This window comes from Ciconia boyciana, chromosome 12, assembly GCF_034638445.1.
Source record: "Ciconia boyciana chromosome 12, ASM3463844v1, whole genome shotgun sequence".
In the NCBI taxonomy this organism is placed as follows: domain Eukaryota; kingdom Metazoa; phylum Chordata; class Aves; order Ciconiiformes; family Ciconiidae; genus Ciconia; species Ciconia boyciana.
Genome location: NC_132945.1, coordinates 14,666,912 through 14,788,807, shown reverse-complemented (window position 1 = coordinate 14,788,807; position 121,896 = coordinate 14,666,912). Strand labels below are relative to the sequence as shown.

Below are 121,896 nucleotides of genomic sequence, written 5' to 3'. Positions count from 1 at the left end.
GTAGGAGGAGTGGGAGAAGCATGGGTAATAATTCTGCCTTGCTCCTGTATGTTCAGTGGTTTAGGCAGTATCGGCACAGCTGGTTTCAGCTGCGGCCTTGCTCAGACACATTTTTCATTCCTGTCATGAGACACATTTGAAAAATTGTAATACTGAACAACACAGGTGAAAAATGAACAACAGAGAAAGAAACGTCAGGGAGACAAAACTGAAGGAAAACATAAAATGAAAGTTTATACTTGCTTTTTTGCTTCTCACTCGGGCACAAGGACCACAACACAGTTTCCATTTGCCTTTTTTAGAGGGAGCAACAATAGGGCATGGGGACAAACCACAAGACAGCTGGAGGGAAAGTACAGTAGTACTTCATGGCAAGATGCACTTGCTGGAAAAAAAAAAAAATCTATAAATCTCAGTTGAAAAAAGGGAAGACTGTGGTTGAGAAATTAACTGTGCTGGGCAGCAGAGCTAGTAAATGAAAGCTCCATCTGGATCAGGCTGACACTAAAATAAGCTGCAATAAAGTCTGGCAAGTTGACTAAGCTAACCAAAACTCCCAAGAAAAAAATCTGAGAAAAACAAAATAGTAGAAGAATTAGAAAACTTGGAGAATATGGAGACTGTGGGGTGTGGTGGTGATTTGCATCCCTGGTGTAAGAAGCAGTACAAGAATTACATAAATGGAAGAAGAATTCATTGTGCATAAAAGTACCTGAAACCTAAATGTTGACAGAATTCCAAAGGAGATTAGTATTGCAGAAGTTGCTCATGCAGAGCTGTGTGGGATGACAATGTGAACAACATCATAAGTGACCTCATCTAGCATCAGAGAAGCTGCCTCTGGCCTAGGAAATAAAGCAATTGCCTCTGAACACAGGCCTAATTTGTTTTTGATAAATCTTAATGAGATGGACAAACCAAGATAACTTAATGGTATTTTCAAATGAGGATACCTACCATCCATATCTACATTTCAGGAAAGTTAACAGACTTAATATTTACTACTGTATAAAACAGACTTGATTTAAGTATGCTGCATCTGACAAGAAAACATTATTACTACTAGAGTAGTCACTTGTAGAGTCTAGAGAGCAAATGCCACTTATTTTATAGTCTAAGCATAGAGAAATTTTACTTCTTCACGATTGTTCAATTGCCAAGGAGAAATTGAACATTACATAACTAATTTCTCGATTCTGTATTTTAATTCAGTGAGGTCTTTAATTTGTTTGACAGACTCCCATCTTTGCAAAGATGGCCCAGTGTATGTCATAGAAACCTGCTACTCTACCATCAAGAATTTCCAGGAGGCCCCAGAAAAGGACAGTCACAAAAAGCTAAAAGCTAAGGGCATTTGGAAGGTAAAAAAAAAAAAAAGAAGTGCCCATACAGAAGGAAGGCAATCCTGCCCAAATTTGATTAAAGCTTTCAGCAAAGACTATTCAAGTACATATTCCACCTTCAAGGCAAAAATAAAGTTCTTCACTTCAATCAGCGATACAGGATAAGTTGAAATAAATTTCATTAATTGGATGTATTTGAAAAGGTCATTTAAAAATCACCACAAAGTAGACTGCATCACTTGGGCCTAATCCTGCCTTCATGGAAAGCAATGGTGTTCCTAAGCTGCCTCAAGCCCTCAAAAAGAAAAAAATGTTGTGTAAATAAGGAGGGTCACAATATGTACTCACAGGTCAGAACAGATTATAACCAGAGATAAGTTTCAACCCCACATTCCTTTTCTATATGGGGTACTAAATTGTATCCAACACAGTGGTAGCTGAAAACTGATAAAACAGAGAGTTCCTTTCTGTGAAAAAATACTTTCAAATCAGCAAAACATGCTCAGTGATGTATGAATAATAACCAGTCTGCTTCTCTGTATTACTACAAGAATCTTTTCTGATTTACTTGAACATCTATCTGGGACAAACCTGATGCACTTGGAGGGAAAGAAATCTCTTGTTTTCCAGTAGCTCAAGGGTATGCAAGTGCACAGCAGAATTTGGTCTTATCCTCAACATCAACAAAAAATATCAGGGTGGGGGTATTATACTTACATGTAATGTTTGGTCCAATGTATACAATACTGAACAAGGAACCAGTAAATCAGTAACTTCCATATAGGTAGCTCTCCATACTGTCTGGGCACCTGACTTTTTGTTCATTATTATGAGTCAGCTTGCAAGATGAACTCACAAATTGGTGCTTTTTTGCCCTGTCTTCTCTCACTGAACACCTGTAAATATAAAGACATCTCTTGTGTTCAGTATTTGCTATTGCCTTAAATTATCCATTTCTTCAGGAATGGATAGATAGTTTCTTATTTTCCTCTGTAAGAAGCCATATAGGCTATATTCTGTGTTAAATAACAAACTGCAGTTTTCCTGGCAAGATGACTCCTGATGTGAGGACAAGACTGTGAGCTAAGTCAGAGCTTGTCACCTCTGTGCCACCACCTCCCTTGTAATCTTCACCAAATCCATTAATCTCTCTGGATTCCCAGTTTCCTTTTTTGCACAACGCTTTCTTGTCTCTGGGGGACATTGAGAAGACGAATTCATTAATCTCTGTAAAATGCTGAGAGGTCTGCTCACCAGTGGTTTCAGAAAAGTATCACCATGAGAGTAGATTGGCTACAAAGGAAAGAGCAAAAATGGTTTTGTTTGGATCCCACATAACGAATCCGAATTAACAGAACTGATGAAAGACAAACACCTCTGGTGGAACTGGGAAAGCTGCAGGAGGGAAATACCTGCTGAACTGATCCAGAAAGAGTGAAGAGTCTAATGGAAAAATCCCTATGGGTTTGAACTTAAATGTGTAGTGACAATGAGGAAATCCATCTGGATGTAAAGCTGCAAGAAATACAAGGCATCAAGAAAGGAGGCATTCATGCTTTTTATGAGTTAGGAGTTATTGCATCCAGCATTTGTCATGATACCTTAGACAACATATAATTGTTCTCCAAAGGGTTCTCCATAGAGCATGCATAATGGAGCAGGTTTCAAAAATGCAAGCTTTGGTGGGAAGAGAAGAGAGTGCCTCATGGCAAACATGAATGTTCCTTGCGTTTCAAAAGGAGCCAGTTTTAGTAATTCAAATAAATTCTTCACACTGGTAACAGGCATGTAAACAGCCCAGATTGTATTTCAGATCAGGACAATAATCAGAGCTCTTGTCCTGCATGCTTTTAAATCCAGGTGCTGGTCTGAGACTTGCAGACAACCATCTCTAGCAAGAGCTTAGCAGGGTCAGCCATAGTTCCTTTATAGAAGAGCTAGGACTTACAACAGGTGAATCAAGAATCCAGAGTAAACTAATAAAACCCGTGTGGAGTCAGGTTAAGAACAGCAAAGGCAAGGAGGAGGAATTAAAAGTATTTCACTTTACTTGCAAACTTTTTGGGGCAGTTGATTTTGTATCTCTGTGGTTTTGGGGTCAAAAAGGACCATTCCTTCCATGCTTGCTTCCAGAATGCAGCTGTTTGCACAAAAGGACATGGGAGCCATCACAGACCCAGCAAAGCACATTACTGTAGAACTGAAAAAAGATAAACGAGCCCAACTCCATGAAATCAGGAACGTTCAAATGGCATTGTTTGTAGGAAATGGAAAAGACTATATTTAATTGATATTCATGCCAGGGTGATGAACCAATTATGAGGCAAGCTCACAAGACAGTTCTGCCGGGCACACCTGAGGACTTTGGCAAGTCATTTAGTCAGCATTGTCCCCACTTGTCTAAGGGAAATAATCTTTTAGTGTCTCAAAGACCCAGTGAACTACCTGACTTATATGTTGATATTTGACATGCCCTGAAACTGTATAATGTGCTCATTACCATAACCTTTAAACAGATACTTCATTAAACATGTTTTTAAATAGTGCAGTTTAGAGGGTGGAATTAACAAGCAAATAAAGTAGAAAAGCAAAGTCAAAATCACAAGCAGCAACACACACTGGTTATTCCTTGAGGCTGCTCATGTTTTAAACACTCCCTCTTAGAGCTGCTCAGTACTTTCCGCTGAACATGACAGTGTCCACTGGTGATTGACACTCAGCCATTACACAGTGCAGTTTTGTCAGCAGGAATTCAACAAAAAAGTGAAGCTGAACACCTTTGGATAAGTGTGCACTCCTGAAAATGGCCATAATTTACTCAAGCCTCTTCCATTGATACTGATAGGAGTAACATTTTAAGATAAGCCTGTAGAAAAAAACTGTAATTTTCTGGTTTTAAAAAAAAACTTGTTTCTTTCCCTACCGCTTTTGTGGGAAGAGGAAGCCCCAGGCATCTGACTGCAAGCTCTCAGTCACCCAGTGACTCTGACCTACAGAGCATAATACAGAGCAATCAGACCTCCATGGGGTAGCTATTCAGAGACATCTGAGCCTATAGAGGTGAACTGGGTTCCTTGCTTTTTTGGGTTGTTTTTTTTTTTTTTCTTTTTTTTCTTTTCATCTCTGAATTCCTCAGTCTGGGCTAGATTTTTTCTTCTCTTTTTCTTTATTTTATTTAATTTTTATTATTTCACCTCCTCTTTGCCTTTGCCCCCCCTCAAGAGTACATCAATCGCCACTACCAGTCTGAGCTGGGAAAGGAAGGCTACTTCAAGGTCACTGTGTAAAAAGCCCTAATGCTTTTCAGTGAAAGGGAAGGGAAAAGAGGCCGTAAGTGGCTTCCTGTTTCTATTCATTGTTTAGGGAAACTCCTTAGGAAGGAAGGAGAAAGTATGCATGGGAGGGGGGGGGGGGGGGGGAAGGCTGTACGGCCAGAGGAAGAGGGAAGAGCCATACACAAAAGGGCAGTCCATAAAGATAATATCCCACAAAGAGAAAAAACTTATTGGCATGCTAATAGATGAGTGCGACTTGGAGAGAGATGAAGGAGAGAGATGCAATTCTCCAGAGACAAGTAGTTCCCTTTACGCCAATCGACCGTGAAAGGGGCTGGCCATCTCTGACAAGGACAGATACCACAGAAGGGAAGTGGGGGAACTGCTACAATAAATCCAGCATGTGTTTCTTCCTGGATTTTCTCCATGCTGCCAGAGGAGCAGGCTGCATGTAGCAGCTGCTCTTCAGCTCAGCCCTGACATGATCTCTTGAGCTAACCAGTGCTTCTGCTTGCACTATTCAGGTGGATACACAGGGGGAAAGAAGCTTTTGCCATGGAAGCAACTTTGTAACCTGCTTCCCCTTCTCCTCTGCTTTCCTCCAAACTTGTATGTTAGTGATCTGCAGATGAGATGCTGACACCAAAGGAGCAAAGGCAGCAGAGGAGTTAGCTGTGTTCAGCCACTAGGTGCAATATTTGTCTCCTAGCATAGGCTTGAGAACCAAGTTCACTACCTCATCGCCAAAACTGTTTCTGTTACCCAGCCCTCTGAAGAGCAATTCCTGCCATTAACCTTGGTTTAACATGCACTATTTATATTCCATATTTAAATAAAACTATGCTAAACATCCTTCAACGTCGTTTTACAAGTGAGGCAATATCATATTCAGCCTTAACTGAAGGCTGAATTAAGATGAGCATACACAACGGTAAGGCTAAGTTACTACATACTATTTCTTGTTAGCAGAGTATTTTGTAATGCTGGTTTCCCTAGGTTTAGGGTTTTATGTTTTCTTTGACTATGTAGGCACAGGAGAGGCAAGGGAAGTGTCATATTTTTTATTTTTATATTGTTTACAAACTACAGACTTGCAATAGAGCCTTTATATATCATCTTTCAAAAAACATTTTGAGTACTGTTGCTGTTGAAATATTAGGTTTCAATACCTATTCACCTACAGTCACTTACAATGACACTATTGTTCTAGGTACCCTACTAGCACAGAATAAAAGGCAATCTCTATCTCCAAGAATTTATAATCTACAGATTACACATAAAATTTAGGCAACCCTTTTCAAACAGATATTCCTATTTTATTGCTGGAGAATTTAGATATAAATCTTTTTTCCTCAAGTGAGATTCCTATAGGCGTCTAGAGCACAACAGTGCCATTAAGAAGAAACTGTGTTAAAAGAATACACTGCTTTTTTTTTAAAAAATATTCATGCAGAGGCATAGAAAATACAGATTATTTCTGTCACAGAGAGAAACAATGTGAGTAATTAATAATGCGGACATTCTTGAACTTTCATTTCCTCTTGGGTACTGTGATGTTTGCTTTCTGATTCTAAAGTATTCCTACATTATGCTACAGCAACAAGCCTCTCATCTTTAATTATCAATTCGCCCACAAAATCAGAGAGGTAAAACGTATCTGAGCCAAGATACAGAGTCAAACAATGCCCCCCAACTGCCCTATTGCACTGTATTTCAGGGAGTCTATGGAGAGATTGCAACACAACAAGAGAGCTAAAAAAAGACAACCCTGGAACCTGAGATAAGGAAGCACTGAGAAAAACAGCAACCACAAGTTCTCATGGGATGAGGCTTGGCTGACGCTAGAGCAAGAGATACATGAAAGAAACAAGTGAACCGCACCCATGAAGTGACAGCTTCTGTTCAGTGATAAAGACCCAGATAGGCTCTTGCAAGCTGGGTCTCTGCCTTGGTTATTTATATCATTAAAATAGGAAAACTTACTAATATATAAACAAGAAGTCTGGAATCAAAAGTAGCTGGCGATTGTCTATTTAATCCTCTGTATAGATTTAAAAAAACAGCATGACAAGCACATTCTGTAAGGAAAGTTTAAACTCTGATAAAACCAATTTCTGACTAAAGGCTAATAAGCACATTAGGGCAAGACTATGGACAAGGTTGAAATGTGTAAAATTTTCAGTCTTGGCATCTCTGCCCCACCAGTACTTTTGGCGGCAAGGCAAGAAGATCTTGCCATCTCAAGCTTGTGTTTGCATATATATCAATTTAACGCAGACAAAAAAATCAAGCACAGTACATCCTTGGTGCGCAGCAACAAAGTACAAAATGATGGTGGGGCCAAACAATGAATTCTGATTCAGCCTTAAACCAAAGCCTTGTTAGTTCCCTTAACGTTTGGGTTTTATTTTCATTATAACTATGCTCCTTTAGAACTTCACTTCATTGCCCCCTTAAAATTAAGCCGCTCCCAACTGTTTTTCCTAAAAGCATACACAAAAAGTAAAATAAAAGAATACAATTCAACACATCTCTAATCTATGCTATTCCTCTAACTGATGCACTGCAGTTCTATAGACGATCACAGCATGAATCAAATTCTCATTTCGGATTGATTTCCCTTACCATTTCAACATCACCAAGTACACGAATTAAACACCCTGATCTCCCTTTACCCCACCAGAGTCCTGTAAAGACAACTGTGCACTAGTGCTCGGCAGGCCATGCACACCTTCCATGGCTTTAAGGACTAAATGATTCCATTTTAATGAAGTTGTCATTATCAGTAAGTTTTTATGCTTAGAAAGATTCCTGTAGACCCACATCAGTCTGTTGATGCCTAGTGAATTTGAAAGTAAGCTGAATGTTGTTGGAGAGGTCTTAAAAGGCTATTCAGTGATGAAAGGAATTGACTTGGATTAGACATTCAGAGGGATGGGTCACACGCTTATTTGTTCCTACACTACTGAATATATACAGTACATACCTACTGTTTCACCTCTCCAGAGACAGGTGTTTACACTCTTGATTCAGCTCTGTTCCTAGATGCTTTCTTTTGCCCGAACCACCTAACCATCCATATAGAAACCTCTCAGCCATGCACTTATTTCTCTTTTGAATCTGTGTTAGGTATATGGGAGTAAGTCTCAGCTGTGCTTCAGCTTCCTTTGATATCTCTGCCCTGTGCAGGGAAGAGGTGGGTTAAGCAGAGCCCTGCAGTTCCTTGCCCACTGTTTCATTGCAGAGAGCAGGAGAGTTCTTGCCCAACTGAGAGATGATGACAGAGCATCCTGGCACAGGGAACTGCATGGATGTCCAGGCATGCAACCACAAGAAAAGTGCACAAGAGGTGAGGTGCAGTCATAAGAGAGCGGGAGCCTAAGAAAAATAAAACAAAATAAATCAAATCTGTTTACATCCAGCTCCAGGCACTGAGGCTTACTGTACAGCATAAACATATCTTTCTTTGGATATGGCAAGGTAAGCTGCTGCTCTTACCTCCAGGAAAACTAAACTCAGCAGTTAAAGACTTTGGAGATTTACCCTTAACAGCCCCATCTGTCTGCTGAATCATGCAGTAAAATTACAGCATTGACTATGTTACAGGGTGAAACAAAAAACAAAACAGCATTTGAAAACAAGCCCTTCAAGTACTAAAAGAGTAGCGTAATTAGAAGACATGGTACAAAAAAAGATGAAAACTGCAAGATGGACAGAATTGTAATGATGGCATGATTTAGTATGTAGATTAATGCCTTCTAAACAGAACAGGATTGAAAGTCAATACTTCAGTTTATTGATTTTGGCAATGATTTGTATTTCTTACATCTTTCAACAGTATGAATGAAACACTCTGTATGAAGTTACTGATGAAAAACAGGCTTTATGTTTGTAATTTGAAAATTAATAAAAAAAATTTAGGCAAACTGAAATGAAGGCAAAAATGTAATGCTCTACTGGCTGTTCATCAAGGCAAGTTTCAAGCTTAGAGACTAAGGAAAACCATGAACCATAAATACTATTTACAACAAATCTGTTTTTAAACAAGGTATGGGAAAGATAGAAATATGACCTCCAGCAGTCACACTTTTAAAATTTAAACTGTAAAGAACACTACCATGTTTTCTTTCATTTTAGGCTATATTCAAAAGTTTCAAATGTTTGCTGTTTAAAGAGCCAACTGGCAAAAATAAGATACTTTTACAAGTACATATGATGTATGCTGGAAAATTAATCAGTTTAATTCTGCACTGTGTATTGTATATATGGCTCAACCATGATATTTTCCTCATGCAGTGCCTGATATTAATTCTAATCTCAGACTGCTCTCTACTGGTAATAAATTATGTTAAAACTCATTAAATATCTGCAATACCAGAGACATGTAAAGAACTGCAGTTGGCATATATCCTATCTTCAAATCAGTGCACGAATGAGAGCCTTAAGAAGGCAACATGAATTTGAAATTAAGAGTAAAATGCAAATACTTAAGCCAAAAGATCATTTCACTTAATACTGACCCATCATGGCCCTATTCCTGCTCCCACTGAATTTAATACCAAAACATGCAGCTGTCCCAGATAATTTGGTAGGGGCCTGGTCTTTTGAACATAAATAATTCTTTCTGCACTCAACCAGGATGGGACTTGCAAGAACTAAACATGCTGGCTGCAAGTGAAGAACATGGACAATTTGGTCCTTGTGCTACTTCAGCTTTTCTTGACAACCAGAGATGTCTTTGTGAAAGAACTTGAACTTGTTCTTAAATTTGATTTATTCTTTTTTTAATTACAACTACTGGGAGCAAAATAATTCATCGATTTCTTCTCACAATTTCATACCTTAACAAATTGTTCCGTAATACTGGAAAGCACCAGTCTAAGCCTGTAATGTAGGCTAAGCACTGCATACTATAGGATTGGCACTTTTCTTTTCCCTATGACATATATGTAGTACATTTGACAATAACAGTAAAATACACTGTTCACGATCTGGAAATCTAGGATTAAAAAAAAAAAAGCAGAGAAAACAGGTCACAAAAAGTCACACAAAATCTGGGTTACAATAGAAGTACTGGCTGATTTGTTGCCTCCCTCTGTGTCAAATTAATCCAGTGTGATAATTGTTTGCAAACATATGGATCACATGAAGAAAACTGAAAACTCTTGTAGGTCTGGAGAGTTCAAAAGCATCTCTCATCATGGGATCTTGCTTCCATTGAATTGAATTGGATTCAATTCATTTCATAGTCTAGTAAGAATTTTAATGAACCAAATCTGAGTTGCTCCATGACTCTAGAATAATTTAGACAACGTTTAGGACCTTCTTAAGCTGTGAGAGCCTACCCCCAAACACCACAGCATTGCGTGACACAACCCTTTCCAGCAATATCATTAGAAAGATGATCCCAAATGTGCCCCCCTACAGCTGACAATCTCAATAGCTGTGCTAGAGGACCCCTTCTCAGGTGGACCCTTACCCCACAGTGGTACTCCGCTGTGTTCAGGGAATCAAAATCAAGGCAAAATCTTATTACAGAATTGAACTGCACTTCCTAAAAGGGAAATGGCCTTCATCTTTCTGGCCGCTGAATTTCAGAGGACTGATATACACCAGCTATCACCCTGTTGAAGCAGCTCGTCCCAAAACACTTATTTCCTCTAGCGTCATTGTAAGATATTGATGATTATTTCAAATTTCATACACAATGCAACATTATATACTGAGCCATTCAGGAAACATGGCAATGTAGAATATGCAGCTCAGCACTGAGTAACACAGCAACCCATCACAATACCAATGAAAAAAGAACGCACGGATGGAAAATTAAAAAAAAAAAAACAAACAAACAACTAAAAAAACCCCCACAAAACCAGGCATTGTTCCGACCATCAGCCAAACAACTCAGGTTGGAGAATTTACTGCCCAATTATTACGTGACCAGTTATTGGATAGAGTTGACAAATATTTCCTCCGCTTTCCTTTGCTTCAGAGTTGGCACTGCTCTTCTGCCTTTTGGAAGAACTGGAGCTCTTGCCAGACTGCTTGGCACTGCTCTAATTGACAATTTTAGGGCAGTAAATTAGCAGGGTTTTTCATGTTGTTTTACTTCTAATTTTAATCAGACATACAGCCACTTGGCACACCAAGCCACACACTCTTCCGTGCAAGTTCACAGTGCCTCCATAAAAATACACTCATTGAAATGTAACTTAACTTTAAAAGAGTCACACAAAAGCAATGTGCTGACTAAATGCGGTAGTACAGTGCATTGAGAGACTGTGAATTCCAATTTCAGCCATGCCAGTCATTTGGCATTAAAATATGCACCAGCTGTGAGTGTTTGGATCTCGATAAGTCAGAGTGTGCTGGAAAGCTGACAAGATACTGCTGTGAAAATGTTTCCAGCCCCTAATCTCTGCTGTCTCCTCTTTTTCATATTTTGCTACCCATGTTGGTGTATAATACAGGGAGAAATAAATGCAAAATCCAAGGAAGATGTGCATGGGGTGACACCAAGTATTTATAGAACTTGTAAGATAGTGCTGCCACTCACACAGCTCTGGACTCTTCTTTGATGAGTTGTCTCTGGTCAACCTTTCTAAATTGCTAATTTATTTTCCTTACACAAGGAAGAGCTCTGCATTAGTAAAACTGGGAGATGTAACATTGCTGGAAAAGGGAGGAATAGTGGGAGTGAAATCCACAGAGAGCCCTTCAAATTGGGACACTAGCTGCTGTCAAAGGAGCTGAAAAATGGGTCTTGACAAGGAAGTATTTTTGGACTGATTTATCAGTAGAGCATATCATTCTGTAAACTCTGTTTTGAGCAAATATTTTTTTCCCTTCTCTCTATTATTTATTCATATCCACATTAAATCTCATATACAAGCCGCCAGATTCTAACCTGCTGAGAAGGGCAAAGCGGTATGCTTCCCATCTGTTCTACTTAGCCAACAAGATGCTCTGGATCTTATCCTGCCTTTCTAGAAGGAAAATCTTCCATCCTTGTCGCAACCATCTTTCCAGCCATACAACAGGGGTAAGCAAGGGTGAGGAAGGATGAAACTTCACTTCAGAGCCTGAACCTTTTTTAGCAGAAAGCTGAAAAAGGACTGCTTAAAAGCTATAAGCCACTGTTTGGTTTGCAGCAGTTTCGGCTGCTTTGAGGCTGAGCTCAGTGCTCTATAGCGGGTAACTACACCATTATCCTCCTCACTTCTCTGCCAGTTTCAAGGGATGCAAGAAAGGACAACACACAGAACCTGAGCAGATTTGCAGAAAGCAGGAACCCTTTGGTCTACAACCCTATTTCCTTCCCCCACTGCTTTGCAAACATTGGGCATAGAGGAAAAGTGGGGGCTGGAGAGTAGAAGGGCTAGAACGGCAAGCTATGACCAAAGACAGCCCTGCTCTGGCTGTGGGAGAAGGACAACCTGCAGAAGGGCAGGGGCTGATGTAAGAGCTACAGGACTGCTCCACACCAATGTAACACATTCAAATTCTTTACTATCTAGATTAAATTCTTGAAAGCTGGCAGGATTTAAGCTTTAGCTCAAGGATGTTTTGGTAATGCAAAGACCTCATAAGCCCTCTGGCCTGGGGAGAATTTCCTTCATCAAAGTGAGGTAGAGAAGTATCAGAATCATGCATTTATCCAAAGGTGCAACTACATTCCCCCTCTGGAGCCATCCCCCCTTATTTCCCTGAATGCAGCTTCAGCTAGGGAACACCCCCCACACCCTACACACACTCTCATGCTATTTAATATCAATTAATATTTTATCAAAATTGTGAGTAGAAGGAGGACACTAATTACAGAACCTGGCATTAAAGAGGAACTGCTACACTAGATCCTTTATCCCCAAATGAGGTCTGCAGGGGACTAATGTAAATTAAGGTACATGCACAAAATTCTGAGCTAGCCAAAGCAGTGTTTTATAATCAAAATACTATTGCACAAATGCAAAGGTCACCTTACATAAAACTGAGCAAAACTGAAAAGAAGTCATTTGATAAATCAAATACAGAAGCAGATTTTCTTCTCCTTCTCATAGAAATAATAATAAAAAAAAAAGCCTTACGGCCAATGTCTGAAAGTAAAAAAGCAATCAGGTGCAACAGTTAAATCCAGAGGAGTTTCCCATTTCAAGTCAAGCTCACTGCAGGGAAAACAGAGCAAACTAATTATGATGTAAATCCACAATGAATGATGTAGAAATAGTATGCAATGTAAACAATAATTTTGAAATTCCCAGTTTATATCAGCACTGATCTGTTTTATACACTCCAGAAGTATAACTCAGAAAAGATATTTTTGTACTAATGAGACACTTCTACTTTTTAATCAAAGAATAAATTAAAGCATTTTCAAAAGCATGCCAGCCTCATTAATTAGTTCCATTAAAATGTAAAAGATGAGTACATACATTTGCCTCACTTTGCGCTTGCATCTCTTTACCTTAAATATCCTATCATGTATTATTACAGGCATGGCTGGAAATAACATCTATTATTAATATTCCTTGACACCTCTCATTAGAAGATCCTGCATTCAATTGTTTACAATTTATCTCAATTATAACTATTGGGGCTGAAGTTTTCACAGTGGGCATTTTAGAGAATTTCAGACAAAGAATTTCTGCCTTTTCCAAGGATGAGATAAGGGAAAATAAAGTATTTTACCTGTGTCAAGAAATTCTACCAATTGCTTCTTGAACATTAAAAAAACCTAATTAATTAGAAAACACATTTTGGAAAAGGTTTGAAATCTAAGAGAATGCTGCTTCATACTACCCCTATGAAAACCCATTGGCATTTAGGAAGTTATAATCCATTCTGTTTTTCACAAACCAATTTATTCATCAAAGGTGGACTAAGTCTTTCAGCTTCATTCCTTGATTGCACCAAGCTAAAAGAAAGAAAGAACCAGGATGGGAGAACTGCTGACTGTCCACCCAGGTACAATGACTTCCACTATAGGCTCCCTCTTCCACCAGGTTAGAAGCTCCATTTGCTCGTGACAAAGCTCATATTTCCCCACGACATTTCCTCATGCAGAGGGTGACAGAATACCATCTGGGCAGCTTGTCTTAACCGAAGTGAGGGAGATCTCTGTGGATTTAGGCGTTTCAGCACTTTCAATCAACTGATACCTCCAGTAGGTATTAGGACAATGCCTCAGGACAGAATTGCTACATATTCAGTTCTCTTTTCAAAAGCTAGAAAATCACTCAAATCAAATACCCACACAGTATTTTCTGAAATGTCTTTGGATGGCCACACTTATCACTCAAAAGAGAGGAAATACTAAATTTAAGGTTGTCTCTGCAACCATAAGTCATTCCTCTTTTTGTAAGAATTATCCTAGTCTTTCTATTTTCCCCACAGGGCTAATTTCATCCAGTGCACAGCAGGAATCACGTTCACTAAATGAGCAACGATTCAATAATTTCTCCTTCTGTCACTGTTCATTACTGGTCTTGAGCCTTATTTTTTGCATACTATTTAGACGAAGTTCTAAAACCAGCATTGTTTGTGTGTTTGCCAGTGCAGTATCAGACCATTTCCAATACACTAATTGCCTTATTTTCACAATTTCCCTGTGAATTAAGGGGGTTTATTATTCTCATTTAGAAATGGCAAACTAAGGCATTGAGTCCTACTGTGTGTGTGTGGCATCAGCTGAAGGAGGAGTTCTAAAGTAAAAGCCAAGTGAGTACAGGGGAGAAAAAAAGCCCTATATGTTTAACAATCCACAATCACAAATTGGAGAATTGGATCCACATCTAACACTGCACTTCTACACACAACTAATTGAACCTGCAAAGATGTGGGCCCCATTATCTGCAAACACAAGATGCCAATAGCACTTGTGCACCAAGGCTAACAGTCTGGTTTGCAAAGCCCTGCCAGCTTGTGAGGACACACGCTCACTTGTAGCAAGGAAATGTATTGATGTTACTGAGGGGCAGAATAGAGAAAGTTGCACAAGATCTACTACAGCCTGATAGACAGTGGTCTGCCAGCAAACATGTGCTGAGCAATTTACAAACCAAGCCCTCAGCTGAGCTTCCAACCAAATGGGCACCAGTGTGGTTTGGTGAAAATGCTCAGCAGCTTGCTCTAGTTCTAGATGCACATTCTAATTAAGGTCATTTTTGAAGGCAGCCCTGGCCGCTTAGGACAAGTCTTGCTGCAGCTCCAGAGCCCCCTCCCGGCCCATGCAGACGTGCATGCTGCAGGCAGGGCTGGAGCAGCTGCGCTTTTCATGAGAAAGGCAATTCCATTAAACTAACAGCTGTGAATGGAGCAAGAATTTACTTTACTGTGACTTTATTTTCTGTGATTTTATCTACTTATCTTTACTGAATAAAGCAATTTGAGTCTGATTTTATTGTCTCATCGGTCAGACTAACAGGTGTCCCAGTTGCAAGAGTTACCAGTAGATGCGCATTTCCTCTGAAACTGAAGGAATTACTTCAGACCTTTTTGGTTCTATATCAAACAAAGGTATTCTTTAGAGAGGAAGAATCAGCAAACAAATGTTTGTTTATTACAGTATTAGCACTAGACGTTAATTGATAAGAGTGGCAAACCCAGCACATCGTGATTGTAAATGTAGAAAGAGTATAAAAATGGAATTTCTCAGAGTGAGCGTACAAAATACTCTCCTTGTGATACTAAGCCCTAGTCTGTGTGGGCTGATAGTACCACCACATTTACGGCATGCTGACAGCTGAGTTAAGAAGTGTAACACTATGATACAGAGGTGTCAAGATTGCTGAAATTAATACTGGGATTGTGGTGTTTAGCTTGTTGACTCAGCTGACTTAGGTGTGTTAGAGGAGCAGTATCATATGACAGTAGAGGCATTGCAATTTAGCATAAAGTAAAGCTATTTCTTTTTGGAAAGATTTCTGATGCTTTCTTAGAAAATGTATATTTTTTTACTAGACTTTTAGCTGAAGATATCAGTTTCCTGCACAGGCATATGTCTGTTATTACAGATGGGGAAAATGCAGCAGAGATGGAGCTACTCAGAAGGAGAGCGGCCAAGTGAATGATTCAGGATTCTGAATTACAATGCTCTACTCCCATTCCCCTCCTCTAACCAAGAGACACTAAGCCTTGGAAGACAAAGGCTTTTTACTGTTGCAATAAGTGATATCCTTTCAGAGTCATTGTCACTGAGCTGAACAACAAGATGACTCAGAACCAGGCTGTAAGGCTGGGGAGAGATTCCAGAACCTCCTTTATCAAGAGAGCATATGTCTACTGCTTGTTCAGGGGAGAGGCTGCTCAGCACAAACGATCGAGGGTATGGTTTCAAGTTGAGCAGTTCCAACACCATCCAGCAGAGGTAACAGTAGCTCTCTGCCATACATGTTATCAAATCCCTTGCAATGGCTTACATACTCTGTAAAGATTAAGCGTGAAAGGACCTTGATACTTGAAGAGAAATTAACACAATATTTTCTCTTTTTCCTTTTTATAAGTTAACTTATTCTGATGTGGGAGATTACTAGGGTATCTGGAAGTCAGTAAACACACTTGAGTAACAAATCTGCTGCTCTGAACAACATAGTAAAGACAAAATTGTCTTCTACTGAAATTGTTCCAGTATAGGCAAATCAAAATTTGGATCTAGAATTTCATATTCTTCTTTTTGAGGGGAGAGGAGGAGTGGAATCTTCTGTCTTACACAGAGAACTGCTAAATGCTTTGCATTTGCTTTGCCTCAGGGACCTCTTGAGATCAGCCCAAATCTTGGGAGGTTAACAGAAAGCCTCAGACATCCACGACAATGAGCATACTGAGCTACTGACGCAGATACCACGGCTTCCTGCATAAACACTGTTCTCTTCACATCCAAGAACACTACATTCTTCCTGACTAAACCTTGGAGTAGGGTACAGTTTAACAACACTAGCATGAATGCTGACCCTACTGCAATGAACTCCAGTGCTTCCTCATCAAATTGTGAACACAGCTATGCTGACGACAGATTTCCCCAGAACATCCATGTTTCAGAATAGCCTCCTGGGGGCTGAATCACCTCAGGCTGAGCAAGAAAATGAATACAAATCTCTCAGTCTAGGTATGTGCTCTGGCCACTGGCTGTTGTGTAAAGCCCTCTCCTCAGAACTTCTCCTTCTGGATGTATTTTCAAACAGGGGAAGGGGGGAAACAACCTGTTGTCAGACTTCACCACTACCCACTGGTCTCCAAACAGCTCACCCAAAATTTGTGGAGTAAATGGCAGTCTTTTGCTTAGTCCCAGCAATATTAATGTAGCCATGTTAAGTTTTTGCTTGTTCAGTAGGTGTTGTAAGATCTGCAGCTCATTACTGCTTCAAAACAAGGACCTTGCCACCTGATCTTGTATGCACTGAAGCTAATGACAGCACTCCCATTGGATCCTCAAGGACACACTAAGTCCTTGTGCAAGTTCTGTATTTAGGGTCTCCATGGAATAGGATTCAACTGGAACAACCAAGAAAACGTTACACAAATGCAAGCTGTAAGAGGTGTGCCTTGCTACTGTCAATCAGGAGACTGCTGTACCACACTTACTAAACAGAAATCACGAGAACTTTTGAAGAAGAACTGGAAGCACAGTTTTTGCAAAATTGCCGCTCTTCTTTCTTACTATATGGTGAAAACACATTCCACTGAGAAACTCTTAGAATTGCCTCCAGAAAATGTACTTCTGTCATTCAAATTTCTTAGGATAAGCTTGAGTCAAGAATGTAACCATCTAAGGAAAAGATGAGTAGGGCTTGCTCCTACTAAAATTAGGGGGTTACTTAGCCTGACCGGGTACATCAGAAATGATAACACAGACTTGTTAAAGACAGGCACATTAACACAGGACAGCTAGTCCTGTGTTAGTTCTGATTTAAGTTAATCTGACATGAAGAAGGTAAGTGATTAATTTCTTGTTTCTGCTCTATACAGGTAAAGACATTATACCTTTATATCTATCTATCTATGCCTATATCTACATATCCCTATTTATCTATATTTAGGTTCAGCTTGAATTTTTCTTCTTGGTTTAAAAATATTTCACTGGGCTACTGGTTACAGCAAAAGGAAAATTACCAAAACGTCTCAAACATCCTAGGCAGCCACATGTGTTAGCTCATCATAACATGCATATAGATATTTATGTTCCAGGCTCTACAACAGTCACATTATGGTTTTAAGTGCATATCTCCTGCTGACAAAGAAATCTGAGGTTGTCAGTCATTACATTCATGTTACCTGAACATCTTGATTTTTACTAAAGTTTCCATGCACAAGCAATATTAACATCTGTTTCAAGGATCTCTGCTGGAATTGTAGCTTCACACAGCCAAATTGCCTATGCTTCCACCGAGGAAACGGCTATTTATTTTATGCAGCCATCTGGGCTCTAAATAGTATGTTTTGTCATTTGTGGTCTTATTTTCCAGAGTTTCTTGTATGAAATTTGATTCCTTCATAACTTATTTCTTCTGTAAATGACACTTTTTTAGTAATCAAACTTGTGAATGAATGTTTCATAAGAGACTTACAACATCAGTGTCAATTCATAAATATTTTGGATCTAGAGCCAAACACTAATTGCAACAGCTTTGATGGTTTACATTTATTTTTTTTTTCCGTGGAATCATATGTAAAAATAGTCTTTACGAAACCTTCTCCCAGTTAGATCAATGACATATTTTGTTGCAGAATTTAATACTTCAGGATGATACTGGTCAAGTTGTTCTCATGGGTTGAACACAGACCCTTGCAGTCTCAGAGCCCAGGCCCCATCTTTTTCAACAAAGGGACAGATGGTAATGACTAACAGCAGAAATAGATATTCACCAATGTTTACCTACAGTCCACTATTTTTGCTTGGATTATGATAGAAATGCAAATACTCCTTTCCCTCCTCATATCATACCTTCTCAGATTTCCCCTTAATTGATTTTAGTCTGAGAGTTACATGTCACAATCCAAAAAGTATCAGTTACCTTGGAAGGCCACTTAAGGAAAAGGTAAGAAATCCTGAATCACAGATGAGAACAGATGACTTTCCCAATTCCTGTTTGCTCTAGTCACAAAGTGGTTTGTGTTACACCATAGAGCTCACTGACACAAGGGAACCAAGAGGAGGACTCCAAGCACCCTCAAATCTGCTCACTGTTCTCTACATACACAACCAACATTCCCCTTTTACCCATGAGAAAGGGAGCTCTCTGTAACGTAGACCTAACACTCCACCTTTCCATACAAGTGAGCCAAGAGATCTCTTCTCCCAGAGATCTACCCTGCACAGGAGCCAACACCACAATAGCCTGTCCTCTGCATTTCCTGGTACACCTCTTCCCTGGCCACATCCTCCAGCAAGGGGGGTTCTCTCACTCTTCCCACCAAGGGTTAATTTTCTTCCCACTGTTACTTGCTCTGTCGAGAAGGCCAGCCACACAAACTAGCTAATACTAACCAAGCTGCCCTTTCCTGTTTGTGAAATGGTGAAGGGGATAAAGCAAGTAACAAGCTACACCACAAACAAAGAATAAAGAGACTACAGGGAAGCACATGGCTAATCTAAGCTCATTCATTTTACTCTCCTCTTCCTCACAGTCTAATCACCAAGCAGAAGAAACAGCCCTATTCTCTCCCCCCTTCATCAACTATGCTATATCCACTCCTATAGATCCTAAACATAGGCTTCAAACTTTAGGAGATACAGAAGAACATATTGCTATCAACTCCCTAGATCAATATATTTTGTTCCCCTTACCTTGACCATCATTTTATATTACTTGTCTTCCTTACTAGCTCTGCACAGTCCATCCTGTTCCTGTTCTTCTATCTTGTTTACCTTCTTTTCACTCAGGTGCAGTGGCCTAATCATCAGGTTCATCATCTTCACCTGAATCAGCCACTAAGCAGTAAATGGCTGCTGGCAAATGTTTTCCATGCAGCAATCTCAATCTCTTCCTCCAAGCTATTTCTTAAAACCTCTTCTTTCAAGAATACTTCTACATAATCAACATACCTTCAAAGACAAGGTACCAAGGATTAATACAGAAAACCCAAAGCCTGTTATATTCAAACAGAATGCAAAAAGAAAGAATATATTGAGTAACCTAAGACTATATGTAGTATCCAGAAATTCCACAAAATTCCATAAAGCCTTATTTCAATACTGGCCTTTTCTGGAGCTGGCACTTGGTTTCTTTTCCTCCAAAGCATCACTCAGTTTTGAACTGTACTTTTCCAATCTGTCAAACCATGACTGGGATAGAAGGAGGAGGCTATCACAAACCCAGAGAAATGTATTAATAGTAGGTTTGCCTACACTGCTGTCAACAGGTCCACAGCATTTGTAAGGAGACAATCAAATCTGAAAGGAGGCAAAACCCTTTTCAGCTGGTTGTCTGAATGAATCAAGAAATAATTACTCTTTCCTCTGAGGCTAAACTCAGACAGATTGGCAGAATTCTCCCCTTGCTCAGCAGAAGTAAATATGAGTAAAACAGGTCTGAGCAGCTTTACCACTTTAGGAGCTGTAGGGGAAGGTCTACCTCTCTTTGCTTTAGCCCGTGACATAAACCACTGGTCTCTTAAGGGCCTGACTACTTTCCTTTAACTGGAGTCACTGAGCTCAGGAAGGCGACAGCTAGGAGGAGGCTAATGTTCAGTGATCATCTGTGTAGATGATGTAGTTCACGCACTAGAAGACAGTTAACAGCTAGGTATGGGTGTGAAAGGCACTGGTTGGAGGGATGTATGATGCCTGCCAGCATGCTGCCTTGTTCAGGTAAGTGCTATTCCTGTTCACTGGGAAGCATGAGCAAATTCTCCTTAAAATAAGGAAATGGAGGAGCAAATGACGAGACTCTGCAGCTGACTGCATATGTAACTTCAGGCCAGGACTAGGGAACACCTTCCCTACCCTGTAATGATGAGTAAAACCAAATTTTATTACAGATTATAGGGCCTTACTAAAGCGGTCTGACCACATGATGTACTAAGAATAATTATGATCTACCCATCTTATTCATAGTAGTCATTAAGTTGCTATATCTGTAAGAGGCTTAATAACAAGGTAAAGAGTGAATAGGAAAGAAAAAGTCATATACCTGTCTCATTGGTCATTGTTTCTTATGTGACTAGGATGTCTATGTGGGGAGAACCGAGTAATGGAGAGAGAATTAACACACAGAAGATTATCTTTAAAGAAGGGGGGAGTGAGGTCTGTCCTGACACTATACTAAAGCAGTGGTCTCCTAAGTGGGGTGTGTGCACTCAAGGCAGTACACAAGACAATCCATTGGAAGGAAGAAAATATTTTTCATACCATTAATAAAATGAAAAAGAATTTAAACCAGCATGTATTCCATCTTTATCTCATCCTTTTTTAATTTTTATTTTTGTGTATGTTTTATAAGGTACATAATATATTAGTACATTAGTAGGGATACATGCTCAAAAATATTTTACTGACAAGGGCACGTGATCAAAAAGTTTGGAAGCCCAAAGGACTGCTCTTACAGGTAGCACCAGGTCAGCTCTAAAACTAGAAGCAGTGCTGAAACAGCAAAACAGGTGGAACAGTTAAGTGTTAGAGTAGATATTCTACTCACAAAACTAGTCCTAGGACCTGAACACCCTGCCCCGAACATCAGCCTGTGTGGAGATCACAGTAAAGTGAACAATCCTCCGGATAGTAAAGATACGCCCACAAAACAAGGAAAATTCAGTTACTTGTTACGCCACTTGCTGCTGTTCCAAATAATTGCATAAATGTGAGATTCATGCTGTAACAACTCTAACCTGTCAAGATGAGCTACAGATGACGTTTTAAACTTAACATAGTATGTTGTGCAGAGTTCACAAATTCTAAGCATGTCATTCAGTAGTGGCTGTATGCTTCTTATTAACAGCATTAAGCAAATAGAAAAGCAATTGTTCTAAGAAAAAAAGGTTGTTGAAGTATAAGAATATGAAAATTGCTGCAGTAGATAACAATAATTCCTTTGGGTTTATCCTTGCATTCTTAACAGTATATATTACTTAACTGATAGATCATAACAGCTCATTTAGAGCTATTAAGTCTATTGCATAAATATGTGGTCAAGAGCTCTTTAATGCACACCACTATTACTGTAGACCATAACAGCTGCTTTGGAGCTGTCAGCCTAGTTTGTCACAATCTATTTTAATCTGAAAAAAAAAAAAAAATCAATTACTTTGTAGTTGCCAACACGCAATTTAAGCTGATTTTTGGGTGCCATACCTAAGCATTGTTTGAGCATGGGAGGTGAAATACTAAAGCAACTATGAAGAACAGGCATCACTATCACCAGACAAATCACAGGGGACTGAAATTCAAAGTTTATAATGGAGATGCTTGCCATGTGTTTACAGAGGGCAAACAATGAGAAAAGATAGGATGGGAGACAGATTATTTCTCTGTTTAACTCTGTACTCAGCTATTTTAAAAAACTATGAGGAACCATTAATGCTACCCTTATAGTTAAAAAGCAATATCTGCTTGCTCCCCCCACTTCCCAGCTCAACTGTCTGCTGCCAGCCTGCTAAGCAAGCTCTGCTGGGAAAGGAGGTGCAGCCCAGCTCATCCATTGTAGCAACAAGTTTGGATCTAACCAGCATATTGAGAGCTTCCAGCACAGGAACTCAATGGAAAGAGTGATACCATCTTTTCCTTTTCCTGTCTTTTGGCCCTTTGGCACATTACGTTCCCTCTCCTCTGCCCCGTAAGTACAGACAAGAGGTTGAGAAGGTCAAATATAGGAGCATATCTTTGCAGGTAAGAAATGTATAGAGTTCAGGAAGTGTATTTCAGCTGTTCTTAAGTGCAGGCAAAAGCTAATATAAATGCTCACAAAACCCAGCTGTCTGTTTCTACCAGTCTCTTTGCTCAGAATGTGATTCTCTATAATCATGTCATTCAAAGAGACTTTTGGTAAGTACTGAAGGAAAAGTGGCTTCCTTTGGTGAGGGGAGGAAAATGCCTGTTGCTGCAAGCTATCCATCACCTTAAAAAAGTCCAAAATGTACTAAAACTCCCTAAATTTTTATTCCCAACAGAGCCAGATAAGACCAGTGTTTTCTTGACAGGCACTCCTCCCCTGTCAAAATCTACTTCCCAGTACAGTTTTGCAGACATCCACCTGCCTGCTAGGTTGGATAATAAATAAATGCCCATCATGTCTTTATTTGAGAAAGATTTTCTTCTTGCTGCTTTTTTTGTTTTCTTTTTCCGTGCACATTTGGGGAAAGAAACCCTTCCCCCCAGCCAGGAAATAGCCATTTTGAGGTAAGATCTTAAAATTGATGATTTTGAAAGTTTTCCTTATTGCCATGCTGTTCTGCTCCTGCATTCCTGTGGTGCCAACAGATGAAGTTGTAAGCCTGCTCGCTTCCCTGCATCTAATCCTGATACTACTCAGCAGCAGGGAAGGTGGGCAAATGTTCACTAGCAGTTGTTGGCAAAGAAACACAGCAGGATTTAAACTGGATGACGCCACTGCATGTGTAAAACAACCATTTGAGCAAATGCTGCTCTGTAGCATCTTTAACCAGTAAAACAGAATTTGCTGTTAACCTTCTGCTTCCTAGCTAGCAGCACTGATGAGTTATGATTAATTGTAGTTATGCTTTTTTAAAAAAAACAACCCATCCTTATTGATAAAAAAATAAGATAAATGCTTGTAGCAGTTGCTGTGACAGACTTATATGTGACCACACTAACAAAAATGAATTGCAAAAGCCAAATGGGAATAAGATTCTGTTGCATTCTGGTAAAATGTTTTCACAAGGTCATTTTTCCTGTGATCTTCCTTCTCTTCCTTTCCAGCTTGCACAGCCTGGTCTTTAGTTGATGTGCCCCAACCCCAGATGTTTCACGGTTTAACCATAGTCATTTTATAGCATTCTAGGATTGTTATGAATGAGGAGGACCATAACAATAATTTGCCATGCTTATCCACTGCTCAAAAGCTAGATCTTGGTCACCTACTGTGACATCAAAATAACTGGTCACAACCTTCCCAATAACTGTTTTTCCCCAGGCTCTCAGGTTTCCTTGCTTCTGATAGTTGTTCATACAGACCATAAGAGCTCCATCATTCTTTAAAGTTACCAGTTTGGTATCTGAGAAAGAAAACTTGAGATAACTTGAAATATCAGCTAACGCACCCAACGTTAGGAATGGGAATGAACTTTTTCCTGCCTTTCCTTGAAGATGATGGGAAACGATGCACCACATAGCCAACCACAATTCTTATGTGCTTAGCTACTGCAATTCATAAGGCCACGTTTAATTGAAGAAATTGCTTTTCAGTAATGCTGCTACCCACCTGTTGCATTTAATTGAAGCAGGGCTTTCCTATTAGGAAATGTATGCAAGAGCATTTTTTATCTGTGTGTTATCTCCCCAGATCTCCTAGCTGCGCACTAAGTCCTAAGCACAGGATCTGTCCTTTTAGTTGGCTTAGTTCCTCCATCCCACATTTAGATCATGCGTGTTAGTGCTGGATCAAGTACCTTGAACAAGAAAATGGGAAAAGCTTGGAGGGTCAGTAAAAACCTTAACAGGAGCCTCGGCAAGAGTGCAGTGCTAAGTGGCAGGCCAAGCAGATGCATCAGAAAATTCCTTTTCTAAAGGAAAGTTGTTTTAATCATTTCACTTCAACTCAGCCGATGACCTACACTAGGTGGAATACTGAACAGCTCTAGCCTTACAGACTGAAGAATCACATACTTGAAAATCAGGGAGACAGGATGCAGCAGGTCTATAAGATCCATAGCCATGCTCCCTTTTAGAGGGCAGCTCTTTGTAGAATTGCCATAATCTTTCCCACATTGCCTGCATGTCAGCTGACACTACCAAACCTGCAAAGCTACCAGGATAGCGATGGTGGTTGATACTACAGAGAAACAGCTGTTGCAGAGTAAAGCTCTATTCCACTTACCTGTATACAGAATAGAATACACACGCATGCTCAAAGATTTATCCACTTGGATGGGAGATATATGTAGGATAGTGGATTCTGCAAGGAAGCAGTGCAGTAAGAAACATGCCTTTTGTGAAGGGACTTGGAAGCAGTACAATGAAACTTAGAAGGCTAGAATAGTACAGCTGTGGACAGTTTTTCACTTTCATCTGGCAGAAACCATTTTTAATTTTTTCCAGTGTTTTGTGAGAAAAAAAGTTTTGAAAGATCAGAAGCAAAACTGAGTTGGATAGAGCCAGTCGCTCCACTGGGACCTTGCAGGAGAACATGAAACACTTTTTCCAGGGAGACCTTTGCACTTCATTTTAGCTGTGCATCCAAGCCTAGGTCAGCAAAGGATCAGAAGAACCATAACATTTCAAAATCGCATCCCTTACATGGGGACAAGCTGGGAAAATATTTGTTGAGCAATGAAGTACATTCTCCTGCTATATCTGCACTACCTGGCATTACATGAATCTCAGCTGGGTAAAATAGGCCCCAGAACTGAACCTCAAGCCTTCAACAATATGAGACCAGTTCCCCAATCACAGGGATTTTGCTTAAATACAAATTTGTATTTGGCTTTGGATTTTTGAGCTTTACAGTTCAAATCTGTTCTCTCACTATAACTCTGAGAAGCTTGGGTTTCATTCCACTGTATTTATTTTTTAAGTTCAACTCTCATGACTTTGAAAGCTTTCTAAAGGTCAGATGGAGAGAAGTACCAGATATTGCCACAATTGCCTGCAGTGTAATGCAGTCATTTCATATTGCTTTAAAGCTTTCAAAAAATCATCTCAACTCTTTCTCTTCATCTTACAGAATGTGGTTAGAGGTGTGGTTTAGGTTTCAGAGGGAACAGAAAGCGAGACAAACCCTTTGCCATTAGACATGGTGCAGGCTCTGGGTGATGTGATGAAAGAGCTGTACTACTGTTGAAGCTCTGTTATAGCTCCTGTCTCTAGGGTAGCAGCATCCACTCTGGGACACAGCTATTGTGCATTGGGGCAGGTTGTTTAGCCTTGTATTTATTTAATCTTTGTGAAGATAAAGAGGGATGTTCCACTGAGAGCTCTTTTGTTTCACTGTGTATCAGTTCAATAGGAGAGAGAGCAGATCTAAAGCCACAAGCAATGGTTTGTATATCTTGTAAGTCTTCTAAAGCCTTGTCATCATATGCTGTATTATGTTGTCTTTTTTACTGAGTGACCATTGCTCTATTGTACACTATCTGCCTTTTTGTGACTTGATGAACCACAGTGTAAAAGGTAGAAATCAATAAAGTTCTCCAGAAACCAAAACCACTGAGGGAAAAATGTTTTCCTGCAGCACCATCTTGTGGTTCCTGATTTTAGTACTGGAGGTGTCTCTCGCTCTCCCTGGGCCTGGAAGGCGGAAGATCTGCTCTGCAGACTTGGGAACCGCACCCAGCCCTGAGCAGCTTCTGTCGCTAGCCACAAAGGCACTGTGAGGAGCCTTGTAAGAATGCTTGTGCCTTCTTCTAGCTGACCTGGGCCCTAATCGAGATCTTTGAAGGGATAGAAAGGACAAAGGAAAATTTGAGTTTGTCTCAGCAACATGCATCTTGGTATACAAGATACACACCAGCAGCTTAGGCACTGGGGAAAAGACATGTTCCAGGTAGATCTGGGGTAACCCCATGTTGAAATTGTTATGCAGTATGCTAAGGTCCAGGAGTACAAAACCAAACAAATTAAAAAATTATCAAAGGGATCTCAATATTTAATAGTGGAAGTAAGCATCCAATCAGCTGATCAAAACATCCATGTTTATGTGACAATGTCGGTACAGTTAGCATCACCCGCAGGCCTGTGAATGAACATCTGTGATTTGCCCTTAAGGTGATAATCTTGACCTAGCTATTATGACATTTTAGGCACAGATAGCAGTTATTTATGCAATACCCATGGTTGACAGCTATTGGTTCAATGAACTATCAAGCTACTATAGAAATTAAAATTTAAAATCAGAGCTTTTGTCTTCAACTGAAAAGCAAAACTTCCAGCTTTTTGGAACATCTTTACAATGAAGCTGCTACATGGGAAAGGCACATGGCCCAAATCCATGCACTATGCTCTTGACTACTGTCCCACTAGGGGGAATATAACCCTTGCTGTGTCTTTTTCATCTCACCTCCTCCTCTTAACAGTGCATGTATTTTGCTTATGCTCACCTTGCTCTGGTGCTGCCAGATACGGCTACTGCAGATGCATTGATTGCTTACTGTTAAATACAGTCGTTTAATCAGTATGTGTCCCTTTGTCAGAATGTTATGTGACATTGAAAGCAATGGTGCTGTCAATGATATGGAAACAGAAGGAATTTATTACCCTTCAGATCAAAATCATGAAGCACCATATGAAAGCCTAACTTTCTCCAGAGCACAGCTCTCTCTCCATAATCACCATCAGCCATGAGGATCTATGTCGTTTGTCACATGCACATTTCAGCTGTGACAGTGCCCCTAAATTCATGTAGCAGGAAACTGTTTTTATCTTTGTCAAAATGTCTACATACATACTTCACCATTCATAAAAATAATATCAAGAAACAGCAAATACACATCAGATTTGGAAGGCAAACAGAGTCCTATTCAGTCTCCATCATTCTGCTGCTCCACATCAAAAAAATTCATAATACTTTTGCTTACAAAATTATAACCAAATAATCTGTAATACAATGCTACTGGCAATGGTTGCAATATCAAGCTTTAAAGCTCCTGCATATAGTTATGTCTCGCCATCAGTAAGTACTCCAACAATTTCATGAGATTGCCCATATACATATTCCACCACTATTACACTTGGATTTTAAGTGATGTCTTTTTTAGGACTGATGAAGCTAAGAAAAATTTATTAAATGGAGAATCCTGAAAGTACACCGTTTCTAAGAATCACTCATAATATTTATTCTCTTTCCATCTTAGGAGCAAAGCTCCATTCTTCCCAGTTGTAGCTCCTGGAAATTCTGCTACATGGACTTCACAGACCCAAAGAAAAATGACCAGTGATTGCATTATTATGGGTGATACTGATTTCTACTGACATTCTTTTAGGTGCTCACTCTTACTCTGCACTCTGCTGCGTGTTTGTTTCTTTTATTTTTGTTACCCTACAGGGAAACAGAAAGAAATTGCATTTTGAAATCACCTATCTTGGGAGACAGGTAATCCAAAGATCTAAGAAAGTTCTGTGGTGCAGTGATATACCGCGGAGAGAAACAATGCCAGAGAAAACACTACCACAGTTTCCTCAAGTACTTTGTATTTTTGCCAAGCGTATCTTTAAAGCAGCTGCCCAACAACAGATTTCCCAAATCCTCAGCAGCCTAGTAAGGAATTAGCTGTTCTCCTCAGCAAGAGTAGCACTACTGTGCTATGGTGCCATCCAATACTGAAAGAGAGTAAGCTTGCCACTCGCTACCAATTTAATGAATGACAATACTCTCTTCTTAATCCAGATAATATTCTAAGACTGACCTCTAAACTGAGACAGGCACTTAACTGGTATCTTTATATCTCTCCACACAGATGCTATATTAATAAGAGAAGACTGGCTTTATTATTCAGGAGTTGCCACGAGCAGTTTTGCCTTTCAGTGTTACTAGCTTTTTTGTACAGGAGGTATGGAATGAGCATGAAGAACTAGAAATGAAGATGATCTATTGAAAAATCAATACCATTATCAAGGGTTGACAACATTGTCTTACTTTGATACTAAAACAAAACATCTCATTTTCTAGGGCATACTCAAGTAATCCTGGTGTCCTTCTGCTTGAGGTCTTCAAGATCAGGTGGATGTTCCTCTACACCAAAGGGGAAAAAAATACTAAACATCAGTATAACTGGATTTAGGGACATCTTTACATTTTTGCCAAATCAATACTCTCCCTGAAATATTTCCTTATTGTCTAATGACCTCACTGACACTTTTTTATTTCATTGTCACCTTTAGTAGGCTATAGTTCAGCATGCTTATGTGAAGTAAATAGCATCTCACTCTCGGATTACATTTATTTCAGTAGTCAACTGCTCTTCAGCATTGAGGAAAAATGCCAAGACATGGAGCTATGTGAACATGTCACCTGTAATTCACCCCCATCCATACAGAAGGACAGATTTCTCAGTACCTGTAAATGGATCCGCATCTCCTGAAAGCAGCAAAACCTTACTTTGCTTTTCCACTTTCCCATGCAACACAGTTTGCACATGGGATAAGGAACACTGAAGTGGCAGAGGACTTAAACCTAGGACTGAAATATTGCCCATGGCTTGCTCTGCTGTTATTTAGCATACCAGGACAGCAATCAAATTCTTGCAGACTCATTACTTCTCCCACAACAGAAATTGAAGGTGATCCCTGAAAAACAGTGCCTTTTGACAAAGTCTACTGGAGTGGGAAGCAACAGGCATTTAGTACTGCATATATTTAGTATTCTATACAGAATTGATATAAGATAACAATCCTAAACTGAAAGAACAAAAGAATACTCCAAGGTTAGTTTACCTTTTTTTTGTTGTTCTTATGGTCCTTAAAGTCTTTCTTAAGTCAATCCAGTAAAAGGCCATAAGTGTCTTCACTATGTGCTCTTTTCTTCTGCACAATTTGCTCTACTTCATTGTTTGCCCTTCGTAAAGGATTGACACATTGACTGCAATATATTAAAACAACAGCTGAAATTGGTTGACTTCCAAAGAAGGAATTTAGAGAAGATCACCTAGACTTTAGCCATTAAATCCCAGCTCCAGCGAAAAAAACCCACAACACTACAGTTGATTTCAGGGGCCATCACAAAATTTCATCACTAGAACACAGACAGATTAAGGCTAGGAAAAGCATTTCAATAAGCTTTTCCCATCTCTTACATTTTCTTCATGAATTTCAGCTCACCTTCTGATTCATATAATGCAACCATGACCAGAAATTTCCCCAATAACTAGTCAACCAAATTCCATGGCCTGCTTCCCACAGCTGTACTAGGAATTCAGCAGAAGGAAATGAAGACTTTTCTAATTCTTACTCTATTTTAAAAATCTACACAGTATTATTCAAATATAGCACTAATTAAGTGCACCTGCATTTTCCTAACCTTTAGTGTCTTAACCTACCCATCATTGCATGTGGTTGTTAATGAACACTAACAAAACTGAGAGAAATAAGATAGGATAGCACAGTTAGGGACAGCAAAAGCATCAGAGAACACGGCTTAAGAAAAGAGGTATTATGTTGATAGCACACGAGAAACTGCCAATTACTAGGGAACGGGCACATGTAGATTCTGCTTCCTGCACGAAAAATACCATTGTAAGGAGGCACATACACAGTTCATCAGTGGGGATGCGGAAATAACAAAGTCTCACTGACTTTCACTGAATTTTACAGGAATTCCATGCCTTTACATGTTCTTAGTCTGGCCACGTTATGGAGTTACCTCTGCTGTCTTAGTCCTGGGCATCGCTTGACAAACAGCCACCCCTAGCTACATAGCACAAGTGCCTGCAAAAGCTTTCCAGGGGTAGTTGCCTAGGTGTGGTCTCCCACCCTCTCTCTCTCTCTCTCTCCTTTTTAAAAAATATAAATACAGACTCCTATGGGAAGCCTTGGAATTTGCTCTAGAAGAGGCACAGTGGAACTAATCAATTATCCCAAATTTCATCAGCAAAAGCCCTCTTATTTTTTCATAACTCTAGAGAACAATTTTTACTTTTGTGCATGTCCATTGCAGTACAGTTTTGGCATTGCGCATAGGACCCTCTCAACAACGACCACACAAAGTTGAAAACAAAAGAATTTCCATCCAGAGAGAAGGTTTTAGGCTCATTAAAGGAATGCTTTTCAAAGCCATATTCTCTGTCAACTGTCTCTAAAACTGGTAAAGCTCAAAGTTACAATGTTATAGGATTGCTCCTTTCCTAGAACTCAAATATATGATGTTGGAAATTAAAACCATTTAGCATCTGGTTAATCACTGCATTAAAAAACAAAGCAAAAACCAAGTCGTAGCAGAACAGCAATATTCCTAGTTTCACTGGCTATGAAAAAACACAGAAATGATCATTTAAACATTAATGTGAATTCTCTCAAAACGAACACATACTAATTCATTTTCCAGAAAATTTATGATAATTTCATGTTAATTCTTTGCCTCCTGTTTTCAGAGTCACTGATGACTCAGTGCAGCTATCTGTATGCTGAACATCAGCTGTTGAGCACAGTGTAAGATGTAATGTGGAAATTTTCACAGCAGGTTTTGTCTAAATGTGGAACTCCATAGCAAATAGCCATCTGCTAAGCAGCCACATTAGTAAAGCCTGTGTGTGTGTGTGTGTGTGTACGTGTATGTATATGATCCCACACAGACTACTAGTATCTTAGTAAAGCAGAAGTTTAACACTTAGGGGAAAAAAAAAATCTTCACAAAAACCACAGTTCTGTGATATTAACCAAGCTGTAGTATTAGCCATTCAATATGTACTACCACCTTAGAAAAATAAAGCACAGTTATGTTAATACATTCCATCTTAGTTTAATGATTTTGATGTTGTGGAGCTTACATTTTCCCATTATCATAAGAACATATAGACATGCCAAAACTCTTCACTAAACTGCTTGCATAGTACTTGCATGCTGTAATGTGCCCTATACATTATAAAAAAAGCACTGCACATTAGAAGCATTAGAGATAATTAATTTGCCTTTCTCCCAAGCACAATCCTAACCCATCTCTCTTACTCTCTTCAGGCCTACTACTGTGTTCTTTCCTTCTGTGTCTTACTGTATAACTGTAGGTCTACCCCACCCAGACACATTTCTACTTGTTCTTTTTTACAAACTGCTTTTTCTCATTCATTTTTTCCCTATTATCTTTCAGATAATTCATTCCTACTCGCACATGTCATTTCCTGTGCAGCAGTCCATTGTTTACCATAGGCAGCATCACTCTTTTGTAGAAGTGCTTTCGAAGGCAGTAGTAAAAGAACCAGTTTTGTCTCCCTTCTTCCTGTGATTTTTGAGAGCTAAGGCAAGTGGCAGGAATTTTTCTCACTTGTTTCTGTTTAAACTTATGTTACAAAGTGAAATTAACTTTTCCTCAAAACTTTCCTTTTCTTTTTTACCGATTTTCCACATTTTCTTTGCACTCAGGACACTGTACCCTAAAAACCTATTCTGGGTTGAACAGGATGGGCTGTGTGCAGTGTTGCAGGCTGCCTGATAGCTTGATCTGCTCTTAAGTCTCATTTGCCACCTTTTTTGCTCACAACTGTCAGTTGTTGGTGTTGCCTTCCTGACAAAGAGAAGAATGGAAACCAAATTCCTTTAACATATATGGATATACTGGCCTTTGGTGGGGAGCAGGGGCAGAAAGTGGGGAAAGATAACTGGAAAGTCAAGGGAGCAAAAGCCTGGTCTTCCATACCTCAGCGTATTGGCCCAGGAGAGGATCCGCTTCCTGCAGAGCTTGAACTCAGGAACCACTGCTCAAGCTCCATTCAGGGCTTTATGCACAGACTTTTGTAATCTGCAGGCAGTGTGCCTTCACGTTTTACATGCAGCTTTCCAAGCAAGGGAAGTAAGATTAAGTCCAAGTCCTTTATAATCGGGTCTTTAGAAAGACTACTAGGGCATTAACAAAATTTTTTTCCTTAAGCCAGATTGACTCTCTGTTTTATGTAGTTTCAAAGTAGGACTAATTTTTTATGTTTGCACATTAGTTTCTTGCCTTTTTTCCCCACTCTTCTCTTCCCTCACTTACTTCAAACATGTCATTTGTCCATACTTTCTATGTTTAGAAGCAGTACATCATAAATTTGGTCTGGTCATGCTTTAATGCTTACCTTCTCTGCAAACAGGCACAACAACAGAATGGTAGACACCCCAAAACCAAAAATCCTCCTGCCACAAGCACAAGCAGTCGAAATGTCAGTTGCATATCTGTAGAGTCAGCAGAAGTTTGGATTAGTTATGAATCACTCTGAGATATATATTGACATACAGATGACAGAGATTAGCCTCCAAGACAGACAAGTATGTATCTCAGCCAGCAACACAATGGAAAAAAGTAGGTGCAAGAAATGAGCTCAGATGAGAAAGATCAAGTCTCAAATTTGACCTGAGTTTGAATAGCCTGAGTGTTTGGTTAGTTTCAGGAGCAACTGGGGTTTGAGTGAGCCCAGGTCATGGATGGGGGAAGAAGAAGGGAAGAAGAAGGGAAGAAGAAGGGAAGAAGAAGGGAAGAAGAAGGGAAGAAGAAGGGAAGAAGAAGGGAAGAAGAAGGGAAGAAGAAGGGAAGAAGAAGGGAAGAAGAAGGGAAGAAGAAGGGAAGAAGAAGGGAAGAAGAAGGGAAGAAGAAGGGAAGAAGAAGGGAAGAAGAAGGGAAGAAGAAGGGAAGAAGAAGGGAAGAGAAATCAAAGTCCTTTAGAAGCTTCTTTAAGAATGGAGACAAAATTATGCAAATGAATGCTATTTATCTATTTCAGTTCATAACTTTTGCATCATTTCCTTAAAGCCTCATTTTATTCCTAGTGAAATTCAAGACAAAACTCCCAGATAAGAACCATTCAAGTATGCAGCCTGTGACCATTTACAGAAACGCAAGTGCCATGAGTCTAATATCTGCTAAGTGCTTCTATTTTGTCAACAGATTGCTCCGAGGTAAACAGCATGTGCTCCCAGGGCAGTAAGTGTTTGTATTTTCTTTGGACATATGTTATACATCCAGGAGCATTCAAGTAGCTAATTAATCTATGAACAAATAATTCTGTAAAATAGTCAGCCCTTGATATTTATGTCCAAACAATAAAAGCTTAACTAGAATGAGGAATCAAGCAGTCACAGCTGAATAAGCATATTTAATTTTAACATTTGCTTGAGTGTGTGTCCTAAAAATGAGCAGAAGTGCTATAATTTTCACTGTACAGCTTTTCTTCTCGCTATAGTGAAGTGCCTTTTATTCATAATATAAAGGCACAAGTGGGGAATGAATATTATTAAAACATTTTATTTTCTGCAGTATGCCCCTAACTAACAGATTCTGACGGCCTCATGCTGAATGGTACTTTATTCTATCAAAAGTTATCTAGCTAGTAGTAATTACAGCTGCCCTAGCACTGGAATGCGGAGCTGCTTAACTATAAGAAAAATTTCAAAGTTTGATCCTGACCTTTGCTTGCTTCTGAGCAAGCACAAACAAGCAGAAAGTGAATTCTTATTAGCTTACAAGTATTCCCTTGGGGTTTCATATCTGTATTAAGTAAAGTCTTCCTGAAAATTGGAATAATCTCTGAAATCAATTGAGGTATGCTGAATTAGGTCAGGAAGACCTAAACCATGAAGTTCTAGATTGTGGTTTCTTTTTACTAATTTAACATCCATGTTTGGCAAGATTGCCTGTGTAATGAGAACTCTTCCTGCTTAACTGTTGGTGGAAAAAATGATACAATACAACAGGACTTGCTGTGCTAGAAAAAACATAGTAATAATTGGCTCTGTTCCTATTTAAGTCTATGATGAATCTCCAAATATCACTAATATCTTGACATTGTTCTTGACAGAAAACGATGAGATATGTCTAGTGTCAGTGCACAAGGCAAAGGACACAAATTAAGACACAAAATTCCATCTGCACATAAGAATTTTTGGTGGTGGTTTTTTTTGAGGGTGGTGGGTTTTGTTTGTTTGGTTTCGGGTGGGGTTTGGTGGTAGTTTGTGGGTTTTTTTGTTTGGTTGGTTTTTTTTTACTGTGAGGGTTCAAACAGTAAACAGTGGAACAGGTTGCCCAGAGAGGTTGTGGAGTATCTGTCCTTGGACATATGCAAAACTTGACTGGACACAGCCCTGGGAAACCTGTTGTAGCTGACCCTGCTTGAGCAGGGAGGATTGGACTATATGTTCTTGAGAGGTCCCTTCCAATCCCAATAATTCTGTGTCTAATAAAAAGCCTAACTTTTTTGCATTTTTCAGTTTGTTGAAGCAACTTCCCCGTGAAAAGCAACAACTGTTTCTACAAAGCTGTACAAACAGGAAAAAATTACAAAAATTAAGATTTAATTCAACCCTTTCAGTAAAGCAGAGATTACCACGGAGTTATGTGCAAAGGTAGGACATAGAAAAATAGTTTGCTGCATTCTTTCATATGTGAGAGAAAAAAAAAAATTATGCACACCAAGTCTATGCTCAAAGAAAAAAAGAAAGGTAAAATATTGTGTTAAGGCTAGAAGTTGAGAACACTGAACCACAGAAATTTTGGTCCTAAGAGACTTCTGCACATCATGTAGACCAACCTTCCTCCTCAAGCAAGGCTACCACCAACATGAAGTCAAGTAAGTTGTGTCATTGTCTAGCCAAGTCTTGAAAACCTCCAAGGATGGTGACTCCACCACCTTTCTGATGACTTGTTCTGAGTTGCACTACTTTCCTAATGATTTTTTTTCCCTTAATGTCCGAGCTAAATTTCCTGAACATCAATTAGTGGCAATTCCCACTTGTTATGTCATCTGGTTCTATCAAAAAGAATTTGTGGCTCCCTCATCTTAGTAACTGCCCTTCTAAAGAGGCTTCAGTAGCTATTAAATAACCAATCAGCCTCCTCTTCACCAGATTAAATACATCCAGTTCCTTCACCTTTTCTTCATAGCACTTTCACATAGTCACTGCTACTTTGTACTAACCCCCCTTTCCACAAATAAAGCCTTCACTCCATTTCTTTGTACTACCTTATGTGACTAGGTTTATTTGTATCACATAATTTGTTCTTTGCTTGTGCTGGGGTTGACAAGATATCCAGAAAATTTTTTATCAATGAATTGTTTTCTGTATATATGCAGTAATAAATGCAAGCTTATACTTACTTTGAAGAGAGTGGTGACCTGAAAAACTAAAGGAAGAAACAGAAATGAAAATTGCATTGAAAATCACAAGCAGCTGTGAGGCAGTAATCTACAGAACTATACTTACTGTCTTTAAATGGCATGTAACATTTCAATTCATGGTTGGTTTTGGAAGCACAACATTTATTTTCCAAGCATTCAGTTGTGTTAAGGCCCTCTCCTACATGACAAGGAATTAAGGTTTGTTCGTCTTTGCGATGGCATGCTTTAAAAAAAGAAATAATATGTAAGATCTCTATTCTAGGAGCAATGCTCAAGTAGAGGGAAGTTATGATTTTGGTGTTCCTAGTTATGTTTTGATAGAGTAAGTCTGCCAGAAAACAGTATCATCAACTTCCATGTATGTTCTTTCCCCAAAACTAATCAATCTTTATTAAAATTAACAGAAAAGTTAAAATCATGTCATACAAAATCTTAAGTAATTTGCTTTGTTTCATTAAGAAACATTTACAAAAGCAAATCTAAACACCATTGTGCCACTTTTTTGTACTTAGGTTTGTAAAGTGAGTGGGAAAGAAACTAGACTTTCTGACTGGACTGTTTCTAATTTTAAAAAAAGAAAACTGAAATTTAAGACAACGAATTTTTTTGTTCTGAAGAGCCCAGCATAGAATATATTGCAACTAACCATCTCTGTTTGGCACTAATTGCATGTTTCTACAAGCAGCTGAAAATCAGCTGATAGGAACAAAACCCCAAGATATCCAATCCATTTATTGAACAAAATATTGAAGCCATTTTTAAAATTTGCTATTTAATAACAGATTTATTGATAATCATGAGATCCTCTGTGGGAAGGGCTTAAATGTACAGGATAGTTACACACCTCTATATATTTAATTCCTGTAAAACTTGGTATCGCATCCCTTACATGACACTTCCACAGCAGCTGCAAAGCATCATTTGGTTCCAACAACACTCCCAAGATTGGCTGCATTGTCAGTCTCACATTTATCATAGACATTACTGGTAGACAAATTCAGTTTATTAAATGGGGGATCAGACACTTCACAAGACCTCTGTGTTTACTTAGGGCTAGGTGGTAGTAATAGCAGTGGAGGTACACTGATATTAAGGTAATGCAGAAACATACTAAGTGAAAAGTGGTATTTCTGCTTCTCCTTTCTCTTTGTCTGTGATCCAGTTATGGGACCAGACTTGCAAATTTTGTACATGCCAAGCCCTTTCTGTATTCATAGATATTATCTTTCTTATTGATATTAGCAAATCAACATTATTTCCTTCTCAATAATTTTATGAAATAATGTAGTTATTGTCATTTAACTTCAGCAGTCTAAAAGGTAGGTGGTTCAGTCTAAGCTAATGGCTCTGGAGCCTTCCCTAGCCAGTAGAAGTGGGGGAGACACTACTGTGGGGCAAAATCCTTCTCTCACTTAGGATGTCCCAGATTGCTCTTTTCTTCCTATGCGCACATGGGAAGACTAGAAAAATACTTCAGATCAGATACCACAAAGCTAGGCAAGGTGGATCCTATGCTGAACTGTCCAGCATTTCTAGCACAATCACATCACTGATGACAAAGGGTTTTGTAGGAGGGCAGTAACGCCGTGGAAGCAAATTTATGATTGTGCCAAAGGGGCATTTAACAGTACCATTTTGAAGAGATCTAGTGAGTTTTACAGTATCAGACTGAGCGTTTTAATACACCAAATGCTGACAGGTAGCGGTGGGAGGGTGGACTGGAAGTGAGGCAGAAGAAGGGGAAAGAGAAGAGAGAAACAATGCTGCAGTGATGAAGTGACACTTACTCACTGGCCTGAAGAAGCTTAAGAGAAGTTCATATGCATCTTTCAGTTTCATGTTAAGTTTGCTGGGTACCGCTTCACTTTTTTCTAAAATGTGCTGAGTTGGTGGTGCAAAACCTGAAAGCTCAGAACGATTAGCTCATTACCATCAAAATATCCGTAATTAGTTAAATGCAATGACATTTTCATATTCTTTCAGTATGAAGGCATTTATAGTCATTATGAATTGTGACTACTGATGGCTAACAAGGTTAAGCATAGATGTCTTTCTGTTGTATTCACTCATATTACTTCAGATTGCTTAATGAACCACAATGAGTAAAGAACTAAAGCTGTGAAATTTAAATTAAAGAATCAATTCAGGTGGAAATTGTCAAGATAAAAAGCCCTACTGTTCACCTATAAGGTGCAGGTTACATGAAAACTCTGTTATATCTATAGATGTATTTCTCTTATGTATGCAAACAGAACTTTTGGCCTTTGTTTTAGATAAAGCTCAGACCCCAACTGAAACACAGGAACATGGTGAAAGGCAGCTTTATCAGATACAACCAAACATGCATCTATCCCAACATCTTGTTTCAGACAGTGACCTACAGCAGTTGTGTAGAAAAGAGCAAAACATCCCTGAATATAGTTACCGGAGTATTTTCCCAAACTCTAGTGACTTGTGGCTCTAGGACTTCCCCATCACCTTTCATTTACACTACTCTGAAAAATGTGGCATCAGTAAACCTTGCTGCCTCACTACATCTCTTTTTCACCAAACCAAAAGTGCAAATCACAGTGGGACTCTATTGGCAATCAACCACTCCACAACGAGGAAAAAAAAGAAACGTCGTATTCCTATTTGCTTGCCTTTTTTCTCTCCATATGAGAAACTTACACCATCACAACTTTAATAGCTTTCAGTGATGGAGTTTATTGAAAGCTGTTTCATGGTTTTATAGTTCCTTGTGAACAGAAGTGAGATCACGGCCTAACCAAAAACTAAGGTATTGGAACAACTTCAGTCTTTTGGATGGTTCTTCAGCTAGCAGCATCAGGAGCATAAATTCTCTATTTGTCCTGGGGCACAACTTGCCTCTTCTGTGCCATACAAAAATCCCTTAGGAAAAAGAAGCATTAGAGTAGGGAGAATTGAAGATATGTCAAAATAGAGAATCTGAAACTAACATATAACAGAAGTGTGACCAGCAAAGTTCACACTAACAGTTATGTCATGGTCCCCCTCCCCACCAGTAACCAAGACAGAAGAACAGAAAATTGTAAAGATTTTGTAATGATTTTACAGGAAGTTCATGAGATGAAGTATCCAACAATCAGTTTGGTAAGAATTATCTGAAAATATGACCATGGCTGTCCTACACACTACTCCCTCATATAGGAGTTTAAAGAGACACAAGCCATATACATAGGTTTAATGGGCACTGCCAATCCATATAAGCTGCATCATGTACTTATGAATCACATTTATAATATCTATCTATATAATATCACATTTATTATACCTATGTTAGAGCTCACACACACACCCCCCCTGGAAAAATGTTTTGTTTTTTTGTGGTTTTTTTTTTTTAAAAAAAAACCAGAACAACTTCCTCATCTAGATATCGCAGAAGCATTTTACAATGACACTCGCAGCCACTGACAGCCTTTCACCAAGACCTGAAAAGGTAGTCTCTGAAGTCTGGTTTCTCAATGCATAAAGGATCAAATGCAAGCTTAATGTGCAGGCTGATCCTTTACACCCATCAGATGACTAAATTTAACTTCTGGTGGGAGTCCAAGTTATCAGCCAAAAATCTTCGCTAACTATTTTGAGCCACCTGCTGTAGTAAGCAAATACATCAAATCTCAACAGATTATAAAAACACCTTTAATTGTATGCTGGAAAAAAAAAGTCAAAGTGGAGGAAAAATAGAAGAATCTATAATCAAAGGTAAAATAAAAGCAAGATACACTGCCAGGGATGAAACAAGCAGCATGCGTTTCTCATACAGACGCATAAAGAGGGAAATGGGGAACTATAGCTGGGGGGGGGGGGGGTGGCGGGGGGAGGAGACAACAAAATATCAACATATCTTGCTGTATTTAAGTGTCAGGACTGATCCTGGAGTAATTAACTGTTTGTAATCATTTTCAGTATTTTTCAATCATTACCAAGACAACAAAATTGTGAACTTAACTTCTTGCTAGTAAAAGTACTTGCTGCTTCTATGAAAATGCTTTTCTCCTGGCCATACTCACTTGAATTGATGCTATAAAGCAGCATCAGTAGCACATAGTTCCACGCTAGATGGGTGCCACTTAGCAGCATTACTGCAATAAAACCAACAGTAATAACAGGTAGGTGGTTATGCATAAAAAAATTATTGATCTTAACTTCATATTTATGGATCAGAACAAACATGACAGCAGATTGCTGCACAGAGCAGGACTGCCTTTTTTGCAATAAGGAGGAAGCCAAACCCAGTAAATTTTTTTTTTTGCAGTAAGTGATTTTTGAATAAATTACTCATTTAAAGAGAGCTTAAAGGGAGGCATCTTGTTAACAGAGAATAGCCAAAAAATGATCTCTGAAGCATCCCAGAGCTGGACACCTGACACCTTAAAAAAATAACTTTCAGCTAAAAATTTTAACTCAGATTTTAATGAACAGGATCAGGACTGAAGAACTAAAAATTGTTGGAAGCTTAGAACCGAATTCTAGTTTAGCTTGTTGAATTCTTCAGTCTTTTCAAAATCGGAGTGTATGAGATGCTTTGGATAAAAACATTTTAAAAAGGTGGTTCAAAATCGTATTATGGATACAAATACTTTCAGAAATCCCCAAGTCATTCATAGTAATTTAACAGCAAGTTTAAGCTTGGTTTTTTACCTCCAACCAACCCCTGAAGATTGCTTTGCCAGATACTGTATTTCACTTTGGCTGCTGCTCCTGTTGTTACCCTAAAAAGGTCTTTTTCAATTATTACCACATATATTTAGTTGTTAAAACAGCTTAAACCTAGAGATTATTTTGTTAGTATTGGTAAGGGAGGAGAACCCCATTTTCTGAAGTGCTATACAGGGAAAAGAAAGATTGTTTTACACAGGTATTGGCCTTTGAAGGGTCTGTTCTCTCTGCACTCCTGTTGCCAAATCACAAAAGCTTTCCTGCCTTTAGAATGCACCTGTTCTGTAGAGTAATACACAAACACATTTTGTTCCACAGAGAAACTTTGCTTTGGTAGTTAAATGTGAAATTATTTCTTAAGACAACGGGAATCATGTTTTCCAAGACACCTATTAAAATCTAATGTCATCCAGGACAAACTGGAAAGAGGAAGACACTTCCTGGGAGAAGGAAAACAAAGGAGAGAGAGACAATTCCAGTTTTCCCCATTACATACTACTTTTGCTGTCTTCTCCGCCACTGTTGGAACAGGAAGGCTACAGCTATCCAGAGTACAGCAACTACAGACTTGTTACACACGACGATGTGGAATCAAAGCTCATCACAATGGGCTCTGTTACTATGATGCAGCTCAGAATGAACAGTACAGATGTGATAAGTGCATCAACAGAGGGGCCAGAAAAAAGCTGCACACACAGTTTGAAAAAAATCAGCCCTGCCAAAGACTGTTAGTAAGTCTCTTAATCTTCTTATTCACTAAGTTAAAACCAAGTTTATGCTATTACCAATCACACTTCAGTGTGCAACACAAACACCACCTAATTGTGCAGACCAGGTAACAGACACCTCAGAGCATCGAAATACACTCCTCTCAAAACAGATGAGGTTTGGTCAGAGTGGTTAAGTTAGAGTTTCCTAATAATCCATTAAATATGAATTAATTAGGTAACAGGATCATCCCGTAGGTTCGCCAAGTATCTGCACACTTAAAGCAAAAGCACAGTCTGACACAAATCTTCCTTAGACATTTTCACTCCTTTTATTAAGGAAAGGCTCTTTGAATAGATTAGGAACAGTGTTGGTTTTTTTTTTTTTTAAAAAATACACACACAAAAACCCAAAACCCCAACAAACCACAAACCAAAAACCAGAAACCTAAAGTAAATGCAGATGCCCCAAAATCAGTTCTCCAAACAGCTGAGCAGTGTAAAGCAGCTCATTATGTTTTAGAAAAAAAACTTATGCTACAACAGCCATCTGAACAGATAAGTGATCTTGAAAGAAGTTACATATTCACATGCAAATGTTGTGGGTTTTTTTTTCATTTCAGTTAATTCAGTTAATGAGTTTAAAGGGTGACTCTAACTTAATTTGTATGCAGCACTAGCTTGCCAATATAAGAACAATATACAGTATCCTCAATTTCATTATTTTATCCTATACACAGACTAGACACAGCCACTTTCAATAGTACCAATGAGGAGATACTTAGAAATGTCTAATACAGAACAAACATTCTTCATTTTCTGAAGCATATGATTTCACATGCAATTAAGATTTTCCGTGCTCATTTCTCTCCTGGAACACTGCATATAGTGCGATGCATTTCTGATGCACAAACATGGGACTTTTCAGACTGCTAAGAATCTGAGAAAATTGCCCCCACATTTTATGTTGACCACTTAATCGATTTTCTTTTTATTAAATTTAGGACTGTTGACTGTCCTTGCTGTAACGGTAGTCTACACCTAAGGCTCAGCCCGAGTCCACTACCCAAAAAAAGCACATCCAATACCCTAAACTACTGCAAACAATTCTTTGTTATACCATTTCTGCAACAGTCGAGTTCCCTAGTCATTTATACAGACTACATCCATGGGATTTTTTTTTTCTTCAAATTAACTGCTTTTATTGGAAGTCAGTTTCTTACATCCAGTGCAAAATGTAAGAAAAAGTCTTGTCCTATCGAACCCTCAGCAGAAACACAAAACAATCATCTATGATTGTTGCTCTTTTTTATTATCCACTTCCATACAGCACTCAAAGCACACAAAAATTACTACTTTGAAGCCTGTTGTAAAGAAATTTTTAAACAACATAAAGAAGTAATAGTGGCAACTAATTCATATTCATGGTTTAGTAGCAATTATTTATCTCCATCACGAATTGCTCAAGATGGATCATCTTCATAACTATGAAAGCAGGAGTGACAGATGTGGGATACATCTAAAAAAATTGTTAGGAGTAGAAAAAAAAAGATTCATCCCCTGATGCAGGCAAAAGATCCACAGGCTGCTGTGAGACTCACACTGCTGAAGAGTAAAGAGCTGTTGTAGTAAATCTAACCCTTTCAATGGTGAAAATAGCATAAAAATGTGATGTGAAAGCTACACTGCACTTAAGCCTAGTGAAACTCTGGCAAGGAGAACCTTGCAGATCCAACTGGACTCTATTCAGAACACGTAACTCAGAAGTAACCTCACTTTTCATAACATATATAAAGCTGTCTTACACTGTTAAGGTATTAGAAGTTCTTCTAGTCACCCTGATTTTCATGGACATGAATCTGGCTGGAAGAGACTCTGACGAGCGTCTTTCAGGATGAAAACCTAAATACTGTTAAGTTCAAGTGGATGATGAACAAGCTTATTACACACTACTGCGGAAACTACATCAAGCTAAGCCTTGTCACTTTTTAAAAAAATTCTTTAAGTAGCCACCAGAACACCAGTATCAACATCTCTCCCCAGTCCTCAATACAGGTATTCCACTACAAGTCTTACTGTTTCTGGAAGTAGACAAAATCTTTAACACTACACAGGATAAAAAGAAAAATTGAGACCCACCTTTCATCTTGCAGATTAATACAGAGTGCCGCTTACCAGAACCATACAGCAGGGTGCCTGAAGTGACTGAGGAATATTCACTAGAAGCTAATTAATCTACTCCCTTTTAATATTAAATACTGAAGGGTTTTACAGAGAAACATACTGCAGTTCAGGAAAGTAAGTTATTTTCACAATAAGTGCTCCTACAAAGAATGCAGAGTCTACACTCAGTATCATACTCGCAGTACTTAATTTCATTCCTGGATTGTTGTAAGAAAGCATGGCACACAATATTTGATATTAGCAACACAAAGGGCTGAAAAAGCTCATCTATAATTAAGTAATTTAAATAATTTCTGTATTGAAGAAACTAAACCTATTTGCTTCTTGAACTCATCAATGCTCAGAGATTTTTAACTGTTTCAAAAAAGCTGTATAAAAAGATTTTTTTCCTTTATAAGGTTTTAGACCAACTCTGAAAATCTTAACTTCCCACCATCATAAAAAAAATGCATTTAGTAAAGAAAGGAAACACAAACTTTCTATTTTCATAAGCATTTGTTAATTCATAGGCTTTGAGCTTAACCCTATTGAATTTAGACTTTGGCATCATTCACAAATACCTCTCACTCTTTTTAAAGAACTTTATTTTAAAAATAACTTTAATTCATTAGACCATACTTTATAAGTTACCAATAGGACGGACCTGAACTCAAGCATCAGACATTTCTTGCACTTTTAAGTTCTGTAACAACATGACTTTTCAAAATAAAATTGTACATTTAGATTCACAGTTTAAATTTGTTGAAATTTAATAACATTTAAAAACACTGGAATTTGAATTGAAAGGGATACATGTTAAGCACACAAATACTGAAAAAGGTCATAACCCCAAAATGCAGTTGAAAATGGAATGCAGCTAATTAGTCAGGCTGTAGTTTAGTAATTTCACATTTAACCTAGGTAGCACCTTAGTGAACTCAACCACTGAATGTGAGAAATATAGTGCATGTAGTATGACAACTCAACAGGTACTGTACCATTTCATAATTAGATTGTGTTTTCTTGAGCATTATGTGCCATATTTTTGAAAACTGGTACTATTTTAGAAGTCTTCTAAAACATGTAAATAAACAATGGCTACAGTTAAAGTCTAAACAAAGAAATACTTTCTCTCTACTTTAAGTTGAGATTTTTAAAAGCAATCATTTATAAGGATTGCATCAACATCAGTTAGCAGAGGAAGATCAAACTTTATTGAAACTGCTTGCATACAAAATATATTGCACTATAACCAAACAAATGTCAACATAAAATCCAATCTGTCGTAGCTAATATGTACAGAGAATATTGCCCAAGAGCAGTTACATTACAAGGTCAGTCTACCTTGGTTAATTATCTACAGTATTTTAAACCAAACAGCTTACAGATGATGTGTGCAAGGTACCAATTTCTGTTTTCAAATACTATACATTCCCAAAATAAATAACTAGAAATCAACATTAATGTTTGGCAATACTTTTTAAGACATTTTTATATTTGTTAAATCATGTGCAGTTCGTTGCCATTTTTAGTATGCTCACCTGTATGCAAGGAAAAAAAGAATGAAAAAAGCAAAGAAACAAAACTCACAAAATACATCAGAGGCAAGGTCAAGTTTGTACAATTCTGTACATAAACAGTGGCTCTCTTTCTGGAGTAATCTGAATAAAAATGGATTAAAATGAAGGTCCTTATACAGTTTTGCCCAGTAAGTTTAATGTGTGATCAGAAATAAAAAGAAAGCACAGCTCCTCCCACTACTTCCCACCCTTCCCTGGTATAAGACTGTACTTTGGATCAAATTCTTTGACACCTTCAAATTGGCTGGTAATTCAGACTTTGTACCTCAAAATATGATGAATTTTTGTTCTACCTCCAATATCTCTGACTACTGTATCTGTGCTTTCCAGGGCATTACACGTGGTGATTTTCTTCTTACCTCTCCTGAGATAGTCCCCGAATTAAAATAACCAATTCAAAAACTTTTGGGAGGATGAAAAACATCAGCGCTTTAAACTGGTCATCTGGCCAAATAGCAGGCACACATTACTAGCTTGTGAACACATTACACTTGTTCCCTCAGTAACAATGAGTTTTTTAGTTTTCCACAATGGAAAGGTTTTTTTTTTTTAATTATTTTTTTTTTTTAAAAAAAAGCTTCTGTACTGCCTACAAAGAAAAAAATTACACCCCTTTTTCAATAACACTATTTGCCAAATCTTCAGTGCAAAATAAATTTCCTATTCTTATAACTGCCTAACTCAATGTTTATGTAAGGAAAAAATTATGGAAAGCATGCACTTGTCTATGAAGTACTAACGTCTGACAAGGATTGCTACATATATTTTACATTTAGTGTTACCAACTCATCTTCCCTGATTTCTGCATCCAAATATAATATTCCTACCTGCCAAGATATAAAAAAGGCACAGATCATACAACTTTTTTGCTAATGAAAATGACAATTGTTACATCACACATATTTCAGGGTCCACTAAAATATTGAAAAAGGTGGACCAGAATGTGAACTGACACAGGACATAAAACGACATAGCATTTCATGAAGAACTTGTAAGTTAGATTGAAAACAGAAGCCAATTTGATTACTGCAAACACTATTTATTCTGAAAATTGAAATTGAGCAGTGAATTTGACCCGATGTGTTAAAATGGTACAACTGAACAGAAAGTTTACCAATGCACAGCTCAGTATTTTTAAAACAAACAAAAAAGAATCTTTCATTGTTTGAACTGCAATATGTACTTGAAAGCGATTTTCGGAAATTCAGATATTTTTATGCAAATATTTGAATAACTTCTTATTCTGAAAACAACTGCATACTGTTGATGTTAAAAAAGGCTAACAGAGAACATATGTTCATTTCATGCCCTGCGCCATCTTGCCTACTATTTGTCTTTGGCCTAACAAGTTTCTCTAACATGGAATAGGAATTACTGAAACAGTATAGGAAATATGACTTTAGAATTATGCAGTTTAGGGTACTCCATTCACCAGCGGCTGTTGACCATCTGCGCTGTCCGTTTTCTCTTTCTTCTGATTACGTTCTTTACCCGTGCGCAGCCGACTACCTTCATTGGAGGTATTCTGTAATGTTTTAGTGTGGACACTCCTTTCATTATTGCAGTCAATTCTGATCTGGAACAAGTCAGAGTTATATAAAGCATTCTCTTCCTTTCATCCACCCCTTATGCATTCACTACCTTAGCAGCCTGGGAGGAGCACTATTTATTAAATAGTCAGAAGACACAAATAGTACCACACCCTTACAGCTTTGTTAAATGTATCCAGCTGAAATGGAGAGTTTGTGAATTCTTTTAGGTTCAAAAATTCTAAATACTTGTGACCTAAAAAACCAAAACCAAACCAAAAAACCTCCTGTCTACCTAGCCTTGGAAGGTAAAAAAATTTTTTTCCAGTGTGTTTGTGCAAAAGAGAGTTGAAGAACTAATAGCAGATGGAACTTTGAAACATCATTTCGTTTTCAATAATTCAACTTTCTACTTGTTGTGTACAAACATTTTTTTGAAAAAAATTAACACAGAAAAGCTGCCATGAAATGATACTAACACTCAAAAAAAATCTACTCAGCCAACTTTTGAATCTGAAAAAAAAATCATTTAATCCACTAAAGAGATTTCTGTGGCCTTTTTAAGTGGTCATAAAAAATTTCAAAAAAGTATTTTGAAAGCAAAATTTTTATGCTTGTAAAGGGGGTAAGCCCTTATTACTTGAAATATTAAAAAACTTTTACAACTTGATCAGTCAGGTTTCAACGATATGCCAGTACTTATTTTCATACAGAATGTAATCTCATCCAAATCTCAGAGCAACAGGGAAAAAAAAAATCATTACTTTTTGATAAGTGTCTTAGTTTCTTTTTCAGCACAATTCTCCACTGTCCACTTCAAACTTGATAGGTTAATTACTGATTAACTATAAAAGTTGTGTATCCATAAAAAAATTTTTTTGGCATGTTAATTGTTTGCATTTCAGATGTGTATTCAGGTTCGTATGAAGGCTGCTACACCTTCAAGTTCAGCACTCCCACTTGGAAAACTAAGCATTTGGTCACTTGTTCTGTTTTTCCCCCTCCTTTCTTAAACAGGCTTCTAAAACCAAACCAAGAGTCATCTCAATCTCCCATCAGAACCATGACTCCTGGTAACACCACACAGAAGGCAGCAGCTTGCAACTGCTCATTATTTCTTCCTTCCAACATAACTCATCCTATGCAATAAGAGATGGTAGAAGGTTTGCATGTTATCATTTGAAGCAAGAACAGTTTCCATGTGGGGAAACTTAACATATATACATAAAATATCAGCCTGAATAACTTCATGCAACAGAACATATTTGAAAAAAATTGTAGAAATATGTTTATAAAAGGCTATAAAATATTTAAGGTTATAAAATATTTCAATATATGACTTGAACAGTTTCTTGATGTGCATTTTTAACTTACTTTCTAGATTGCATAGCCTTCAATTGCAAATGTTTCATTTAGTAGTGAAGGTAGTTTCTGAAGTTTAATCTTTCTTACTCTGAAGATTCTGGCTACAACACACGCTCTCTGTTTATATAAAGCGTTAAGGATTCTCCTCCCTCAGGTATATAGGCGACAGACAACAATACACAACGCAGCAATAAAGAAAAGCTAAAAACAAAAAGCTAGTAAGAACAAAGACTGAAATCAAGCTGGTTAGTAAATCCTTGGGACTCATGATCAGAGTTCTAACCAAAGGGAGAGCTAAGCTACCATTACGAAGTTGCATCTTTACACAACTTGATATATTGAGATTCCTGCACATATGTTACAAAATAACACAGAACTCTTGTAGATCTGATAGGGAATTAGGGAATAAGGAACCACAAGGCCACTGTGTTGCTTGCGGCTTTGAAGACTCTAATGCCAGTATATGACAGTTACGCAATTTTAAACAGTGCAAAGTTCCAGTAAGAGAAAAATTACCTCAAGAGATCCATCTGCTGTTCTCCCTTTTGCATCTCTTGAGGTACGCTGACGGTTATCTGTTCGTGACTGTTCATCATTTCCTGTAAGAAGAATTAATCAACTAAGTTGTTCAACACGAACATATGATCTTCTTTACTTAAAATTTATGTAAGCATAATAGGGAATTACTTCAAAATTGTCATGCTAAAGAACATTAAACAAATATTCTTAATAACATACAACAACAGTTCTTAAACTATGAGCCAAGAATCACTAAAGAAAATGTTCTCGGGTGTTAATCAAAGTAGACAAAATCAGTGTTTAAAACCACCATAGTTTAAAAGAGACTGTCTACTGACAGAAGAAAACACACCTCTCAAAAAATGACTAATCATAGGAGAGAAGTACACAGTCAAGTTTAGTAAGGTTTAACATGTTCACATTTTTTCTTATGTTCTATGAACTTTCTAAATTCTGCATTACCTTTTTTCAAAAAATCTTATTAAATTAAGCAACACCAATACTTTGAAAAAAACATTTCAAGAAATAAGCAGAGTTGTAGACAAAAATATCTAAACAAATATAATGAAGTATCACATTATAAGATATATGTGTTTAACTTATTTAAGTTCTCCCATCTTACTTTTGCCTGGTCCTTTCCATTGAACACATAAATTACAACCTTATATAATCCTGTTGCATGAAAATAAAATACAAGAAGATGGGAATATGGATAGTTGAATGAGTAAGACAGATTATAAAAGATTTTTCTATATCCATTGACAAACTAGAACTTGATTCCTTGACCCGCACGTGTGATGGCACAGCCCACAAACTTGAGTCAAGATGCATATTAGGAAAGCAAATGATTTAGAATGCTATCCCAATTTATTTATATAAGGAAGAGAGGCTTTATATAATGTATGAAGAGACACTGGGATGGAATGCCTCCTCAGCAATTCTGCAGATGACACTAAACTGTGGGAAGTCATTTGAGACACTGGAGGTCAGGGCTGCTAATCACAAGGACTTCAACAAGCTGAAGGAATGGGCTGACAGAAAACTCATTAGCTGTAAAGATAAATCCCAAGTCCCACAGCTTCAACAGGATAACCCCATGCAATAGCACATGCTGCGGACTGTGTATGCAGGAGCTCCACACAAAAGGAGCTGTCCTGGTGGACAACTTGAGTAAGACATGAGTGTGCTCAATGACAGCTGACTGTATAATGGGTTGTGTTAGTAGGATTGTGGCCAGCAGGTCAAAAGAAGGGATTATTCCCCTCTGCTCAATATTCAACACATCTGAAATAAAATATTCAATTTAAGGTATTGACAAAGTGGAGAGAATTCAGGAGAGGGCCACCAGGATGGCTAGGACACTGGAGCAGAGGACAAAACAAGTGGCTGACAGAAGTGACTTTGCTTAGGGATCCTGACCTCTGACCTCTTTTTCAAAATTAAGTCTACGTTTACCTTTGAATCCTCCGCGACCCCTCCCTCCTTGCCCTCTTGCACCACCTCCACGTCTTCGCCCATCTCCTCTACGAAGGTAGTTGTCTCGCTCCTCTTCTGCTGGGGCTGCCGACCAATCACTAAGTTCATCTCTGTGATCAGATTCTGTTTCAGAAGCATTTGATGCTTCAGAATTAGTTCCTATCAAGAGGATAAAAAAAAATCCAAACATGCCAGTGTAGCTTAGCACAAAAATACTATAGTAGAATAAAAAAAAAAAGGTATGTATTAAAAAAAAAAGAAAGAAAATTTTTAATAAACAGTTCCGGGATTTTTTGCCTCCCAACCTCTATGACATATATCACACAGAAATGTGTGTAATATACATTACTTCTTCAAAACGTCAAGACAGACATAAAAGTTAGAAGCGTGTTTAAGGTTAAATAATTGTGCCACATGTTTATAGTTACTTGGTGTTATCAGCCTATCAATATATTATTGAATCAACTATGCAAATGTAAGTCTAGTAAAATATAAGAAGTCTAATAGACTAGACTTTCTTTCATATTTCTAAAACTGAAAGTTCTGAATATAACCTGTCCTGTCTCCCCTCACCACTGCAACTCCTCTATGAAAAGAAAAAATTTCCATCATAAAACAGCCGGTAACACACACTACAAAAGCAGAGAACAAAGTTAGAATGCTAGAAGTGTATTAAATCCAAAATAACTGGCCATTACAATTTTTCCAGTTAACAGATCACCTTCACCGATAAAAGCTGGTTCTTTTCCCCAATTTTTCCCCCCTATAACTCTGTTATTAGCCAGGTGAGCTCACATCTTCTAAAAATATTAAAAGGGCTCCAGCACAAAAACATTAATTTTGTATTACATAGAACATAAGCTAAAACTGTCTTATCAAGCTCATACCACAGGCCTTTCAGTCAGGACAAACACCAGCTGACCAATGTTATAGATAATGAAGTAACAGATTGGTCTGAAGAAGCACAATCCTGAAAACTATTCATTAATGAATAGTTAGGTTTTAAAGAGCTTTTAGGTCTTTTAAAGAGTCACACTACATTTTGGTGGCTATGCTCTTCTAGTAAAAACATAAAAGTTCAACTTAGTATAAGGAAAATAGCTTTTCTGCAAATTGAGCTACATAGTATTTTCACTTATAAATATTTATATTAAGATAGCCTCTTACAGGCTCAAATGAAAACTGAGGCTTTATTATTAGGAATTGTTCAAAATATAGATAAAACAACAGTCCTTGCCCTGAAAGTTCATAATGTAGAAGACATAAGCATGCTGTAAGAGACAAGACCTGCATGGAAATAAGTTTAGATTCCATATAAGGACTACATTTTACTTCAGAATATTTTCTACAGCTTAAAGCTCTAGCTACTCTTCACATATTAATACTCAGTATTAACTGAATTTTTGTTTTAACAGCTCTGTTCCAAGTCCAGTCTTTTTCAATAAATCAAAAGATCAATGGGCCACTCTTAAAACTGTAAGTGTACTTCTGGTTACCTACCTGAAGCATAGCCTGGACCACGTCTGCTATGTCCCCTGTTTCTGTAAGGTCGACTACCACGTCCAAGTCCTGGACCATCATCAGTCATGTACCCTTTTTCCTTATCTGTACGATTTGGTGGTGGCCTGGAAGTAGCTCCAATCTGTCGAAGCTGCTCATCAATTTGCAATCTTTCCAAACGCAGCTGGTCCACCTCCTACACAAACACAAGCATAGCAAGTCATATGTAACCACTATTTAATCATCTGAATGTCTGAATACAGACGTGCAGTTCTCAGAAAGAAAGAGCACTTAAGTATTGCAACTAATAATCTATTTAATACTTAGTAAAGTATTAATACTTAGCAATACTTATTACTAAAAATAGTAACTCAGCTTTGAGAATAATTTGTTTACAAAAAAACCCCCTCAAATGTTCAAATCTGTTTGTTACCAATACAATTCTCCCTGTAGCACAGTTGGCAAGTTTAGGTGTATTTAAAACAGATACATCAAGAAAAAGTACTCAGATCAATTGTTTTCAGGAGATAAATTAACTATACTTCAGTATTAAATTTATGAGATCTTTACCCTTAAGGGAGTTAAACATTCTTTAAACAGGGAAATTAACATTCCTATATTTTTGAACACAGCAATATCGTCCAATTTTAGCATTCCAACAATGAAATATTTTAAACTTTTTAGATTCCAACACAAACTTCTTACACTGTTGCATGTAACGTATCAAAGTTAAACAATTATGATGTAATAGCATTGTTTCATAAAAAGGGCTAGAGGTTACACTGCTGTTAAATTCCACTTAACTATAATGAATAATACCACAGAAGTGAGGAAACAAAAGCATAGAGAGCAAAGTGCTGTAACTCAGTCATAGAAAGACAGCCATCACAAAGAATTCTTACCACACGTAACTACTAGCAGAGATAAACACAAACAATAATTATCTATGGCGACACATATTCAGAGAGTACTTTTGTCAGTTTGAGATGTTTAGCTAACATCAAAGAGTGGCAACCACCTTTTTTTTTTTTTTTTTTAAATCAGGGAGAAAGCTATTTATGAAAGTTTCAGCATGATATTGGAAGGGACCTCTGGAGGTCACCTAGTCCAGCTAGCACTTTGACAAGATCCCTCAGCACTCAGGGATGCATCCCATCTGGTCCCGCTGACTTGTGTATATCCCTTTTTTTTCCCAGATATTCCCTAACTCAATCCTCCTTTAGGAAGGGTAAGTCTTCATTGCTCCAGACTCTCCCATCAGTTTCAGGGGCCTGGTATTCCTTATGACAAATCTTTATCAATAAAAAAAACAAAGTGAAGATGACATTCAGTACCTCATCCTTTTCCTTTGTGACCAAGTTCCCTACTCCATTCAGCAGCAGGCCTGCATTTTCTATAGTATTCCTTTTGCTGTCAATATACCTGTAGAAGCCCTTCTTGTTGCCCTTCACATCCCTTGCCATACTCAACTCCAGATAGACTTCCCAAACTCATCCCTGCACACTCAGATTGTGCCTTTATATTCCTCCTGGGTCGCCTGTCCTTACTTCCACCCCTTGTATGCTTCCTTTTTGTATTTGAATTTTGCCAAAAGCTTCTTGTTCATCCATGCAGGCCTCCTGTTACTTTTGCCTGCATATCAAGATGGACTATTCTTGAGCTTGCAGAAGGTGATACTTTAAATATCAGCCAGCTCTCCTGGATCTGTTTTCTTTCCAGGAATGCATCCCATGAGATTCTTCCAAGCAGATCCCTGAACAGGCCAAAGTCCACTCTCCTGAAGCCTGCGGCTGTGATCCTGGTATTAGTCTTTCTGCTTCCTCTCAGGATCCTAAAACTTCACCACATAACAGTCACTCCAGCCAAGTCTGCTTTCTTCTTTTATAGAGAAATTCACTACTTTGAGTTGATATAGTACATTTGATGTTGATGCCCTATTGTGTATCTTTTACAAAAAGTTTCCATAATAAACTTTGCCTAGAGGCACAGAAACACAGAAAATCTTAAAGGAACAAGTCACTTCCATTTCTTGTCATGAACTAGAGGACATTATTCTGAAACCGAACCATAAGGCAACAGGCCGCTAAGATAACAACTTTTTTTTGTGCGTGTGTGTATGTTAAATGGGATGAGAAGGCCGAGATCAAAACCTCCAACATGAGAATCCTCTAGTTGTTATACAGACCGATGAACACTGTTGTATGTGCCCTTCTGTTCAGAAAGGTTAGGACAGTACTAAGAGAAAGTGACCCTAATTGGCAATGAACTGAAGAATCTTAAGAATTGCTTGGCTATTAAGCACTTTCCACTCACATATCAGTATCCATTTAAGTACTGACTCACATACAAGTACCCATTTAAAGTGGCCAAAGAAGTTAAACCAGAAATATCTTCTGAAATAATAGTGAGTATGCAAGAAAGGAGCCCGATTTTTAGTACTAGTTTTCATGTGGTCCTTCTCTACCTTTACTACCTGATAGCTGCAGAGCTGCTCCGAAACACTGAAAAACCCAAGTGCTCCACAAGCAGGATTAAAAGGTACAGTTATTGAGTAGGTAAGTAAGGGAACAAAAGTTGTTTCTTCTTCTAACTCCTCTGATACCTGTACTGAGAAGTTTATTTTAGCTGTATACAGAAGTTTTAGCATTCTAGAAGATTAAATGATAGCTGCTGCATAGTCTGGACATGTATCAAATTACCAATGGTCTGGAGGTTTCAAAAGAGATGCAAGAACATATTTAATTAAACAACTCAAAGCAGTCCCTGCTGTTAGCATCTGGCCCTGCCAAAGGCTGAGCATCTGGCCATAATAATTATAAGCAAAAGTAACTATAAGCAATAAAGTGGGGCACATTTGCTCCCTATACAAAAGACAACAAGCGCTGCAGACTACTGGAGAAGTTATGGAGCCAACAGGCAAACACAACATATAAAGCTGAATTGCCTACAAAACATCCTCAAGTATGAAATGTCAATTAACTACAGAAAAAGAAGTGTAGGGTTTTAGAATGAAAAGCTCACTGTATACAAGATCTCTGCACAGAACCCTGCTTGCTTTGCAGTTGCATGAGGGACTGACTATCCCTTGTACATAAAGTTGTCAGCATTTTTGAGATAGATTTTTCTTATTCCTTTGTATTTTGCATTCTGAAAATTTTTTTTTCACTCCATCCTTCAGATAAACGATTCTTTTATTAAAACACGGCTTTTACGAGAAGACTGAAAATCTGTTATAACATGAATTTTTCAACAGCCTTTGGGGCCCGAACAGATTTTGATCATCATCTTATTGTTACCATCTTAAAAACTGATAGAAAAATTCCAGTGGTAAAGCAGCATCATTTTCCTCACCTTTAAATAATTAAGATGATAATCCAGAAGAACAGTTGCATTAGTGATGCTATCCTTGGTTCCCACAAACACAAATGGTACCATTCCCTAAAACACAGTAACAATAGTTCTGTGGTTATTGATTAGGCATCAAACACTGAAGAGAACCAAATATATTACTGTAAAACTTGAAAACAATTTTTACAATGTGGATAAGCATAAATTAAAAAAATAAATGAGACAATAGTATATTTAAATTTTGATGTTGACTAGATCATGTAGACTAATTCCATTTATACAAATAGCTTTTTTTTAAAGAAAATTTAGATCATATGCATCACAATGCCAACATTTATTTTCCTGAACAAGTAAAAAAACCAGTCATTTCAAAACACTTTGGTTTCCTCCCTTCACAATTAATACCACCTTAGCTGATCACGTCTACTCTCTTATACCAGGTTTTTTTAGGCTACATATCAGTAAAGAAACCTTTGATCTTTTAAAAAAGTAAATCAAATTAACACTGTGCCATAAAACAAAACTTGATCCTTCTTGAGGATCTCTCAATTTGTAAAAGGCAAACAAAACAAAAAAAAATCAAGAAATAAGTTAGTTCTTCAGGTAACAATTGCTAACTTACATTTCTTTTACCTTTCAAGCATTTTGTTTAAGTAATTCAACAAATACCTGAAAAATGTAAAGCTGGAAATTCTAATGCCGGAAATTATGACACTTGGAGCTAAAGTATCTAAAGACTAACTTAGGTGGCCAAAGCAGGCTAAGAAATCTATCTAAAAGGGTCCCCGAGTTCTGAAAACAACTAAACTTTAGCAGATACAAGTATAATTTCCACACCAAAACTCCTGACGCTAAAATAGGTCTACTCAGCATTTCAGAGGTGTGATTGCAGCCCACACAGACCCAATGAGCTACCTTTAAACGACTCTTGTACCAGCTGCAGCCTCACCATGGCAGTATAAGCTTCACTGTGGACTGCAGAAGTCAACCTGAAAGTCTCATAAACACTCAGCTGCTGAAACCTATGCCATTGCAGACCCAGAGCTTGGCTACACCTACTGAATTAATTTAAATTTTGTTTTGGTATCTCATCATAACCTCTAAAGACACCTTTAATTTTCACTGTACGCACACCCTTTGCAGGACTGCATTCCAAAGGAGGGGGTTTTTTGCAAAAGTTGAGACGTAAATGTCTTAAACAAAAAATAACACATGCACAGTATGCTGAGGCTAAGAGTGGCAAGTCTATAATTTGCCTCTGCTTTTTGGGTTTTTTTTGTTTGTTTGTTTTTCCTTTGTCTTTTACATACAAACAACTTTTGTTTGATCTTACACATTTGCATTGAATAACAAGGAAAAAAAATTACACAATCCTCTAATCCTAAGGAACCTCAACACTAACACTAACTTTCATGAGCATTAGCAATCCAAAGGCATCATTGACCGAAATGTTTTATTATCTGGGGTATTTTAAGTTTCATAAATAACCTGATAAAGAGCAGTGAAATTTCTACTAAACTGGCATTAACTAGCACATAGTATCAATTATTAAAAGATCACAAGACGATTGACTTAAAAAGGCATTTAAGGAAACTGCTTGCTGCTGCTTTTGGAAGTGGATTCTAGGTATAGCAATGCCAACTATTAAGAATATGAGCTGGTAACAGTCAAGCAATTTTAACCATACAAAAGCATCAAGTGCTTACTTATTGAACCTTATTTGTCTTCAAAGCAAAAGTACTAACTGTCAACTTAGTTTCAGTGGTGAATACTGAGCAGACCTTATGTGCATAAGAAATTTAGAGATAAAAATAATACATACTGCTATAACAAACAGTACCTATCTCATTTTAAAAAGATGAAAAGCCTGAAGATCCTGTTATAAAATTATGGGAGTTATGAAATTGCACCTGAAATTTATGGGCAGTACTCTAACATCTCAGTCGTAAGAAATAGAACCCAATGCTGTATTAAAATTTAAAATTGAACTACTGTTCTTTACAAAAAGAAGGGCTGTAATATCCAAGTTCACACATGGGAAGATTAATGCACATTTTAAATATGAAATACAAATAAACTTACAAGAACTAACTCTTACCTGCCAAGATTTGATCTCAGGTTTCTGTGTTGCTCCTGGTATGACACAACTAACACGTGAAGCAGAGTAAGCAATGCCAGTGTTAGCAATGTCATTAGCAGGTAAAACAGAGAAGTATGAATGCAGAACTTGGCAGGTAAAAAAAGCTTTCAAGTTAATCTTTAAAAGCTGCATTTTGGATTGAAGAACATCAACAAATAAGCTTTTTCAAGCCAGAAGAAAAAAGAAAACCTGACATACTAATTGCAGCCATGACTACTTGCTCTTTTACCCTTCTATTTTTCTGTAGGCTGACACATTAAAAATGTTATTTAGCCTGCAGCAATAATAGCACCCTCTTGCTTATTAAGCTAGTTCAAGAATTTTATGCTGCAAGAATTTATCATTAGAAATGAAATAAGACATAGCAGTGAATCCTTTAAATCTAAACATTTACTACTTTACCTCTTCAGATAGATGTAAAACTAGTAAAGTAGTAAAAAAAAACTTACTTAATTGCTTAGCCACCACGTACAGAAAGATGGAAATTGGATTGTGGGTTTTCAGTAACAGTTTTACAGTGATAATACAAAGATGAAATAACTACTCAAGCAAGAACATAAGGTTTCCAGAAATGTATTTCAGATCTTATTCAAAGTAGCAAAGGTTCCTTACCTGGTACATATTTAGATTTCCAGGTAAATTAAAGACAGTTCAGTTTTCTTTGCAATTTCAAATGTGAAATGTGCTTAGGGAATCTTTTTGCATTGAGATGTTAAAAGCTTCATGCCTGAAGCTTTCCTTGCAAACCTGCAACCTTTCCCCTCAACACAGCCCCACATAAAAGCGCCTCAAATTACAAAGTTCAAGACTTCATTAAGGCCCTTTACAAGGCTGATGGCCTTCCTGTGCAAACCTAGAGTATCACATTGTTCATATTTGTTTCTTCTTTAGGTTACAATTCACAGGCTATTGTGAATTTAGGTAATATTTAAAAAAAGAGAGGTTTATACATAAAGCACAAGCTTTTCATTACAATATAAGAAATTACTAACAAAAATTTAAACCAGGTAAAACCTTAAGAGATCAAACTCAAACCAAATTAATGAATGAAAACAGTAAGTTTCACATATACTGATTTACAGCTTAGCAAGCACTGGTAAACAGTGTCACTGCTTCTAACAGGAATAAAATGAAATCTCTAAGAAGGTGCATCACCAAAAAATTTCAGAAAGCATTTTTCAAACACAGATAACGAGCTAAATTTATATAAAAATACCCCTCAGCATTAATAGGGAAATAATAGATTCCATCAGAAAAACACACATTAATCAAAACTTTATCTTACCACTATGAGGATACAAGGAAGAGTTTATTTTATCACTGGGTAGAATATAACCACCAATTAACACATACAGAAGTCACATTAACTGAAAACATACCTCTTCTTGTGGAATATTTTTATCATTTTCAGCCTCAATTCTCACTCTTACAACACCAGATTTGTCCACTATCTCCTGAATCAGTTTTCCATTTTTTCCTATTACTTTTCCTACAGAAAGAACATAAAGAACATTCCACCTTTAGGGTTTTCCCCCAAACCTGAGAGTATTACTATACTCTAATTAAACAAGAGTATTTACTACCAGTGCAAGAACTTGTCAAAAATGACTTAATACTCCACAACAAAGATTTAGTTAACGAGCCATGAACTAAAGTGTCTAAGTAAACTTGAGGTGTTAACTTTGGTAATGTTCCAAAGCAACCACTGCAGCATACAGAAGTAGTTTCATTATAAAGTTTGTTACTGAGTATAGTTTCCTTCTTTTTCAAAGCTCCTATAAAAGAGAACAAAGGAAATTCAATCACAAATGCCTTACCTTTGTATAAAATTATTTGAAATTACACATCTCAATTACTGAATGTTTCTGTATCTTGCATACTTATTCGGCTTTGCTTTGGTAGGTGTAAAATAAGTTCAGTGATTTACAAATAAACATTGCTGGTTGCATTTAAAAAACAAAAACAAAAAACTCTTTTACAATGCCCTAACATTTGCTGTAACTACCTTTTGGGTAGAGAATAAAGCAAAACTCAGTTCGTTCACAAAAATTTTAGTTGATGAAGTTTTCCAATACTACCGAAGATACTGTGAGCCAGATGTAGAATTCTCTTCTCTGAAACTAAGCTTTTTTAGAGATATTTGAAAATAGTTTATAATGCATTAAAAAGACAAACAGGGAAATAATTTATACTCTAATGTCAGTAATGCATACATTTATCTTCAGAACGAGACATTCCCATCTGAGACAATGAAAATGGAAACTTTAGTGGTCTCCAACCTAAGCAAAATAACTTGCTGTCTGAAAACCGACAGGAAAACTGAGCTGCTTGGGAAGTAATGAGGAAAGGCCATATCCTTCAATCATAGCATTAAAGAAAAGCTTAAGAGAGTGATATAAAAGGTGTTTTCTGCATTAAAGAAAAAATCTTTATTTCTGTTAACAAAACTGCTGGAAAACTTGCAACGTAACCTTTTTCACAGGCACATCACTGAAAGGCAAAAAATAGTGAGTGCATGACAGCTATTGTTTTGCTGATATAATTAATCCATGAAGAGCAAATTAAACCCCACTTTTAATCACAAGGGACATTGTTCCTATTGCTCAAAGCTAAATACATTTTCATTTTTGTGTTTCAATTTTTCTACCATGAATTTTTAAATCCTACATATTTGTAGAAAATGTGAAAAAATATGTCCAATAAGTTCTTCCTTGATGACAAAGGCTGCTCTGAGAGTCAAAAGCTGCTTCTGAGTACTTTATTCCATTACACATCACTGGCAAATCTAACAGCAGCTTACTAATAAATGTAAAAAAGCCTTGGTAGTGATTTAAAACAGTCAAGTAAACCAAAAAACAGAAAGGAAAAGAAGAAAAGAAAGAACCTTACATTGGTTGTCCCAATTAAAGAAATATATATTTTTAAATATTTTAGTTAGAATTCAGAAACATGCATAAAAATCTTTAAAAATAATTGAGAACTGTATGCATATATGCAGCCTATGTTTCAGGTTATAAATTTCCATACAGCCTTTTAAAAAGCAACATATTGAGTGGGTTTTTTGTTGTTGTTTTGTTTTTGTTTGGTTTGAAATTTTTTTATAGGGGAATTAAGTGGAAAAAGCCAGATGTTTGCATTTTCTTTAGATAAAAAAATCAGCATAATAATAATGTAGTTAAAGGAAAAAAGCCTACTGCCTTTTTAAAGCAAATTATTTAGTTTTCTGGCAAATTATTAGAAATTTAAAAAAGCAAATTATCAAACATAGCTTATTTTGGATATAATATATGGTTCAGCCAGTTTTATATTCTAAAGAATCCAGGCCAAGAAGCAGAGTACAAATGAAAAACTGCCAAACAGAAATAATTGCAAAGTTCTAAACAGAAAACAGAAACAAAGAAATTAAAACCTCAAGTTGAAATAATGATGGCAGCTTATAATTTTTACTTATCACTAGTAGAATCAGGAGGGAGTGGGGAAGGGAAAACTACTGTTTTTAAATCAATTCCAGCGCTGAGGTACCACATTTGTAAGTACTTGTCCCATTGCAGAATTTCACACTGCTTCACCGCCAGCTTTCATACACTGCTGGACAACCTATTAAAGTATTTGCTTTTAGAGGTATGTTATACCATATAGTATTTTCCCTGTTCATTTCTTATCTACTGAATTAAGCCATGTATTTTTATGTTGCTTTGTAGCATCAAAAGCTCATTAAAAGATTTCCCACACACACACAAAGGCTGCATGCATTCTTGAGGACTTTTTTCAGGGTGTTTGATAATGAAAATCTATTAGATTGTCTTTGGGATATTTTCTTTATCATTGGGTACCTTAACTAAGTGTTCAGTTCATCCCACAGTGCTGCTTCTAAACAAACTGTATTTCAGATATAAAAGGACAGGAAAGAAGACAAATGCAAGTCAAAGAAATGATTCAAAATATACTAGGAAAATATGAGACTGCTGATTCATCTGTTGTATAGCTGAACTAATCTCTGGACATCTTTGGAGGAAGTAATTTAATTCTTTGGCTCAATCCAGAAGCTATTCTACTTTGTATTTAAACATCAGCACATTGCTTCTAGTTTAAGATATCCCCAAACTGCAAACCAGGAGGTAATTTCTTACAATGTACTGAAGGTAAATGTGTCTGTAAAAATTCTGCATGGAGCTGGAAAACAAAACAAAAAAGCCCCAAGCCCCCAAACTTTGTACCACCTAGAACCCTTCCACAAAGAGAACGTCTTCAAACTTTTACCCTGCCACCCTTCTAAAAGTAAAAAACAGTTCTCAGAAGGCATTTTTCCTTACTATCACACAGCCTCCAGAATTGACATACCTACTAAATTTCTTGGGACTTGTATGACATCTTCAGCAAATTCAAGGTAACTTCTTGCCTTTTTCACTGCATCTTGATCCTAAAATAGATAGATGTATGAGAGAAACGAGATCCATTTTCCCAAGGTTTTTTTGTGGGTTTTTTTGTGTTTTGGTGGGGTTTTTTTTTTTTTTTTTTCCAAAGGTTAAAGAAGGGAACTTACCTCTCCATAAATATGGAATGTGCAAGTATCTTCATCAAGATCAATAGCAGTCACTCCAGGGACTTTTCTGGCTTGCTGAATATTAGCACCATGAGTGCCAATAGCCAAACCCATTAGGTCTTCACGTACAACAAACTGTTCATGAAATCGCGATGCAAGTTGTCTCGAACTCTGAAGAAAAATATAATGTTAGCTTACTTTGCTTTTTAGTACACCGGAGAGAGAAATCAACATAAATTTAGAGCAGATTCTTTAATTGGGTACTTAGCCTACTTTTTACTTTAATCAATCCTTTTAATGCACTTGTTTTCACTTCAAAAACACTGAAGAGTCTTCTTCAGAAGTCCTAGTATTGCCTTTTACATATTAACATAAGGCTAGCCTCTAGTTGTGTTGACACCTCTATATTTTGAATTACCACTGAATTATCTACGGCTATCAAGTGTTACTGGGTAAGACAGCATTCGTGTAGGTTAGTAAGATAGGAGCTGTGTTGATTATTAAAGCAAACCCTGTGATCTCAGAGAAAAAAAAACTGCACCCATTTCAACAGGTAGGGGGAAACAGCAGTAAATCACTGGACACAAAAATTATACAGAAAACAGAGTAACTAGGGATATCTACTGCACTTAAAATAAAATGAAGAATCCGTGCCTATGCAAGACAACACAAAATTAAGGTATAACTGCAATACATTGCTTGAATTCAGAGAATAAGTATGTTAAGAATTTCATCCAGGAATCACATTTCTACCAAGACAGAAGGGTCAATCAGAGATTGTAACATGCTATGAAGATAAAATTCCTTGCTTCAGCAGGGCAGTAACAATGACTAAAGACTATACCATTAAAACAACTTTAAATCACGTGTTTGAGGTTCAGTTACTCTCGAATTAAACACCTGGTTACTGTTTTGCAACTCTCATCACCTTTGCACGCAACTGCTATGGTGCAACCAAACAGTACAAAATGGCTTACAGAATCTTATGAGGATCTCCTGTATGAAATAAGATACCAAGAAAAAAAAAAGAAAAACCAACCAAAAAACGCTAACCAACTTTTGGATCTGGAAGAGGATTTTCAAAATAACTGAAAAAGTATCCCTAGAAACCTGGATAAAACTTGCAAAAAATACACAAAACAGGGGGAAAAACAACCCAAACAAACTATAACTCCAATGACCATAGTAAACAATTTCCTAAAGCAGTCCTGAGCTTCCAAGAGAAATATGTTAGTGAGCTCTGATTTGATGCACAAGTATGCATATACAAGCCCATACGTAAAATACAGTTTCAGTATTTTCTTAACTGTATAAAGCTTCCACCACACAGCAAGCATGCAGAAGAGAGCTAGGAACAGAAGGAAGCTTTTGAGAAATATCTTTTAGCACACTGTGCAGTTGGATGGTGCTGAAAATGCTCAAACATGCAGGAAACCTATATTTTGTCAACACCCATATGATTCTGCATTGATATGAACAGCCTCTGTCAATTCCAGGTGGCTTAGATTATTAGCATGAACAGACCTCATGAGTGCAAGGAAAAACACTTGGGAAATGATGAATTGCATACAGTTCAGAACCTGTCAAGCAAGTGGGGAAAAAAAGGTAAGTGGACACATTTTCTTCAAAACCACATATTTGAAAAGACTAAAACAATGACTGATAAGTTTCTCCTACACAGCCTCTTCATACTTTCAAAAAACAGACAGTTGTCTTATAGGATGCTTGTGCTATATGAAGCAGGAAGATCACTAAGTTTGGTCACCCTGAGAACTAAAAGAAACATACAGAGAGAAATCAGTAAGACATAAACATAAAGAAAAAAAATATATATTGTTTGTGACAATTAAGCTGTCATACATTTAGAGGACGTTACAGTACTTAAATCTACAGAGAAGAGCAAATATAAAATGCGTTAAAAAGTCATTATATACCATAGTGAGTAAAATTCCTACATAAAAATGTGGACACTATCCACAAGTGTCTGAGCATAACAGAACACAGGGAAGTAACAATAGTTTAATGCATCAAGGGAAGACAGAATTTCCAACTGTGATAATCTATTAAGTAAAATGGAAAAGAGTGTTTTGCAAGGAAGAAAAGAGATAAAGCTGTATATTATCTTTCCAGAGCCAAGATATATAATCCTATACATGTTTCTGCATCGCAATCAAAGCTGTAACTACTGCAAAGACATATACAAGCACACTTTAAATTAGCAGTTTAACCTCAGCAACATGAGACCTTACAGAGGTTGAGAAAACATCAAGAAAGAGCCCACAGTAAGCCCTACTCTGTCCCAGTTAAACTGCTGTTATCTGACCTGCTCCTGCTTAAAGCTGTTGGTAAATATCCTGTGCTAAATCACTGTCACAGAGAACTGGCTACAGTAGATAGTGCTATATGTATCCAAGTGTCATGAAATATTTCATATACTCAGGGCACTCTATCAAGCATTTTTTTAACTTGGCTACAGACAACTGGGAAAGCAAACATTATTTTAAATGCTCACAGATCTACACTCCAACAGAAAATCCAAATGCTGATTTACTAGTTGACATCTGTTACAGACTGCCACATAAGAGTGGAGAACAGGATGATCAAGCCAATGATCAGTCATTAACACAACTATCTACGATATGTAGAAAAAGGTGAAGCTACATCATCACTGGGGACCCTGGCTATGACAGTCAAACTGGAGTTATATTGCTTGTACTAAAATATCATTAGCTTTTCTGTAAATTATGTATCACAAGATGTATTTTATTTAAACATAAACCTATATTCTACTTCCCTCCAATAAATTAGTAAGAAACTACTATGCAAATAATGTACTAATACCTACTTGGAGGCCATGACTAAACTGCATTTAGAGAGAATAAAACACAAGCCAGAATGCAAAAGTACGCTTGTAAATTCAGGCTTTTTAGAACGTCAAAAAAAATAACTAAGCCACACCTACTGGGAAAGAACGCAAACAAAAAATAATTGGTTACTTTACTTGATGCTCTAAAAGCCACGTTTGAGAAGTAGAGCCATGCAAGTCAAGAAGCTAATATGCAGAAAAGAAACAAGGTACAAGATCTAACAAATGGAAATAAAAAAACCAACCAAACAAGAAGCTGGTCTAGTGATTATGGCTCAGAAAGCAGGAAAGGTAAAACTGCTAGAAGAAAAAAAGTGGCAGACATTTAAAGTTCAGAGAGTACAAGAAAGAAAAGAGTTTGATGGAAACAATGAACTATTAATAATAATGCAGTAAAAGCATTCACTAAGGATTTCTTCTGCTAATGGACATGTGCAGTCTGTTTGTATGTCAGTGTCTCAATAAAAATCATACTCATGATTTCTGTTATCTGAAGCTTTTCTTTTCAGGTTTGGTTGAAATTGATTTTATATTTATTAACTACAGGAAACAAATGCCAACATGAAAAATACCAGCCAACTTTTGTCACGCAAATGACAACCGTATGTATTTATCTCACAACAACCTTCACTGGTTTCTACCTAAGCAGTACTTAAAAGTCCAATAATGGTTTTCTAGTGAGAACCACATCAAGTTCTCGAGTCTTTCACAGCAGCAAAAAGGTTCAGCCTTCCAATGACAGCAAGAATCCAAGATTAGTTTGGGAAAGGAATCAATGACAACAGCTGTTGGTGCATGCATTTGTGGGTGCATGTAAAGAGAATTAGCTCTAAAGAGGCTGTTGTTCTTCCCACCTCCAAAATAATACTTTGCACTTCAAGAGGTAAACTGCCCACACAATTGTCAGTTCTGGAGGAACACAGAGAAGAATGGATTACTGAAGAGCTACAGTGGGGTGCTCAAGAAGGAACACCAATGAGAAGAAACCGGTCCTTTCTTGGTCTTGAGAAAATCAAGACCCAAACAAACTTGGATTACAGCTCTGAAATATAGAAATCAAGAGACTAAAAAGAACAACAGAAGAGATAACTTCTTGTAACAGTGAGTACACCTGCTGGATACAAGAGGCCTGAACTACTGCACCACATCCCACGTCAAGCTAAAACCAAATAGATGTAACCCTTGGAGTGGGGGGGAATGGAACCTGGCTCTAAAGTAACAGAGCTGCTATACACCCAGGTAAAACTGAATTACAATAGTGCAAGTGGTACTTCTTGACAGTGTCTAAAAAGTAGTTTTCAAAAGTGTTGCTATTTTTTCTGATTTGTAGATAGGAGAAAAACCATGAAGAAGTGTTAATTCTACTGTATAAAGATCCTCTTATTTCCTAGCCTACTCTTTTTCTTTCTTTTTTTTTTTTCCCATAGAGAAGTATGAGTCAAGCTTCTTGCCAGTCAACACCCACTCTCCAGTCACAGGAATATCAGAAGCTGTATCTGCTGTAAGATGATTTCCTAACATTTTATCTATAGACAAACCTGTTCCTTCATACGTCCTACCAACATCAGTCTCACCCCTTGCCCTCTCTCATTTTCACTGTGCTGTTTTGCAAGATCCATGTCTAGTCCATCTCAGTATCATGCCATATTCACTCCCATCTATTTTTAAAAAACAGTAATTGAAACCTATTGAATATGTGGCACTATTCATGCAACAATGGATAATTATTTTGCTTCAAACTGTGAAAAACATCACAGAATCGTATAGGTTGGAAAAGACCTTTAAGATCATTGAGTCCAACTGTAAACCTAACACTACCAAGACCACCACTATACCATGTCCCTAAGCACCTCATCCAAACGTCTTTTAAATACCTCCAGGGAAGGCGACTCAACCACTTCCCTGGGCAGCCTGTTCCAATGCTTGATAACCCTTTCAGTGAAGTAAAATTTCCTAATATCCAGTCTAAACCTCCCCTGGTGCAACCTGAGGCCATTTCCTCTCGTCCTATCACTTGTCACCTGGGAGGAGGTAACATGTGTATGCATGTGTATATATATACTTGTATTTAATCCCACACAAAATCCTGCTGAATAAAATTGGATTGGATAAAAATGAGTCTTTGCAAGAACACGCCCTTTAACCTGAAACAACTTTGTTGGGTTACATCAGCCTCTTTTTAACACTGAGAATAGTATCAGTACATAATAATTACTTTCACCCCAATGCAAGTCCTACCAGCTAACAAATACACAAGTATTTTTTTTTTAAACTCAAATTACTTCAGCGAAAACAAACAACATACCTCCAGCTGTTTGCTAGCTTCTTCATTTCTCAGTATCAGGGATAACTTGGTACGAAGACTTCGAAAGTGCATATCAATCAGCATATTTGCCCGCTTTGTTGTTACATCATTGATTGACTAAATTATTAATAAAGAAAACATAGTGGTTTACACATGAACTTTTAAAACAAACCACTGTCAATGGTATGGTTAGACATTTATACTTACCAAAATAATAAGCTGGTGGTTTTCAGAATCATATGTTACAGAAAAAGCTCCAACTGCTTTTTTGAAGTCCTTATGTGCAGATTCTTTGGCACACCTAGGAATAAAAACACTACAAAGTTAAAAATAATAACTGCTGCATTTATGGTTCACAGCCAAAAAGATTAATTTCTTAATACAAAGAATCTAAATAAATATATCCAAGTTCTCCCTTTTAATGCAGGTGTTATTTTATTCTGTTATCATTTATTTTATTCATTTTTCTTTCATTTGTTTTCACATGACTAGTATTAGAAATATTTCAGAAATTTTCTGTATGTACATCTATGAAACAACAAATGAGTTAAGTAAAACTACATTAAAAAGCTATAATCATTACAACTGGCAAGTGCAAAGTTTCAAACACACCATGAACTGGTATATGTGACTTCACTGTAACCACTGCAGCATTCTAATGACCTTATGTTCATCTCATACTGTATTTTGCTTCTCCAGGCTTCTTCTGTCCACTCGCTACTTAGTGAACTTGTGTACTGTAACATTAACTTCAGAAATTCTTACTTTAACCTGAATTTATAGCTTATTCCACACTGAGGCAATAACATGTATCTCAAAAAAGCAGCAAGTGATCTGAAGCTAAAAGAGGGGAGTCAGCATTAATCTGAGTTTTAGAGCTGTATTTACATGAGAATGACATGTCCGTGTTCCAGGAGAAAACTAGCTGTTTCTGTATCATATTATGGGAGGTCTGATTATTGCACAACTATTCTCACAGCCATCATCAAAACGCCTTATGCCCTACAGTATAAGGCAGTGTTTTCTTTTGCCATTAAATACCAACTTGCACAGATTGTCAGATACTCTATCAATGAAAGAGTGACCATTTGAAAATTATCAATAAAGTTGACAAAGAATGGATTCAGATTAATCTGTGCACATTGCTGAACAGCTGTAAGAATAAAAATCTTAACCTTTACTGCACACAAACCTTAAAACCTTGATTCCTCCTCCAGGACTAAACTGCACAAAAATCACCTTTTCTATTTCTGAAGTACAAGCATGTCCACATTTGTATTTTCTACATTCTTATACGAAAATCTTAAAAGTTAATTTAGAGCAGTAAAAAGCATTTTTATTCCTTAATTTTGAATGTATTTATTCCCACATTTTGAAATAAGTTATAAAGAAACGCTTGTACTTACATTTGCCTTAAATCTTCTGGAACTGCCAGTTTGATTTTATGAAAAGTATCTTTTGTTGCGGGTTTATTGGGGTTCACAGATCTCAAACGCTCAATTGTGACGATTTCGTTGTACGTAGCATCACAGGCTGCATATTCTATTACGTAGAACTGATATAAAAATAATAAAATCATCCAAGCCACACATTTTATGACAAGAGTGAGCATTACACTATTAAGTGAAAGGCATTTTTGTTAACTGTAGAAGTCAAATTTGATCTTTTCAGGTTGAGGTTAATGGTAATTGCAACAGTCCTAATTAAGAAACTCTTTGAAAATGAAGAGGGACAAGTTAAAGACACTGTGCACATCAATATAAAAAACCAACATAAGAAAAATAAAGTATAAATAAATATTAAAAATATATATGTATATATGCATATTCCTACCTCACCCTTTATCATTCTCACTTTAGCCAACCACCAACAGCAGGGTTCTTTTTCATTTGCCCTGGAATAAACCTGAACAAAACACATACATTATATATCTGTAGCATTCTTAAAAGACATCACAGAAGCTGACACTAACTAATATGATCAGGAACTCTGCTATAGGAACAAAATCCAGCAAAATATATTGGTACATAAAGTCTCTAATCTAAGCACTGCGTAGTAAGCATGTAACAGCTGAAATGTCTATTGCAAATACAGGTAGGATATCAAATTACGTATATAAGATTGTACAGATAAATAATGTTGTACCCCATCTGCTGGTATTAGTTGCTTCAGTCTTGCATACAGTCAGAAGAGAGATAATTCAGCCTTTTAAATCCGTTAATATTTAATCAACAACATCTCTAATTGTGTGTAGGTCTGATGAGGTCCTACCAGTGGGTGGAAGGGAAAGGACATGCATCTACACTTCTTTAGCACATGTATGACATTGGTCAAATCCACACCGAAGAATTTTTGCCATTTTCTTATCTTTCAAAGCAAAATAAACTTAAATAGCATGAAAGCAAAATGTAAATCTTGAAAGTTCTCTTTTTTAAAAGTAATTATAAAAATCAGTTTTACAATTTTATAAAATAAGGAAGTTTTAGGAATGTGTTATATTAAAGCCAGTCTCTCTCTGTACATATACATAAGTATTTACATATACACATATATTTTTATATTTTATGTACGCACACATATAATGCAAATTATCTCATTCAGCTTGGAATTTTGGTAATATAGACATTATTAACTTACAGCTGAAGAACTACAGTCCAGCGTCTACTTCTAGATTAATTCAGTTCTGATAAAGAACTGATCTGTAACCAAAGAAACGCTGATTATGTTTGTAAATCAGCATGGAGGTCATGGTACATGGAATTCCAGAATAGCCGTATGGTTTACAACGCTCAAAATCTCGTCTTGATGACGTGCTTGACATTGTGTTTTATGTAGTATTTGGAATCAAAAAAGGTGACAGCATATAACATGGAAGCAAGCCTTCCACTGGCTTGGCTGACATTTTTTACCCCAAGTTCTCTCACTTCTCAAAACAAAAGTTAATGGAGCATACATACCTCTACTTCATCACTTTCATTTATATCTTTATTATAGCCTGCAGGTGGTGGAAACCTCACATCATGGAATGGTATTTGTCTCTCTGGTTGCCAGCTAGAAATAAAAATACAGCGAATGTCCTGAACATTTTCACCTTCTTCATAAATAGAAATCAGAAACATTTTCAATCCATTAATTTTACATTTTTAAATTCTGTGGAGCTTTTGTGCATATATATCTATATTAATGTGATCCAATGTATGTATAAGAAGAAGAAATAAACCTAAGTGACCATTAAGCATCTTAAATGAATCCCTAACACTACCTGCACTGTTTTCAAATCTTCCAGCAGCAGTTTTTACTCTATTTACAGTTATAGGTTTTAACCTCAACATTAGAAACACAGGTTAAAAAATTTTACATAAGTTGTTTGGACACTTCCTTCAATACAAGCCTTTTTCTTCTTTTTCTTTTGTTCTACTATAGATTATGAAAACTTGATGAGGATTCAGTCTGAATACAGTTTTAATTTTCAGTTTCTTTAACAGAGACTGGATAAAATGAGCATGACAAGAACAGATTATTTTTAAAGAAACTAGAAAACAATTTCCAAAATACAACAGATGATGCTGTAACAAAGATTCACAGGAAAAAGTATATAGCAGTATGTTATTTCCTTCCTGAAGGAAATGAAACCCGAACTAAATGGTATAACGGAAGGTTAACTTTTTATACTCTTAAATGATGGGAAAGGAACATAATTTCATTTCTAGCTTAGAAAACTGGTATTTATCACTTATCTATAAAACAAATTTTGTAATAATCTGCTAAATCTAAAATAAGACATTCACATGAGAAAGAGGCAGTCATGATACTACTGCTGACTTATTCAAACATGGGTTATCACCACATAAATTCAATAACATGCTTATCTTCCCAACAAAACTCATGTTACTATAGTTTTGTACTTTAAAAATATTTAAACAATTAAAAATATTTATACAGAAATGTCACAACATAGTAAATATCAAACATAATTCTAACACATGCTAGTAACAAGCTTAGAGTATCTAAAAGATGCTACTCTATTGAGTTATATTTAGGTTAATCAAATGCAACATTGATACTCTGTATCATTTACAGGTATAACACCAGCAATACACTTACTTGTTTTCAAATGCAACTGTTATAGAATCTTCATGCACATCCTTTACAAATGCCTGTGTAGAAAAAAAAAGGTAAAATAATGGTCTTATGGATATTTTTAAAAATAATTTTAAACTCTTACAACACCTTCCTTTCACAGATATTGATGAAACTCAAAATTTAAGTATGCTTTCAAGTCAGCCTTTTTAATTTTGCAATACTTATATAAAATGCGTACTGAAAGTTGATAACCTCCTTGGGTTCATGACTGTCAAGAGTACTGATACACAGACGGAACGCCTGAGCTCTACACGCATTCTGCCTACTTTTTAGAAGTAATGGGAGAGGTTACCAGCAAATGAGAAGATCATTCTGAATAGTTTTATAACTAAAGTTTAAAATGTTTGATTTTACAATCATATTTTGTGTATTTTGCCAGGTGTAGAAATTAAACCACATCAGTACTCCTAAAAAAATAAAAAAGACAGAAAAATTCCTGTGTCTCCTCTCTTTTACCTCAAGGTAAGTTTGAATATTGCACTAGCAAAACTCATCTATATCCATTTCAGCACAGTTTTCCCCTTATTTACTTCATCAGACTTCCATAGTGTACAAACTTCAGATAAATGCCCTGCAGCCTTCCTTCATTTTTCTAGGGATGGACAGCAGTTGTGCTAAGCCTCCCATGCAACCACAAAGCAGAGCACAGAACTAAGATTCAGCACCGAGAGGGCTTTTCCTGCCTTATGCTACTCCACTGACTGACCTTTGATCAATTTGCAGCTTTAAGCCCAAACGTCGCCCCCATCCACAGAACAGCAAGATCAATACTCAAAGAACTTTGGGATTTACCGATGAAAATATTTTTCATAGCCTCAAATGATAGAGGTCACGGGGCAACCAGGGATGAAAAGATTGGTGGGGTTTTTTTTTTTTGTTTCTTTCTTTTTAAAAATATCTCTCTGAACTTCTGAAACAGATAAACATTGGTGAAGTGCTAAGTATTCCACTAATATTTGTCCATATATGGTATATCCTTGCAAGGTAGGTAGATAAAAACCCACGAGCAAGACTGAGTATAAGTTTGTTCTACCAATGGGAATCAGTCTTAGCAGATCAAAAAATTCTCAGTAAACTGAAAATAATTTAGCAGTAACTACCGCTTCTGAATAAGAGTTAGTTAATGAACCGTAGAAAATTTTATTCTCCTTGCATTTCAAGTTTCCAAGACAAGAACAGCTCTTATCTCTCACAAGAAGGTAAGAGTTTCTTTCTCATACGGAATCTAAATGGTTTTAAAAAATTCTTCTGATATTCTCCCTTTATAAAGTATCCCAAAGCATCTCCCGAGTTGCAGCAGTATCTCGTTACCAAACAAGAGCAATACCTGATAACTGATACAGAGCTCCAAGAACTGGTTATATGAAAATTAAGCAGTACATGCGCACAAGTGTGATTACTCAGAGACGTTCAGTACAAGAAATAAGTGTAATGCTAGTTAATAATCTGAAAATAACTAATGCCACCTTGAATAGAAGTCAAAGCAAAGCCACAATGACAATAGCAATAAATGGTTTTATACCTTGCTCACCTCTCAATACTGTAAGAATAAGGTTACCGGAAAGTTTATTATTGCAAACATGCAAAGGAGATTTAAAACAGTCTCTAAGAGTATTTACATCATTACATATTTCAAAATTCCAAGATATTCCTTCCAAGGGGATTACAAGCACAGTTGATATTTTTTAATGACGTGATACAAAACAGATTTAAGACCACATCTCAGGATTATGTTGATAGTAGTACAGAAATGTTATTTACATAAAGAGGCAACACAACTCCCACTTGATCATTACAGATACTGAACATTTATCTAATGTTTCATATTGCTGTGCCTTCTGTAAGAAAATTCCAGAAATGGATATGCACTTGACAAATACTATGGTAGCCCTGACTGATTTTGCAACATTACACACATCACCTTCAAAGGCTCCACCCATATTTATTCCAATGTTTGCCATGTGCAGCTCTGAACCACCTATTCTTATAGATGTAGGAGAAATGGATGCCTTTAATACCTGAAAAATACTGTAATCACTACCAGGTATTTGGTATGACTCCTTCATGCCACAGACTGGAAAAGGATGGGACTTGGTATTATTAGTAACACTGGAATATGCAAAAACAGAGATTATTTTATAAAGCAAATCCAACAGAAGTGACACCAAGAACAACTAATAGCCTTGAGGAAAATGGGTAAGAGTAACACAAGACAATGCCCCAAGAAAGAATTTGTTGATACTTAATTTTCTCATATTCATAAAATAGCAAAAAACCACTTCTCTCACTATGAAAGAGTTTTGGAGAAGAAGTCATCCCCTCTATGGTGACAAAACCACCAAAAGACACTGTAAATAGCACTCTAAAAATTACAGGAAATGACAGAAAAATACACAAGCACAGCAGCAAAGAGCAAGACTATATCTCATATTCAGATCTGATAGCTCATAATATCCAAGTCATCTTTAGGAGAATCCTAGTGACTACAGCAATATACGTAACTAGTGGCGATAATGCTAAAACCTACCATTAATAAGTAAATCAGATGGTGACAGAAATAAGTGTAAGTTATCAGAGTTGAAGACTAGCCTAAGAACTTTTAACAGTCTAGTACTTATGTTATCTGGGAAAAGTAAAACTTGGGACACATAGCTATTTGAAAAAGTATTGAACTATGGGAAATTCTTGTCTTCGATTTGCATCACATCCTAATTTAAAGAATGAAGATCTACTACAGGGGATGGAGTGCTCTTGTAATTGTTATTGTGTTTGTCACCATAAAAAGAGCAATGAACTTCATGAGGCTGAAGATTACTCCAACAATGTGCAAAGGTTTTCAAGTCAATTACTTCAGGGTCTTATTGCTTTCCAGTTACTACAAAAGCTCTCCCTTAAACAGGTCCTCCAACATTGCTTTGGTCACAACACCGAAACCTGAAGGAACCTGAACCAGGAACATTAAGGATAACTGGTGACTATACACAGGTACCATCAATACAGACATTGCTAGTGAAAATTATAAAACTGACATAATTTATACCAAGTTCAGAAAACTCAACCACAGAAACAGACGGAATACCTGGTTTTCACTCCAGCCTTGCAAAATTTCAAAAATTCATTGTAATGAATTTTTAATTAATTACAAAGTGAATGATAGCTTGCCAAATTCAAATATGCAATATATTCAACACTTTTGCCTACCTCAGTGTGAGTTTTATGCTTAAAAAACAATGAACCAGACACAAATTATATTAATAGCCTAAATATTTGGTTGTCTAATCCCACCTACCCATAGAAAGGTGATTTTCCTTATTCTTCAGTTTCTTGTGACACAGAAAAATGTCAGAGATACTTCATCACATCAGTTTTTCATCATCTGTATCATAGCATTATATCAATTTTCCTCCGGTATAAATATTTAAACAGATCTGTAGTAAGTAAAAAGTATTTGGACTCTACAGCACTATATATTTGTACACTTCTAAGTACAAATAGAAATGTTTTGAAACATTTCGAAGTTTTCGTAAAAAAACCTAATACTTCTCCATTAATGCCTTCAGAAAACCAAAACTGAAGCTTATCAGAACTGTTTGGTTTCCTTTATTCTGTGATATGTGTAAAATTATATACAATGCTAAAAAGAAATGAGACCTTTGACACCACAAGCCAAATTCACAGACACAGGACAAGCCAGCCCCAGATGTCAATAAAGGCAGAGAAGAGGTACTGATTTCACACAAAGTATCATGAAAAGTACAACAAGCATTCATCAGTCTTTTTTTGAAATAAAGAGTATAAGTTGGGCATGGAAATTCAAACATAAAGGTGCATATACGTGACCTTAAAATGCACACCCAAGAAGGGACAGAACACTGGCTATGATGAATGTGAACACAGATGAAAAGCATTAAAAACATAGTGAAACTAGATGGAAGTAAAATGAGGGAACAGGACAGTGAAAGACTACAGCAGCTGGGATATCACTATCACTAATAGCAGAGATACCAAATAACAGTACACAAAAAGAAATCAGAATCAGTGAAAAAGGTTTGCTTTTATTTCTGTGAACAGAAGCAGATTATACAATGGCTAAGGTGGATTCTTCTTCTCTAACGTGGAAAAAAATAAGATGTGGTAAGTTTTGTACACCAAATTTGACTTTCAGTCACATAAACCATTAACATTTCTCTCCATGCTTCAGACATAATTAAGTAAAAAAGTTTACATTCCAACATTGACATGTCATGGCATTTCCCAAACACGTGAGCATTCACATTCTAAGAAGGGTTACATGCTGAAGATACGGTCTAAATTTTACAAATTATTTGATACAAAATAAGAATTATTGGAAACACCAGCATATTTGTTATTTTTGTGCTAAATGGAATGACAGACACTTCAAAGGAACAAATAAAGGCTCCAGCTGCCATGAAGTTTTGTTGATTTTTAAAAGTCTGCTCACATCATCAGATGTGAGCATTGTCAACCATTTTAGTAAAGGAGGATAATTAACAGTAAAGAGTGAAAGTAGGGAAAATACGCTTTTTAAGATTAAAAAATGCTATGTTGATACAAATGTGCACCTACTGTTTGCATAACAGTTCTGCAGCATTTCATTTCATACCTGTTGGAAGGAGAAAGTCAAAAGGGAACTCATATGGCTAATCAAATCTGAGAAAGGCAGGCCATACAAAGAAACAGAATAGGGAAAGAAGAAAGTCACAGAAATGGTAACTGAATGAGGGAAAAGGGTATAGGCTATCACCCCCAGAAGGACTGAGCAGACAGGCTTGTGAATGTATAAAGAGACTGGAGATATTTGCTGAGGATACATCTGTGTGGAACAGTGAAAGAAAAGAAAAAATTGATACGGAATGCAACAGGAGGCCAAGGGAACACTCGTTAATAGCAAGACCTGAAGTAATAAAGAACTAAGAAAGATGAATGATTTTGTCAATTGTAGCTTCAATGGAAAAATGTGAAGTATCTATAAAATCAAGGAAACAATGGCAAAGTGCTGAAGCTACTAGGATAAAAAAAATGGAAGATTTTTAACAAGGTTATAGAGCAAGAAGGGGGAAAAACTGGTTACAGACAACAGATAGATGTTAACAGCAAACATAATTCCAAAACTATCTGCCTCATAAACAGGATACTTTCCATCTTTAGCAGAGATTACAAGAGAGAATCACGCCCAAACTGGAAAAGAAAAATCAATCCCATGGTGGAAAGGCATCCAGCATGTCCCCTTTTAGAGGCAAATAATATCTAAAGCTAGTCCTGGGAAGATTAGACAAAGGACTGTCTATTAGTCCTCTGAAAATGAGATAAGAACTTCAAAACCCATTTTACTACACCTATACAAGAAAAGGGGTGAAAAGATATGCCCTAATAGCACACACCTTCAAGATTTAGTTACTTAGCTGTGAGCTGCAAAAAGGCAGCTCCTTCCCCCTAGGCTTCACAGTCGTGGTGGTTTGTTGGATCAGTCTTCCTAAAATAAGTTAAGGAATCTAATCTTTTCTTTCCAAGGATTCTGGGCCCAGCAACATACCAAGTCATGACTAAGCATCTCTAGGTACTAGATTGTCAATTATCCCTGAATCATGCTCATCGATTGCACTGCACTTTCCATGGAATAATTCATCTTAGCCAAGGAGAAAAAAAATCATGAAAGTTCAAAGTGTTCACCAAGCAATATTTTAATTCAATTCAGAAAGAACTAGTCTCCACTACAGCAATCACACCAACACACTCCAGTACTCTGTGAAATGTAGTGCACCCGACCACTATGAAATTTTAATTCAAATCTTCTAGTTGACTATGAATGTATCCTCAAATCATCTCCTATGTTTTATGTGGAACATGATCCCTCCAGATGTATCTCAGAATGCGTTCTGGATCAAGTCCCACAGGTAATAGAAGCAGAGAAAAGACTGGTTTATTAGTCTGAGTAAGGCTTAGGTGACAATTAGGCACCAGTTTTGTACTGTCGAGATCAAGATGCTGCCGGGTACATTCAAGACTGAAACCAAGTGCTTAGGGACTTGAATTTATAAGGTCCTCAAAGAGAGGTACAAGGAAGATACGAAAACCTGAAGTGGCAATTAGGTGCCTACTTGTGCCACTTTGTCATTACTCTAGCAGCCTCATATTCCTCCCCTGCATGCCTTAATATCAAGATAGAGGCATATTTTTCCAAAAATTTAAATATTCTGATGAAGATCTTCAGAATTATTCAAAGCCAAAGAAATTATCACAAGTTATCAGTAAACCATGAGACTGGATAAAAGAACTGTTTTCCTTTCGATTTGTTTGCAGTGCTACTGTTGTAAAACATTTCTCAAGAGGCTGCTTAAAGAAACTTTTTAAATGAAAAAAATAAAATCACCTTGTAATTAAATCTGCACTTGACATAATCACACACTTCTTGTTATGCTGGGTCAACCAATTCATTTTATAATCAAATTCCCCATCTGCAAGATGGGCATAAAACTCACAAGAAAACATTTAGATAAATTACTTAATAACAGTATGATACTCAGACATTATGATGAAAGAAAAAAATAGCACCTAAAATTCAAATAATTCAGGCTAGAGGAAAACTGAACATTCTTGCATGAAGGTTTTTTTTAAAAGCTTTTTTTTAGTTTAAAAAAAAAAGTTGCTGCATTTATCTTAAGTGTCATGCTCCATCTGGACAGGTAATACAGGTGAAGACCAATAAATCTGTGTGCCCTGTTTGTCCCCTTAGATAATTTAACCAAGTCCTCTTGGTTAGAGATTAAGAGGAGACAAAAAAACTCCTATGTTTAAATTTCTATAAGCTAGAAGGCAAACATAATATGCAACTTGGAGGCAATGTCTGTGTTATAACTTGGATACATTAAATCATGTTTAATGAATAAGCTCCCATGAACATATGCTCAAATGAACTTTTCACCTAAACTAAAACCAGAAATGTCAGTATGTTATGGACAAAAGGGGTACAGGATCCCATGATGTCAAAACTGAATGTAACCAAACAAAAGTTACAGAAGCTTTCAATTCTCCCAAGTTTCTTTGATAATATTTGTCACAAAAAAAAGCACAATGTCATTTTTATTATAATTTATTTCATATTATTGTGTAAATACTCTCATATAATTTGATAAAAGCCTCATTAAAAGTTCTCTTATGCAACATATTTATGCCTTCTGTTTCTTTCTGAGCGAATACTGTATCTTTAAAAGTATAAAACTGATTTTTGAAAATACTAAATAATTTAATTCTAGGAAGCAATATACAGATCTAGGACTTTGGCTATGACACTGCAAACTCACAGGATGTTTTTTTTACCATATTTACAGACTTGTTTCATACATACTTTTTAAAAAAAAATATTTTCAGAATAAGAGATTATGACATGTATTTTAAAAATAAGTTTTTAAGAGGTCTTTTTTTTCTTAGAAACACTCAGAGCTGTTGGAACTGTATCATTTGGATACCAACCTGCCCTACCACACTAAGAGTGTGAAATTCTACCTGTTCCTTCATTGCTAACATAAATATTGGATGTTGCACAATAACTAGGCCCAATTTTTAAAGTACTAGGAACATTTAAACGATGGTAAACTTGCAGAAACCGACCCATGACTGTTCTTGGTATGTTGATAACATGTCAATGACAGCAGGCCCAAAGCCACTGTGTCAAAATTTAATTTTTCTGTGAATAGGGTAAACCCACAAATTATACCCTAGTAACATGCTGATCAATACAGCCCAACTCATGCAAAGCCACAGCAATACTACACAGTATTAATAAAAATATTAAGTACTCAGCCTATATATTCAAGGCTCAGTGATGGCTTTATTCAGCACCAGCACAAGGTCTTGGAAACAAACATGGAATGCCATTAAGTAGTTTCAGTAAGAAGTACATTTGATAATTAAATGTATTTAGCAACTCAGCACATATATACTTCGTCAAGTAATTTTCTCTTTAATATCAGCAGGCAGTGTCCCCTGCCATGGCATTAAGAGCAGGAATCCACGACAGCACTTTATCATGAACGTGTATATAACAAGCCCCCCCGCCCCCCGCCTTAAACGCCGTGCACTAGCAGTGCAGCTCTCCTGGAAACCTAGAGAGCGAGAAAGACTTTCCTTAAGTAGCGACAAAAGCTGAGGATTTAGCAATTAATGCCCCATCCCCTGCCCTGATCCTCGCTTCGGCGCCAAGGAGAAGGCGGCCCAGGCCTCTCCTCGCCTCCTCTCACACACCGGCAGCGCGAGGGCCTCCCCTTCCCACAATAGGGGGAAGGCCCAAGGCCTCTTCGGCCGCCGGGGCCCTCTCTCGTCTTCCCTCTCTCCCTTCTCATCAGGCCTCGAGTTCCCTCAGCCCTGGGGCGGCGGCGGCGGCCGCCGGCTCCTCTTACCCCAGAGGCCCGGCTCCCTCTCCCCAGGCACCGAGAGGGACCCGCCGAGGCCTCCACCCCTGCCCCACTCTTCCTCCTCCTCTCCTTCCTGCCCCGGGGCCCCCGCTTTCCCTCAGAGCGGGGAGGAGGAGCCGCCACCGCCGCCGCCTCCTCCTCCTCCCGTCCCAGGCCCCACTCCCTCCCCTGAGGCCCAGCCCGACCCAGCGGCGAGCAGCCGGTACCTTGTAGAAGGCCCCGTTGGAGCCCCGCACCTCCACCACCAGCTCCTCCATGTTGTGCCGCGGCGGCTCGGTGCGGGAGACCCAAGCCCGGCGCCTCCTCCCTTCCCTTTCTCTCTCTCGGCGCAGGAGGGGGAAGAGGAGGAGGGGTGTGTGTGCCGGGGCGGGGGAGGGGAAGGGGAATCTCGGTTCACTCCGAGCCCGAGGGGGTGGGGCCGCGCCAGGGGCGGAGGGCAGGGTCGCGGGGGAGCACTGCGGGGGGGATGCGGGGACGCTCGGCGCCGCCGCTCCTCACCCTCGGCCGCCCGGAAATGAAAGCGAAACGGTCACCGCCGGGCGGCGCGCGCGGGGGGGGCGCGGGGGCGCCCGTTTCGAATGTAAACGCTAAATCCGCGTCACGTGACGAGCCGCGGCGGGGGGGCGGGGCGGGGAGCTGGCCCCAGCCAGCACGCGCCGCTCGCCCACCGCCTAACGGCCGGGCCGCGCGCGCGCGCAGCCGCAGCGGCAAGGGGCGAGCGAACCCGGCAGTCGTGGCTGGGATCCCGCCTCCCCTCCTGGCGCGCGTCTGAGTGACTGCCCCGTTGGCCAACCAGATTGCGCGCTGCACTGCGCGTTCTGACCAGAGAGGGGCGGGGCGCGCGGCCTGCGCCGCCAGGCCCTTGTGACGGGGCGCGGGTGGGGGGTGTCCGTGTCTTCACACCGGCCTGCCCGGGGCGGGGGGATGGCCTGGGCTGAGGGAGGGTGCGGGGGGGCAGTGCTGGGGCCCGCTGGGCGAGCAAACGGGGCCGAGTAATGGCTTCTGGGGGCCATGAGATTGCAGGTGCCCAGGGGGAGGCGATGGGAATGATGGGGCCGAGAGAGAGTGGGGGCTGCTGGGATGGGGAGGGGAAGGAGGAGGCCTGCGCCCGGTGGGACTCGGGTCAAGTCCGGCAGGGAGGCTGTGAGAGGTGGCTGCCAAGGCAGGGGGAAGTAGGCTCAGCCGTGCAGTGGTCTCTGCCTCACTGATTATGATCAAGAGTGAAGAATAAAATGTGGATTGTTGTGGCACGTTTAATGAGTTCTGCACTAACGAGTGGTCTGGCTTTTAGGGTTATGCTGAAGACCTAAACACCTCATAAGGGGTGTAATACAAGATGAACAGACCAGTTGGCCTGGAAGGCTGATGTGCTAGTCCGTTTACCGCTCCATGTGAGAGTTAAGCTTTGTTCAACAAACTAAGAAGTTCGCCATGTAACGTACTATTAATTTATCCACATTTAAACACGGACATTTAAACTCGTAAACTTTCTGACAGCAAAGTGTGCCACTGTGCATATGGTTCACCATAGAGCCCGGTGGTGAATATTTTAAAGAGCTGCTGTAGCCATGATGGAGCATTTACAACTGAAAGTATACTAGCACAAAAGCTGCTTGTTCAGCCTTTCATTAGACCTGCACAAACATTAACATGATCTTCCTACGTGTGTTTTTTTTCTACTAACTACAAAGAATAAGGGAAGAAAAAAAACAGTTCTACCGTTACCCTCAAAAATCACAATTACAATGTATTACTATGGCTGTGATTTCTCTAAGTGTATAATGCTCTCCTTATATAAGTCATGGGGTGAATTCCTCTACTGAGGAATTTTTAAAACTCTTGAAATCAGTAAGCCCATGATGTAATATTTCCTCTTGTTTTTTACCTTACTGTGTTTCAAACCTTGCAAATTAGTGTTTCTCGGTATGCTGCATTTTACATTTAAGCTATGAAAGGGTGTACAGTATTTCTTGTTAGCCACCAAAATGTTTCCTTTCTGTTTATTTTTTTTAATGTGTGAGAGATTGAGAGTTGCCTGTAGCAATCCCTGTATAATATGTGTTCACCTGCTTATTGTGATGTTTATTGTATGCATACACAGTATTGAAGTAAATTTAACAGTATGATTGCTATGCAATGTACCTTGAAGGGAAGGCGTTTGATTGTCTTTTAATCAGATTTGGATACTCTTTTTAGCAAATTCTTGAGTATGATGAAGGGTCAGTTCAAGCTAATGATTCAGTTTGACAGTCTGCTGTGCTGACTTGCCTGGGAGTGGCAGAGGGTCCAGGAGGACTGAAAGAGGGAAAATTTAAAGACAGGAAGCAATGACACAAGATTTGTGTATGAATAAAAACACATTGGAGATAAGATCTTACAGAGTGTCCGTAAAGAAATTTAGGTAAAATAGACCTCTCTCGTGACATGTTCATGTTAGAAATACTTTTTTAAAAACCAGAAACCAATGTGTAAAAACACATTGGAGATAAGATCTTACAGAGTGTCCGTAAAGAAATTTAGGTAAAATAGACCTCTCTCGTGACATGTTCATGTTAGAAATACTTTTTTAAAAACTAGAAACCAATGTGTAAAAACACATTGGAGATAAGATCTTACAGAGTGTCCGTAAAGAAATTTGGGTAAAATAGACCTCTCTCGTTACATGTTAATGTCAGAAATACTTTTTTAAAAACTAGAAACCATATAAATGGTTCAACTCAAAATTTCAACAGTCTGTTGGGAGAGATGATGCCCAGCTCTAAAACAAAGTTAGCTGAAGGTTTTCTTGCATTCATTATTTGTCATAATTATTCTCTTGTTAATAAAAGGTTGCTGTCATGCAGGCAGATTATCTCTGAGTAGACAGAATATAAAGGTATCTAATTTAGCTCTGACTTCTGGTGATGATTTCACCACTTTCCCTAAGCTAAAAGCTTCTGTACTGTGTAATCTTCCCTAATGCTTAACTTAAATTTTCCTCGCCATTGCTTAAATTCAACATTTTTTATTTTGTCCTGACTAGTGAATGTTCTAATCCTTGTCTACTTAATGAGAGAATTTACATATTTCCAGAGCGCACTCTCTATTTTTTTCTGCTGATTGACTATTAACCTTTCTTCTTATTTTCCAAATTACTTACTGTTTTTGCTATTTTAAACTATTTTCAGACTGAGCTGTCTATCCCTTCTGAAATGTGTTCACAAATTAACTAGTTCTTATGTAGACTTAAACTACATCCTTTTAAATGTGTCTATATTTCAAACACAGTGTCACTATAAAAATACATCTCAGTAATTCCATTAAAGTCTTTTAATATTAAGGGTAAAATGTTATTTTATTCAAATGTTAGACTTCTTACATATAATCCTAGTGTTCAGTTACACTATGCAGTGGCTATGGGATTATAATTCAGTGAAAATTCCCCACCCCTCTACCCCCCCGAATTCTTTCATAGTCGCCAACAATCTCAACTCACCTGTTCCAAGTCTTGGGTTTGGTCCTACAGATGCTCAGTGCTTCTATTTCTTACTCAGATCTACACTGTTTGGTGTTTGCAGGCTGATCTGCTAATTGGAAGGTGTTTCAGGCACTCTGCATTTGGAATACCTCTTTTCATCATAAAAATAATTTTAAAAAAGACAACTTTGACTTTCATTCACTGAAGGATTTACTCTAAATGCCTTCTTAAATATTTGTGGAGAATATAAGAAAAAGGTCTCTTCCCATCTTGTCCTCCTTAGGAAAGTTGAAGGACAGAAAGCTAACATAAATGGCACTCCTCAGGGCATATCAGAGTTCTGTATCCTTGATCATTGGTACCAGTTTAGCTAATACTATTTCCCTAGGATTTGTATCTTAGGTGTTCCAGTTCTTTGTCTATTCATCTTCACCAGGAAATGCTAGTTTTGATTCAGTACATTGAAGGAGTTAAGCATTTAAAATGTAGCCATCAACACCAGCCTTTCAGAACAATACCAACAATCAGAGCCTTTCCCTGCATCATGAATTGCTCATTAATTGATTTGTGAAAGACCCTTCATATAGACACTGGGGTAAGAGTGACAGGAACAACTGAGTATTTTTCCCACCTTGTGCTATTTGCCTTAAGGCTTGGTCAGGGACTACAGGTAAGAGTTACTCATGAAATTATTTTTAAAAGATGGTAATCTGATTAACTATCAAAGTCTCTTAATGGAATTTTATACAATTCTCCTTATTTACACACCCATTTTGGGCTTCAACTTAGTCTTGCCGACATTCGTAGAGATTTTAATTCAACCTTTCAAATTTTTATCTGCTGGTTTTCCTTGTGCATTGCTTCAGACAGGAGCCTCTCCTGGATGACTTATTTTCTCCTACATTATGGCTTTCAGCATGCCATACAAGTGATATTTAGACTTCTGTATTTCCATCTAAGTCTAGTAGTCACAATATATGTATCTTATTTCTGACACTGTATTTGATACTGAGAAAAAAAGAGTTTGCATTCATCTGAGATAGATAGGATTTTGAGTTATTTCAATTAGTCCAAACAGTTCAGGCTGTTGTCTTGTCAGTTTATAGCTGTACCCAAAAGTTTCAGAGGGCAGGAGACTATCAGACTAGTTTAAAGATAGTCAGATGCTCTTTTCCTGTTGGTTTACAATGTAGTCTCAATAAAGTGCCTTCCAGTAACTGAAATGGTCATGTTATAATAACTAGGTCAGCAATTGGAAGAAGCAGTTACAATCAGTAGAGATATAAAGATGAAAAACTTCTTAGACAAGGTTGCTTTATGATTAATCAATAGCAGATGAAGGTTGACTATCATAGAATCATAGAATCGTTTAGGTTGGAAAAGACCTTTAAGATCATCGAGTCCAACCGTTAACCTAGCACTGCCAAGCCCACCCCTAAACCATGCCCCTAAGCACCACATCTACACGTCTTTTAAATACGTCCAGGGATGGTGACTCAACCACTTCCCTGGGCAGCCTGTTCCAATGCTTGATAACCCTTCTGGTGAAGGAAGTTTTTCCTACTATGCAATCTAAACCTCCCCTGGTGCAACTTGAGACCATTTCCTCTTGTCCTATCACTTGTTACCTGGGAGAAGAGACTGACACCCACCTCGCTACAACCTCCTTTCAGGTAGTTGTAGAGAGCAATAAGGTCTCCCCTCAGCCTCTGCTTCTGCAGATTAAACAACCCCAGTTCCCTCAGCTGTTCCTCATAAGACTTGTGCTCCAGACCCTTCACCAGCTTCATTGCCCTTCTTTGGACACACTCCAGCACCTCAATGTCTCTCTTGTAGTGAGGGGTCCAAAACTGAACACAGTATTCGAGGTGTGGCCTTACCAGTGTTGAGTACAGGGGGACGATCACTTCCCTAGTCCTGCTGGCCACACTATTCCTGATACAAGCCAAAATATAACCGAAGTATTGCAGTTTTATTAGCTTGTTCTTGACTAAAGTGATACCCAGGAATGACATATATCCAAATCACAGTGTAGAACATCAGGTGTTCCCAGAACTTGTGAAGAGAAGCTGAACTAAACCAGGGAAGATTTGCAAATGTTACTCTGTGTGTACAAGAAATCAGATTATACTATGCCTGTTCATTCAGTTCTTTGAATAGTTAATATGAACTTTATCTGGGAGTCCCAATAAATACTCTAAAAGGTAGTGTTCACATGGAGAGGCAATGAAAGTATAACCAATACAAAAAGACAAAACCAAGTATTGTAAAATGATTAAAACCAAAAATCCTTCGTTACATGTATTAGACTGGTGCGTAATTTTCTTTGATCTTGTAAAAATATATGTGAGAAGAGCCAACTAATCTCTATTGATTTTCTATCATAATTACTTAAGCTGACCTTCAATTAAACTTTACTTTCTTTTTTTCTTCTATAAGTCATTACTCTACCTTCTTGTCCTCCAAATGTATAGTTTTCTGTATAGTAAGTTCAGAATAGATAGGCATCCAAGGTTCATTTTGTCACAGATTCTACTTTAGTGTAGCTATATGTTTCCACTAGTGGTTTTCAGTTTCTACAGTATACTGTATCTTCCTGACCTGAATATGGAAGGAAGCCTGAGGGATTTAAGTCTGCAGTACATAAGCTTCCCAGTTTCACAGAGAAGACTCAAAGAAGTAAACACTGGAATCTAAACTTCAGAAGGTTATTCAACTCTGTAACTTGTAAAAATATAATCTTCTAAAAATATGCATTTTTAAAGTACTACCTAGTAACTACCAAGCTCTAGCTCAGTTTGGTCATCAAAAAACAACTGTCATTGTCATTCAACTCACCTGTGAAATAATTGTCTTGGTGGGTAATCTCTTTCTTATTTGCTCCATGTTATGTTATTTGCTGGAATAATGGGTCTCATTTAAAATTAATAGTAATTTCTGCATTGTTCCAGAACAATGTCTATATATCCTGTTGTTGGTCCACAACTCAGTAACACATTTCCTTTTTTCTTTTTGAATATCAGTAGTGAATTTGAAAACATACCATGTAGCGTTTTGCTGCTTAATTCTTCAATTTCATTTCCCACTCATGAGTTTCTATCCATTTCTCTTGTAACCCCACAAATGCATTTATTAGTACATTAAGCCTGCATGTTATTTAATCTGCAGAAGTATATTGGTATTGTAAACAGTCCATGTTAATAGATGACACTCGCATTCATAAGTAAAATTGCATGTTTGTTTACTCAGCTAATTTTTTTATTAATCATTAACCAAATCGCATTTGAGATGAAAGTGAAAAGATTCCCTGAATTATGTGGGTCTTGAAAATGAATGAATTAAAACAGAAAAAAATTACAGAAGACTTGGAGTACAACTGGTTAGAATGCAATGCAAGAGAAATGTTCTGTTCTTTTCATGTGGTTGGGCAGCATTCCTAACCACAAACATACAGATGCTCCCCTACAATATGCATGCTGGATGGCTATGTATGAATACTGTATGGTAATCCATACAGTAGTCCTCATTTCAGTTAAGTGAGTTCTAGTATGAACATATAGCACTTAAATAATAGTTTATGTTTCGTGAGTTAGGCATTAATGTTGCCTTTTAGAAAAGAAAAGATTGGTGCATTAGGAGTTAACTCACCAGGGATGGCTTTGGTTCATAGAATCAAGAATCATATCCAAAAGTTACTGGTATCAAAATGGCTGTGATTCACTTGACCATCTTGGGAGTGAGGCAAGTACAGCCCTACATTTCAGTGGCCATATGCAGAACCTTAGACAACAATTCCGATGAAGACAGCTACACCATAGATGTCTACACTTGGTTAGATGAATTCCACATTATGAGCCTTTACTGGGTTTTCAACCGGCTCCTGTATATTTGTTAAAGGGCAGTATTCATCAGCATCAATGTCGAAGATGGAACTCGTGAGCTTATAGGCTCTACATTTCTAGTCAATCTAGAACACGAAGTTATTTGTACAATACATAGACATTTCTAAAATATTTCATATCTAATTCTGTAACACAGAATGCAAGCATGTTTTTCTAGAACCCATGGTAAATCAATTGAGCCATCATCAGGTAGTGATTTTAGCAGTGCATTCATTCCATTGTGCGTATGAGCAGGATTCTTCAATACTGAAGCTAGTACAGAGATTTATGAAGGTTGATTACTGCCTCTCTTGAACATACTGCAGTTTTTGCTGAGATTAATCTGAAAAGATCACATGCCTCTTCCCAGTCCATAGCAGAATTCCCAGTGATGTCGGGAAGCAATAGGTCTGTATTTCAAAGACTATATATGCTAGTACATTTATATGGCCTTAACATTATTTGTATTGACCCTGATGGGGAGTGCTATGGAAGTACTATATAAAATGTCATAGTCCTGACAGACTGTGATATTTAACTTCCTATTACAAGCATATATAACTTAGAAGATTTGTATTTTTCCACTAAATTGTTATAGAAAACAACACTGTAATCTTATACTATGGCAACAGGTGAATAGTGTGAAAAAAAAACCAAACAAAGGAAGCAATCAGCCTGCAATAATAATCTTTTGGTCCTGCTTTCTGGTTTTTGTTTTTTTTTCAGCTAACGTAGCTGACATTTTTGTCTCAATAGCTAACATTTTATCCTTTACTAGTATGAAAAACAGTCTTTGACATACCATTTATAGGTTTATATCCTGGACATGTTTGGCATAGCTATATTTTTACCTTTCTTTTTTTTCCTGTGGGTTTCAAAAATCACTTAATATCAACTTGCATTTTCTGTAGCTTCACAAACTGCAGAAAATAATCTTTGAATACAGATCAGTTTAAAGATTATACTGAACGCCACGAAGATTTTAAGTGCAATAATTAAGTCTTACCACAAGAGGACCCCCAAAGACAATTTGTCTTGTAGTGTGGGAAACGAGATGATACAAATTTGTCTTCAGAATACTGATGTGCGCCATATATTTAATTATGCTTTAAGATAGCTTACACATTTCACTGTAATTTTGAAAGAAGACGTTATATTAGCTCCTTAAATACTGACTACAGACTACGTTAGGAGTAATAATATTTCACATAAACCCAGGAACCATATTTGAACAAAATTAAACACTAAGAATATATAATGCCTTTTGTTATTGTTTTTGTTAGAAGTAAATTTAAACGCTTATAAAGGATTATTTTTTTGTTATTGCTAAATGTATTTTAATTTTGAGAACTGTCTTGTATACCACGATCTAGATTGTTCTTCCATTACTTTCATCCACTCAGAAGACTATGAAACAGTTATGCAGTACATGTGGTGAATCCTGAAGTTCCCTTATGAACCCTTTAACTAGACTATACTTATTCTACTTTAATGGTCCTGCCCTTTCAGCTTAGAGTTCTTTTTCATTTTCACAGACTTTTAAATAAAGTAATGTGTACTGAAAGTGGAGAGTGAGGTTGTGCTCTCTTGGATTATAATGAAAAGTCAACTAAATGTTCTCATTCTACAGGAAGGACTTCGGTGCTGTACTCTTTACTCTTTAAAAAGCTCCACTTCAATAATGTATTGCTGGACCAAATCAAATGAGATTTTCAGCAAAACCATCATGATATTAAATGGAAGGCTGCTAAAGGAACATCCCCTCTAATTTAATCTAAAAAAAAAAAGGGAGTATCACTCAAGGAATAGAAACTTATTTGAAACTTTTACACTATCTTTTAATGGCAAGGTAGAAAAGTCTATCTTTACAAAACAACAGAAAAATTAAGGTCGTAACTTTAGAAAGATAGTCTATGTAGTGTTCAGAAAATTTTAAATCAGGACACTTAGGTGAATAAATATATGTGTAAAAATTAGCTTCAGTAACCCATTAGAATGGTCTAATTTTGACTACAGAAGAGGCGAATCTCGATTATAAAAGTATATGGTATAAAGCCAAGGCCCTGGCTTTGTAGGTAGACAAAACCAGGACATTTTCCGATTACTTTTTAGAAAAAACAAGAAGTGCAAATAGTTTATGAAATATAGTTCAATGAAATATAGTTCCACAGAAAGTAAGACACATTTTGATACTATAAAAGAAGGCGATATTCTGCTTACAATGATAATCAAGCTAAATGGCAATTAATTATCATGAATATTCCTACCATTCTGTATCAAGTTATACAATCACTTCAGCTCATGTAACAATCAAAGGCTCTAGGCCTGTGTTCAACACAAGCAACACTTAGGTATTCTTAAAACCAGTATGAACTAGTTTTTCTAAAGTGTCATAGAGAACATTTTCCTCAAATCTCTTAATCCGGGTTTGAAAATATTGATGACATATCTTTGAGCTTAGACTTGAATAAGCTTGAGTTTAGATAAATCATTACTACAACAATCAGTCTGCTTTTATTCACAAAGATACATCTAGATAGAGTATCCAGTATTAATCAGTACTTCCTCAATAGCAAAGCACCTGAAAGACTAACATAAATCTCATGCAGATGTATCATCATGTTAGTAGGAAGCCAGGTTCTTGTATGTGTAAATATCAATAAAGTATTTGACTCCATTGACCGGTCTTTTCTCTGCCACTATGGAAAATACCAGACAGCAAGCAGAAGCACTGCTGGACCTAATTTAACGTGATTAAAATTATTGCTTTATAAATTATGGTATTGAAGGGAATTCAGCCCCAAATTTATAAGGTATATTCACCAGTAAGAAAATATAAATTAACTTCACTGCTATTTTGTTCCTATATTTACATATTCTACTGTAGGCAAAAGCCTGTGAGTGTATGTTCTGTTTTTCAAAATACAGTTTGAAAGGCTCTTGCATCACAATTTGTGTGACAGGGATTCAACGCCATGGACACAGCATGGTGTCTGTTCCCCCACCCTAAAAAAAAAAAAAAGATCATGAGACTAAGTAGGTGCTTTTGTGGTCTTTTAGCTTGTGATTACCATATATTTTAGAAAAACTCATTTGTCTCCCTGCTTTATACATCTTCTGCTTTTGTTAACATTATTGTCAAAACACCTAGTCCTGTACTAAGTTAGATTAGCAATTCATACCTTTATAAAAGATTTGGCAGAACTCCAGTGTTTTGATGTCAGACGTGATTATTGATTTGCATTTTAAAGAGGTGTCATTCACTCAATGCATCATTTTTCCTTTTGTACTTGTAACATTTTTCAGAAAAGATGGAAAAAAGAAGTGTAAATTTATTTTATGAGTGCTCTCTGAATCTCTTGGAGCAACAGACATTGCTGAATCTGGGAGCTGGTGGAAGAAATGTTTAAACTGTGGAAGGAAAGTTACAGATTTCAGTGAGTGAAAGACATGGTTATTCTTGCAGAGATGTTGTGCCTCTGCACCAGTTGCAGGTGGCTGTTTTTCTGTTAGTTGCCTGAGAGCGTAGGCTACTTGGCATTGCCTAGCGTGCATGCAAAACAACAGCTTGGGTTGGTGACATGCAAAAAGTCATCACTAGGAATCACAAGTTATTTTCTCACTCTGTATCACAAACTAAACCACACCACAAATACTGAGGTCCTGTGATAAGATTCATTTTGATGAAGTGGTCTGCTGAACAGAAGTACTCAGGACCTTTGCTACTGGTTTCAGTGAGGTCAAGATTCCTCCTGTCATCTACCACTTCAGTCTTCAGGATCTAAGTTGCCCAGCTACAAACGGAGTTGCACTGCATGACCTTCAGACATGCTTTCCAACCTAAATTATTCTATGATTTTGTAATGGTGCAGTAATTCTGCATTTCACGCATGTTCAGATATTCATGCTATTTGATGGAACAAGAAGTGATGTCCGTGTGGCCAGTTTTCACTAAATATTAAAATGCCACATCTGTGGTTAAAAATAAAGCTTAGGAGACAATATTTTTCTTCTTTATTGACTCTTTCAGTGCCTTGTCAAAGCTCACCTGCTACAGAGTGCATTGCAGCAGATCTCTGAGTTGGAAACTATACCACAGAAAGCTTGTAATGTGGACACAGGTTCTACCACACAGGCTTTATAGGTATGTCAGGTATTGCCAAAAAGTAGCTGATGAACATGGAGGGATGAAATAACAGAAGACACAGTTAACCAACAGCTGAGAAAAAGCATCTCTGAATAGAAGGAAAATGTCTCTGAAATGACTGTCTAACATTTCCCAGGAAGAGACAAGCATTATCAGTCAGGATCACAAGAGACCAATTGTTCTTAAATGACGTTATGATGATAGGCATCTTAAACCCTGAAGGGATTTGTCTTAATGAAGTACTGTGGCAGTTTCATGTGAAGTAGCTTCCAAATGGTATAAACACAAATTGTTGTACCAATTCGTATGAACGGAAATGTTTCTATAGTAAACTGTAAAGGCTATCAATGGCTTTAGTTATGTCACTCATGAAAGAGAAGAAAATAAAGCTAGTCACAGCATTAGGCCCATTGGAAACCCATTATGCTGAACAGCAGGACTGTGGTTACTTGAGGAGAGGATATGAAACAATATTGCTCATCAGGTAATTTCTCAACTATTTGTTACTGATTGGACAAAGAATAAATAAATCTCAACCTCTGGGCTAAAGTGTTAGGGAAGATGGCTCTATTATCAAAATGATAATAAGAGTTTTGTAGAGAAGACAGGAAGAAAAATTAAGAACTCCTGCTCTGAATGGTGCAATTGAGAGGAGGATGAAAGGCCAAGGAGGAGGTGTCACTGAAGCAGATGCAAATATGATCCTGGATATGAAGAGAATTGTTACTGGTGAAAAGTGGCTTTATGAGCCAACAGTATATTGATGGTGAAGCTATATGAACTGAAAAGCCAAGATACACACTGAAAAGAGTAATAGCCTAAAGCCTCTTTCCACCCTCTCCCTGCCCGCTGCCCTACAAGAGCGTGGGGAAGGACAGGAGGAAAAGCCACCAAGTGTGATCCTGATGGAGGACAGGAAGGGCATGGGCAGGCTGTGTGGCACAGTATCTTTCTCCTTTATCTCTGAGGTCTATCATAATAGGCCAGCAAGTTTAATTAAGCACTCCAGTAAAACGAATATCAACTGAGAATGATTCCTATTAAAGTCAATAACAATTTTGTTTGTTACCTGAATAGGAGCAGGGTAGACCCAACAATGCTCTGTGCATGAAACAGGTCTATCAAATCTCAGCAGTGCTTGGATATATAGTAATTAGCTATTGCTGATGAGTTCACTTGATTTGATTTTAGCTTTGACAGCTTCCCAACATGAAAAAGAGTGATTAAAATAAGTCATTCAGAGATACTATTTAATGATAAAAAAGGTGATTGAGAGGCTGTATGTGCCCCTGTGGATAACAAAACTGCACATCAGAACAGAGCAAGAATTCTCCAAGGAGAAAAGTGAGGATCTATGTTCAAATAGAAATTATTTAGAGCATTAGGAAGACAAATAAGGAAGTACAACTGAGGTATCTCTTTTCAAGTCTGTTTTCAGTCTAAATTAGGTAAACAGTGAGCGGAGTAGCATCCTTCTTGGTCTGTCCACCAGTAAGAGACATTTCCCAGCGTCTCTTACAGCCTGAAGCACATGCTGTGAAAGCCATTCAACGCTCTCAGCAATGAAAGATATTTGGTTTCCACAGACATGAAGGCAAATTTCCCAATGATATAGATGGAAACTGGAAAGACTCTGAGAAAACAGGTAGAAAAATCCTAAAACTTTACCAGAAAAAAGAACAGAACTTAGCCTGTTGGGGTTTTTTGGGGAATTTTTTTTTTTTAGGATCTGAATCTATACAGATAGAAGAAAATCAGTATGGTGTATCATACTGATACGTATGCTCCCTGAAAACTTTACTTTACTTGATCTATGTCAAATTACTCACCATTAAGATTTTATCCAAGCTGCGTAAATACAGCAGTGTGTCTGTCAAAACATGAAGCCTTGGTTCCTAACAAGTATACTTGGTCTCTTGAAAAATGAGTGCTTATCAGATGACAGTCTTAATGAAAGAATAATAGGTACTCTTTAACTCTCCAGTTACTATAGAGAAGACTATCAAATTGTTTTCTGGGAAATTTGTCTTTTGTTACAGTTGTTTGCTATCTCCTAGAACTGCTTGCTTGACCAGCTATTCTTGTGCAAAGCTGAAAAGAAAAGCTTTTTCAGCTAGAAAATTTCCTTTTTGGTCAGTACCATAAAACAGAACAGCTTACATTAGTTCCCTTTTTCCCTTATCACACCATAGTTTCAGATGCACCATAGTGCAAAAACTGGTTTTCCTATCTTGGTGTGAAAGCCTGTCATTTACAAGTGATTATCAATTTATTTTTCCTTTTTTTCCCTAAAATATGGTATGAGCCTTCTAATCTTTCACTCACATGAAACAGAATAATTATAACTTCTTTAGAAGCAATGCTGAAGGTATTTTGTCCCCTTTGATAGGCTAGGGGTGATTGATGCTTGGAGGTTTGGGGATTTTTTTAGAAGTTGTATTTTTGGTCACTTTCCACTGTGAGCATTGATAATAGAGGCTAAACACAGGAAGGTTTTATCCCTGTTAGGACTAAAAAATGTAAAAGAGAATTTTTCTTTTTATTAGAGTTTGGTTCCTGAACCAGAGGCTATAGTAATAACAGTAAGTGAGATAATTTTATAAGCATTATCTGTAGGAAATGTAATAAAATAGCTACAAGAGGAAATGTGTTTGGAATTATCTCATTGAAAATATTATTCAATATGTTAGAGATTAGAAACAATAACATCTTGTTTCCTGTGGTAAAAATGTGCTAATATGAATGGTTATATTAATAGTATTGTTGCAGTCAGCCTGTATTGTTGGGGTTTAACATACACTGAAAAAGCCCAACTTTTTTAGACTACTTGTGTTTAAATTTTGCCATTAAAAAAATAATCAAGATTCCTTCCTTTTTATCCTAAGTTTGCATTGCAGGTATTTTGGAGTGCCATGAAGTTTGAGATCTCACTTCGCAGACTGCATCCATATCTGAGATTCTTTTATTTTAAGGGCAGTATTGCTTGATCTATTTGATCCTACCTGAAGGCTTGAATCTGCTGTTGTTCCTGGGAAGTATATAGGAGACTGGGTTGGAAAAGAATTGTATGGTATGGGTGGTGGTCCTTTGCTGTGCTAGTAACACCAAAATCTGTTTTATTGCACCAGATACCAACTTGGTTTTCTGAGTGCATGGTTGAGGTAGCGGCTTAGAAAAGAGAAAGATGACCTCATAAAACAACAAGCCCTGCTTGGTAGGAAGAATGTAAGAGCCAAAGAAATAAAACAATCAGAGGAATCAAAGAAACAGAAATAATCAGTACTGGACTGAGACTCATCTGCAAGCATATGAAATTTTCAGCAAATACCTCAAGTTTAAAATACTGACTTCCCTTGATCTCTTGTCAGGTTCTTGATTTCTGCTGCTGTCTTTGGTCTACCATTCCATTTTTACTTTTCTATTAAAGAAATCTATTTCAGACTTCTTGGAACTTTACCTGCAAATTTATTGCCTTTATTTTCTCTTTTGTTCTTTCAGTTGTCTAGCAACCAGCTTCTCAGTGAGTTCCACTGCAGTTTCTTCTTACTACATTTGCTGCATTACTGCATTGGATAGAGCCTAGAATGAGAGCTCACTTGGTTGGCGTGGTACAGTTAGAGAAGTAGGTTTGTCCTTGCTCCAAACCATTGACAATATGAGTAGGCAAAATGGTTTTAGAGAAAGGGTACAAGGCATAAGCAATGTAAGCTACACTATTTTGACATTTATCAAATTTATGCCATCAGTTGAAAAGAAGGAGTTCTGAGTCTGAGTAAGACTGTTAAACTAAATAGAAAGTGGAAAAAAAGGAGATGCTAAAGGAGGCAGATAATATTTATCACTATTTATCACTTTTCACAGTTGCAGAACATAAAGTCTTTCACAGAGGAAAGCATGCATGAAGAGACCTTGAGGCTGAGTATAGTACCTGTGGAAATCATTGAGTAGAAGCAGGATATTTCATCAGAAAAGACAAATGAAAAGCAACAAAAACTGCAAACCACGTTAATGGTTTCCACGTAGTTGTCAGCATTCTTTAAGACAGCATACAGTGTTTTCCAAACAGAAGGGCATGGGTAGACAGAGACATTAGTAGGCTAATGTGTATGTCTTGAAGTTCATAACCAATACTGAAGCCAAGTTTGAGGCACGCAGAGTCAAAGTTTTAAGGTGCTCTCAATGCCTCAGGCTCCAACTTCAGATAATTACTGGCAGCGTCTCAAAGAGTACAATAGAGGCATGTTAATTTGAGCAGTCCAAGATTGAAGGAGCATAATAGAGAATTTATCACAGGTAAACCCAGAAATATACTGGAAAGTGACGGCTAGAACTCATCCACTGTTACTGTTACCATTTCACCATGTAGCTGTAAGACCTTTCCCCGTGTATTAGAGATGTAGGACTCATGTTTGTGTGAAATCAAATTAGAGTGATACAAAAACTAAGAACTCCTCAGCTCATCTGTGGTAGATAGCAAAATGCATGCACTGTAAGCATGCTAATCCACTATACCAAAATAAACTGAGTTTGCTTAAACTATAATTGAAGCTGGTTCTAGTTAAAACATACAGGCTGTCATTGAGTACTACAGGTTGCAGGTAGTAGCGTAGCACAACATAGCAGGTAGCAAGAGTGACAGCAAAACTGGTCTTGTTGCTAAATGGTGCTATAGATTTGAAGCCAATTAACAAATTAAGAAGTCTGTTAGATATTCTGTTCATGAAGACCCAAATTTAAAAATAACTAGTCAGAGCATCAGCTTGTTTCTTGGGCTGACATGTTTTGAAATTTTCTCTGTACACAGAGAAGGGAAAAAGCTGACCAAAGAGATCCTGTTGACCTATAATGCAGAGACGTTTCACGCACTAAACAGCTTGCTTATCTGCAAATCCAAAATATCTTTTACTGCATGAAATGTTGAGCATGTCCTAGAAGGCAGAAAATAGCAATGTATTCAGAAGTATAAAGTTAAATAGGTCTTACTGATTAACTACCACACCATGTGTAACAAACATGCAGCTCTGTTTTCCAAGGCAGGAGGGGCATTGTGGACTTCAGGGTGATCCAAGCTAAGGACATTTATCCAGCCTTTATGTCCATGGCTTTATGCATACAAATTGCATATCATCCTGAATTTCCTTCTGGGGTTTGGTCTTCTCCAAGGAAAGAGAGCTAAAGCTATTAATTTTAAACACTGCATTGCTTCTTACCGATTATTCACTGAAGGGCTAGGTGATCATTGAAAAGAGCTTCTTCCTAATTCCCTTCCTAATACCAGCAGGCTTTGGTATTCAGACACCCTTAGAATTCAGAAAGACTCTTGGTTTAATAGCATTAATCGTTATATTATTACAACAGTTATTTACATGAATTGTAATCTTCTCCGAACATGGCTATGCACATAGATGTGTGAAGAGAGCACCCCAAATCACTGCACTGTTTCGTCTTTTATTGCACACTTCTCTCTACTCTGCTTCCAAAGCCACTATTATTCACAGCAAATTGATTTTTATATAAACACGTGCCAGAAGCAAGCAGCAGTTCCCTTCTATGATCTTTATGCCCCCCCAATTTTGACATCTGTCAGTTCAAAATTGCGCCTCATGGGGGTGCCATCCCACCTAAAATAAATTGTATTGCATTACACCGTGAAAGGCCTCTATAGAGCAGAATAATATAGTGACATATATTTGAAGACATTTCCTTTCCTGCCCCCCCGCCCCTTCCAGCATACTCTGTTCCTTTATTTCCCATAGGATCCTAAGAGCAACTCTACAAGTGAGTTTCTCTTCTGCCAAAGAAATCTTCAAATAAAAAAAAGATTTTTCCTTCCAGAATGAAGTAGCACCTTTCTACGTGTAGGTGAAAAACTTCCTCAGGTGAAAGAAAGAAAAATGCATACTTCAAGAAACAGTCTTTTCTAAATCATACCAGGATAAATAGTTTTAGCAGATTTCAGAGAAATTACTAAAGATTTACACTTGCTTGTGTGATTAGCATCCAGCTTCACAAGACAGAAAGCCAAAAGCTAGCTTTGATGGTACCTATTTAGGACATTATTTGAAGTATTTTCCCACCTTTTTCGATGTAACCTACAGTCTTCTTCTGTTCTTGCGATAATTCATAAGCAGTAAGACACAGTAACAATTCTTATGACACTTTACATCTTCAAAGCACCAAAAAGAATCTAAGAATTTCTGTATAACTTAGAGGTTTTCCTCCAGTTATTAAGGAAAAGATGCAAGTAGCTATGGACCTTAAACCCGTGAGTAGATACATCAATGACAATATTTATCCTTTTTATATATGTGCCAGTCATGAGTGTACTCATGCTCAAAGCTGAAGAGCTCTATCGAATTGGAGACTATATTTTTTGCTTCAAGAAATCTGCAGTAAAGGCTTGGTCTATTCTGTCACTTGAATCCTTCTAGTTTTCTTAAAATCTTAAGGATTTTAACAACTCATTTGAGGCTGAACTTTCAATGTCCAGGGTGAATTCATTAGAAGTCTCAAAAAAGTAATTTAGATAATTTGGAACAACAAAACAGAAAGCAAGTTTTGTGGTTAGAGGGAAATGAGGTTGTATAATGCTTTATACAACTGTCACTCATTTTTTTGTTTGCTGCTTACCTCAGACTGACTGAGGAAAAAGTTTCAGGGTTGATATGTAGTTAAGAATTGCTTTTTGAAGTTAGGAAGAGTAATCTATGCTTCATTCCAAGCATGATCAGTAACACTTCCTAAGATTTTAAACAGAAAATAATATCTTGCTGCTTCTATCATGTCACAAGAGCTTCCTTTACATTCTCTCTCAGCAGCCTGAGAGAGAAAGGCTGCTGGTTTCAGGCTGCTACTGTGACAAGAAGTAAATATCTTACTCAAAGCAACAGAGCAAAGTCCTGAAGAAATTCCTCAATCACTGAGAAAAAGAAAAACATGCAAATAGGGAAAAAAAGAAAAATCTTTTCTGCTCTGAGAGTGCACCAAGATGCACATTGGCAATAGAAAAGCATTATTAAATCAAATACGTTAAAATAAAAAAAGTCAGAACTAATCAGTAGACACATTGAAGTTGGATTCACAAGGAAAACCAGCAAGACCTGAGAATCTTTGAATATAGGACAGAGATCCTAAACTCGCATTGGCCTGAATCTGTTAGTCCATGCAATGTAGCATATTGCTGGGTAGGTATAATAACATCTCAGCTTGAAAGCAGAAAAGCCACATGTGAACTGATAGTCCACCTCCAAGTCAGATTCACACGGTACTTTACCTTTCTCAGCGCCTGCTTCAGAGGTCTGCACACATAAAACCAATATCAAGATATCTTAAAAGACACCCAGGAATCTAACTTGGATGAAACACTATTATTTTTTGAAAATCTTATCCTTGGCTGTAAATTTCTGTCTTTCTCTAGCAGAGAAAGCTTTCATTATCAAACTGCTTAAGCTCTTTCTGCAGCAATTTGCAACCTTGGCTCCAGTAGTGAGAGTCCAGCGACCCACTGCAGTGAAGCACCTGTTCCCCAGGGGACATTGCTAATGGCTTCCCATGGCACAGCCAAGCTAAAGGACAAAGATAAGGGTCTGGAAGGAGCCCTGAGCAAGTTGGCAGCAAACCTACAGGAACTGTAATTGTGGCAAAGGCCTTTGTTTATAGTTCACTATTTATGACTTGCAATAATAAGTCTGCCTTGCTGGCAGTTAAAATTTATTATATATAGTTACAGAATTCAAACTAAGAAAAAGGACAAATGTGGCAAAATTTGTCTGAAAATTCAAATATTCTTGGGAATTCATTATATATATATTTGGTTCTGTCCAATGTCCTTCAGGGCTTCTTAACTTCCAGATTCTTCCCCTAGTATCTTCGTCTAATTTAGGTTCAGTTTTAAAGGAAAAACCACGTTTTGTAATGAAAACTTTCATTTAAAAAATATAAGAGTGAAGCAATTTAAGTTTTAAAAATAAATAATTTTGAAAATGTGATATTAACATAAACTGGAAAATGCTTTTGTCCATTTTCCAGGCAGAATTATTTACCGAGTTTAATTAGAATTCATAAATCATTTCAATCCCTCAAAACCCAATATCATAGGATCACAAGGTATTTTGGGGTGGAAGGGATCTCTGGAACTCACCTAGTCCAACCTCTTGCTGAAAGCAGGGTCAGTTGTAAGGTCAGAGCATGCTGCTCAGGGCAAACTGAAACCAGGCAAACCTGGGATCAGGTTGCTCAATTTCAATATATTTACTGTTTGTTAAGAAAAAACTAAATGAATCTGATCTACCTGATACCATTGAGTTTTGAATCTAAATTCTCAACATAGGTAAGCTAAAGAGCATCTGTAGATGGGGAGTTGTTTCAAAGAGCAATTCTGAGGCAACAAGCAGAATTTACCCGTGTTGTGCAACCAGTGCCTCACCTTTCAAACTGCCTTTTCTCTGTGCTGGGTTCCTCACTACAGACCAGGCTAGTCCATGAACTGTGTTACATTTCTAGTGTAGCACATACTGAATGTATGTAGGATGTATGTAGCACATAAATTTCTATCAGCACATACTGAAAAGTCTTGTTAATTTCATAACCAAAATATTACTGAGAAATTTTATACATGTAAGTACACTTTCACTTCATTTTTAATGAAATCAGACATTCAGACTAAAAATAACGGGTCATCTTTCTCAGCAGAGACAGGTACAATGACTGTGTGCCCAGTGAGTAAGAGTACAATGAAAAACAACACTGATCACAGGGTGGAAAGAAAATAATCACACAGTAGCCCACCTGGAGTTTGGAGAGACCTTTCTGTCAGAGAAAGGATGACCCAACCTGCAGCTACGGCTGCCCACCTCGGCCCAGCAGAGGCTTAAAGGCTGGCAATCAGGTGACGTTTTGATGAACATTTTTGAAAGCTGGCAAGAAGCTAAGAGAAGCTGTGGGAAGAAGGTAGACTATCATAACAGGCCTTGGTCAAGCAACCTGGAAAATAAGAACAAGACTAAACAAGACTCACACGGAAGAGCCTTGGTTAGGGCAAGGATTTGAAGTGGTTGATGTACATGTGGAACAAACATCTAGCAGTTCCATACTGGACAAAAATGTTTGGTTTTGTGATCTGTCTAGGGGCTTGGGTTATCCAGTACCTTCTGTCTGAAAACACTAGTGCTTGACGTGGTCTCTGGGTTGCCGTTAGCCCTTATACTGCAGTGGGGTGGTGCAAGTCATTGCATCAGGAGCCACGGAAGCAGGATGTAGCTTGGGGTATCAAAGAGCAAGTCTTAGTGTCTATAGTGCTTTACTTGTGAATGAGAAGTGGCAACAAAGCGAATACAACCCCTCTAAGAGCCTTCCAATTATTTCTGCTATGTGGAGGTCTGATCTGTAAACAGAAGCCCAGGTAACCAGCACAATACAAATTAGGTTTGCTCTTCCCCCTGCAAATCAGAGGCAAATTGAGCAGTCAAACAAAGTTTCAACATTTAGGCTGAAAAGCAGATTTTGTTTAGGAAGGTATTACCTATACCCTCTCAAACTCATGTCTCCTTCTTAGGCATTAAACTTTCTGGATTTTGAGTGCCTGTTGTAACTCTCTGCAATGTACTTTAATGGGAGAAAATAATTTCCTTTTTTTGTTAAGTGCTCCAGGATTTAAATGTCCTGCAAGACGTTAAATGTTAAATTTAACATTTAACATCCTGTTAAATGTCCTTTTTTTTTTTTTTTTTTGACAATTGGTGCTACTTTTACTACATAACAGCAGATTTATTAAAAAGGTATTATTAAGGGAAACACCACTGGAATGGCAAACAGCTTGCCAAAGCCACAAAATGCATTTTTCCTGTAAGACAAACTCATGGCTTTCTTTTTCCATGGTCTATCTTCGGTTGAGCCTGGGTCCCCTTTAAGGCATCACGCTGTATATCTCATTTTACCCCAGATCCTAGTCCTTGTTTTCTCCAAACAATTCTGTTGGACACAAATTCTTCTGGTGTGACATTTCCTTTATGGTTTCAAGTGCATGTTGTATTGGACTATAACTTTGTGCATTAGGAAGTGTTACAACAGTAACTATTAGTTTCTAGCTTGAAATTCAGTTTCTTGGTCTACTACAGCATTTTGCTGTGCCTGAACTTCACATTACCTGGAACCCTAGCTACCTGCATCTGTTTAGCTACAGATGGCAACACCTCCACAAACACCTTTCATACAGGCATTTACTTTGAGAAGAGCTAACGATCATCACCATATGATCCTTCCTCTTCTTTTTTGTTACGTGAAAGAGCTAGTAATGGGCACATTCAGAAAAATCACTATATGGAATTAGCCCTCATAAATGGAGCAATTCAGGCTCCTAACAAGGATGAGATACGTTGCTTGTTTGCTATTCCCTCCCCCAATCCCAAGCAGAGATAATTCAGCTTGTATAAATTAATGTAGTGCATGATTCAGTGGTGCAACAGGAGCTCAGTTCAGGGATCAGCCCTCATGTATGTTGAAATTAGTTCTATAGGAAATTTGATCGGTGCAGAACACCTCAGAGAAGCAATTAAATAGCACAGGAAACAAGACTGTTAGAACAGGAATGAAAGATAGGGGAATCCATATCACCCGATGCTCTGATTTTTCATTTTGGGCCTCAGTGATCCTCCTGCCAAAGTAAAAAACATTGTTGCATAGCAGAATTCAAATAGGGTGGTTGTGGAAGTATGGTGAAGGTAAAAGATACCCTGAAAACAGAATGAATGCAAATGAGTATTAATAAGTCTAGATCAGTGATTACTGGTCTCTCAAAAAAGCAGAAGAGTGAACATAATTATAAAGTCACACACAAGACCACAGAAGCACTGATGAATTCACAAGGAAGCATGTGGATTTTACCCTGGGAAAAATCTGTGACCTTTTTGAGAAACACTGCTATAAATTAAAGATGCTTTTTTCCTAGAAATGAAAAACCTCCCTTTGCTCCATTGCAAGTTCATCACTTCTGCAATAAAGCTGGTAAAGTCTGGGGAAAATGTATCAGTGTTTCTTTATATCTCAAACAGCAATGTTCACAAGCTTCTCAGATTCAGTTATTTTCTGATCATGATTCATCGTAGAACAATACCTTGTGCTTCTTCCAAGCATTGGTATAAACACAAAAGACTCTGCATTTAGCGTTTTTAAAACAGCCCACAGAAAATACATATCACTGAAAACCCTTAGATGCTTATCTTTGTCTGCAAAAGGTCAACGTTGGAATGTTATTTACTTCTTTCATTCCTCATCTCCTATTAATTTTCCTAATCCACTCCCTCTTCTTTCACTGAAAGATACTATCATGTTTTTTGTGGACTACGTGTATAGAATAAGAAATATTTTGCACTTTAGTATTTAGTGTTTCGGCCATTGCTTCTCTTCAGAGACAGGTTTTGTTAACACAAACCACACAACTTCTTTCAGTTGCTTCTTACATGCTCATAAGCAGCTCCTCCTTCTCCTGTTAAAAAGTTTGGTTTGGGGGGGCTGTGGCAGATAGGATGAGCTGTTCAGTGTTTTATTCCTTTCTACATGCTTGTTAGGAACAGAGTGTTAATCATACTAAGATACATGATGCATTCAGTGAGTCTCTTGCCATTCCTTCAGCAATGACAGATGCAGACCTCTACCCCATAAGCCATCCTAGCTATCACGGTGGAGGTAGAGGAAGGACGTTCCTTGCTTCTGGCTCCCTGTGTGACCAGCCTGTTTCGGGAGCACCAGGAGGAGACTTTCTGTAGAATGAAAATCTGTTCTCATCCCGACCATTTACTAGTCAGACTGGATCTTTTTAGCATGATTCTCCAGGTTTCTAAAGGACTGCAGCACTACTACAAAAAGTTTCAGCAACAAGGTTAGCTCAGTTTCCCAGTCTGAGTTTCCCCTAAGGGCAAGGCACTGTGCTCCACAACCTTGGTGAGAGATCAAGTAGCACAGTGCAAAGTCAGACATCAGAACAGCAGAGATGCAATGCTGCAGGTGGGCTGTATTGATTAGCAGTTATTACCACTTCTACCTATTACCAGACCAACTCAAGCCAAATAATTGCACCATGAGTTCTGCTTTTAAGCGTATTGAAAACCAACAACTTGATGTAGTCTGTTACGGCAGTGAACCTTTGAAAGGTTCCAAATGCAGGTAATCAACTGTTAAATCAGATATAGCAGACAGGCTTTCACATGCTAACCATTCCTTAGGGCTTCCTAAAAGGTGGACTAATAAATTTTATTAACTTTCCCCATGATGACTGTCTCATATCCCTGGTATATGTGGATAAATCAAAGTTGGAATACTCTCAGATCAAGAGACTTGAGTTGTCTACCTGTGTTGTAAGTCACCACTTCAGCAAAAGGACAAAGTAGAAAAGGAAGAGAGAGTCTGTAAGTAGCAGCTATTCATATGGCAAGTCTCTCAGACTGAGAAGTTATTTTCCTCCAGAGAAACAGAGTTCAAAACAGCACTTGCATTTTAAGTACCACATATTCCATTGAGCATACATGATTTCTGAGTAGTTTCATAGGTAAAAAGATCAGGCTTCGTTTCTTCCTCTCCTGCCAATGCAGCTTGTGCATTGTTGAGCTTCAGTTCTGCAAACACATCCTTGACTTTACAACCTTGAGCAATCCCAAAACAATCAAGACAATTAGCCACAGGAATAGAGTTCAGCAATTGTAGAAGTGTTGCTAGACTGAGGCCTAAAGTCCAAGTTTTCATGTAATTGACTAAATAGGTCTCATACTTGCTCTTCGGCACTGAGCAAACAGAAGATTCTTGAGACCCAAGTGAGGTGTGTAGCATGATGGGTCACTTTTGAAACCATTCTCTTTTGCTCAGGATACATCAACTGCACTTGGTCAGGTTTTAGACTCTGGAAAATATTACCAGGTTATTCTGCAACTGTCACTGAGGGTCAAGTAAGACAACACTTGCCTTCCTCCAAATATTGTGTGTCCATGTCAGCTAGGCTTCTGTTCGGGACCAAATCACATCTTCCCTGCCCTGCTCTTTCTGCACTGAGTCCCGGTTCATGTGCATATTACAGTGCAAGTCCTCAGTCTTTTTGGTTAGTGAGAGGCACTGAGCTCACAATATTCCACCTCTCATTCCTGCAGCAAGTTGTTTTCTGGTAAATAAGTTAGGTGCCAGAGCAAATAAATGGTATTTAAGGAGGAAGAAAAGGAAAATTAAAATTCAGATCAACTTGAAAGAGTTTTGGATGAAAATATTGGCAGATCAATAAAGTTTTGAGTTTTTTATTTTGTTTAAAAAAGTTGATTCATACTTGAAAGTTTAAGGAAGTGTTAAAACCCTCCAAAACAAGATCTGTCAGGTCAAACAGTTCATTTAATTTAACCAGAAACTCCTTTCATCATGCCCCACGTCAGTTATTTGCATAGATCTGATTTCTTTATTTACATAGATTTGTATTCATACAGGTCCTTCAGATTCTGTATTATCTATCTTAATTATGTACATTATATAAATAAAAATCAGTCTAGCTGTATCTTGTCTGGCTTTATTTAACCACCAATTTAGGGACTGTTCAATATTAAGATACAATCAAGCTAACAGTCCCTGCTCATGCAAATAGTTCCTAATCTCTGGAGAAGAACTTGCTGACATGAAATCTGCATTTCTGTGTTTATATATTTAGTCTTCATAGGGGGAAAATCTTTTGCAGTGAAGCAGATGGTAGGAGATACTGTGAAATTTACCATTGAACAAAATGCATGAACATTTTATCATCAAAACTTTGAAGAGAAAATAGCTTTTAATAGGGTGGAAAGTTTTATGAAAAAACCCCAATATCTGGGGTAAGAGGCTGACAAACAAGACAGAGCAATTTTTCCTTGTCTTTGACAATAAATTTTGTGTGTGTGTGTTTTGACTGCTGAAGGCACAGGAAAATTTGTTTTCTAGTAACTTGATAAAAGCCTCCAAAAATACAAGGAAGAGTTTTAAATAACTGGAAAAAATAAGTGGCAAAACTAATTTGTTTTCAGAGGAAAAAGAACAACCAGGCTTTCCCAAATCGACACAACCGTATATATTAGGCTCTCCTTGTTTAGGAGAGAAGCTGTCTCAGAACTTGGGAAGCTGCATTTTTGCTAGACTCAGGACAGCTCTTGGGGCTGCAGCATACAGGATGCTCACATCTTTTCCTGGGGTTTTCTGTATGGAGATGATTTTTAAATGCCCCACATTTACCCTGTTAAGAACAGCATCAAAACCCTGTTGTAGAGCTGACTGTAAGTAATCAGAGGAAACAGTGGAGTACTGACATAATAGGCTCCCCTTGGCTTGTCCTGCCTCATAACTCTGCCATCTCTCATCCCCATCAAAGCTGATATGACTGAGCTTCTTACTCTGGCACAAATAAAGCAAAATAATCCAGGCAAGAGCTGTCATAGGCCTGCATGGCTATAGTCAACTCGCTGCAGGACAGAAAAGGGCAGCTTTACCAGTCACAGATAAACTAATGTATTTTCTTTCCTTACATTTAGTTCACCACCTCAAAGAGGGAGATAAGAAGCAGATGACTTCGGATGTCCTTTTTATCCCCAAACTAGTGCTTCAGCTGCACCCCCAACTTGTCCTCTGAGCTGAAAAAAAGCTGGGATTTTGTACCAAAACTGGTACAGAAGATACCATTTTCATCCCTCCAAAGTGGAGGTAGTAAACTTGGCCATCCATGAATTAACACGGGGAAAAAGGCTAAACATCAGTCTTTTACTGACATGAAGCAAAACCAAGCCATGCAAAGGTACAGATACCCTCTAAGAAGGTGTCAGGGCAAAGCAAGGGCTGGCTGCTCCATGCAGGATCGGGAGCTGGGGAATAACAGGGCTGGCAGGGCAGGGGCCTCACCAGCACTGACCCCGCAGTACCTGAGAGAGGCTGACCCAGAGAGCGTGGCCAGGGTCAGCCCAGAGTCCAGATCATCAGACAAGTCCCTGATGGTCAAGCAGGTCTGAGGTCACACTACGAAGTCAGCCTGCAGGTCAGGAGCAGGTCTGAAGCTGGGGGAGCCAGACCCAGCTGTGCTGGAGAGCGTCCCTCTTCCAGCAGAGCTCCAGCTGGGACTGCAGGCCCAGAGCCAAGCTTAAACAGGGCTGCTGGGCCATGGGCAGGGTGTGGGTGGAAGTCACAGGTGAGGCTGGGCAGGGCCATTAAGGTCTTTTAGTGCCATGATGGCTGTGGCACAGGCACTACCACCCTGTGGTTGGAGTCTGCATGACGGTGGACTTAATGAACAATACTGCACTTACCCTCTGGTCTTTAAATTGTCTATAAAATTGAGATACATTTCACACTTCTTGATTCAAGGTCATGTCATAGAATCATAGAATATCTTGAGTTGGAAGGGACTCATAAGGATCATCGAGCCCGACTCCCTGCTCCTCACAGGACTAGCTAAAACTAAACCATATGACTAAGAGCATCGTCCAGACGCTCCTTGAACTCTGGCAGGCTTGGTGCCATGAGCACTTCCCTGGGGAGCCTGTTCCAGTGAGCGACCACCCTCTCAGTGAAGAACCTTTTCCTAATGTCCAATCTGAACTTGCTCTGACGCAGGTTCATTCCATTTCCTCCTGTCCTATCGCTGGTCCCCAGAGAAAGGAGATCAGTACCTCCCCCTCCACTGCCCCCCTTGAAGAAGTTGTAGACTGGGATGAGGTCGCCCCTCAGCCTTCTCTTCTCCAAGCTGAACAAGCCAAGTGACCTCAGCCGCTCCTCCGAAGTCTTGCCCTCGAGACCTTTCACCATCTTTGTCACCCTCCTCTGGACACACTTCAATAGTTTGATGTCCTTCTTATAGTGAGGTGCCCAAAACTGCACACAATACAGTTTGGGACAATCACCTCCCTCGACCGGCTATCTATGCTGTGTTTGATGCACCCCAGGACACAGTCGGCCCTTTTGGCTGCCAGGGCACACTGTTGACTCATATTCAACTTGCCATCAACCCAGACCCCCAGATCTCTTTCTGTGAGGCTGCTCTCCAGCCTCTTGTCCCCCAGTTTCTACATATAACCAGGATTACCCTGTCCCAGGTGCAGAATCCGGTACTTGCTCTTGATAGATTTCATATGGTGGGTGACTGTCCAGCTCTCTAGTCTATCCAGGTCTCTCTGTCAGGCCTCTCTACCCTCGAGGCTGTCCACAGCTCCTCCTAGTTTAGTATCATTGGCAAACTTATTAATGTACATTTGACTCCTGCATCCAGATAATTTATAAAAATATTAAAGAGCACTGGCCCTAAAACTGAGCCCTGGGGAACCCCACTGGTGACTGGCCACCAACCTGATGTAACCCCATTTACTCTAACTCTTTGAGTCTAACCCATCAGCCCGTCATTTTATTTCATACCAAAGGTTCAGATTGAAGTTGTCTGCAGTAGTTTCCTGTGTACCTAAACCTGCAAAGCGTGCAGCTGGACACTGACACACTGTTAATGGCGCAAAATTTAATCCCATTCTCCTCTGATCTTCAAAATACTTCTGGATTTGTTTAGAGACTTTTTATTTTATTACATTTTACTATGAATGAAAAGCATGGCTCTTTATCACACAACAAGGGAGCAGTGCTGCACACCCAATGCCAATGACAGTCTCCTGGAGGTCAGCAAGATTTTCACCTGAGAGAGTATCGAATAAATTTTCGTCCTCAACTGACATTTATCAGGTGTTTCTAGGAAAAAGCTAGATACAGGGGTGAAGCCAGGCTATTCTAAAGCCAACAGATGCAAAAATATATTTTGGGGAGGTGATGTCTTCAAATTTGTCATTACAGACCACCACTGTGAAGCAGAATTTATGAGCAATTGCAGCATATACAACTCACACAATAATCTTGAACCCATTTCCCACATGAAACAGAGGAATAATGCTATAGTGCTATTTATTTCTAGGTGAAACTCTGTGTCACTTTCTACTTCTAAAAGGGTATCTTTTCCCAGTATGTCAAAAGAACAAAACCTAATAGTTTGATTCCTCTCTCAGATCAGCTGGAACCTAATCCCATTACTGACCTCAATAGTTTCACTCTTGAATTCATTAGGAAAATGAAGGAAATGGTTTCAGTGCTCAATATTTTATTTCAAGGATTGCTTGTCAGCAAAGGACCCTGGAACTGGAGTGACTTTTTCCAGACACTTGATATGACACCGTAAATTCTAAATCCTTTCCCATTTCTGTTTGCCAGTCAGCAAGCCCACACCTTCGCTTCAATGAAAAGGAATCGGTCTCCCTTGATTTTGGCCTGTTGCTGTGCTCTCACGTTAGGGCCTGAGTGGGATTGCACTGTAAAAACAGGACAGGACAACTGGCAGAGGCTTTGTATTCAGATGGTTTATTGGAACACTTAGGAGACTCTGTTCCCTTGGACTATGCAACTTCTAAAAGAGCTGTGGAAGGTACCTAGCGTGCCCTGGGTTGGGGTCCAAGGCCATCACCTGCAGGTCCACTGTTTGGACCACAAGTGCAAGTTGGGCAGTGGCAGTATGGTGGAGTTTGGCCCCGAGGTGGCCTTGGCATAGACAGAGGAGCAGCTGCTGCCAGCACAGCTGGAGAGGTGGGAGGTGCCAGCCCTGGTGCAAAGTGGCTGTTCGGCACGGTGGGCACGGCCGGCACGGCACGACCTGGGGAAGCGGCAGCAGGAGCAGCACCCTGGATGCCAGCCGGGCCGGGGCTGCTGTGCTGCAGCAAAAGGGAGGGGGCCAGAGGACTGAGCTTCGTCCTGCCTACTGCTGCCGCAGGGTCTGAATTTGTCAGAGCAGCGGTGCACGCGGATGTAGAGGCATGTCTGACTCCGGTAGCTGCCCTGGCACGTCGCTTGGCAGGTGCGGTCTTCCTGGGTGCAGAGGTGTGCATGTTCTCCCTTGGACCTGCTGCAAACAGATCACTCTCCTCCTCAGAAGTGGTTTCCCACGCAAGCTCAACATCTGGTTTTCTTTTCCGGTGGCGTGCATGCAAATCCATGTTGGGTGAAAATCCTGCTGGTGTTTGATTTTTTGGACCAAAGCTTCGCTTATACTTCATTAGCGGATGAGGAAAATGTCTTCTAAAATTTGGGTTGTAGTAGAAGTGAAACTAAAAAATGCAAAGGAAAAGAGTTAGTCGCCACCAGCTTGAGACTGGAAACCACAAAGATACGAGAACTAAGAATTTTAATTGCAAAAGAGAAATGTGGGTGCTAAAAAGGACTATTGGGGGCGTTCTAAACCTGAAGTTTAGGCTGAATAAAATGGGGCAATACAGTCCTGTTAAGTAGTAACCAGCCTTGTGTTTCTGCTGCTTGGTAGGATTTTCAAAAGCATGCAAACTGATTTAGAAACACAAATACCATTACTTTTCAGCAACTTTAATGTGGAATGACCATGTAGGTAACTAGATGATGCTGACATGTACCTTCTCAGCCTTCAGCAAATGCCATGAGAAAACTGCACATCTGGTACAGCAAGACACATGGCAAACACAAAAAAAAAAATATCCTGATACAGTGAGAGTATCTTTTCATTTTATGTATTCAAAGTAATTGGAAATAACCAACGTATATTTTATCAGCATTTCTACTACTCAGAAATGCTACCTCAAAACCTCCTGAACATAAGCCGAGAAACAAATGACAATCGGAACATTTACTACCATCCTCGTCTCCTATATAGTAAAGGCTCATTTCACTGGAACAGAAATCTGTCCCACTAGAATATTCTGAGAGTTAGTTTGCATGTAGAGGATCCAGCATACCTCCTGAGCTGTTTCTTCTGCTAGCAAGTCATTGCGCGAGCCCAATTTTTGAAAATCCCACAGCTTTCTGGTGAACCCGTACAGATGGAGGTGATGAGTGAAGCTTTTCATGCTCTCACTTTCAAAAATTCTCAGATGTCCTCTCCTTGCTAGTACTTCCTCTTCGAACAGTTCTTCATGAATCACCACACACTTTCCGTTGTCACCCCACCAAATGGACTCAAACCGATCACTTTCAACAACGTCCCAGAGCTTCTTCAGAAAGCTGAAGCAGGTAGAGGCATCGCCTTTGCTAGAGCTCTCCTCAGATAAATTCAGACGCTCTCTTTTTGACCAGCGTTGCTTAGTGGAAGTCTGTGAAGACCTTTCTTCTATTGGTGGTCCAAAGGCAGTGTCACTAGGTGCTCTTTTGTCATATGCTGTCTGGAGAGAAGAAGTCGAGCCTGACAAATCAACTTCCTTGTCCAGAACAGAATCACATGAAGTTTCCAATGAGGAAAGCTCCATTTTAAATTCTTTTTTCTCAGTTTGAGTAATTTTTTCAGTTGAAGCCATCTACCTTAGCAGCTAGACTGTCCTGCCAGACAGCCAGCTGAAAGGAAGTGACCAACTGACTGAGAATCCCAAGAGAAAATTCTCAAACATCTCTATGACACCCGTGCTGCGCTGCCGTGACATCACAGAGCAGCATCTGTTTCCTAGCAACATGAAGCAGCAGCAGCAAGTCGTTGCTTTTCATTTACAGATTTTATGTCTCAAGAGCCAAAAAGTAAATAAAACTGCAGTGAAATTTTAGGTGTAGTGATAGGACAGTGCTATGTTGGGTTGCAGCTAGTACCTGGCCCACAGGGAGGGACAGGGAGGTTCATCCAGACTTTAAAAAAAAAATACTTTTAGATAATACTTATACTGTACAGGACAAGACTTTTGAACAATATATTACACTGCTAAAATGTTCGTATAAATACTCTACAGACAATTATGCAACCAAACCATTAGGAAGGTTCACACATTAGACCGCCACATATCTCCGTGGGCAAGAAGTGGCACAATGCTGAGAAAAATTCAGCCAGGAACCATCTGAGTGTCCTCTGCTGGAGACCATGTTACAAACACAGAAGTCTTCAACACCTGGCTCATTACAAACGTGGTCCCCACCTCTGGATTAGCATTTTAAAAATCATTGATTTTATCGGGCACGTTTTTGTAGGAAGTTTATTTCCACCTGTGAACCTTACTGAAACCTTACTTAAACACTGGCCAATGCCCAGGGACCTTCAGCTTTACTGAAAGTGGGGTTTGCAAGTTTGTTAGTTCAGGTTAAAAACTGAACCTATGTAGACAAAGTTTTCATATCTGAAGATCTGGGTCTCAGGCTTTTGAGATGAACAGGCAAAGGTACAAATGGATGCTGAATTTGTGATATTTAAGCTGGTTTATAATAGGAATTTTTATTGGTTTTGTGTTGTACTTTTTTTGCATTACATAACCTTTTGCCTTAATAACCAGAGCTGGATACAAGGAAGCCCAAGGAGTTCTTCGGTGTTCTTTGGTGCATAGTTTAGTGCCAGGGAAGTGACACGGCAGACATACCCCTATCAATGAAGTGGGATGTAGAAAAAGGAGAAGTGGCCATAAATGCATCTTGGTCAGCATTTCTCTAGTTCTCAAGTTGCTTCACAAATACTGTTTAAGTAAGCCTTCTAGCACATCAGTGAGGTATTTATAAGAACTGTGTGAATATTTCATGTTGGTTTGGTGACTTAACTGAAAAATTAGAATTTTCAGAACAGTGAATTGACCCAAAATGAAATGTATTCTTTTTGTCTAATCAAAACAATTTTTTTGATTCACATGAAAAAAATCTTGGTGTTCCATACTCATAATAAAAAAAAAAAAAAACAGAGCCAGAGGTTTAAAAAAGGAGGCAGAAAAGATAAATGTTCTGTTCTCTAACCAGATGTCATGATTACAGCACTCTAAGTGGACATGGGCACATTACTGCTTAACATGGTAATCTGTAACCCACACTGAGAGAGTTCACACACGTGTACCAAATCAGACAGCATCCTCTGCGTTCTAGTGATTTTGACAGTGGTTGAGAATGGGTGGAAAGACATGTTTCATCTTTCTGTAATTTCACTATACAGCCTACATTTTATGAGCCTTTTAAAGGAAACTAGCAATAGAAGTTTCACTAATTCCCTTTTTGTGGTGGTTCCAGCAGCAATACTATTTAATTTGCACAGAAGGTCTTGTACAGCTGGATTCCTAGTGGTGGTAGATTCATGCAGGCAGAGAAGGAAGAGGATGGCAAGCTCCTGTCTCTTGGAAATGTCAGGACCCGCCAATGCAAGACTGCTCAGCAGGATGAAACCAGCTGGGAGTTGTGCTGATTTGGCTGATGACAATGCCTGCAGCATCCAAGCAGCATCTCCAAGTGTCCTCCTGTCTGGGACTGAATCCTTTCTCATGTGCAGCAGTCCTTGACGTGCAGAGAAATGCAAATTGTATCATGCTGCACCCCAGCTTGTAGATATGGCCCAGAACACAAGCTTTGAAAAACACAGCTTATATTCCTTCAGTGTTAGTGTTAAAAGTTTATTACCCCACTTAAAGTTGGAGGATGTGCCAAAAAATTGCAACAGAACATAATACATGGGTAGCAAAACTTCCCAACATTAATGTAAAATGTTCTGACATGCCAGAACAATTAGACTCGCTCAACTCTTGCAGGTAGGCTGGTAGAACAGACTCATCTCAGACAGTGTTAATGCTGTTAGGCAAAAGCACTATTTTATGAAGAGATGACATGAGATATTAAGTTCAGCTTTATATTTGTCATTGCGTTTTAAAATTATTAAAGCACTAACGAGAAGCAATCTTTATAAGAAGCATTTATAATGTTCAAGCTTAATAATTCACAGTGAATCCATTCAATTTACAAAGGTGCTTTAAGAGCATCAAGGAACCATTCCTAAAATACAGTAGATTAAGAACTGCACGTAAAAAAATCACTATTATGATATTGCAGTAAATTATGAGGATCCAAGGGTTTTTTAGTTATGTTTTAATATTTTCGTCCATGTTACAACTACAGTAAAAGTTGCATGAAAATATCACATTGTTAAGCACAGTGTGAAAGAGGTGCTGGAGAATTGGAGAAACAGAAAGCTTTAGTTGATGCTGGTTTGAATATCCCATTCACCTTGTGACTTTTGATAGCTCTTTTAGTAATAGGAAGCTTTTATTATTGGTTGAAATACTCTGTGTGTGTGTGTGTGTATGTGTGTGTATAGTCATAAATTCCCAGTGTATGATGCAGAATTTCATTTGAAAGCACTAAAGCAAAATGCTTCAGTGGATATGCGAGAGCTCCATTCTAAGCCAGACAGAACACAAGATTTTACATTGTCATTTTATCCTTGTAACCTATCTTCAAGTTTAAAATCAACCTTCAGTTTCCCCTAGATCTACATACAAAGCTTTATTCACATTGCTCACCTCAGCCAAGAAATGAATCTAAACCAGAATGTATGAGACTGCTGAGTTCCCTGAACACGTACAAACAGGTATCATCAGGTTTCAGAGACAGGAAAAGAGGCTGAAGAGGGAAAGACCAGAGTGACACAGAATATTAGCATTTTCTTTTGTAAGACCCATGTCCTCACATTCCAATTAAGCAGAGAAGGAGCTTACTGCTCTAAGATTTTCCCCTCAGTAGATAATTTTTGCATAGTTGCACCGTTGTACAGGGTGTTGGCTATGCATGCTAAGTCTGTCCTATGAGCCCTGCAGACGTGCCCGTGGCAGAGGTGCTGAGGGTCGAGAATGAGATGCGTTGCCAGAGCTGCACTCACAACTCTTCTGTATTCAGGGCACGTGCTTGTGTTATGCCTCCCTCCTGCCAGGGCACTTTGGTTTTCTTAAGTAAAGCAGTACATTCAGCTATCAAAGGGAAAGGGTGAAGGCAAAGAAAAGGCCAGGAAGTTCCGATGTTTAATGAACCTTTCATTCAGTATATACAGCTTCTCACGTAAACTGAGTATGTGGAGAAATCCCATGGAATTCAGACCAGACAGTGCGTGGGCTAAATTGTTGAGCAGGAAAGTAAGCAAAGAGTGGAAAAGGCTTATTTGGTTATCAAATCCAGTCCCTTGTTATTGTGGACAATACTATCCTATAATTCAATTCATAAATTGATGTATGAGCCCATCATAAACTGATGTAGGATTCACAATAATTTTGTTGTGAAAAAAGAGGGTGGGGAGAGAATTAACCTGTTCTAATTTTCTGTATGACCTTCGTGTTTGGCATGAAGGATGCAAGAGAGGATGATGACCACCGCTATTCCTTCCTCCACAATAAACTTGCATGAAGTAGGAGGCTATTGCTCACCGATGTAGACTCTAAGAACCTGAAGAATAATGATAGGTCACTATGAAACAGTGTATTACTTACCCTCGTTCTCCATTTCTCCCCTATACTGGGTAGTATACCTGTGATCAGTAGGTGATCTGATTCAAGAGTAAGAAGGATATGGGCCAGTGCCTCAGTTCTTGCTTTCTTGTCATGGCACTGAAAATGAGCTGATTCCCACACCTGTGGCTGGGTAGAGCCATAGAATATACTATGTCCGGGACAAAGGCATAGCATGTCACCAGAAGTGACATCGCAACCAAAGAGATGATTACAGCTCCCATGTATGCGTCAATCCAGCTAGTCTGGTGAGAACCAAGCAGCCAAGACCCAGCAGCACAGCCTGTATCGTGTGATATAGCTGCCAGAATAAGTAGCCAGTGCCCATCTGCCTCATCTGGCTGGCACTGAAGCCACTGTTTCCATGACTTCATTGTCATAGATACACATCGAGGGAGATGAAATGATGCTCAAGTATGCCTGCACAGGCTGCAACAAATGCTCTCAGTGTTGCATAGACATCCCTACAGCTACATTCACCCTTTGCAGAGGCTCAGTATAACACCCACTCCTCCTAACTCTTAATTCCTGAAACTAGGTTTTACACAGGATTTGAGCAGCCCACACAAGGTTTTGTTGGTCCTCTTCTTAGGAGAGCATTTTGCTTATACTGAATATACATAGGAAAGATATTGACTCTGTTATTACTAATGTAAAAAACTTCAGAAAGCCAAACTGGTTTCTATAAATATTCAGCAGGAGACCTACCTATGACTGATAGTTTTACTTTTACATGTAACATCTGTAAGTGTTTTTGCTTTATATTTCATAACAGCGTAAACAGAGTACTGCATGTACTACATGTTCTGTATTAGTATGTAACTAGTACAGCAACCTCTGTGCAAGACCCAAATGCCATCCAGAGACTAGCCTTGACACACATTTGTCAAAATCAGGAAAGGGAAAGCAAATTTCAGCGTGTTGGACAAACTGTACTTGCCTAAAATGTGAGCTTTTCTATCCCATGCTATCATACCTCCTTAATAACCCACTGTAATAAAAGCTAATAATGAGGCACATTAAGATTAAATTAACTCAGCTGAACAAATGAAAATGTGGAATTGCTAGGAATCCCAAAGAGTAAATTCAAGTGTGGGTATGAACAGTTGACACCCCGCCCCCTAACCTGTGAATGGGCACTTGATCTTCGGATCTGGGAAGCAGGTTGGCCTTGTGCCACTCCTTAGAACTGCAGTGGCTGGGCACAAGTGTGGTTAAAACAAGCCCATCACAGAACCACAGGAAATTAGTTTGCCAGGCTGTTTCATCCTATAGCCTGAAGGGTTAGATTAACAACCTGTGTCTAAGCGACAAACTTTGGATCTTCAAAGGCTGTGGAATCCTCCCCGCAGAAGGCTCCAGAGATCCACTGTTTTTATCAGTCTGATAAAATCACCCTGCTTCGACTGTGGGTTAGACTGAATTTGTATCCAGAAACTAACTGATTCAATCTGTAACATTTAAAATTAATAATGAAAATATCTTCTTGGTTAAAAAGAAAATCAGTAGGTTTTGTTTCTCATAAATGCATACTATGCTGATCATTAGCTTCATCCTTCTCTGAGGTTTGCCAATTTTGTGATGAGAGATCCACAAGAATGCCTGATAACTGGCAGATTATTTGTGGCTGCTGTTACAGGCATATGTCAATGAAATACAAAGTCTGTTTTGTAATTCCAAGGCACTAATCCTACTCGCTTTATTAATTAAATGGAATTACACAAGTCAAAAAGTAAGCAAGATTTGGCTGTTGCAAGGAAGTCATTCTGGTTGCCTACATGAGAACTCCCTAAGGGAGTCATGTTCTGCTTCCATTACACTTACAGTATCGGACTGACTTCTATTACAGAAGTGTGCCTGTGGCTAGAGTACTTTCCTATGTTGGAGGCAGGTCTCATCTCTGATTACTGACCCCATGTCTTGGACCTCATATGTGAAGTAAAACCAAAGTAAACTGATGCAAGGACTTAACATGTTGACCTTCGGCAAACTTTGTCCTTGCCGTTGTGAGCAGCTGTTAAAGAATTCTTCAAGGAGGTAGTGATTCATTGTGGCAGTGTGTGCAGCCATCACAGGGGTCAATGATGGCTTTGTTACAGCTTGACTGCGAAGAGAAGAGAGTCCAAGCCTTGATCTGAACCTTTGCAAAAAATAGTGCCAGAGGAACCAGGTCCAAATTGGTGGGTAGTCCTCACAGGTGATGGGAGGAATTAGGAATGAAGACTTCCCTTTTTCCAGTATCCGACTTGCCAAATTAAAGTACTTGTTAAGCACCAGCCTCTGTTTGTTTACACAAACTCTTACATACGTGCCCAACATTACTTATCTGAACACTCCTCCTGCAGTGAGTGCTTTCAGCGCTGTGATCAAGCTGGGAACAGGTAGCAATCATGAACAAGTGCAGCACAAGTGCTTATGGTGTCCAGATGTTCCTTCCCTAGGCTCAAGCATTAGGGACTGTGTGAGCTATCCATAAGTTATAATAAGATTTCTCAATTTTAGGTTTGGCAGCTTTCACTGTTTATTTCTCTCTTACATTTGCTTGTAGCATTTAAACTAAGCAGTGTTTTCAAGTAATAGAGACACTTGGGAAAACGGGTATTAACAAAATATATTTTTCTGTATAAAGTGTTTGGCAGAAAATGACAGGCTTTCAAGTGCTTTTTTTCTTTTTTAAATGCTTTTGGCTGTTATTAGTGAGGGTTAAAAAAATCTCTAGTGTGAGCAGTTGGCCATTCACCCAGCATAAAATGACTATGGCTGTATTAGCTCCTGCCCTTAGGGAGCACTGTAAAGTCTTGGTAACAATATCACAGGCATTTTGGCAAGTACAAATAAAAAGAGAAGGCAAAAATTATAAAGAAGCTTTCTGCCCAAAGATAAGCTTGAAACTATTATAACTACTATAACAGGAGCTACTCTTGAGTGCTTCCCCAGACTGCTGACAGGAAGGATAGCAAATCACTGAAGACTTTATGCTATCTCTCTGCTGTGAGTCTGGGGACAATCCAGCACAGTTTCACTTCCAGCTTGTTTTTTTCCAGCTAAGTGCAGTCTGACAATTTTCTATCCTATTTAGGAAGTATTTGTGATTGGATGAAAACCAGAAAACTCAAATGATAAATGGCTGTGAAATAAACACAACCTGGAAGTAGAGCAAGGGTGGTTGCCTGGAGGACTGAAAAGGATCTGGAAGGAAGTCTAATAGGACCTGCCAGATTCCAGCCTGGCTTCTGCCACATTTTGCTGCGGGGTATTTCCCTACGTACTGGATCCCCAAACTTCAGCATTTGTGCCTTTTAGCACTGCCCTCCTCACATTCTGTGCTCCACCAGGGAGTTTGCAGTGCTAATTTAGCTGAATAGAGACCTGGGGGTGGAGGTTGTTCTCCACAGGGTGTCACAGCAGATGGAGTAGATCTCAGGCAATTGGAAGTGTCAGAGGGAGAGATGTATGGAAAAGCCTGTATTTAGCTTCCATGTCTATTTAGAGCTGCAGCAGAGCTCAAAGGCTGAGCTTTATGTGTAGACAATGATTTTGTCCTCCTTCCATTTGAATATGTCTTCATTCAGTGGTTGGCCTCTATCTCAGGTATTCCTCGGGTTAAGGGTGTCTGCAGTGGCAGCTCCTACATCCAGGAGAGTGTCCTTGCCACAAGGTGATATTTTGGGTGAAAGCCTCCATTCTTATTGACACGAGGCCAAGAAAGAAAGAATTACAGCTCAAAAAATAACTAGAGGGAGCCAGGTTCCCTGCTGTTCAGGAAATGTCTCTAGGCCTGTTTCTTAGAAGACCTAACATGCAGATGTCCCAGTGATGAGGGAGCAAAGCCCAAATCTTTCTGCTCAAGTTCCTGAGACCATTTGTCCTCCCAAATCCATGACTCTCTTGTTCCCTGATTTGCCTCCAATTCTGCTACTCAGCCTGCAAGTAGCAACAGACTGCACAGAGCAGCTGTGGGACTCACCAGCCAAACACTCTTCCACTCCCATGGCCTAAGGGGTCAGTCATGTCCAATGTAGACTTACTAGAGGAGGCCACATTAAGAAAAAGACATTCAAAGGACAACTCATGTCCTCACTTTTGCTTGATGTCTAGAACATTCAGCAGGATTTGGGAACCCAGCATGACATGAGCCCCTGTCTGTTTAAAGTGATTTTCATCAAGTCTGTCTCCAATCTTTTTCATCAGAGCGTATATATTGCTTTCTTAATATACTATACTGCAACTCTTCCCCTAACAAGTGGTAGTTACTGCTGGGCAATCAAATGCAGGCAGAGTAACCTTCTCACCCATCTGTCTTGAAGACATCTCTTTGTGTATTTTATTAGCTGGATGAATTTATTAACACTGTGGGATATTTCATTAGTATAAGCAAAATAGAAGAATCAGCCACCAGTTACTGAAGGCATTATCAGGCATGGTTTATGAATCTTCCATGGATGTGACTTACCATGTAGCAGGAATTAGATGAAACAGTCCAGCTTCTTTCAAGGACTATTTCATGGCACACCTTGATTACATATTCCAGCTCTTTCATTTATTTGTTCAATATAATAAAACAATTGTTTCTAAAAGACAGCTGAAAACATGCTGTTGAGTCAATTCAGCAAGATGAATGGACTAAAAACTGCTTGTTGTGGGTTAACCCACCCAGTAGGCAGCTCAGCTCCACCCAGCCGCTCGCTCGCTTCCCCCGCCCTGGGATGGGGGAGAGAATTGGAAGGGCAAAAGTGAGAAAACTTGTGAGTGAAGATAAAAACACTTTAATAGGTAAAGGAAAAGCTGCACGTGCAAGCAAAGCAAACGAATTCATTTACTACTTCCCATTGGCAGCCAGGTGTTTAGCCATTTCCAGGAAAGCAGGGCTCCATCACATGTAACTTGGGAAGACAAACACTGTAACTCCAAATGTTCCCCCTTCTTCCTTCTTCCCCCAGCTTTTATTGCTGAGCATGACACCATATGATGTGGAATATCCCTTTGGCCAGTTGGGGTCAGCTGTCCCAGCTGTGTCCCCTCCCAACTTCTTGCACACCCCCAGCTTACTTGCTGGCAGGGCAGCATGAGAAATGGAAAAGGCCTTGATGCTGTTCAGCAATAGCCAAAACATTGGTGTGTTATGAACGCTGTTTTGGTCACAAATACAAAACATAGCACCCTACAAGCTGCTATGAAGAAAATTAACTCCATCCCAGCCAAAACCAGTGCACTGTTACACTGCTGAGAAGTTTTTGTTACCACTTCATTGCTAATTCAGAAAGATAAAATAATTTCTCAACTTGCAGAATTATTTCTGTGCATTTCTAATCTGTTGCTTATAGGAAGCTTTAATAACTATATGACAGATGTTCAAACCAATTTTAACAGGGGAGGGAAATCATTATACATTAACTCAAGACTATTTTGTAGTTTAATATGTTCTATAAATGGTGACAGATGTAAATAGCTGCTGTATTTCACTGCAGGAAGCAGTGACCCAGGTAGACTGGCATAGGCTGATGCTCCCTTTGTGCTATTTCCAGTTGGCAAATGGTTCCTGTTCTGTACTTCTTACTGTATTTACCCTTCATTTTTCTAGACTATCTCTTTTTAAAAGCTACAGTTTAATTTCAAAGGGCACATGTTCTTAACATATTTCACAGACTACTTTCCTATTTGGGAAAATGATCTGGAACATTGACTCCACTTGTAAGATTTTAGAGGAACACATTATCATGCTTCAAGCACTTAGACCCATTCCCATGGCATATTGGTCCACATTAGTCTGGTATATCACCAGTTCTAAAGCTTATCTTCAGGAGGAAAGAAGACTTAAGCAATTGGGCCATCTGTGTATCTGTTTGTGTTTCCTCTCCTCCCCCCCCCCCCAGTATTTTTTTTAATACATAAGCAAATTTCAGCTAAATTTGACAGAGGGATACAGGTCTGTGTAATCATATTGCCACAGCTTTTGTCAAAGTAGAAGACTAAATAGAGAAGATGAGTCACAGAATTGGCCAAACAAAGAGAAAGTCTGCAGTATGACTATTATTAGACACCAGAGAATCAACATAAACAGCTGTTAATGCCCCCATTGCATAAAAATGTTTCAAAACAAATATTGATGTTGGTGTCTAAGAAGCTGTGATCAAATGTATGATAAAGTGTATGTCCATAGGACAGCACATCTCATTATTTCAAATATTTCTTTATTTTGTAAATAAATAACAGACAGAAAGCAAAGGAGAGTTGTCTGACTTAATGACCTGCCTGCATGGTCATGATCTCTTTATTTCTGAATGATATGGAGGCAATAACACAACTATTTGCAAGTCCAAATTCTGTAACTGGCATTGAGCAAGTAAAAACTGGAGAGCTGTCTGATGGGTTTGATTTCTGACTCATTGGGTATTTACATTTTTTAGGATTAGATTTGGTATCAGATTGCAATGTTGATGTTTTCAGTTCCCCATGAATCAGAAAACCTTCAAATAATATTTTCTGAAACACTGACACCTGGTGATTTGACCACAGTTTCTGGGTCTTGCACCTTCTGACTGAAAATTATGTTGTTTCCAGTTTCCCTATTTTTTTTGCTAGTGGCCACAAAAGCCATCTGATTTGGGAATCATCAGTAGCAGAGATCGTAGCAGCCAACACTAGGGTTGGCCCACACAGCTGGGCTGTCTGTCCTGGAGCCATATATCTCCTCTCAGATGGAGCTTACAAGGACATGGTTAGAGCAGCTGTGGAGCTTGGGGAACACTTGCCTGTGGAGAGGTGCAACAGCTGGGGTTGGGTGTAAACTACAGAAGAGCAGAACATTGACACTCAGGAGTTAGTGCAGTCTCTGAACATGTTGGCAGAGCTATGAGGTCTCTTCAGAGTCAACTCTTAGGTTTACTGCAGTCAATATCCATCACTTTCTGATACCTGAACTAAAGCCCTGAATCCTGGCAGCTGGACCAGGACTTGCAAACTTGAATATCAGAAATAAAACCTTGATGAACATTGGAGCATGACTAATTCAACAAAAAACCTCACCCAGTTTTTCGTACCCATTGGCTTTCTGCCTACATGCATACTGCCAATGTTGCCACTAATAAAATTCCTCTTAGCATTGTGAATCTGCTTTGCTCTCTACTGCATATGCTTTGGGAATATCTGATAATTCAAAGCATCAAGGAAAAATATTAATTTTTGAGTACAAACTATTTGAGGTGCTACACTGCCATGAGACCTCCCTTCCCAGATTTCTCTGTTTATTATAGGCCTTTTATATCCATAAGTGAGCAACAAGGAGGTGGGTGGGTATTTTGCAACTTACTCTTGGCCAAGATGCTCATCCTTACCAACTGAAGTCATTCTGTTCTCTTCTAACCTCTAATTTGAGAAGCTAGGAGGAAGTGCACCTTTTTAAGAGCTGTTTTATTCACATAAAGTCTAGCAAAGCCCACAAAGCTTTGTGTAAACTACAGAAGATTATTGATCTCACCTGTGGGCTCCTAATTATTTGAATTTCAGCACATGATCAAGTACTTTGCTGGATGAGTGTCTGTATTTCAGACCCAGGGCTGTTCTGGATAGAGGTTCTGGGGCAATTCCTCTTTCTTTACTGTCTCTAGTGATCTTAAGAGAATGAAGAAATCTATCACACAAGCAAGGTCACTAGGATTAAATTCTTTGTGTGAGGTTAGAACATTGCCTACAATTCAAAGAAAATAATATTTGTTTTCACTTGGAAGTGTTCACAGGTGAATCTCTTCCAAAACATCTAACACTAAGCTAGATGCTGTCTGCAAGGAGCTGTATACAGTGCTGCTACATTCTGGTGCACTGAGCTCCTTTTCTTGCTCACTGGTTGTCAGCCTGTTTCACAGTGCTGTACACAACTTATCAAAGGATCTCATCGACTCACAGGTTAGGAGTGAAAGGATGGGCCCATCTATACCTATGCATGATTACATGGGGAACCTATTCTCATTCACATCATTATAACCTTGCTCATGGTGACTAGAGCACTTGTTTACTTGGAGAAATTGCATTGTGAAAGGAACTTATGAAATACTTCCAGCTGTCTCTGAGCTCTATGATTTTGTCATTATGGCAAAATGCCAATTTTGTCTCAGATTCGGAGTCTTGAGTTTGGAAAAGAAAGCTGTCACTGTGTAACCAGATACATGAGCAAGCACTGTTTGGAAGCATCTAACCAAGGAGCAGGGGAGACTTCTAAATCTTGGGTTGTCATGCCATATACCTGCACAATTCACTGTCTCTCCTCATTTCTCACACAGTTTCTTATTATCTCTTATGTGCCCATCAATGTAGAACAATGTTTTCAGTCCAGTCAGTTAGAAACAGTGCTGCTG

The 121,896-nt window shown here is 38.3% G+C and overlaps 3 protein-coding genes across 7 annotated transcripts; all 3 read right to left on the bottom strand.

Moving 5' to 3' along the window:
- Positions 1-290: 290 nt before the first annotated feature.
- LOC140658690 (fmr1 neighbor protein-like) lies at positions 291-39,616 on the bottom strand. The gene is made up of 7 exons (XM_072877376.1): positions 39,547-39,616; positions 37,300-37,413; positions 35,598-35,735; positions 32,480-32,576; positions 29,151-29,295; positions 28,394-28,449; positions 291-385 (listed from the first exon to the last, which is right to left on the bottom strand). The coding sequence occupies exons 1-5, from the start codon at positions 39,614-39,616 to the stop codon at positions 29,193-29,195; spliced, it is 522 nt and encodes a 173-aa protein (XP_072733477.1). The 3' UTR covers positions 291-385; positions 28,394-28,449; positions 29,151-29,192.
- A 1,641-nt stretch (positions 39,617-41,257) lies between these two features.
- FMR1 (fragile X messenger ribonucleoprotein 1) lies at positions 41,258-79,413 on the bottom strand. 5 transcript variants are annotated; one of them, XM_072876890.1, is made up of 16 exons: positions 79,018-79,143; positions 72,398-72,488; positions 70,341-70,393; positions 69,194-69,287; positions 68,070-68,141; positions 67,643-67,791; positions 66,444-66,537; positions 66,237-66,353; positions 61,066-61,236; positions 60,864-60,942; positions 57,902-58,011; positions 54,386-54,472; positions 51,035-51,230; positions 49,514-49,693; positions 48,056-48,138; positions 43,679-46,221 (listed from the first exon to the last, which is right to left on the bottom strand). In XM_072876890.1, the coding sequence occupies exons 2-16, from the start codon at positions 72,443-72,445 to the stop codon at positions 46,060-46,062; spliced, it is 1,695 nt and encodes a 564-aa protein (XP_072732991.1). In that variant the 5' UTR covers positions 72,446-72,488; positions 79,018-79,143; the 3' UTR covers positions 43,679-46,059. The 5 variants fall into 5 exon arrangements, with proteins under 5 accessions (XP_072732992.1, XP_072732994.1, XP_072732991.1 ...); XM_072876891.1 differs by lacking the exon at positions 72,398-72,488 and having other exon boundaries at positions 41,258-46,221; positions 49,514-49,657; positions 79,018-79,413; XM_072876893.1 differs by lacking the exon at positions 72,398-72,488 and having other exon boundaries at positions 41,260-46,170; positions 79,018-79,404.
- A 28,245-nt stretch (positions 79,414-107,658) lies between these two features.
- LOC140658656 (uncharacterized) lies at positions 107,659-109,751 on the bottom strand. The gene is made up of 2 exons (XM_072877332.1): positions 109,067-109,751; positions 107,659-108,409 (listed from the first exon to the last, which is right to left on the bottom strand). The coding sequence occupies exons 1-2, from the start codon at positions 109,619-109,621 to the stop codon at positions 107,738-107,740; spliced, it is 1,227 nt and encodes a 408-aa protein (XP_072733433.1). The 5' UTR covers positions 109,622-109,751; the 3' UTR covers positions 107,659-107,737.
- Positions 109,752-121,896: the final 12,145 nt, after the last annotated feature.

What these genes read in the sequence shown, in the direction of transcription:
- FMR1 (XM_072876889.1), bottom strand. Translation starts at nt 79,068, where the DNA reads ATGGAGGAGCTGGTGGTGGAGGTGCGGGGCTCCAACGGGGCCTTCTAC. An exon ending in CCAGAAGATTTAAGGCAAAT is followed by an intron (nt 66,538 to 67,642) that starts GTAAGTACAAGC and finishes TTTTATTCCTAG; the next exon opens with GTGTGCCAAAGAATCTGCAC. An exon ending in CAGCAGATGGATCTCTTGAG is followed by an intron (nt 46,222 to 48,055) that starts GTAATTTTTCTC and finishes GACTTGTTCCAG; the next exon opens with ATCAGAATTGACTGCAATAA.
- LOC140658690 (XM_072877376.1), bottom strand. Translation starts at nt 39,616, where the DNA reads ATGCTGCTAAGTGGCACCCATCTAGCGTGGAACTATGTGCTACTGATG. An exon ending in TTACATGCCATTTAAAGACA is followed by an intron (nt 32,577 to 35,597) that starts GTAAGTATAGTT and finishes CTGACTCTACAG; the next exon opens with ATATGCAACTGACATTTCGA. An exon ending in TGTGCCTGTTTGCAGAGAAG is followed by an intron (nt 29,296 to 32,479) that starts GTAAGCATTAAA and finishes AATATATTGCAG; the next exon opens with TCAATGTGTCAATCCTTTAC.
- LOC140658656 (XM_072877332.1), bottom strand. Translation starts at nt 109,621, where the DNA reads ATGGCTTCAACTGAAAAAATTACTCAAACTGAGAAAAAAGAATTTAAA. An exon ending in CAGAAGAAACAGCTCAGGAG is followed by an intron (nt 108,410 to 109,066) that starts GTATGCTGGATC and finishes TGCATTTTTTAG; the next exon opens with TTTCACTTCTACTACAACCC.